Source organism: Acomys russatus, chromosome 17 (assembly GCF_903995435.1).
Source record: "Acomys russatus chromosome 17, mAcoRus1.1, whole genome shotgun sequence".
NCBI classification, from domain to species: Eukaryota; Metazoa; Chordata; class Mammalia; order Rodentia; family Muridae; genus Acomys; species Acomys russatus.
Window position 1 is genome coordinate 42,039,201 of NC_067153.1, and position 136,568 is coordinate 42,175,768.

The 136,568-nt window shown below is 51.2% G+C and overlaps 4 protein-coding genes across 13 annotated transcripts; 1 reads left to right on the forward strand and 3 right to left on the reverse strand.

Moving 5' to 3' along the window:
- Positions 1-15,095: 15,095 nt before the first annotated feature.
- Pick1 (protein interacting with PRKCA 1) lies at positions 15,096-40,084 on the forward strand. Of its 2 annotated transcripts, none has more exons than XM_051159960.1 (13): positions 15,096-15,254; positions 15,561-15,664; positions 16,635-16,746; positions 29,033-29,161; positions 30,582-30,648; positions 32,296-32,385; positions 35,489-35,542; positions 35,898-35,960; positions 36,580-36,713; positions 37,094-37,186; positions 37,968-38,018; positions 38,810-38,954; positions 39,332-40,084. In XM_051159960.1, exons 2-13 carry the CDS (start codon positions 15,624-15,626, stop codon positions 39,601-39,603), a joined length of 1,251 nt encoding a protein of 416 aa, XP_051015917.1. In that variant the 5' UTR covers positions 15,096-15,254; positions 15,561-15,623; the 3' UTR covers positions 39,604-40,084. The 2 variants fall into 2 exon arrangements, with proteins under 2 accessions (XP_051015917.1, XP_051015916.1); XM_051159959.1 differs by having other exon boundaries at positions 15,101-15,400.
- Positions 40,085-41,133: 1,049 nt separating this feature from the next.
- Slc16a8 (solute carrier family 16 member 8) lies at positions 41,134-45,541 on the reverse strand. Of its 3 annotated transcripts, none has more exons than XM_051159961.1 (6): positions 44,960-45,541; positions 44,081-44,159; positions 43,698-43,916; positions 42,972-43,115; positions 42,002-42,775; positions 41,134-41,600 (listed from the first exon to the last, which is right to left on the reverse strand). In XM_051159961.1, the coding sequence occupies exons 3-6, from the start codon at positions 43,909-43,911 to the stop codon at positions 41,281-41,283; spliced, it is 1,452 nt and encodes a 483-aa protein (XP_051015918.1). In that variant the 5' UTR covers positions 43,912-43,916; positions 44,081-44,159; positions 44,960-45,541; the 3' UTR covers positions 41,134-41,280. The 3 variants fall into 3 exon arrangements, with proteins under 3 accessions (XP_051015918.1, XP_051015920.1, XP_051015919.1); XM_051159963.1 differs by lacking the exon at positions 44,960-45,541 and adding an exon at positions 44,509-44,736; XM_051159962.1 differs by lacking the exon at positions 44,960-45,541 and adding an exon at positions 44,509-44,736 and having other exon boundaries at positions 44,081-44,206.
- A 238-nt stretch (positions 45,542-45,779) lies between these two features.
- Baiap2l2 (BAR/IMD domain containing adaptor protein 2 like 2) lies at positions 45,780-71,347 on the reverse strand. 3 transcript variants are annotated; one of them, XM_051159965.1, is made up of 14 exons: positions 70,705-71,347; positions 69,863-69,938; positions 69,354-69,440; positions 68,651-68,712; positions 60,724-60,795; positions 60,482-60,598; positions 59,988-60,134; positions 49,354-49,506; positions 48,943-49,081; positions 48,612-48,825; positions 47,059-47,181; positions 46,610-46,796; positions 46,252-46,295; positions 45,780-46,100 (listed from the first exon to the last, which is right to left on the reverse strand). In XM_051159965.1, the coding sequence occupies exons 1-14, from the start codon at positions 70,753-70,755 to the stop codon at positions 46,025-46,027; spliced, it is 1,548 nt and encodes a 515-aa protein (XP_051015922.1). In that variant the 5' UTR covers positions 70,756-71,347; the 3' UTR covers positions 45,780-46,024. The 3 variants fall into 3 exon arrangements, with proteins under 3 accessions (XP_051015922.1, XP_051015921.1, XP_051015923.1); XM_051159964.1 differs by having other exon boundaries at positions 46,610-46,817; positions 70,705-71,345; XM_051159966.1 differs by lacking the exon at positions 46,252-46,295 and having other exon boundaries at positions 46,610-46,817.
- Positions 71,348-72,009: 662 nt separating this feature from the next.
- Pla2g6 (phospholipase A2 group VI) lies at positions 72,010-114,425 on the reverse strand. Of its 5 annotated transcripts, none has more exons than XM_051159969.1 (19): positions 114,358-114,410; positions 113,792-113,871; positions 106,223-106,333; positions 104,767-105,016; positions 100,374-100,589; positions 99,351-99,534; positions 96,822-97,009; positions 95,832-95,928; positions 94,731-94,913; positions 90,278-90,386; positions 88,950-89,114; positions 86,921-86,999; positions 84,442-84,605; positions 82,738-82,888; positions 74,775-74,911; positions 74,295-74,449; positions 73,039-73,206; positions 72,526-72,599; positions 72,010-72,290 (listed from the first exon to the last, which is right to left on the reverse strand). In XM_051159969.1, exons 4-19 carry the CDS (start codon positions 104,973-104,975, stop codon positions 72,146-72,148), a joined length of 2,424 nt encoding a protein of 807 aa, XP_051015926.1. In that variant the 5' UTR covers positions 104,976-105,016; positions 106,223-106,333; positions 113,792-113,871; positions 114,358-114,410; the 3' UTR covers positions 72,010-72,145. The 5 variants fall into 5 exon arrangements, with proteins under 5 accessions (XP_051015926.1, XP_051015927.1, XP_051015925.1 ...); XM_051159970.1 differs by having other exon boundaries at positions 106,223-106,343; XM_051159968.1 differs by lacking the exon at positions 106,223-106,333 and having other exon boundaries at positions 114,358-114,412.
- Positions 114,426-136,568: the final 22,143 nt, after the last annotated feature.

A 136,568-nucleotide genomic window follows, 5' to 3' on the forward strand; every position in this document is an offset into this window, starting at 1 on the left:
TGGTAAGTCCAGCATTTGACCAGTGCACAGCATATAGCAAAGGTTTCAAATCAGTGCGTGGGTGCAGGCAGCATCCCCTGAGGTGATGGCTTGCTCTAGCTGTGCCTTGCTCTTCTGTGTAACTGTGGCCTCAGGCTCTTCATGGGTAAAATGGGGTGACAGTGCCTGCCTTACAGACATACTGCAGTGGTTGGAGAAGCATGGCAGGCTTAGCTCCATGTTTTGTGAATGGCCAGCACCCCAAGACTGGGGTGGGGTATTCTTCAGGGATGTGGAGGCAGGGACTCTGATCAGGGGCACTCAATTATTCAGGTGACAGAGATCATGACGATAGTGACGATGGCCAAGGCTTAAGCTCTTTATTTAGCCCCCCCAAAACAAACCATGAAGAAGGAAGGGTTCCTTTTCCTGTCACATCATGCAGGAAACTGAGGCTAGAGTGGGGTTTTGACTTGGCTCTGAGTGGTAGATGGGAATTCACTGGGTGCCGGCTGATCCCGCTACGGGGCTAAGGGTGGGTGAGACATGAAGATCCAGGGCAGACCAATGGACCATAGGATGGGGGCGAGGAGGGGCACAAGGCAAGGGAGGTAACAAGAACACTCTACCCCTCTGTTTCCGGCAGATAGAAGACCGATCATTCCATTTTGTAGCAGGGCATAGCAAGGTAGAAAGGTCTGAGTGCCATAAGCATGTGTGTGGGGAGATGCTATGAGGTCCGAGGTCTTGGGCTAGGAGGAGAGTGGGGCAAGATGAAGGTTCACACACCACACCCCCTCCATCCGAGGGCAAAGCCAGGGAGATGTGTGAAAAAGTTGCAGGTCTCGTTGGGGCATGGACAAAGGAGGGAAGGAGGATGCTGCTGGGTTGCCCCACTGCCACCAGGGGTCACAGAGGTCAGGTGGCCAGCAAGGTGGCCTGGAAAGACAAGAGACAGGGCTTCAGAGAGAAGGGCCCGGGCAGTGGACCTTCCCCAGAGCAGAGATGGGTGTATCTGGGAAAGAGGTGGTGCCAGTGGTGTCTGGGGCAACCCGATAGCTCTCTTGGGCACTGGAGGGAGATGTAGGACCACAGTCTAGGGACATCGTTCATCATTCTCTACAGGGAGAGAGAAAGGAGGCATGGGGCTTAGGAGAGATACTCATGGTATGGGGGGGGCGGGGAGAAGCTTGATCCATGGAGTGGCTTGGAGGGGACGTTTGTTGGTGGGAGAGGGGAGGCTGAAGGCTCCTGTTCAGTGGCCTTTCCACTCTGCAGTTAGAGGTAGGGGTGCATAGAGCCCTGGGAACTCGAAAACAAACATTTCATCTCCAGGGAGCCCCCAGGTGCCTCCCAGACCACTCAAACTTTCTGTCACAGACGCCAGTCATCCTTGCTGCTCCATCCCCTGGCCTGGGGCAGAAGCAGGAGGGGAAGTCAGCCAACGTCCACAGGAGCAGGAGGGTTGAGGACCAGGGGAGAGTTGTTGAGTTCACCTTACTTGTCTCGACTTTTGCAGGTTCCTTTCCTGAGGGGCTGCAGGGTCACCATACGACACCTGGCACACACCTGCCATAACTTTGAGGTAGGGGATGCTTCCAGAAGGACCCTGTGCCCACCCAGTCTGTGGTGACTTGGCTCGAGGGGAAGCCGCACTTGGCAAAGCACTCCGTATAAGGAGATGAGGCGTCTGAAAAGATCTGTGCCTGAAGATGCTGTTGCAATGTGTGTAATAACAAAGGCTGCCTGTGACCTTAATGTTCAGGTGCAGAGGACAGGAACTGGAGGCAGATCATGTTCACAGAATGGAACACAGCGTGCTGGTAAAAATGACATTATGACATTCATGCAGAATTTGGATGACGCGGGGAAGTGTCTATGGTGTAAGTGAAAACTCAGGATAAGCAGATATATTCGGAAAACAACAAGGAGCAATGGATGGGTTGGGAGAAAGCAGGCCAGGAGGGGAAGATGGCTGAATTGGTAAAGTGCTTGCTCTGCAAGCATAAGGACCTGAGTTCGATTCCCAGAACCCACATGAAAAAACCAGGCGAGCTGGGCGTGGTGGCACATGCCTTTAATCCCAGCACTTGGGAGGCAGAGGCAGGTGGATGGCTTTGAGTTTGAGGCCAGCCTGCCTGGTCTACAAAGTGAGTCCAGGACAGCCAAGGCTACACAGAACAAAGAAACCCTGTCTCAAAAACAAAAACAACAACAACAACAAAAACAAAAAGGAAAGAAAAGAAAAAAGAAAGAAAGAAAAGGCCAGGCAAACAGAAGCAGATCCTGCAGCTCATGGGAAGCCAGCCTAGAGAACTTGTCAGATTCTAGGCCAGTAAGAGTCCCTGTCTCAAAAATCAGGGGGCTAGCACCCAAGGACTGGTACTAGAGGTTGTCCTCCAGTCTCCACATGCACGTATGTATGCGTTACCTGGGGATGGCAGCAAGATTGTGTGAACATGCTTGCACACATGAAAACATTTTTAAAATGTAATAGAGAGCTGGAGAGATGGTTCATGACTAAGTATTTGCTGCTCTTGCAGAGGACCAGAGTTTGGTTCCCAGCACTTATGTTGGGCACCTCACAACTACTTGTTTGTTACTCCAGCTTGGGGGATCTGATCCCCCTCTTCTGGCTTCCCTGGATACCCACATGCACATGCATAAACACACATACACATAAAAATAATAAAAACTTTAAAAATCTGGGGAAAGACAACAGAAAACCTTAATTGAACCTTTATTATTCTTGCGAGGGTGGAACTTAGTGAACTTTTTATTTACTGACCTACTGTTTTTTGAGACAGGGTGTCACTCAGTAGCTCTTTTGGCCAGCCTGGAACTCTGTGCAGATCAGACTGGCCTTGACCTTTTGACAGTGCCCTGCTTCTGCCTCCTGAGGGCTAGGATTACAGTTATGCCACTATGCTCAGCTGAGGTTTGTTTTTGTTTTTCAAGACATGGTTTCTCTGTATAGCCTTGGCTGTCCTGGACTCATTTGTAGACCAGGCTGGCCTTGAACTCACAGGGATCCACCTGCTTCTGCCTCCCAGAGTGCTGGGATTATAGGCGTGTGCCACCATGCCTGGCAAGTTTAGTTATTTTAAAGTTACATTTTATTCCATTTGTATGTGTGTGGATGTGTGTGTGGATGTGTGTGTATCCTAGCTCGTGAGCCCCTTTGCCTCCCTGGCACTGGCCCCAGCCTGGCATATGCATTAGGAAGTCATGGGGCTTGGTCTTGTTCCTGACCATGGAAGTCATACCTCAGTATCCCCAAGAGCTGGGCATTATCAGATCAATTTTGGGGCCCAGTTGTGCAGAAGATAGACATGGCTGGCGTGGGACATCCTGAATGTGTGTGTGTGTGTGCACGCGCACACGCACACATGTGGTGGCTGGGGGGTGAGGTGGAGTAGGTAAAGCTGGATGAGTCCTTGGCTGGCTCCGGCCACATCTCTGTATGCTTTGGTGGTGGGCAACTGGAATCTGGGAGGTGGAGGAGGTGGAGGGCTGTATCTGGGGCCCCACCAAGAGAAGATGGCCTGGTGTCCCCACAGTGTATGGTGACCTGATGGCAATTAAAGGCCAGCACGGACTCCTCCCTCCAAGAAGGATAGATGGGAAAGGGGAGGGGGCCCCCTGGGGCTACAAATGCTTAGATGTAGCCACTGACAAGCCCAGCTATACACAGCCCTGAGCACAATGCTGTCATTAACCCCTGACCCTGGCCCCTACTTAGCCACTTCCTCTGCAGGAGAAGGAAAGGCGACATTCCATCCCGATGCTCTTTTTGGTGGGGGGGGTGGTCACAGACTCTCTAGCTGCTTTGGGCTTGAGCTGGAGAGGGCATCTCACACTTTGGCACCCGCAGGAGCATTCATGGGGCCAAGTGCTCCAAGCCAGGGCAGTGTGAGGGGAAAGAATGGGGAAGCCCAAGGCAGAGACAGACAGGGAGGCTGGAGAGAGGCTGCTCTTGTCCTCTCCACAGTATGTTCAGAGGCACGCAGGGAACAAGCCTACTGTGGAATTAGATGAGTGGTTCTACTCACAAGTTAGCACCCTTAAGTAAGGTCTCAGCCACACAGATCCGGCCAGGCAGAAGGACACGTTACACATCCTAGAACCGCGAGGCTGGCTTCATGCTTGGAAACTGTCACCACAATTCATTCTTAAATGAATGAATTCAGGAGACAGCCTCACAGCCATCTCAGCCCTGGACACCCATTTCAGCACCTCCCTGGGATGAACGGTCTCAGACCACGGGCTCAGGGTGGAGAAGGAGCCTCTGAGCTGAGAAAGATCATTGGCTGAAGCCCGTTGCCGACTCTGTTTCCAAAGGGGCAAGAGACCTGTCCCTTAAAATCAGATTCCTTGCTCCTCATGTTGGATGCTAATCCCAGTGTCTGTCCCTGTTGTATCTGAGCTTCTAGCTGAGGCAGTTGGCCCATACTGTAACCTTCTAGAACAAAGCAAAATGTGGGGATCGGAAAGGAGGATGCAAACATTACCGAACCAAAATTGCCTACACAGAAACCCAAAATAATCTACAGGCAAATGGCTAGAGCAGAAATTTACCCAAGATACACATCCATTAAAGTAATATTAAAAAAGCTGGGTGGAGCTGGGCGTGGTGGCGCATGCCTTTAATCCCCCACTTGGGAGGAAGAGGCAGGCGGATTGCTGTGAGTTTGAGGCTAACCTCGTCTACAAAGTGAGTCCAGGACAGCCAAGATAGCTTAGAAAAACCCTGTCTTGGGGGGGGGGGGGTGAGAGGGGTGTGGGGGGGGGAAGCCAGGTGGTGGTGGTGTACACCTTTAATCCCAGCACTCAGGAGGCAGAGACAGTGAGTTCAAGGCCAGCCTGGTCTACAAAGTGAGTCCAGGACAGCCAAGGCTACACAGAGAAACCCTGTCTTGAAAAACCAAATAATGACAATACCAACAATAATTAATAATAATAATAAATAAATAAATAATAGACTAACTGCTAGACTGCTGAGATGGAGCAGCGTGTCAAGGCTCCTACTTCAGAGCTGATGACCTGCACTCAACCCCCAGAATCAGAATGTTAGAAGAAGAGAACAGACCCCAACTTACCCTTTGACACACATCCCCCCTCCCCAGCCACACACTGCAGTTTAAAAATGTATGTGGACAAGTGTTGTGCTTGCACATATGAATTGTATCAAGCATGTGCCTGGTGCCTTCAGATGCCAGAAGAGGGGGTTAGTTAGATCCCATTGGATTGGACTTACAGATGGTTGAACTGTAGTAACCACTTCTCTAGCCTGCTATTTTTTGGTTTATTATTATTATTTTATTTTTAAGATTTATTTCTTTTTTTCTACAGTATTCTGCCTGCGTGTACACCTGTACACTAGAAGAGGGCACCAGGTCTCATTATAGATGGTTATGAACCACCATGTGGCTGCTGGGAATTGAACTCGGGACTTTTAGAAGAGCAGCCAGTGCTCATAACCTCTGAGCCATCCCACCAGGCCCCTATTTTTTTTTGCAAAGACAGGTATAGTGGTGCATACCTGCAGTCTCAGCACTCAAGGTAGAAGCAGGGTGCTAGAGACACGCATGGCTTGGGTAAGAGCACTGGCTGCTCTCCCAGAGGACCCAGGTTTGATTCTTAGCGCCTACAACTTACAACTATCTGTAACTTCAGTCTCAGGGGATCTGATGCCCTTGTTGGCTCCTGTGGACATTGCAAAGACATATTACATATATGCAAGCAAAACACCCATACATATAAGATTTAAAATTAAAAAGAGAGAGAGAGAGAGGCAAAAGCAGGAGGATAGTTCCCGGCCAACCTGGGCTACATAGTGAGAAAATCTTTTTTTTTTTTTTAAAGCACAAATCAAAACAACAAGTCCACAAACTGCAGCTACAGCACAGATGAAATTTGAAAATCTGCTTAATGAAAGAAGCCAGCTACAAAAAACCACTCATTATTCCAATTGTGTGAATTTCCTCAAAATGTACACTATGAAGCCACAGGCAAAGAAAGACAGCAAAAAAAGCAGACCTAGGAACTGAATGTAAGTGAGTAAATGCTTTTTAGGGGGAGTATGGTAAAAATATTTGGAATTAAAGAGTGGTGACAGTTGTATAACTTTGCAAAGGCCCTACCAGCACTGGATAGATGAACTAGACATTCAAAACGATCATGAGTGTGGTATGGACCATAAATTTAAAAATGATTCCATGTAACATCAAAGGCAACATAACACAACTTCCTTCCTTCCTTCCTTCCTTCCTTTCCTCGTTCCTTGCTTGTTTTTGAGACAGGGTCTCAAAACTATGTATCCCTGGCTGTCCTGGAACTCAAAAGGATCCTCCTGCTTCTTCCTCCTGAGTTTTAGAATTAAAGATGTGAGTCACCGTAGCTGGCTTTCTTTTTTTTTAAATAGGGTTTTACTAGGAAGTCTAAACTGACTTCAAACTCATGATCCTCCTGCCGTAGCACCCTGAGGATGGAGATGACAGACGTCAGCCTAGCTGATTCTAAAAAAATATGATTTAAAAATCTTTTACTTATGCCGGGTGGTGGTGGCGGCGCACGCCTTTAATCCCAGCACTCGGGAGGCAGAGGCAGGTGGATCTCTGTGAGTTCGAGGCCAGCCTGGTCTACAAAGTGAGTCCAGGGCAGCCAGGGCTACACAGAGAAACCTTGTCCCCCCCCCCAAATCTTCTACTTATAATAACACAATATAATAAAAAGATTTACGGTGTTACTGAAAAAATGTTTAGTGGTTTCTTTTAAAAATTAAATATATGAAGCTAGTGAGATCACACACACACACACACACACACACACACACACACACACACACACACACTTTCCTGCAGGGCCCAGCAGTAGCATCCCAGGCATTTGTCTGAGAGAAATAAACACGCAGAACCACAGAGCAGTTTGTACACAATTGTCAGGAAAGTTAGTTGGAGAAGTTAAAAAGTGAGTGCTGGATGCTGTACGCTGGCCTGGTAGCCCACACCTTTGATCCCACTTGGGGAAGCAGAGGCAGGTGGATCTCTGTGGGCACCAGGCTAAGTGGGGCTATACCGAAAGACTCTCTTTGGGCTGAAGTGATAGCTGATTGGTAAAGTGCTTGCTGTGCCTAAGTCTGATTCCCAGAACCCAAGTCAAAAACAATAAAAGCAAACCAGTCAGCAAGACTCGGTGATCCTAGCTCTAACCCCCGTGCTGGGGACACAGAGGCAGGAACGTCCTTGGAGCCCACTGCTCAGTCATGCTGACAAGCTCCCAAGCAGGGAGAGACACTGTCTCAAAAGCCAAAAATAAGGTGATGGGGCCTGCAGAATGACACCCAAGGCCATGTGGCCCTCCCACAACTGCACATATACATGCACACCCATACCTACTTACATGCCCCTGCATACACACATATTTGTGTACATATGCACGTGAACACACATCTTTGCATGCATACACACCTGTCCATACCCCTGGTATGCACACATGTGCGCGGACACACACACAGGCACACACACACACACACACACACACTAGAACCAACTGTACTAGTTCCCTCAAGCCACGGTGCCAAGAAGTGTGCTAGTCACAGGCTGCTGAAGCTCAAGGGAGTAAAACAGAAGGAAAGGTTGAGCTGGAAGCAGGACACATGTGGCTTCTTTGGTGACACATTGCCCAGATGGCAGACAAGTGGCAATGAACTGACTATGGACCCATGGGAGCTGTGGAATGCTGGAAGTGAATCACAGGAGGGGGTCTTTGTGGGGATGGGGCATGTCTGAGTCATGGCTGTGTGGTGACTGTACATGCCTGCCGGTGAAGGGTTGCAGAGTCCCACGCCGCACACTTGAGTGAGTGCACAGAGCACAGCAAAGTCTGACTCAGCTGTGGGTGGGATGCCCCTGCCCTGGCTGTGACCAGGGTTTCTGGCTTTGTAAATCTGAAGGAAGACTGGGTAAAGAGCACAGGGATTTCTCCACTATTTTTGCAGCATCTTATAAGTATACAATTACCCAAAGATTAAAACTTATAGAAACTACTGCTAGACTCTGAAGAAAAACCTTGAAAATTGCCTTCAAAATAAGAAATGTGGGGCTGTGGCTCCATTGGGAGAGCATGCCCAGTTGCCTGGCTTCCATCCCCAGCACACATAAGCCAGATACGATGGTGTGTGCCTGTCATCCAAGGACTTGGGAGGTGCCGGTAGGAGGTTGTCCTTGGCTATATGGAGGGTTCTAGACCAGTCTGACCTATGTGAGACCTTGTCATCAATAAAATGAGAGATGGCTCCGTATAAGAGCGTGCACTGCTCCTGCAGAGGTATTGAGTTTGGTTCTCACCCCCTAGGCTGAGTACAAGTCTGTGACTCCTGTTCCAGGAGGCCTGGTACGTCTCTGCACTAACGTGCACATACTGCCTTCCATATACACGGCTACAAATATAAAAACAAAGGCTGGAGAGATGGCTCAAAGGTTAAGAGCATTGACTGCTCTTCCAGAGGTCCTGAGTTCAATTTCCAGAAACCACATGATGGCTCAAGACCACCTATGATGTGATCTGATGCCCTCTTCTGGCGGGCAAGTGTACATGCAGGCAGAGCACTATATACATTGTGTGTGTGTGTGTGTGTGTGTGTGTGTGTGTGTGTGTGTGTGTGTGTGTGTGTGTGTGTGTGTGTGTGTGTGTGTGTGTGTACAGGAGCTGGAGCCGGGCGTGGTGGTGCACACCTTTAATCCCAGCACTCTGGAGGCAGAGGCAGGTAGATCTCTGTGAGTTCGAGACCAGCCTGGTCTACAAAGTGAGTCCAGGACAGACAAGGCTACACAGATTAACTCTGTCTCAAAACAAAACCATACACACACACACACACACACACACACACACACACACACACACACACACACACACATAAACAAATTGGTGCCCATATAGGGGAGGGGCACAGAGCTGACAGGACTGACTAAAAACAGAGTGGTAAAGAGGGTTCATTGGTGAAACCTTTTTGTTTTTTAAGACATGGTTTCTCTGTGTAGTCTTGGCTGTCCTGTAGACCAGGCTTGCCTCAAACTCAGAGCTATCCACCTGCCTCTGCCTCCCAAGTGCTGGGATTACAGGCCTGACTTTTTTTTTTTAATTGTGCATGTTTGAGACTTTCATTGAGAATTTAAAGTGGTACACGCCTTTAATCTCAGCACTTGGGAGGCAGAGGCAGGTTGGATCTTTGTGAGTTCGAGGCCAGCCTGGTCTACAGAGAGAGTTCCAGGACAGCCAGAACTACACAGAGAAACTCTGTTTCAAAAAAACAAAACAAAACAGAAAGACACCTAAATCAATGCCCAGAGGCAGCTGACTCACAAGGAGAGTCACCTACACTCCGTTCAACACAATCAACCCGGAGAACCAGCAAGAGCCGCAGGCACCTCACAGGAGTGAGGCCCTGCTTGCTGAGCACCCAGCCTTAGTCAAAGGGTGCCCTTTCAAGCCAGTGAGCTCCCTGGAGCGCAGATTGACCCTGAGACCAAGGGGATAGCATGAGGCTGTGCCCAGGGGACACCGCAGGACACTGATGAGGAGTTCTTCATATCTGTCTCTAGTCTCCACACAGCATTCTTGGGGCCTTCCTGAGGTGCTGTACTCACTCAGACCACCCCAAGCCTATATGTCACCCTCGAGGTCACAGCCTGAGAGAGGGGCCAAGGTCTTCTGGCTTCAGTCCTAGGTTCTTTCCAAAGTGGACCCCAAGCCAGATGGACCAGTCAGAATCTCTGGGTGCATGGTGGGGTGCCCAGTGTCTGCATGGGCAGTAACTTCCCACTGGAGTTTAGAAGAGGAAGGGAGAAAGGAGGGAAAAAGGAGGGAGGGGGAGGCAGGGGGAGGGAGGAAGTACAGTCTGAGATCTAGTCCTCAGTGGCCTCTAGGGTTGGAGAACAATCAAACACTGTCTCTCTCCTCCCCACCCCCCTTGGGCTGCCCCTGGCTTTCATCACTGACCTAACCCAGAGGGTAGAGCTCTGTGGGGCCAGGGGGCAGGGGAAGGTCAGAGGTCAGCCTTTACATGCTCAGCCAGGGCCAGGAATAGAGCCACTTAGAAAGTGGATGGGGGGACTCCAGGCCCCTGTGAGGTACACATCCCCACTGCTGGTCTAGTCAGCTGATTGAAGGCAGTGTGTTGGCCTCCACTCAAAAGTGGTGGGATCAGGAATTACTTCATCTGTCCAAACAGACCTGAGTGGGACGTTGGCCATGTGCCTGCCACTGTGCGAGGGGTTGGAGGGTGATTTGATCAGGCTAGGCCCCAGGCTCTGGGAGTTTGCAATATGGTGGGCAGAGAGGTAGGCAGTGAGCGAACACATACACACAACCACAAAGTCCCACACTCGAAACACAGCGGTCCCACTGGCCTCCTTTTACCTCGTATCACCCCAAAAGGTGTTGGTGTACACTTGCCACAGGGACTGACTCTCAGGTGTCTTCCAGCTGCCTCCTCACTGGCACCTCCAATGTCTCCTCAGAGACCACCTGGATGGAACCCATCACCTTTTCCACCACGTTCATCTCGGAAATTGACCGATTTCCTTCCATCTTCCAGGCCCCTCCCACTGGCTCCTAAGCCATTAGCAGCAGGCTCCAACTGTCTCCTTCACTGTATGTCCTCTTGGCTTGGCTTGGTAAGTGCTCAATAAATATTTATAAAGTGAATTTAGGAATGAGTGAGTGGGTGAGACCCACCCTGACTTCTTGACCTACACGGTAGCCTTGTAGAGTGAGGAGTGTAGGCCTTGTGCTGGGTCACAGCGGCAGCTGGCGGGGGTGGGGTTGGTTAGGCACAGCCTGGCATTCAGATGACCAGCCTCACCCATTGTCCACACACTGCAGACTCAGGCTCTGCAGTCAGCCTTGAGTCAGCAGCCTGTGACCCTGGGGATGGCTACTTAGGCACCGTTAGGTGGTAGTACTGAAATCAGCCACCAGGTGGCAGCACTTCCTCAGGAAAAAAAGTGTGTAGCGGTAAGCAGATTGGGGGGATGAATCTGATGCTGGGAACCACAGAGAAGCAATTGTGGTGGACCCAAGCCTAGAAAGGGGATGCAGCTTGCAAGGGTCGCAAACTTTCCTGTGGCAGGGCTGATCTAGGAGAGAGGTTGGTATCCCTTTGGAGATAATGGAGAGCAAGGGGCTTGTTTGAGGGGGAATGTGCTGAAAGGCAGGGTCTGAGCTCCAGTCAGGGAACAACCTGAAATGAGTGGTTATCTTCACTCTATGTCAATCTGATCTTGGAGAAGGGCCTAGAAGTCTCTCTGAGGTCCTCACTGAACACACTGCAACCGGGGACACTGGTAAAGGCAGGGTCTGCACTAAACTTCCATGAGACATGCGTGGCAGCCTTGCTTTCCAGCCGCTGTTTCCAGCTGTCTGTCTCTCCTGCTACATGGGCTCTCTGAGGTCAGACACTGTATCCCCGCAGCCTGCCTCAAGAAACCTTTACTTTTCTCCCTTCTGCTGGCACAGAGCACCTCTTGTAGGACAGAGAGCTCCTCCTCCAGGAAGCCTGCCCTGGTTAGAGCACCACTCTGGACCCACACACAGCAATCTTGCCTTCCAGGGATGGGGTGTCCTGAACAGCCCTGTCTGGTATAGAGACACTGCATTCTGGGCCTCTGACATCTTTAGACACAGAATGGTGTCAGTGCAGCGAGCAGGATCTCTCCTTCTCAGAGGTTCTCTCTGCAGGTCTGAGTCAGGACACTTCCCAGATGCATTGCTCGCAGAAGCATAAGCACCATAAGACACCGACAGCTCTGCCCTTTGACATGGTTGGACCATATGGGTTTTCTGTGAAGCAACACTGAACCCCCCCCCCCCCGCCATGTCACTCCCCACAAGCACTTTACTCCTGGACAGATGTGTGTGTGGCTCTGGACAGGTCTAAGGGCAGGGCAGGCCTTTCTGCCCACTGCAAGGACAAGTGCCCCCCTTGCCATTAGAATCATGGACCAGGAACTTCTTTCTCCTCAGGAAAACAAAGGCCCCAACCTGCCCTCCTGGCTTAGTGGGAACTGAGTCCTGTGCTGGGTGGGCTGGCAGTGCCCTCAAACTAAAACACAGTGTGAGTCATATTTCATACAAGTATTGACTGCAAAGCGTCCCAATTTTCATTACTGTTTGTCATGGCGACACCGGCTGATGGATTCCTGGCATCTATGGAAGATGGGAACACCACAGATTACAAAGTCAGTGTAGGAGCTGGGCGTGGTGGCGCACACCTTTAATCCCAGCAGTTGGGAGGCAGAGGCAGGTGGATCGCTGTGATTGCGAGGCCAGTCTGGTCTACAAAGTGAGTCCAGGATAGCCAAAGGCTACACAGAGAGACCCTATCTCGAAAACCAAAAAAACCAAAAAACAAAAGCAAAAACAAAGTCAGTGTAGGAACCCAGGAAGGGGGTGGAACATTTTATAATTTGTCAGGGCATAATCTCTAAAACTATATTGTTATTATTTTACAGTGCTGATAATTACACCTACGGCCTCACCCAGGTTACATAAGTGCTCTGCCACTAAGTCACATTGCCAGACTTCTAAGCCCCATTATAAAGAGGAAGAAAGCGGTGGTGGTGCATACCTTTAATCCCAGCACTGGGAAGGCAGAGGCAGGTGGATCTCTGAGTTTGAGGGCAGCCTGGTCTGCAGAGAGATTTCCAAGATGGCCAGGGCTTTACAGAGAAACCCTGTCTCAAAAAAAAAAAAAAAAAAAAAAAACAACAACAACAACAACAAAACAAACAAACAAAAGAGAGGATACTTAAAAAAAAAAAAAAAGAACATAAGTTAATCCTATAGAATTGGCTCAGGGGTACCTTGAAGTGCGATGCTATCCAGAAACGGGCGAGATTGGCGAGCGGGGACAGTCTAGGAAGGCTTCTGAGTGTGGGGAACAAAGCGGGAGAAGAAGGGCATGAGCATCTTGCATAAGGATGGGGGGCCTGGTTCAGCTTGGGGGTTAGTAGTTTACAAAACACTCTTGTCTCTCTCCTGACCTTAACAAAAACTGCATGGGGTCATGTTCCTCCTCCGACAGGAACCTGCACCTCAGAGTTAGCCGGTGACTCACCCCAAAGTCCCTGCTACAAAATGGCACAGCCTCAAGTATGAACTAGGGTTGGGTTGGGGGAGAAAAGCTGAGGAAGCTCCACATGGACTGGGCAAACAACACTGAGGGAGGTGGAGGCAGGAGTCAGCTTACAGTGAACTTGGACTACATGAGATGTTATCTCAAAACAAACAAACAAACAAGCCACACCAGCCTGAAAATAAAGCTTGGAGAAACCAATTCCTGCCACTGACCACAGCAGTTAAGGGAGGGTGCTTTGCAGAACCCGTTTCCCGACTTGCACAGCGTAGCTGGCAATGCTTACCCTGCTATTACAAGGTGAAGATGAACTGGGATCTCTGACACTGATCTGAGCTGGAGAGCAGCGGGTACAGGAGAAGGTGGTTGCCATGAAATTCAACACACCTACTGAGACTCATCTCAGCTCCCTGCAGGGCTTGAGAGGGCTTCCAAAGGGTCTGTGGATAACCATCCTGCACCCCTGTGGAGGCCTCTGTGAACATCGAGGCCACCAGAGTGTCAATCCCAGACAGACAAGACAGCAGTTTGCTTCAACACAATTCCTTAGTTGGTGTGGTGGTTCAAACTCACTCTTTCTTTTCCTTTCTTTCTTTCTTTCTTTCTTTGTTTTTCAAGACAGGGTTTCTCTTTATAATCTTGGCTGTCCTGGATTCACTTTGCAGACCAGGCTGTCCTTGAACTCAGAGATCGACCTGCCTCTGCTTGTAGAGTGTCGAGATCAAAGGCATGCGCCACCACCACCAGCAGCCTTCGTTCAAACTTTTGTCTGACCCTGAGTAGTTTATTTTGAGCATATTTAGGCACAGCACAATTTTGGTTAAAAAGTTTCCTGGTGATAAGTCGATAATGTGCCTATCAAAGCTCAAGACACAGCTACATAAAAACTCCTTGTAAAGTACATGCGACATCTTTCATAAACAGAGGTTCTACAGCTTACCCGAGAGAACAAGCTCAAGATAAATGTCGGGGAAGTATCCATTGTGGTCTTGACCACACGGATAGTGCAAAAGTCACCAGGTTATGAACTACATCAGCTCCCAGACTTCTGGGCAGAAAATCCTTCAGCTGACAACCCTGTGCGTTTAACATTCCTAGTTCCCCCTAGCGCGTATCTATGAACACAGGGACCCCAGTACCTTCTACACACCCTGCCTCCCAGCTGTGGAGGGACACTGGTCCCACTCAGCCTGGATAAAGTGGCCCTAGGATGGCTATTCTCTTCCAGTAAACCCATCTGACATAACCATTGGCAGCAGAGGTCGGGGGCGGGGGCAGATAAAGATTGGAACTCCCCCAGCTGGGAAGCACTGATGGTGTTTGTGGAGCCTCAGGAAAACGGTGTGGGGGGGGTGTATTTTCAAGAGGACTCCAGGGTCCTTGGGACGTTAGGAGGTTCGGTGTAAGGAATCTTTTGCCAAAATACCTCAGAAACATTTACTGAATGCTAATAGTATGTATGTCGGCAAAATGAGGTACGTGCAGAAAAGCTAGTCAAATCTGCCCACTGAATATACCTCTCGTGGCTCTGAATTTAGCGCAGATGGTCAAAGGACCCCAGACTGGCGGTAGGTGTCTCAGGACCATGATCTGGATCTTACGCCAACTGTAAAAATCTCTGAACAAAGTTACTCCCTCTCTCGGATACTTAATTTCTTTCTTTGTGAGACTGGGATCTTTCGGCAACCTTCCAGCCTCGACGCTTTGTAGTAGGGGAGACACAGTCTTTCCTCGGGTAGCGGTACTGAAAATGTGAAAGCGTAGGTCTTGAGATTTGCAGCTCACTGAACTTCGCCGTTCCCAAGATGCTTCCGTTGCCCCGGCAACCGCCGGGCCTGAGTGGTCCCTAGAGTGTCGCTGAGGAAGCTGGGAAGAGCCCTGCCCTCCCCAAGATGGCGGCACGGCTAGGGCGGGGTCCGGGGCCGACAGCATGTCTAGACCCTTCCTTCCTTTCCCATTTTTCCCATTAACGGCAAACTTCCACAAACACTTGTTCTTTTTCCTGGTTCAGAGAGTCGGGGAGCTGAGAAAGAAGTGTTGCTTGCAGGAATTGGGGCAAATACCCAAAGGGAGAGGCGGGACTTCCGCATCCTACCGGAAGTGACGCGACAGTCGCGGTCGCCGCCAGGTGGAACGGCAGGTGGGTTCAGGTGCCAGCCTGGCCTGGGCCCGGCTGTGGGACCGACTCGGTGAGCGACTGAAGCGGCTCCCAAGGGTCTGGAGACCGTGTGGTGGGCTCCGGAATTCGAGCCCAACGTCCTGGCCTGGGTTCCTCCCCTGTACCAAGTAAGAATCACTTGCCCCCACCTTCCAGCCTCAGGGTCCCCACCCCAGTCCAGAGGGGAGAGCCAGAGGCCCGCTGTCCCGGATGGGGGAGGGTTGGGAGCTTGGGGCTGACATCTGGGCACTTCAGTTCCCTGAAGCCCTGTGTTCTTTTCTCTCTCAGACCCAGTTTCCCATTCCCGTCCCGAGCTGGGCAGTTAGCCAGTTGGCCACAACTCTCGGAACCATGTTCGCAGACTTAGACTATGACATCGAGGAGGACAAATTGTGAGTATTTTCTTCCCCAAGACGTGGGAGCTGAGGGACCCAGCTCCCTCGTGTCCTTGGGTGCCCTAGCTCCACACACTTCTACTTCTCAGTGTCGGGAAGTAGAAATGGGCCCAGCCATTTCAGCAATCCATCACTTGTAGGGGGTTGTTGCAGGGTAACAGATAATCACGGATTGGGGGGCCCCAATCCAGCCACAACACAACGGGTCCTACTGGGGTCGTCTAGGAAGGTATTCCAAAGGTGACAACAGAGCCAGGTTGCAAAGGCTACCTAGGAATATCACCAACAGACCCTCCTCCCCAGCATAGATGATTAGTAAGGTAGACTTCAAAAAATCAGATTTGGCTGACCCTTAGAAAGCACTCCCAGATTGAGCCGATCTCATGTGTAGTCAGTCTTTGGTAAGGGGCGAGCAGCTGTTGGTTGTTAGCAAATCAGTCTTCAGTAACCAAGCTGACACCTGACCTTTTCACCACAAGACACGCACGCCATAAGCTCGTTGCTGGTGAACATGATGGAGACTGAGCAACATAAACTGGAAGATGCCTGGAGGAGAGTTGAATTAACTTTCTTCTAAAAGGAATGGGGCAGCCTGTCCCGCGTGTGCCTTAGAAGGAGACAAAGATAGAGCCCGGCTCAATCTTCAAGTTGGTTTCCTTGGAGTTTTCTGCTCTGGCCTAGGGTGGAGGTGGAGCCTCCCGTGCACATCCTTGTAAGGTCTCATTTCATCTTACGGCTGAAGGGAACGGGAGCAGAGGGAGAGGTGTGTGATAGACGTCTCAGCAGGTTTTGGGCAGCCCTGGGCACTGACCCTAAGGCTGCCTGACTCCTGAGCATGTTCTGGCTCTTTGTGGCCGAGGAAGGAAGAGGCAGCTCTGTGTGGGTTGTTGGAGCCTTTCTGGGCGTGGAAGCCTGCTCCTCCCAGTCCTCCTTCTCAGAAGTCATTGCCATTCGCATCTCTTTCCAGAGGAATTCCCACTGTGCCTGGAAAGGTCACCCTGCAGAAAGATGCTCAGAACCTGATCGGGATCAGCATTGGAGGCGGGGCCCAGTACTGTCCCTGTCTCTATATTGTCCAGGTACGAGGCACACTTTGGAGGTGGGGGGGGGGGTGTCAGGGATCAGAGTGGACAGGGTCATGGGTGGAGTGTTTTACCTCCTTTCTTGGGCGTGATAGAAGGAGGTTCATTTCTCCACTCTGGAAACACTAGCTCCAGGGCCCGGGAGATGGCTCAGTCGGTAAAACGCTTGCCATGCAAGCTCGAGTGGCAGGGTTTAATCCCAGGCACCTGGGTAAGATGCCGATGTGACCTGTGCTCTTATAACCGTAGTGCCGGGGAGGTGGAGGCAGGTGGATTTCTAGGCTTCACTGGCCAGCCGGTCTAACCTAATAGGTGAATTCTAGGCTACAGAGAAACACCGTGAACCCCCTACTCCCCCACCCCCTGAAAAAAGTAACTGGTGCATAAAGTGACTGACCTACATACACCAAACATGCGCACAGACATAAACATGAACACACCTGCATGTGTAAACAGCCAGAGGTCAATCTTGTTTCTTTAAAATTTTATAATTGGAAGCCAGGCACGGTGGTGCACACCTGTAATCCCAGCACTCAGGGAGGCAGAGGTAGGCGGTTCCAGGACAGTCAAGGCTACACAGAGAAATCATGTCTCAAAAACAAACAAACAAACAATCATGATTGGTATTTGTGTGTGTGTGTGTGTGTGGTGTGTGCATATGTGAGTATGGGTTCGCTCATTTTTGTCTTCAATATGCAGAGTTGAAAGGATTCCTCACCCTCAGTAGTCCATTTTCTATTGAGAGATCCCAAGGTTATCAGGCTTGCCTGGCAGAGACTTCACCCCGCCGAGCCGTCTCAGCAGCCCTGCTTGTTTCTGAGGTCTGGTCTTTGGCACCACTGCCCCGCGCTCTAAGGGGCCTGTCCCTGCTCCCCTTCCTTCTCCACCTGTTCTTTGCTTTGCTTGTTCTACCTGGGAGACTCTTGTTGGCCTTGCACCGTGTGTATCTGACTGAAGGTAGTGCTGGCTGGTGCCTGGTGTGCGGCAGATACTCAGAATGTCCCCAGTGAGTCTGCTTGCCAGCCGAAGTGGGAAGGCTGTGAACCAACAATGTCCGTGCTGGGTGTGGCAGCACACACCTGTAATCCCTGCACTTGGGAGGTGGGGACAGGAGGATCAGCTGTTCAGAGGTGTGCTGGGCTACACAGTAGATGAGTTTGAGGCCAGTGGGTGCTACTTGAGACCCTGCCTCAGCAAACAAAAGAAAGTAGGAGCTAACGTTCATATGTAAATATTCCTGCACCCCGGGGATTCTTAACCACTCTGGTCCTCAGCTTTCTTATCTGGAGTTTGGTTCCCAGCACCCAGATGCATTCACAACCACCTACAACTCAGTTCCGTGGGATCTGATGCCCTCTTCTGGCAGCCTCCTGCCCCTGCATGCATATGGTGCGCATTGCATTCACTCACATTACCTACACAGGAAAATTTTTAATTAAATATTGCAAATATGTCCTGGCCTACATGAGACCCTGTGTGAAAAGAAACCAAGCCAAGCAAATCAAGAAAATAAAAATATGTAAGCACAAATGTGTTTGGGTTCTTGTGACAATGCAACAGAATGGCAGAGCATCCCTGGGTGGCAGCTGTGATGATTCTCTGGTGACTGTGCCTTTCCCAGGTGTGAAGCAGGTAGTGGAGAAGCAGATTCATGGTTTCTGTTGGGGAACATGCCCTGGTTGTCTGTCCACTGAGTGCACAAATGGGGTAGGCCTGTTGTGAGGCCTCAGCCAGTGACATTTCTGTGGACTATACCCTGTTGGAACATCCCATAGAGCAGGCCCTAGGGGCAGATAGGGCACGGGGTCTCTGGGAGGGTGATTTGGTTTTCTCTGAGGGAGACCGTTCCCAGGTCCCTCCTGGCCATGTACCTGCCAGTCCTCCATGCTGCTTGCCTCCACACTGTTTGTTCAGTCCTGAGGGGCGTATTTGTTTGCATTGCATCATACATAACATGATGGGGTTTGCTTGTTGTGCATAGCAAGTCAAGTGCACAAAGGCTAACGTGGTCCCTGCCCTCCCTCACACTGCGTCAGAGCCGGCTCCCACTTTTCCTGGTTGTCAAGGGAGAGGAGGGGGGAGGAAGGGAGGAGCGAGACTGTGTACACACTTGAGTGTAGATATCCATGCAGAACAGAGCTGTCAGATCCCTCTGAAGCTGAGCTCACAGGCATTTGTGAGTCTGGAATTGGAGTGCTGGGAACTAGCGTGGGTCTTCTGCAAGAACAGGATGCACTTAACTGCTGAGCCATTTTTCTAGCCCACCTATTTTGTTTCCTTTTTTGTTTTTGGCTTGTTTGTTTTGAGATAAAGTTTCTCTGTGTAGCCTTGAGGCGTGGGCCATTATGCCCAGGGCCTTGTTTATTTTGTTGATTACTTGTTCATAGTTCAGGAGATAGTCTAAAGCCATATGGTCTAAAACCATAAATCTCCCTCTTAGCCCATCTCCCCATCACAGCTACTGTCTTAATTCAGTATTAGCACCACAGGTAATGTTCAGGAAACATTTTCCAACCCCCTCGCCAGCTCTTTGGAGGCTTAGGGGATAAAGAAGGGACAGCCCCACTGTCCTATACCACTTGTGTTAAACTTTCTGATGAACTGGTGTCTTTCTTCCTTTTTTAAAAAAAAAAATTATTCTTAAGTGTATGGGTGTTTTTTACCTACACGTATGTCTGTACATGACATGCATGCCGGGTGCCTAGGGAGGCCAGAAGAGGGCATCACATCCCCTGGGACCATAGTCCTACTTGGGAACCACCATGTGTGTGCTGGGATTCGAACCCAGGTCCTCTGGAAGAGCGGCCAGTACCCTTAAGTGCTGAGCCAACTCCTTTTTTTTTTTTTTTTTTTTTTTTGGTTTTTCGAGACAGGGTTTCTCTGTGTAGCTTTGGCCATCCTGGACTCACTTTGTAGACCAGGCTGGCCTCGAACTCACAGCAATCCGCCTGCCTCTGCCTCCCGAGTGCTGGGATTAAAGATGTGCGCCACCATGCCCGGCTGCTGAGCCAACTCTTAGCCCTGAGTTGGTGACGACTTTTCTTGCTTTTGTTTTCTTTTGAGACGAGCTCAGGTAGCCTCGGCTGTCCTCAGATTCCCCATGCAGCTAAAGCTGGCCTTGAACAACTGATCCACCAGCTTCTCCCTCTAAGTGCGAGGCTTACAGGTGTGAGCGGCCGGGCTCACCCTGTGGTTTTCTTCTCAGCATTGCTTCTTTGGTATTTCCTGCTATCTGTCCCTCTGTGATCTTCTTGCTTTCTCAGTAGACTTCCCACAGTCAGACTTTCCCAGCTGTATTAAGGCTGTTCTGTCTTCAGTCTAAGTCTTGGGGACTTCTACTCTTCATGTCCCATCCCCAGGACCTCTTCTTGGCCTTAGGTCCCCATTGGATGGCTCGTGTCCTCTGGCTTCCTGAGGGAGGACAGATGGACGGATACATTCTGGAGGCCTCTTTGTCTTTCTTGTCAGTGTCATTCCCCATATTCCTCAAAGTTAACATGATCTCAAGTTCAAGAGTGAAAGTCAAAGGGCTGGGATGGCTCAGTGTAGGTACGTGCCTACTGAGGCCTGGGGCCATCCCAATCCTTAAAAATTAATACTAGGTTTGGAAATAAATTTAAATTAGAAAGATGAAAAAATGTTTTTGTATTTCGTTTAGATTAATTTATATATGTGTGTGAGTGCTTTGCCTGCACATACGTCTGTGTACCTCATGCATGCCTGGTGCCCATGGAGGTCCGCAAAGGGCATCAGATCCCCGGGACTGGAGTTACAGCCGGTTGTGAGCCATTATATAGGTGCTGGGAAACTGAACTCAAGTCCTCTGCAAGTGCAACAAATGCTCTTAACCACTGAGCCATCTCTCCACCCATGATTTCTATTATTTAAATATTTTAAGGCTGGACTTGGTGGTCAACACCTTTAATTATAGCACTCAGGAGGCAGAGGCAGGCGGGTCATGAGTTCAAAGTCATCTTGGTCTTCATAGTGAATTACAGGACAACCTAGACTAGGTAGATAGACCCTATCGCAAAAAAAAGTAATCAATAAAGATTTTAAAGCCTACTTATTTAATGGCGGGGGTTCTTGTGTCATGGTGCATTGTGAGTCTGCCATGTGAGTCTTGGGGGAGCTTGAACTCAGGTCACCAGGCTTGGTGGCAAGCCCCTTTACCTACTGAGTACCTGTCTCTCTGGCCTTGGTTAGAAATTTGATGGTGTCATTCCATTATCCACTGTCATTAGCCTTGTGTCTTATTGGAACTGGTCATCCCTGCGTCTCAGGTGGTAGGGTGACAGCGGCTGGCACAGCCTTCGTTGCAGCTGTGCTAGGTCCTGAGAAAGTGGCATCGTCAGGACATCTGGGCCTCTCTAGTCACGAGACTCTCATACATGACTCTTTTTTTTTTTTGTTTTAAAGATTTTTATTTATTTTATGTATATGAGTGCTCTGTCTACATGTACACCTGCAGGCCAGAAGAGGGCATCAGATCTCATTATAGATGGCTGTGAGCCACCATGTGGTTGCTGGGAATTGAACTCAGGACCTGGAGGAGCAGACACTGCTCTTAACCTCTGAGCCATTTCTCCAGCCCCCCTCATACATGACTCTTAGATGGCACCGTGCCCTGTGTGGTTCTTACCGCCTCTTTTGTTTTCAAATTGTCACAACTACACATATCTAGATCTCTAGAACTTACCTTTTTCTTTTTCCGAGACAGGGTTTCTCTGTGTAGCCTTGGCTGTCCAGAACCAGGCTGGCCTTGAACTCACAAATATTCAACTGCCTCCATCTCCCTGAGTGCTGAGATTACAGGCGTGCAACACAACACCCAGAATTTACCATTCTTAACCATTCTTAGGTGGCTTTAAACTATTCTATAGTGTGATGCAGCCATCACCACTGTGCAGTTGAGAACTCATCATCTCGGGAAACAGACTGGGCATGAGCTCACTGCCCCCCTCTCCTCAGCTCCTGCAGTTCCCATGCTCCTCTCTGCCCCTGTGGCTTTGACTAATCTAGGGCACTTGTAAGTAGAATTGGGTGTTTATTTTGCTTAGCAGGAGGCTAGAATTACCATGTTGTAGTTTCCTTTTTCCTCCTTTGAGGTAAGTTTCCACGTTTCTGCCTGTGGGTACTGTTCTTTCCAGGCTGACCTTTGTCCTGCCTGTCACTGTCCAGATGCTCGGGGTGTGCTCTGCATCTCTCGCTCCTCTGCCAGTCACTGTCCAGTTGCACGGGGTGTGCTCTGCATCTCTCGCTCCTCTGCCAGTCACTGTCTAGTTGCACGGGGTGTGCTCTGCATCTCTCGCTCCTCTGCCAGTCACTGTCTGGTTGCGCGGGGTGTGCTCTGCATCTCTCACTCCTCTGCCGGTCACTGTCCGGATTCTCGGGGTGTGTTCTGCATCTCTCGCTCCTCTGCCAGTCACTGTCCGGATTCTCGGGGTGTGTTCTGCATCTCTCGCTCCTCTGCCAGTCACTGTCTGGTTGCGCGGGGTGTGCTCTGCATCTCTCACTCCTCTGCCATTCATTGTCTGATTGCGTGGGGTGTGCTCTGTATCTCTCGCTCCTCTGCCAGTCACTGTCCGGATGCTCGGGGTGTGCTCTTCATCTCTTGCTCCTCTGCCAGCATTCCACTGTTTGGATGCTTCTAGCTTTGTAGGAAGATTTGAAATCAACAAGTGTGAGTCTCCCAGCTTTATTATTCTTTCTCAAGATTGTTTTGGTATTTTGAGGTTCCTTGATATTTTAATCCTAAAATATGATTCTTAGGATTTAGATTTATAGACTTTTTTTGCCTATAAAAATGTCCCTGGGCAGCTGGACATGGTAGCGCATGCCTTAAATCCCACACTTGGGAGGCAGAGGCAGGTGGATCTACAAAGAGAGATCCAGGACAGCAAAGGCTATAGAGGGAAACCCTGTCTCAAAACAACAACAACAACAAAACCCAAAACAAACAAACAGTGTCCCTGGGCTTTTTGTCAGGGAGCTCAATGAGTCTGCAGATCTTTTTTTTTTTTTTTAAGATTTATTTACTATGTACACACACAGCATTCTGTCTGCATGTACTCCTGCAGGCCAGAAGAGGGCATCAGATCCCATGTGGTTGCTGGGAATTGAACTCAGGACCTCTGGAAGAGCAGCCAGTGCTCTTAGCCTCTGAGCCATGCCTGCAGATCTTGATGTCACATCTTCTCATCATGAATATGGACCATAGCGTTCACTCCTGTGGCCAGATGCCTGAAGGGAACAGTTATGGGAGAGATTTATCTTTGCTGGTTTCACAGGTTTCTGTCCGTCAGTGCCAGGGACATATGGCTGAGCAGTCACTCAGAGGCACCCAGAGAACAGGAGCATGTGTACGCTGCACCGACTGCCTTTCTCCTTCCCTGGGCATTCTGTCCAGGCTCCAGCCTACGGGATGGTGCTGCCTGCATTCACATGCCTCTCCCAATCCTCACTTGGTCCCTGGGTTCCCAGAACACCATGTGACAGCAGGGTGCTCTTAGTCCCATCAAGTGGACTGTCAAGATCTTGTCAGCTTGACACCCACCTTAAACCACAGCATCCACTCCGGCCCCTGAAAGGTTCACATTATTTTTACTATGCCTGATGTAGCCAGATGTATAAGCTAACTCTTAAAAGAGCCCCATAGTCTTGGTTCTGTTTTTAACGTGTCTGTTTTGTATGTGTGTCTGAGCACATGAGCACGCATGCCATGGCACATGAGTGGAAGTCAGAGGACAGCTTGTAGGATTTGTCTTTCTCCTGTGTAGGTTGCAGGGAATCAAGCTTTGGTCGTCAGGTGTGCCATTACCTTCCAAGCCATCTTGATGACCCTTGCTTTGTTTTGAGCCAGGCTTTCGAAACCCAAACTGACCTTGAAGTTACCATTAGCTGGTTTTTTTGTGTCTCGAGATAGGGTTTTCTATGTAGCCCTGGCTGTCCTGGAGCTCACTGTATAAACCAGGATAGCCTCAAACTAAGAGAGATCCGTCTGCCTCCCCAGCGCTGGAGTTAGAGGTGTGCACCACCACCATCTGGCTTCAATATTGTTCTTTGTTTTGTTTTCTTTGTTGTTTTTTGAGATAGGGTGTCTCTGTGTAACATAGCCCTAGCTGCCCTGAGCTTGCTTTGTAGACCAGGCTGGCCTTGAACTCAGAGATCTGCTTGCCTCTACTTCCCCAGTATTGGGACTAAAGGCATGTGCCACCACGCCTAACTCAATAGTGTTCTTAAAAACAAAACAAACCCTCGAAAAAAACAAAACCCAAAACAACCCAAGTTCAAAGTTTCCTCTGAGATGAAAGGCAAACACCTAACTGTGAGCTTCTATAAACCTGAATAAAAATCAAGTCCCCATGTTCCTGAAATAGAGAATCCCACAGCATATACCCCATTCCAGTAGGGAGACACACATGCATAGGGCGATGCAGTAGACCAGCAGGGTGACCATTGGTGCCTTCCACTCTACGCTGGCATCTGTGGCACATGGTGGCATGATGTGCGCTCTGCAAGGCTTGGGCAGCCCCCTCATGGCTTTGCCACACAGCCCACGGGCTTCTCTGTTTACTGCCATAACTGTTCTCAGCTGATAGTCCATACTCTGTTGTCTTTCATATCTGGGCTCTCCATTGCACCTTTAGCTTGACCTTACCATTTTACAGTCACCCTCTCAGGATTTGCCTGCAGGCATCCCTGTCCTGTCACAATGACCAGGCTTCCCTTTGAAAACTTCCATGGATCCCTGTTGCAGTATAAAAACCTACAAACCCAGCATTGTGCAGATGTCACCAGATAGCAAATCCAGGGGTCACACCACCCTAGGAAATGCTTGCCAGGAGAGTGTCTTGACTTTCCTTCTTAAACAAAACCTTTCAAATGAGTTAACCCTTTGTTTTGTACTTCATGGATGGTGAAACACCATGACCAAGAGCCGGGCGTGGTGGCACACGCCTTTAATCCCAGCACTCAGGAGGCAGAGGCTGGCAGATCGATGTGAGTTTCAGGCCAGCCTGATCTACAAAGTGAGTCCAGGACACGCAAAGCTATACAGAGAAACCCTGTCTCAAAAAAACCAAAAAAAAAAGGAAAAGAAACACCATGACCAAAGCGACTTAGTGAGGTATTAGGCATACATTTCTTCACTGTTCACCACTAAACAGTCAGAATAAGAACTCAATCACCAGGGCTGGAGAGATGGCTCAGAGGTTAAGAGCACTGGCTGCTCTTCCAGAGGACCTCAGTTCAATTCCCAGCAACCAGATGGTGGCTCACAGCCATTTATAACGTGATCTGATGCCCTCTTCTGGCCTGCAGGTGCACATGCATATAGAGTACTCATATACACAAAATAATAAATCTTTAAAAAAACAAAACTCAAACAGCAGGAACCTGGAGGCAGTAGCTGATGTAGAGGCCATGGAGGATGCTGCTTACTGGCCTGTTTCTCATAGCTTGCTTAGCCTTTTTTGTTGTTGTTGTTTTGTTTTTCAAGACATGGTTTCTCTTTGTAGCCTTGGCCGTCCTGGACTCACTTTGTAGACCAGGCTGGGCTCGAACTCACAGAGATCTGCCAGCCTCTGCCTCCCAAGTGCTGGGATTAAAGGCGTGCGCCACCACGCCCGGCTTCAGCCTTTCTTATAGAATGCAGGACCACCAGCCCGTGGGGTGGCACCACCCACAGTGATCTGAGCCCTCCCACGTCTATCAATGATTAAGAAAATGCCCTACAGCAATGTTCTCAACCTTCCTAATGCTGTGGCCCTTTTATACAGTTCCTCATGTTGTGGTGGCCCTCAACCACAAAATTATTTTGTTGGTACTTCATAACTATACTTTTGCCACTGTTATAAATCTTAATGTGAATATCTGCTTTGTGAACCCCCCAAAAGGGGTTGCGACCCACAAGCAGAGACCACTGCCCTACAGGCTTTCCCAGTCTTCTGGAAGCATTTTCTCAGTTGAGGTTCCTTCTTTTCAGATAACTCTAGCTTGTGTCAAAGTGACATAAAACTAGCCAGCACAGATGGGGTCTGGCCAATAATTAAGATGTCACCTTTCAGCCATGCGTGGTGGCACATGCCTTTAATCCCAGCACTTGGGAGGCAGAGGCAGGCAGATGGCTGTGAGTTCGAGCCCAGCCTGGTCTACAAAGTGAGTCCAGGACAGCCAAGGCTATATAGAGAAACCCCGTCTCACAAAAAACAAAACAAAACAAAAAAGATGTCACCTTTCCTATTTTCCCAACTTTTCAATGGCATAATCTCTTTTTAGTTTTATTTTAATTAATTTTTGAGACAGCTCTCTGTGTAGCTCTAGCTGGTCTGGTCACAGATACTCACCTGCCTCTGCCTCAGTGCTTGGATTAAAGATGTATATACCACACCCAGCTTAACAAGAGAGTCTTTTTTTTTTTTTTTAAATTATTTAATTTTATTTTATGTGCATTGGTGTGAGGGTGGAGCCAATGGAACTGGAATTACAGACAGTTGTGAGCTGTCATGTGATGGCTGGGAATTGAACCCGGGTCCTTTGGAAGAGCAGACAGTACTCTTAACCACTGAGCCATCTCTCCAGCCCCCAACAAGAGAGTCTTTTAAGTGCCGCGCTTACAGGGCCTCAGCTTAACTCCAGTTTATTTTTGGGCAAACACATTTTCCAAACCTTCTGCTCTGCAGTTAGCGGTTTATACTTGAAAGACTCCACCTGCACAGGGCAGTCTGTCTGCCACCCGAGGCTTAGCCTACAATGTCTCAGGGCACAGAACAAACGTGGATAAATTCTTTCCCAGAATGCAGTATGATCTGCCTGTAGTCTGACGTCTGAGCAGTCTTCACTCTCTGCGTGGCTGCTGGCAGTCTGTTGCTGAACTCCACCAGGCCTCCACTAGAGTAAGCTCACCATATCTGGTCTTCTCTAGCTTGTACCTTCCACTTTTTTGTTGTTGTTTTGTTTTGTTTTGTTTTTCTCTGTGTAGCCTTGACTGTCCTGGACTCACTTTGTAGTCCAGGCTGGCCTCGAACTCACAGTGATCTGCCTGCCTCTGTCTCCCGAGTGCTGGGATTAAAGGCGTGCGCCACCACCACGCCCGGCTGTACCTTCCACTTTTCTCAATTCCTCCTGCAAACCAAGCTTAAGGTCATGCTCAGTCATGGCAGTGACCTCACCGCGCTAGTACCTGGGTTGTGCTGGGCTTGGTCATTGTAGTCACAGATACCCTTCAGGAAACTTAGGGAGGAAGCACTCATTTGGTTCCGTCACATTTTCTGGCAGGAGCAGAGCAGCACTCGCACCCCAGTGGCCTGAGAGCAGTGAGACCTACACTAGCCTTTCTCCTAGCCCTCTCCTGCTATCCAGGCACGTAGGGTGGTGCTGCCACGTTCAGGGCAGGCTTTTCCACTCAATCCATCCCTCAGGAAACATCCTCACTGACGTGCCCAAGAGGTGCTTCACCGAGCTCCATCTGCTCACGTGACCGTCAGGACCAGCCACCACTGGAGTCCCCCATCTGCTTCTGTCATTCAGCAGCCCCACCTGCTGCATCAGCAGCGTCCCACAGTTGCCATTGTCTCCTCACTGCTTGGAGCACTTGTTGTGATCTGAACAGTGATGTTTGCCTCAGTAACTTCATTTTCCCTTGAAACATTGTAAATAAACATTATGAAGTATCCTTTAGACTAGGCTTTTTTAGAAAATTTAGAAACTAAAGGTAAGGAACTATAGAAATGATCCCTGTAAGTATAGTCTGGCGCACACCTTTAACCCCAGCACTCGGGAGGCAGAGGCAGGCGGATCGCTGTGAGTTCTACAGTGAGGTCTACAAAGCAAGTCCAGGACAGCCAAGGCTACACAGGGAAACCCTGTCTTGAAAACAAACAAAAAAAGAAACTAAAGGTAACGCAGAGTCAGGCATGGTGGCGCATCTCCCTCTTATTGGGAGGCTGAGGCAGGAAGTTTGCTAGTTCAAAGCCAACCTGGGCTATAAAGTAAGACCCTCATCTCAAAAACCAGCTGAAGGAGCAGAACAGCTACTGGTCAGGTTGGTGTTTTGGTAGTTCTGTCAGGTCCAGTTTGCACTGCTCCATTTGTATGAGGCCTCTGCATCTGTGTGTGAACCCCCCCATGTCTGTGTGTGCCCCTGCATCTGTATGTGAATCCCATGTCTGTATGTGCCCTCTGAATCTGTGTGTAATCCCATGTCTGTGTGTGCCCTCTGAATCTGTGTGTAATCCCATGTCTGTGTGTGCCCCCTGCATCTGTGTGTAATCCCATGTCTGTGTGTGCCCCTTGCATCTTTGTGTGAATCCCATGTCTGTGTGTTTCCCCTGCATCTGTGTGTAATCCCATGTCTGTGTGTGCCCCCTGCATCTGTGTGTGAATCCCATGTCTGTGTGTGCCCCCTGCATCTGTGTATAATCCCACGTCTGTGTGTGCCCACTGCATCTGTGTGTGTAACCCCACGTCTGTGTGTGCCCACTGCATCTGTGTGTGAATCACATGTCTGTGTGTGCCCCCTGCATCTTTGTGTGAATCCCATGTCTGTGTGTGCCCCCTGCATGTGTATGTGAATCCCATGTCTGTGTGTTCCCCCTGCATCTGTGTGTGTAATCCCATGTCTGTGTGTGCCCCCTGCATCTTTGTGTGAATCCCATGTCTGTGTGTTTCCCCTGCATCTGTGGGTACATCCCATGTCTGTGTGTGCCCACTGCATCTGTGTGTGAATCACATGTCTGTGTGTTCCCCCTGCATCTGTGTGTGTAACCCCATGTCTGTGTGTGCCCCCTGCATCTGTGTGTGCATCCCATGTCTATGTGTGCCCCTGCATCTTTGTCTGGGTGCTCGATGTCTGTGTGTGCTTCATGACCAGCTGTCTCCTTGCTGTTATCACTAAACCACTCATTTACAACAGCAACGCCACCTCACAGCCAGTGAGCACAGGTTGAAGGAGCCTGGAGAAAGGGCGCACAGGCATAGGCCCTGCTTAGAGCAGCCTTGGGCTGTTCTCTGGAAACCAAAGTAGGTGCTGGAATTGTTAAGAAGCATTGTTGGAAAACCAGAGAGGTGGTGACAGTGGAGGGACAGGTTTGAGAGCTCTGAGGGCCACTGTATTTGCTATTAGAAACGTATCACCTGTGGAGAGTCACAGTCTGTTTTCTGTCCCCTTCCCCAGAACGGGGACTTTTACTCTTGCGATTGCTGGTACTGGTTAAGGTAGAGGGACAGCCTGCCCAGGTCCCGAGTTCCACCCCATTGTCCCCCACTTCCTACACATCTGCAGGTATTTGACAACACACCTGCAGCCTTGGACGGCACGGTGGCGGCTGGTGATGAGATCACTGGGGTCAATGGCAGGTCAATCAAAGGAAAAACCAAGGTAGAGGTGGCGAAGATGATTCAGGAGGTGAAGGTAAGACCGCTGTGGGAGCAGCTGGACATTGCTCCAGTTCCTGCTGAGCCACTCAGGCTGCCAGGGCCTACCAGACTTAGGGTACACTGTCTGTTCTTGTATAGCAGTATGAGGGGCCAGCTCCAGTCTCCTGGACCCCCTGGACTCTCATTAAATGCTAAGTATTTTGGGGACTTAACCCTGAGCTCCTCTGAGCTCACAAAGGTATTAAGCACTCAGACAGGCTGTGATGTCCCTGGTTGGGGTTGCAGAGGCAGCTAGCTGTCAACAGTGACTTCACTGGGTCAGTGGGCTCTAGTGACCACAGCTGGGCCATGTTTGCCCTAGAGTTTTATTGGAGGGGCTGCTTCCCAAGTTCCCTAGGGACTTCAGGCTACAGAGAATGCTGAGCTCAGACATTTCCAGTCCAGATGCAGCCCACCTGCTCGTTCCCCAGCCCAGATGTTCTGCTGTGTCCTTGTCACTCACAAACAAGCATAGCCTTTTTGCTGTCTCCAGCAGCTCAGCCACTGGAGACCCTTGGGAAAGCTGGTGAGTGAGCTGTGTGAGGGAGCGCAGAGCCAGAGGATAGTCTGAGAGTCAAGGGTGGGTCCAGCCTGTGCGGACTTGGGCCTAGGGCTCTGAACCCAGCTGGGCCAGTGTCCGTCCTTCAAGGCTCCAGGACTAGCCCCTGCTCCCCTTCATATGTATTTTATTGCCTTCATGTGCACTGTGGCTGCAAGTATGTACGTGCACCACATGCATACTTGCTGCCTTCAGAGGTCAGAATAGGGTGTCAGATCCGCTGGCACTGGAGTTACAGGTGGTTGAGAGCACCATGTGGGTGCTGAGAACTGAACCCTGTCAGGAGCAGCAAGTGCTGCTGAGCCGTCTCTCCAGCCTCCGCTATCCCCATCCTGCTCCCACTCAGACAGGCACCACTGTCTTCCTCTGTCACATCCTTGTCATGTTCCCAAGTCATCCTGGTATGACTTGGTCCACACGGAGGACAGGGTTACCTCTGTAGCCACTTCTAGTGCCCCTTTAGGCACCAGGCAGACCAAGGAGGGACTCAGAGCTCAGGGCCATGTCAGTCCCAAGGGAGCCCTTCACACCCTACCCCTGACTGACCGAATTGGCTCATTTCATCTGTGCTGCGGGTGTAACTTTGATATGAGCAGAGTCAGTCTCGATCTCAAAGGCCTTAGGATTGTAAGGACTAGCGTGACCGTGATCGCCTCCCATGGGCACATGAGCAGTTACTAGAACATGGGTCTAAGTGAATCCCCAAGTTGCCCCACCTCTCCTGCTGGACTGGGATCCCAGAGAAGCCTTGCTCCCCTCCTGGTTGGTGTTCTAGTGCCAAACGTGTAGAAAGTAGTCTCTGGGAGGGTCTGGAGCTAGGGAGCCACTGTCCTGATTGTCTGTGCTGCTCTTGCAGGGGGAGGTGACCATCCATTACAACAAGCTGCAGGCGGACCCTAAGCAGGGCATGTCCCTGGACATCGGTAAGCCAGGCCAGAGCAGCCATGTGCCATGGGCTCTGGCTTTTTCTGTCCAAGCTGATCCAAAAGGCTAGGAGGAGTCAGGTGTAGCTATTCACAGTTCCCTGGCCCTGCGTTCTCACTGCCCTGTGTTTTACACTCTGCATTGCCAGACCTTGATGTGTGAGTCGTGCCTGCTTTGAATCCTTCTCCACCATGGCCTCTCCTGGGGGTACTTCCAGGAAGACATAAGGTGCAAACTGGACCTTTCGGTGTATGCCTTAGTTAGGGTTTTATTGCTGTGAAGAGACACTATGACCAAGGCAACTCTTTGTTTTAGTTATTTATTCATTTTTCTTTTATGTACATTGGTATTTTGCCTGCATGTATGTCTGTGTGAGGGTGTGAGATCTCCTGGAACTGGAGTTATAGACAACTGTGAGCTGTCACAAGGGTGCTGGGAATTGGACACAGGTCCTCTGGAAGAGTGGCCAGTGCTCTTAACCACCGAGCCATCTCTCCAGCACCAACCAAGGCAGCTCTTATACAGGAACATATTTAATTGGGCTGGCTTATAGTTCCAGAGTTTTATTCCATTATCATTATCGTGGGAAGCGTGGCAGAGCCTAGGCAGACATGGTGCTCGAGGAGCTGAGAGTGCTTCATCTTGATGCACAGGCAGCAGAGGACGACTGTGTGCCACAGTGGGCGGAGCATAAGAGACCTCCAAGCATACTCCTGCAGGGACACACTTTCTTCAACAAGGCCACACCTTCTAGTAGTGCCACTGTCCATGGGCCGAGCATTCACACACATGAGTCTTTGGGGGCCGTACCTATTCAAACCAGCACAGTGTATTATTGGGCAAGTTGTCTGTGGCTAGAAGGGCGGGGCCTCACTTCTGTAGAAGCCTTGAGACAGCGATCGTCAGCTGCCAGCTCCTCTGCATCAGCCACATGGCGAAGTGTGAGGCACAGAGGCTTGGCAGTCTCCTGGCAGAATACCCAGATAAATTGACATTCACTACAGGCCACAGCCCTCTAGAATAGAGGTTAAGGGCAAATGAGTTCACCAGTGTTTCTCTATGCAGCCCTGGCTGTCCTGGAACTCACTCTGTAGACCAAGCTGGCATTGAACTCAAAGATCCCCCTACCTCTGCCTCCCCAGTGCTGGGATTAAAGGTTGTGCTGTTATGTCCAGTCTTACATTCTTGTTATTGAGCCCAGGACTTGTTCTAAGACCTTAGCTGGTTACATGCAGTGACCAGCCAGTGGCAACTAAGGGTGCCCTACCGCTCTGCCAAAACCAGCCTGAGAACCCGCCTGCTGGGTGGAGGAGAGACTGGTCAAGGCCTTCTCTGGCCTGTCCACTGTGCTTAGCATGCACAAGCTCTGGGCTCTCACTGACTCCAGTAGCAGATAACAGGTCTCAGCCCTTGTGCTGAGCACCCCATGTTTACCTGTCCAGTGCCTCTGAGTGGGGGGTGAATAGGACAAGTGGCCTAGGATAGACTGCTTGAGAGCCCCTGCTTTCTAACTGCTCCAAGCACCAGCCCTAGGTTAGTGCTTGTCTATGCATCGGCGCACCCAGTGAGGCAGTTGTGATAGGGCTCAGGGCCTAGATGGCCCAGCCAGCAGTACAGTCATTGGCCCTTTCTCTCCTGCCCTCCAGTGTTGAAGAAGGTCAAGCACCGGCTGGTGGAGAACATGAGTTCAGGCACAGCTGACGCCCTGGGCCTAAGCCGTGCCATCCTGTGCAACGGTAAGCTGTCCTTCCACCCACTGGCCCAGCTGTCCATCAAGCTGACCTGATAGCGTCCACCTGCCTCAGTGTGGATAGCCAAGTCATTCCCCTGTATTCCCTGGGGTGCGGGGTGACACAGACGAGAGAGAATAGGTGCTCCCTTCCAGCTTGGATGCTGCGAGCCTGCATGCTGCCTGCACAGTCCTGCTCCTGTGCCGTCCACCTCAGCCCTGCCCTTGACCAGGAGGTGGCGCTGGCGCTCTTGTCTCCACTTCTTCTGCGTGTGCTCAGAGAAGCCACGTGCAGCCCTTTACGCACACTCAGACACATGAACTGGATGTCTCCCCAGGAGGCCCATGGAACCCGTGGTCCTGCTCCTGCCATCGCCAGCCTATGCTTATAAATAGCAGTGCTGTGCATATACACGAGAAGATAAAAATACCCATATAAACTGTGGGCTCAGCTGAGCACAGTCTTTATTGGCTGTGAGGGTGGGGGTGGGGCCTGAGCTTGTTCCAAATAGGGTACAAAGTGTCGGCTGCTATTTCCAGCGCTGTGGTGCCTATAAATCCTTGTTACTGTAGTCACCGTGCATTGAGATGAAATTAGAACTGGTTGTTGTTTCCCTTGAACCTTGCAATTTCCCTAGCTGTAAATAGGATTTCTAAAAGTGAAGCTGCCATGATGTCCCATGACCCAGCTAAAAACAACTGTGTCTGCTGGCCACGTGTTCATGTTCCAGGGAGCCAGGACCTACAGGCTATGGGCCACCACAGCCTCCTGAAGACCTCAGAGGTGTCCATCTAACCCCCACTCCCCCCACCCCGCCCCAGCTCTTCACAGCCAGCTTTCCTACCCGAGAAAAGCCTCTGCCTGTGTCATGTCTCTCCTGTCCTGCTTAAAAGACCCCGCCTGCAACTCCACAACAAAGCTAGGAGAGCTGGACTCTGCTTAGATGAGGAGTCTGGCTGTGTGACGTAGGCAGTTGTCCCACCATGCAGCCCTCAGCTTTCTCTGTAGAATAGACAGCGTGGTCCCTGGCCCCAAGGTGTAGGCTGGAGAAGGGGCAGGGCTCGTCAGGGCTCACTGCAGTGACTCAGCGTGGCTGCAGGTGTTCTCATGAGAGGTGTGTGTGCTTCATCCCCACAGGTAGGGGCGTATCCAGAGTTAGGGAGCTCCTCTGCTGGACTTGGAGCACCAAGTGTTTAGTTTTGATTGGACTGGTTAATTAGAGTAGCCAAGGGGGGGTGGATCTTTTGGTTGCCGGACTTCCATACTTTGATAGCTGGACCTTGGTAGTCAGCCTCAGGGGAGGAAGTGGCCAAATGAGGGAATGGACCTTGGTGGCTAGCTTTAGGGATGTAATCGAACAGTTTGTCCAAGGCAGAGGGAATAGGGGTAGGGCAAGGCCTGCCAGAGCCATGTTTGCCATGCTTGGGCTAGGTAGAGTCCCTTCAGGGAGGCCGCTACAGACCATAGTACAGATACTACCCAAGTCTAGTGAGTTTTACTGGAATTACTGGAACATGAATGAGGGTTACTTACAGGAGCAGAACTGACTCAGAGACAGCTGTACCACCAAGACCACCCAGCACCTGGGGCACACTGCACAGCCTTCAGGCAGCTCAGAAGGTTGGAGAGTGTCCTTTCCAAGCGACTTAAGCCTCTTCCAGGCAGCTGGTCTGGTTTCTGTCTTCTGAAGCTTAGCTCAGTCTGAGAGGGACTCTCAGCTTTCATCGTATGTGTTCTCTGACAGCCAGGAGTCAAGTGAATCTGGTCAGTTTCAGGGACTTCCTGAAGCTGTTTTAGGTTGTATACTTTCCTGTTTAAGGAGCTTCTTTGTAGAATGTAATGTTTCAGACCTGGAGAAGTAGGTATTAAGCCAACCAATACCTATTGCCCATGGCTATGATCACCAAGTTCTTCTACTGTGAGCCTTTCCTCCAAACCTTCTTGAATTTCTTCTCTCTCTACCCCACTCCAGTCCCGTGCAGCTGTCACAGCCAGCCCTGGCCATGATCCAGCAGCCTTCTTCCTCCCATCTAACTGCTGTGTGGGAAATTTTGGCTGCTGACCCAGGGTTTGCCTTCTGGTGCCTTGAGAAGCCACCCTTGGGTCTGGCCTAGGGAAAACCCACTTTAAGACACCCATGACTTTGGGAAAACCCTATACTGGAATTCACATCAGCCCCTGGATTGGCCCAGCCAGCGGTAGCTAGAGAGAGGCTCCTGACAAGGGTTCTTAGCCATGTCTGCCTGTCTCTTACTTAACCCTCTAGTGTGCTGGGGTGTTGATGAGTAAACCCTCAGGCCCAGCCTCCTCCCTAGACCTCCTGTTCTGGGCAGAGGCTAGTCCTCAGGGGCCTACCCTGAAGAGGCCAGTATTCAGCACAAGACACCCCAAGACCAAGTTCTCAGCACAAAGAAAACATATTTGCCCCATAAATAAAGGACAAAGAGAATTAAAAACAAAGACAGGCTGGGCGTGGTGGTGCACACCTTTAATCCCGGGAGGCAGAGATAGGCAGATCTCTGTGAGTTTGAGGCCAGCCTGGTCTACAAGGAGTCCAGACCAACCAAGGCTACCCTGTCTCAAAAAACAAAACAAAACAAATACAAAAACAAAGACAGGAGATAGTGGCCAAGGGAAAAGGAACAAGGAAGGGGGGAAAGAAACAGTTTTCCTCTTGATAGAGAGACAGATGAGGTCTGGAGACAAGTGTCAGCTTATAAGGGGAAAAGGAAACTCCTCCGCCCCACCCCACCCCCATGTTAGGATGCGTTGCCTTGATTTGATTGGGCATGTTAATTAGGTAAGCCAAAGGGAGTTTTTGGTTGTTAGACTTCCATACTTTGATAGCTAGATCTTGTTAGTCAGCCTCAGGGGAGGAAGTGGTCCATTGAGGGAATAGACCTTGGTGTCTAGCTTTAGGGATGCAGTCTAATGGTTTGTAGCAAGGCAGAGGGAATAGGGGAAGGGCAAGGCCTGCCAGAGCCATGTTTGCCATGCTCAGACTGGCTAGAGCCTTTGTGCCCTCTTCTCTCCCACCTGGCCTCGGAAGGGCTCTTGCCCGGCCTTAGCTCGCTGAGCCCACAGATGCCCTTGTTCTTGCTCTCAACAGATGGGTTGGTAAAGCGGCTGGAGGAACTAGAACGCACTGCCGAGCTGTATAAAGGTAGGTAGGAGTCTTGGCCAAGAGGTGCCTGCTGCTGGCATGCCCTGGGAGCCCTGTCTTAGAGAGTGGCCATGGGGCAGGGAAGCTACCCACAAACTTTTGGGAATGGTAACTGTGTCAGGTGCCCCTCCAAATTTCTACACTCTCAGAGAGCCCCTAAGAGACTGTATCACACATATTCCTAGCTACCTGTCACATTGGGCCACAGAGAGGCCAACTCAGCCTTCATCCTCAGGCCTTGGGGAAAAGCCTATGGACCTAATGCCCAGGGGGAACCTTAGGCTGCAAGGCTGAGGGGCCAATAGGATCCCCGACTTGGGTCTCTGTCTTCTGTCACTTGGCTCTCTTCCTACAGGGATGACGGAGCACACCAAGAATCTCCTACGGGCCTTTTATGAGCTGTCACAGACGCACCGGGGTAATGGCATCCCCAGACATGCCATGTGGCCCTGCAAACCCCTGTCCCTCAGGGCTCAGTAGCATCTAGCGCTGAGGTGTTGCTAGCTTCTTCTCTGGGCCCTTCTCATCCCCACACCAAGGGCAACGCCTAGCCCTGACCTCCAGCCTGTGGCAGTGACCTTGGAGTACCTGGTCCAGCTGGCCGTACAAGGATGCTGCTTACAGTGCACATGGCTTCTTTTCAGTTTGGTCTCTTTTCAGTCCCATAGTGGGCAGGAGAGAGACAACCCCATTTACAGGCCAGGAAAGGAAGGCCAGACAGGAAGTGGGCCCAGGTATCTGGATTCTCAGCCTAGTGCTCTGCTCTTGACTTGCATGAGCACCGCAGGTCCACTCAGCTTTTTGTCTAGTCTCTTGGAGGAACAGAGGGTAGTAGCTTCCATGGGAGTGTAAGCCTAGAATGCAGATGCAGCTCCTTTGGGAGAATGGTCCAGGCCACTTGGAGCGGTATCCCCTTTGGATGTAGACCCCAAAAGACCTTGGTTCTCTGCCGGTCAGGCCTCTGTCCTGCCACCAGCAAGCCCCTGGTTTCTCCATTATGGACCAAGTAGGGGCTTCAAGGCAAACTTATCATGCAGCCTTTGGGGACGTGTTCTCAGTGATTGGGGTGCGGGAGCCGCAGCCAGCAGCAAGTGAGGCATTCGTGAAGTTTGCTGATGCACACCGCAGCATTGAGAAGTTTGGAATTCGGCTACTGAAAACCATCAAACCGGTGGGTCCCTCCAAGTACAGCACACCCCCACTGGCCAGGCAGGAGCATCACCTTAGCACAGGAGGGGTTCTGGGCTGGAGTCAGGTGCAGACATACTCTTGGTCACCTCTGTGGCCACCCATCCATCAGTCACCGTGCCTCCCCAGGTCCCTGTTGACCTCAAGATCCGTTTGAGCCAGGCATGGTGGCACACGTCTTTAATCCCAGCAGTTGGGAGGCAGAGGCAGGCCTGATCTACAAAGTGAGTCCAGCGCAGCCAAGGCTACACAGAGAAGCACTGTCTTGGAAAACCAAAAAAAAAAAAAAAAAAGATGGGTTTGAGCACTATTCTGCTGCTTTTGGGATGACACATCAGTGCCATTTGTCATCCAACCTCCCAGATGCTGACGGACCTGAACACGTACCTCCATAAAGCCATCCCTGACACACGCCTCACCATCAGGAAGTACCTGGATGTGAAGTTCGAATACCTGGTGAGTGGGCCGCAGTGTCGGCTGCCGCGGCAGCTGCCTCAGGAATTCGGCATTGAGGCCTGACTAGAGAATCAGGAGCAGCCGAGAGTGAATTCCCACACCAAGGAGCTCCGAGCTGCCTGGAGAGCAGGAGAGCACCCGTTTCTCCTCCTTGGGGCTTGTCACCTTTAGCAGCAGCTCTGTCTAGGGTCAGGATAAGTTAGGGCTGTTTGGAGTCATAGATGATAGTCTGATGGTCAAAGGAGCTAGGAAAGTAATGCTACGTGTTCGGGCTTTGTGTAGCAACACTTGTTAGAGGCTTGGCTAGGCCTGTGCACAGCATGTCTTGAAAGCCCTCTCAAGCTCTCCTGCCTCACCAGCACCACTCACAGTGTTTTGCAGGGTTGGTTTTGGGTATTTTTTATTCTGAAGATAGAAGCCATACGTGTGCATGCCAGGCAAGCGCTGACCACTGAGCCATACCCCAATTTCCAGAACATCTCCCAAGACTTCAAATTGGTTGCTCTTGGATATCTCAAGCCTTCAGGCCTTTGTACCCTCCCAGAGGAGTGCCTCGTACCCCTGCTGCCCTTTGCCTGAGCCTTCATCCGTGCCTGCTTCCAGCCTTTCCCAGGTGGTCCAGAGCCATGTGGCTTATATGGCTACTGCTCTCTTGGTGTGGCCAGGTTCCCAGGTGACCTGAGGGCGTAGGAAGGCCTGGCAGGGGGAGCTGGAAACATGAGGGTGGGAGAGCAGGAAGTTTGGCCACTGACTTCCTGGCCTCCCATCCTGTCCCATACAGTCCTACTGTCTAAAGGTGAAGGAGATGGACGATGAGGAATACAGCTGCATTGTGAGTGCCGAAGGGGCCCAAGGTGGTATCGGGAAGGCTTGGGGTGCCCACACTCTCCCTGCTGCCTTCAGAAGGCCCTGGGTCTGCCAGAGGTATTGGGTATGTCGGGCGTCCTAGAGTCTTAGTTGGATTCTAGTTCCTAAAGTTTGGGGCTGTCAGCCCATTCTGCCGGTTCCTCTGGCTTGGAGTACCAGCTAGTTTGCCATGAGGTAACTCGCCAAGGCCAAGTACCCCAAGTTTATGAGGTTCCTATAGGAAACTGTTGGTTATTTCACTTCTGAGCTATGCTTTGATTTTTTTTTTTTTTTAAAGTTGGTGTTTTTTGTATTTTTATGCATTTTGCCTCCTGGTGCCTGGTTTTTGATCTGTGTGCACGCCACATGTGCATGGCTGGTGTTGTGGAGGTTGAAGAGGGTGCTGGACCTAAAGCTATAGTTAGGAGCTATGGTGTGGGTACTGGGAACTGAACCCAGGCCTTTCTGCAAGAGCAGCAAGTGCTCTTTACTGCGGAGCAGCTCTCCAGGCCCTGGTGGTGGTTTCTAATTTGTGATTTGTGTGCAGTCAGGGTCCATCTTTTGACCAATAGTCATTATTTCATGTGAGCTGTGTTCGTGTTTCTGTGGTTGATTTTTCTCCCTCCAAAGTTACTGCTTTGAGCTTCTTACCATCACGGGCACCTGAAAGCCCATGTGGTGCAGCTGTGAGCTGGGCCAGCCCTGCAGCCTTCCAGCCCATCTGTCCCTGGGAGGCCCAGGTCCACCCAAGGGCGCTGACAAGCTTGCCTGCTCCAGGCCCTAGGAGAACCGCTATACCGCGTGAGCACAGGCAACTATGAGTACCGCCTGATCCTGCGCTGCCGCCAGGAGGCTCGAGCCCGCTTCTCCCAGATGCGCAAAGATGTGCTGGAGAAGATGGAGCTGCTGGACCAGAAGCACGGTGAGGGCTGCATGCCACCCTAGTTGGTCCTTTCCTGGCACCTAGCCCCAGGGTGGGTACCATTCCCTCCCTATAGCAGAGATGAGACCCAGAGGGTATTCTCCCTGAGGTCCCAGGACCAGGCCCTGGCAGGAGTCCACCTAGAGCCTGGCTGGGTCGGGGTCATAGTCCACTCGCCCAGGAATCCTTCTCTTTTCTGAGCTAGGAGTTTGGAGGACGAACTGGCCAGCTAGGCAGGGCCAGGAAGTCTTTGGCTGTGCCCCTTTCCACCCTGCCTAGGGCCTAGGACCTAGGAGGTGTCCCAGCAGGAAGGCCAGGCCAGCTCCTAAGAGGGGCAGCCATAGCCACTAGGCCTGTCTGCTCACCTTCTGCCCCAGTCCAGGACATCGTCTTCCAGCTACAGCGCTTTGTGTCCACCATGTCCAAATACTATAATGACTGCTATGCGGTGCTGCGGGACGCCGACGTGTTCCCCATTGAGGTGGACCTGGCACACACAACTCTAGCTTACGGCCCTAACCAGGGTGGCTTCACTGACGGAGAGGATGAGGATGAGGATGAGGAGGATGGGGCAGCTAGGGAAGTGTCCAAGGATGCACGTGGGGCCACTGGACCCATGGACAAGGGCGGAAGCTGGTGTGACTCCTGAGTGCTCCCTCAAGTGGACCTGGGGGGCAGGGTAGCGGGAGGACTGCAGCGGGAGTGGGGCGGGGCCACTGTAGGACAGCGAAGGCATGTAGTGGCGCATAAAGGCCTGCTGCCTCGGGGCGCCTGCCTCCCTGCTCCTCTGTCCTCGCAGTGAACCCAGGCTGCAGCCTGGGACCTGGACTCTGGCCCCTCGTCTTTCCTTTCCATCTCCCAGCTGGAGGGAGAGCTGGGCCTTGGACAGAAAAAGAGAAGGGCTGCAGCAGGCAGAGCACAGGACCTGTCCCTGTGAGCACCTCGGTGGTGCCAGCCCGCAGGGACTAGGAGCCTGGGGCCAGCATACTGGGCCGGCCCCCCAGAGTCCAAATGCACACCCTGGCAGACTATATTTATTTGTTCCTGGGTTAGCCTCAAGGGCTGGACGATGGGCCTGTATTGAATAAACAGAAACCAAGACAAAAATGGTCTCCTGGCAATGGCTCAGACCCTCCTCTGCAACCACGAAGGGGCGGGGGGCGGGGGAGACAGGACACAAGGCTCTTATGTCCATCACTTGTATCTCGCAGCACCTGCAGGAGCAGCTTGTTCCCATAGCATTTGGGGTCGAGGCGCTCAGGACCATACATTTTGAGAACAGTGGGAGCTGAATTTGAATCTGGGTCCCAAAGCCTTGACTGCTCCCAGCATTGTTGTGCACTCTCCCTTCAACCATTCTGGCTCCTGGTTGTGAAATAAACCTTTTTTTGGGAAAGGGGGCAGAACAGACACTGGTCAGGGCCATGCAAGGGTGAGGGACTATTCCAGTTCAGGGCCCAAGGGAGATGGTGTTGCTTCGCCTGGCTGGGTGCAGCACACACGTGTAACCCTTTACTCTAAAATTCCCACTAGCACAGGGGATATGGCCACTTGAGAGCAGAGCAGGCAAGGAATGTGCGAGGTGGCAGGGTCCAAAATGGGAAAGTGCCTTTCCTTGTTAGCTTTGAGCTGCAGTCCTGCAGAAACCCAGATGAGATTCCCAGGCAAGAACAAAAGGGAAAGATTGGCTGTCACCATGCATCCATCCACCTGGGGCAGAATCCCTGTGGTGGAGAACAGGTGCCAGGGCCACTGATGAGCAGGCTGCCCCCAATGTCACAACTGTGCCCCCAGGAAATGTTCTGACCCAGAGTTGTGGGTCCTCTAGAGGGGTGGCCACTCAGGGCCGTGAGGGGGACATGCACACTTCAAGGGCCTCCAGGGTTTCTCTCCACCTCCTGGCTCCCATGCTGTCTGGAACTGACTCAAGTCTACATGTGGAAAAGACCCAGGATAGGTCTCTGCTCCTGGCCATAACCTTGGACCACGCGCTTCCCATGCAGATGGTAGCTGAATGTGTTTCAGCGTGCAGCATCCCCACCAGCCCCTGATGTCTGGCTGGGGAGCACACCCCCTCCCCCAAAAATGCCTGCTGAAGCTCAGGGCACCTTGGGGAGACCCTTCAGACTCCTACCCCTCCCCTAGCTCAGGTGACCCAAGCACAGGAAAAAGATACATCTTTCTCGGGTGGGCCTTTATCGTGTGCTCCTTGTCAGCCCACAGCAGCTTCCCTGGGAACAGGGCCTGGCAGATGAGGTACCCAAAGGACCATCCCAGGCTGCCTCCCCATACACCAGGCCCTCAGAGGGGAAGGCTGCCTGATGTGCTACACAGACTCATGGCCCAGCTTAGGTACTGCCTTCTCTGGTTCTGGTCCTGGGGACCCAGCCTGTAGGCTCAGCACCTCCAGAGCCTCAAGGCTGCCAGGCGGCTCAGTGCTGGCAGGCATTGGCTCAGAGTCCCTCTCAGCGTCCATGTCCTCGATGTCACTGGTCCCTCCCTCAACAGCTGGACCCAGTGAGGTGTCCTTAGAGCAGCGCAGGCAGCAGTAGGTGGTAACTGCCATGAAGATTGCTGCCAAGGCCACCTCGGAGCCAGCAAGGTAAAAGATGAGCTCGTAGTTCTTCAGAGCGTCCACTAGGCGGCCTAGGGCGGGTGGCAAAATCTGTCAGGGTCCCTCAGCACTAGCTGGACGGACGGGGCTTACTGGTAAAGCAAATGCCCTGTCACTCTGGGGCCACAACTCAGGCTAAGCTTCCACATCTAACCCCCTGCCCAGCCTTCATGCTAACTGCTAAAGACCCATGGCCAAGATAGCCGGCTAGACAGCCAGTTGTGTTTGTTCCGGAGACAATCTGGCTTTTCCACCTTCGCCCTCTGTGTGTAGTCCCTGGTTGGAGGAGGAGCTACCTGACCATGGAGGGAGTCCACCAACCAGGCTTTTGAGCAAGGGGCCCCTCCTAACCTCTCTCCGTGGAAGTTCTATCTAAAAGGCTTCCCTTAGGCTAATAGGTCCCAGGCGTTGCCACCCCTCCCACGGTGCGCACCGGCAGAGGGCGGTCCTATGAGCACAGCCACAGCCTCCACGAGCAGGACTAGGCCCAGCGCACTGGGGAAGCGGGGTGCACCCACAGTTGCCATGAGCACCTCGAACTGCAGCGCACCCACCATGCCGTAGGAGAGGCCGAAGGCAATGCAGAAAGCCACGAGGGTGCTGTAGGAGCGTGCACGCGCACTGATCAGGTCCGTGAGCCCATTGGCCAGCAGGGCCAGGCTAAAGAGGTAGGAGACATGGGGTCTCAAGCGCTCCAGTCCCGCCAGGACCCCACACGCCGGCCGCGCCACGATGTCCACGAAGCCCACGATGGACAACAGGAAGGCGGCTTCGGCATCAGGTACGCCTGCGTCCTTGGCGTAGTTCACCAGCAGGATGGGCGGCACGAAGAGCCCCAACGCCATCAGGAACTTGGTGACCACGTACACCATGAAAGTGCGGTCGGTACAGACCGTCACGTCCAGCAGGCGGCGGCGGGGAGCCCGGCCACCGGGATGCGCAGGGTCTGGGCGCGGCAGAGGCGGGGGCCCTGGGGGCGGCCGCATGACTGCCCCGCAGGCGCAGCAGTGCAGCAGGAGGCCGCCAAACAGCAGGAAGCCGCCCCGCCAGCCGAAACACTCACCCAGCAGCTGGCCGAGCGGCGACAGCGCGGACAGAAACACCGGGCTGCCTGCCGCTGCCAGCCCGTTGGCCAGAGGCCGTCGCCGCTCGAAGTAGAGCCCCAGCATGATGAGCGACGGCTGGAAGTTGAGAGCCAGGCCCAGGCCTGCGGGCGAGGCAACTTGGCTGGGATTCCTGCCCCCGCCCCCGGACGGGATGGATGAGTCTGAACCCAGGATGCTGAGCCAGGTGACTTGGGGGACAGAAGCCCCTTGAGGGAAAACTGAGAACTGAGAGATTTACAGCAGGGACTCCCGACCCGCATCCACACCCCCGCAGGGGAGAGACATGGATACCCTTACCTGTGAGCACTCCAGCCGTCAGGTACAGCTCCAGGAGGCGTGAGGCAAAGGAAGCCAGAATCATGCCTGCTGAAGCCAGCAGCCCACCGGCCAGCATCACCGGGCGACAGCCAAAGCGAGTCACAAGGATGCTGGACAAGGGGCCTGTGGGCAGCGGAGGGTCACCGTCCAGGTTGGACCACTGTCCCCTCCAGAAAATGGGCCAGGTTGTGCACTTCTGAGACCTGAAAGACCTTGAAGGGGTGATTACTTCCCACTAACCCTCCCCTCCACAGACCAAGAGGGCATAGCTTGACTAGACAGGGTGGTATATGTGGGGGGGCGGGTATGTCGTGGCCACCTATCCCTTACCCCTCCTGAGAACCCAACAACCCAAGTAGGAAGGACAGTTTCTATGTCTCATCTCTAGGTCCCACCAGGTTGCCATCCTCCTGAAGGCTCCCACCCTCTTCAGCCTCTCAAAACTCCAGCATTAGGGCTGTGGGAAGCTGGAATGCTTATCCTGGGTAACCTCCAGTGTAGGTCTGTTAGCAGGAATGGACCCCATGCGTCCAGGCCAGCAACAGGAGCTAGGCTCCATTTCCATGAATGTGCCCTACCCATTCTTTCCTAGGGCAGGGGCTTCCACCAACTAGCCAACAGTGGGGGGGGGGGTGCCTGTCTCATCTCTAGATTCCCAACTCCAATGCTGGACCCCAGGAGGCGTGGCCTGGGAAGAGTGCTGACCCGTTCCATAGAGCATGGCTAGCATTATGGAGGACACCCAGGCCGTGTCACTGTAACCTGCCCCGAAGTCGTGCTTGAGCTCTCGGAAGAAGACGCTCACGGCCTTGGGGAACCCGTAGGCGAAGCCGGTGATGACGAAGCAGGCACCCAGCACCACCCAGCCCCAGCCACCATCTGGGGGGCCTGCACCCCGCCTTGGGCCGCTGGCACCCATTGCCTCTGCCTCTGCCTCTGCTGGAGAAGAGAGAGACAAAAGGCAGTGGCAGATGCTGTAGGAGAGTGGATTGAGACCTGCGAGGAGAAACAACCCCAGACCACCCACTGAGAACCAGTTCAGGTTCATAGAGGCAGCAAGGTGGAAAGGCCACCCCAAGTCTTCCGACCTTCCTGCAAAGGCCAGCAAACGCTGAATGGAAAGTTGACTCCAAGGTTTCCTCACCAGAGTTCCTCTCCTCCTGAGACCTAGTAATGGCAGGGGAAGAGGTGTAGTGAGTCTAGACTCCTGCAGCCTGGACCGGGGGCAGGGGTGGGGGGGAGAGAGAGGGAGAGAGGTGTGTGTGTGTGTTTGTGTGTGTTTGTGTGTGTGTACAGGGATGACCAGAGAGAGGTAGGGGTGTGTGTATGTATGGTGTGTGGTGTGTGTGTGTGTGTGTGTGTGTGTGTGTGTGTGTGTGTGTACGGGAATGACCAGCATTAGCCCTGAACACATGGAGGTCTGCGGACAAACGAGCCAAACACCAAGTGGGGCAGCGCCAGCTGCGGCTTGTTCCTAACTTTTCAGGGATGAAAACAGCAGGGATACTGGGCTCACCTCAGCCTGTTTGGTCCAGCTTGTGCCAGTTCTGGAAGGAGTTTGCCCTGTAACTTGGACAAGCTTTTCCCCTCCTGGCTGAGTTTCAGCTTCCCCACTAGTAGGGTGGCTGATTCAGCAACTGTCCGCCATCCCCAGCCAGTGGACCCCATGGGCAGGTGAGGACTTTGGAAAGGGTTCTGAGAGACCCGAGCCCCGGCAGTTCCCAGCCTAGGCCCTCCATCCCTAGGCAGCACTTCCAAGTCCTACAGCACCCGCCACCACAGGTGAAGGTGGATGGCCCAGGGAGTCCTAAAAACCCCGGGCTCTCCCTCCAGGACCCCTCCCCTAGGGACATCTAGGACTCTGCCCAGGTTGTGGCTTTCCTTACCGCCCCACCCCACCCACCCCAACATGACTATGAACACAGGGACAAGAAGCTGCCTCCTGGCAGCTGGCACCACATACTCACCTGGGCCTGCCTCTGGATTTAGGGTTCAGCCTCACATCTCCTGAGGGAGGGGCTGCCTCCAGCTCCGTGAGTGTCCAGCCTTGACTACAGTGGTGGCACTTGTGCTGACAGCTCCTTCTCCAGGCCTGGGGCTTAGAGTCCCCTCATCCCACCCCTGCTAAGAGGCTTTCACTAGGAAGGGAGCTGAGCACAAGTGATGACTACGAGCCTGGGGAGCTGACAGTGGGACAAAGGGCAAGGAGACACACACCCCCCCTTACTCCCTGGGTCCTCTGACAGGGGGCACAAAGCTCTGCCTTGGGAGAGGAGTCATAATCTGGGGCTGGGGGCACAGTAGATCCTTGGAGAGGCCCAGTCTGTCAAGTGGCTTCAGTGCACCATTGCTCCCACCCCACCCCCAGGTTACATTCCAGGAGGAGCTCCTGGCTCCCCTAGGGTAAGTCTAATCCAGGCCTGAGCCTGGCTATGAGGGGGTGGAGGGGCTGGAACAAAGGGTGCTGTGTCCCAGGCCACTTAAGGGGAATAAGCACCATTTCTTGGGATGCCATCTGGAGACTGGAAGGTGTGAGGGCAAAGACCTTAATGCAGATTATTATAAGGGGGTGGGGTCCTGAGGGGCTGGCCTGAGATGACATTCTCCTCAGGGAATCTCGCTTTCCAAGACATTACCCTATCACCAAATCAGACACCTTCACCCCCTCTGTGCCCACTTCCTTTATTATTATTTTTTTTTAATCACTTACAAAAGTTAAACAGGGATGCATGTGGGACAGGTGCTTCTCTTCGGGTCATTGGCAGGAAGATATGGAAGGCAAAACGCTGGGTCCCTGGGAGAGTCTTTGGTCCCGGAAGCAACAAGCTGCTCCGTGCCCCCACCCCCTTAAGCCTGTTCCATGTAGTGAGCCCCAGCCCTCAGGGAGCTCCTGGGCTGTGGGCAGAGGGGTTAAGGTGGTCCCCTGGGTTGGCGCCTGGCATCTCGGATCCACTGCTGCCGCCACCCAGCCGGCTGGAATAGCTCTGGCCAGGTGTGCTGGGCCACTTCATGCTCAGGTGGAGGACATCGCCTCAGCGAATGAGGGGTGCAGAACGGTCATTGGTGACAGTGGGGCGCAGCTTCACGGTGGCAAAGGGATTTGTACCCCTGTGGGGGATAAGATGGGGTAAGGAGGGGCAGGTCCCCACTGGCTCTGGGCCTACGGAGAGTGGCCAGGCAGCTGGCCAGGAGTCTGCTTCTTGCCGCCTGCCCGCCTGCTTAGAGTCACCTGCTCCCGTCTGGCCTCCGCGTGACTCACCGTGGAAAGAGCTCTGGGGGGTTCTGTTCCCAGGACATAAGTTTCTGCACGAAGGGAGGGCAGGTTTAGGGGCGAAGAGAAGAGAGGGTTCCCACCACTCGCCCCAGGAGAGCACAGGACTTGGGGGTAGGAGTCCTGAGGCCAGATTTGAGGACACTGTACAGCCCAAAGTCTAGTTTCAGAGCTGAAAAAGCTCTAGGCGTTAGACAGCAAGGCGTGGGGCTGACTGCCCCTGTAAGGTAAGGCTGGTGACCCCGTGGCCCTAGCCCATTCCTTCACCACCATCTCCCTCCCATCCCCCGCAGAAGAGTAGCCAAGGTCTCCCTTGCTGGCCAGGCCGAGGACAGGTGGGGCTGACCTTGACATCGGCGGCTGCCCCCATGCTGCCCACACTGCTCCGCCTGCTGCTGGGCAAGGGTGTGGGTGCGGGGCTAGGGGCACGGCTGGGGACACGGCTTGGGGTCCGGGAGCGGGACTGGCTGTCCCAGTATTCTGATGATGCTGCAGGATTGCCTGGCCGGTCCAAGAGGTCATCAAGGCTGTGGCTGCCCCGGAGGGGGTAGGACCTGAGTCAGAGAAAGCAGGTAGGCCTGGTGCCCCCCTCCCACCTGCTGGGCCTGAGGCTGGGGAGCACAGACTGTGAAGGATCCCCGACAGGAGGCAGACTGAGCTACAAAGACACCTTCATTCCGAGGTGGGAGAACTGGGCCACAGCTCTCCAGAGGCCAAAGAGGACAGAGCCATGAGATGCCTCCTGGAGGGGAAAGGCAGGGACCTTTGGGGGTCCCACCCCACCAACTAAGATACCTGGAAGGCACTTCATTCATTGGGCTCATGGGGGCCATGGAGTTCATGGGGGTCACAGGGTTCATGGGGTTCACTGGCATCTCCTCCAAAGGTTTCACATAGGCCTCAGGGAACCAGCCACTCCTGTAGGGCAGACACCAAGGGCTCCTTGAGCCAGCCGTTAAGCAGGACAGCAGCCATGCTGGGCTCCAAAGGCACCACAGAGGCTCAACCCCACCAACGTGGCTTTCCTAGTAGTCAAGGCCTAGCTAGCAGAAGCTGTGGCACTTAATCTCACGTCCCACCAGGGGCTGAGGCACCTGAGAGAGGAGGTGCCATGGGGCAGCCCTTTGGTTACCTCTCGGTCTCAGCGTCAGCACCAAGTTGGAGTGAGCCTGGGTTAGTTAGTGAGCTGCAGTTAGGAGCAAGCCCAGCCACCCAACAGGCTTGGTATTCCTTAATCTTCCAGAAAGCCCATGGGGGATGGGCAGCCGATGGTGGGAGAATATTCTCTAAAGAGCCTGGTCTACAAAGTGAGTCCAAGACAGACAAAGCTACACAGGGAAATCCTGTCTCAGAAAAACCAAACCGCCCCCCCCCCAAAAAAAAGAGTCCCCCTCATCCAAAAGTGACTGACCCTGTGGGAAGGCACGTCCGTCCCCTACTCTAATGTGAGTCTGCATGGCACCAGCTGCACACCTGCATCCAGGCTCAGCCACCTCTGCTCCTGATCCACAGGGCACCCATCCGGCTTCACTTCTACCCTTAACTAGATGCCGCATTATCCTCAGGATCCACCTGTGCGCACCCACCCATAACTCACCTGTGTAGCCACCCACGGGCCTCCTCCAGTATATCCACTGGGGCGCTGGTCACCCATCAGCCTAGCACCTAGCTAGTCAGTCCCACCTCAGCACATATGCTCATAACCCACATCTGACTCTGTCCCCACCATCTGGTTCCCCTGTTTTCTACTATTGCTTCCACCTGGACCCCTCACAGCTTTCACCTCAGGCCCCACCCCACACCTGTCCATCATTTATCACCCACCCTAGTCTTCCACAGAAGTGCTCCCAGCTGTCACAGCTTGGCCCTTCAGTGTTCACGCATTGGCCTCTATCTCCTCCCCCAGCCATGGGAGAGTTGCAGGTTGAATCACACCCTGTCCCCTCCTGCAGAGACCATAGCCCTGCACACTCCCTTGCAGGCCACCAGGCTGTATGGAGACTTAGCGGTGTCTAGCTAGGTCCTCTCCACATTAGTGTGCAGAAAAGCCCGTGTTAAATTCTTCTGGGACTGTAAGCTGTGCAATGCCTGCAGGAAGGGACTTTCCCTCCACCACCGTCTCAGCTACAGCACAGGAGGGCACAGAGAAGGCATGAAGGCGGAGTTGGGTGTGTTGAGCTGAGCCCCTCGCTTCCGCGAGCCCGCTGCCCATCCCAGCTACCCCCCTTTCCAGGCCCCTACTCGGCTCTTCTCAGCCCTAGGAGCTGCTGAGTAAACTGACAGGCGGCATAAGGCAACGGGGAGGCCTGGAAACTTCTGTGGAGCACAGACCCTGGGGCTCCACTCACGCGGACGAGCCCTCCAGCTTGCCATAGAGCCAGCCGTTCTGAGGTTCGGGCACCAGCACCTCAACGACGTCTCCAGCCGAGAAGCGCAGCAGCGTGTGGTTGGCACCCTCCGAGTGGGAGACCAGGGCGCGGACTCTCCTGGCGCCCCCGCCGCCCAGGCGCTCGCCGAAAGAATTGGACCGCGAGCGCTGGGTGCTGCCAGCATAGAGCGAGGCTGCGGGGATGAGTGGAAGTTCTCTCAGTAGTTTATCCTCCATCCCCCTCCTGATGTAGCCCAGCTCCCAGCCTCTTCCCGGCCCGCCCCCTGCATCTCCGGACGCCGGGTACCCACAAGCCGAAGGTGTCCGGGGCAGTGATCGGCGATCTGGCTCCAACTGGGACGCTGACCTTGCCTCGGCGGGCTCAGGGCCATAGGAACCGGAGCCGTGCCGGCTGCGGGGGGAGCCGTACTCTCCTAGGGGCCTCGGGGGCTGCGAGGGGAGAGGGCAGGGGGTGGGGCGGGAGGGGTGGAGCCTCGCTAGCCCCGCCCCCAGCCCCAGTCCCAGGCCTCGGCGTAGGGGTTGGGGACACGGTGGGGCCACCACGGGGGTGCAGAGGCGAGCCCACGGCGCCAGGGCGCGAGGGGCGTGGTGTAGAGCGGGGGTGCAGGGGGCGGCGGGCTCCAGGCGCAGGGCGGCGGCACCCAGGGCCCAGAGAAGGGCGGCAGGGGCGCAAAGGGCGGCGGGGGCGGCCAGGGCCTCACCATGTCCAGCCGGGTGGGCGTCAGGCGGCCCGAGGGGTAGGGTGGCCCCAGCGCCGTGCCCAGCAGCCCGGGGGAGTGGGCACGCGATGGGCTGCGGCTGGCCTCCGACTGCTCTTTCCATAGCAGCACGCGGTTCTGCAGCATCCCCCGGGCCTGGCCAGAGACACTGGGTCAGGTGTGGCCCGCAGACCCTGGGGCCCGACAGGTGTAACACTTGAGGCTTACTTAAGAAACCCTACCCCTTATCTGAGAGCCCGCCTTTCTTGTGTAAATACCTGCACCTGAGTCCTTGCAGCTAGAGCAGCCCAGATCTGTTGGGGTTAACCACACCCATTGAGACCTGCCCACCTGCCTGGCTCTGGGCTCCAGAGGGGGCCATGGTCCTTCACCATGCACCCATCTCACTTGGTCTTAATCTGAGCACGCTGGATGTTTTATTGTATAAAATAGGGCAAACTGGGAAATTTGAACAATGCTAAGTGTCTAGGCCCTGTGGGGTCTCCAGGGCAAGCTGGCTAGCTAGCTAGATGGGCCCACCAAGCATCAAGAAGACTGCCTCAGTTAATAAAGTGGAAAGCAATCAGTGAAGACACCTGGCTTTATCTCATCTGTGGCCCCTTTACCATCTCAGACTCTCTCTGACTCCCTCTCTCTCTCTCTCTCTCTCTCTCTCTCTCTCTCTCTCTCTCTCTTTCTCTCTCTCTCTGTTCTTTGTTTTGTTTTTGAGACAGGGTTGCCCTGTGTAGCCTTGGCTGCCCTGGACTTACTTTGTAGACCAGACTGGCCTCGAACTCACATCGATATGCCTGCCTTTGCCTCCCTGAGTGCTGGGATTAAAGACGTGCCCCACCACACCTGGCTTACTACCTCAGTCTTACAAAAGAAGATGCTGAGGGTCAGAGAGATCAGTGATGGGTCTCACTGCCACTGAGAAGCAGAGGTGCCTCCCATGGCCACCTTTCAAGGGTTACTCTATAGAAGCTCAGAGCAGTCTCCTGCTGTACTGACAGCAGCCCTTACACTGTGGGAGCAGCTGGTCCAGCATGCCTGGGTGGACGCCCTGTTTCCCTGAAGCCCGTAATTAGCAGAGGCACTCAGAGACATGCTTCAGAAGCAGTGAACTGCAAAGACACCACCAGGCTTTGTCTGTCTAGGTTAGAGGGACCTTTACACAATTTGACAAGAGCCCCCTGACCAGGACTAAAACATTAAGCAAGGCTGTCCTGGCAGAACTTACTTCCTTCAGTCCTGCCCAGCCCTATTAACCAGCACCCAGAAAAAGGCAGAATGGAGCTGGGTTTCTAAAGCCAGAGAAAACACCAAAAGAATCTAAAGTTACACAGGTTGTAGGAATCAGGCCTGACTGGGCTGCCTACCTGTCTTGCTGTTTCATGTCCTGTTTCTAGCAGCTTCCATGTCTGTGTTTATCTTGGTTAGCTAGTCATGTTTACTGCTCTGAGAACGCACCCCTCCCTTCCTTGAGACTTTTCCTCCTGTGTGTAATCACCTCTTGAGGGATTTCACCTGGGAGGAGGATTCCTGTTTGGCTGTCTATAAGAAGACTCTTTGGAACTCTGAAGGGGAACAAACTAGAATAATAAACCGCTGCCGCGGCTGCTGCTCTCTTAGCACGAAGGACCCGCTGTGTTATTGTGTGTGTGTGTGCATGTGTGTGCATGAGTTAAATCCGCAGTCCCTCGCCCTCGACTCAGTACTGCAGTGGCACGGGCGCCACAACAGGTACAGGGAAAAGGTGATTCTCTGATGATAAGGGCCCGTACATGTGAAAAGTGGAGAGGGCTCAGAGGGTAAGCCTGGTGACCCAAGTCAGAAGTCTGACGCAGGGCATGTGTCTATAAAGACAACACTCCTACAGAGACAGAAGGTGGAGATGGGAGCTCACGGGCCAGCTGGCCTGGAGTGTGCTGTGCAACAGCAGAAGTAACCACAGACCCTGGATGGACAGGTGGAAGGCAAGAACCCACTGACCACACATGCACCATGGCACATGTGTGCACACACACAGACAAACCATGATTTTTATTTTTTAAAGAAAAGGCCAAATGAGGGCTTGGGTGTTACTCGGTTGGTAGAGTATTAGCCTAGCATGCACGAAGCCTTCCTCTCCATCCCAGATATAGGATAAGCCAAGCGTGATGGGGAATGCTTTAATCTCAGCACTCAGGAGGCAGAGGCAGGAGGACCAGGAGTTTAAAGTGATAGAGTGAGAGAGACAGACAGAGACAGAGGGATAGAGATTGGGGGGGGGGGGCGTCCTGCCATGGTGGTGCTGTCCTGTAATCCCAGTACTCAGGAGGCAGAGGCAAGAAGTATGGCTGCAAGTTTGAGGCTATCTTGGGCTACATAGCAAACCCCAAGCTAGCCTGGGCTATTATATAGTCGTGGGTTTTCCCAGAGCATGAGACTATTCCTGCAGGCAGGCTGGGGCACAATGCAGGGTAGATACTCACCTAGCATGTACCAGCTCCTGTGGTTCACCCCTAGCCTTGCCAAAAAACAAAAAGAAGACTGGGGAGCTGGCTCAGTGGGTAAAGTGCTGCGGACGGGAGTTTGAACTCCCCTGAGCCCCCAAGAAGCAGTCATCATGGATCCCCTCCTGAGCTGCCTAGCTAGCCTGGCTGATCCAGTTCCAGTGAGTTCTGGGCTCAGCAAGAGCCCCAGGACAAGTAAGCAAATTGGAGACTGGCAGAGGAAGACAGCACACATCAAGCTCAGGCCTTAACACACATGCATGGGCACGAACAACATGTGAAAAAATAGAGCAGCTATAAATTAGTAAGCAAAGAGAAAATGTCATGACATATGTCCCAGTGAAGAAAAGCAACTGTGAAAAGGGAAACAATGAGCCGGGCGCGGTGGCGCACGCCTCTAATCCCAGCACTCGGGAGGCAGAGGCAGGGGGATTGCTATGAGTTCAAGGCCACCCTGCTCTACAAAGGGAGTCCAGGGCAGTCAAGGCTACACAGAGAAACCCTGTCTCGGGGAAAAACCAAAAAGAAGCCCCAGGCCATTGTTGAGGGGCCCAGACACTAGCATCTCTCTCATGTCCTCAGGCTCAGCCACTCCATCTGCGCCTGGAGATGTCTCAATGGTTGTGTCACTCACAGGGGAGCTCGCGCGAGGTGGGAGGAAAGGCCTGGCCAGGAGAGAATTCAGAAGGACACCTTTGTGTGCCCAGGGCCTTACATTTCTTCACATCTTCTGTTTTCTGCATGTTTAGTGTAACACAATATGCTGGGTCATGAGGGACTGAGTTGGGCTGTACTGGGTAATAGCCCCAACCCATAAGACCTTCTCGGCCCAGCTTGCCCATTCTGTTCCACGTGCAGAAGCAATAAGCCTCGGTATGGGAAACTAAGCCTATCCCAATAACCCCAATAGCTAGCTGTACCTCCCTGGTAGCTGTGGATGCACATACACATACCCCCAGCCCCACTAAATGCACTCAGCCTTCACCCCTGTGGGAAGGCTGGGCTCCAATAAAGCAGCTTCAGATCTTCAGCCTGTTGAGATGAGTCTGTCTGCTTCTCGGACTCACTTTTCTTACCCTTGGTGCCGAGACCCAGAACCCCTTTAGGGTGTCTCATGCAGAACGCCCTCCATCCTCAGGGTCGCTCCTTTAGGAGCACAGACACTCTCTACCCTCACTATATAGGCTAAGCAGCCAGCAGTCTGACCTGCAGTCCCACCAGCAGAGCTCTGTCTCCATGAGCAGCGCAAGTCTGGCTGACGGAACCCCAGGCTCTGCTTTCTTCTGGACCCTCCCCATGCACCTTCCTGTGCCTCTTCCCCTGACTCTCTGATCTCGAAGGCTGATCACTGCCATCAGGAAGGTAACTCAGAGGTGCTCTAACCAGACTCCAGAGGCCCTGGGGCTTCTTAATCCTCCAAATCACAAGGCTTGAGGGTCCTGGGACCCCCCCCCCCCACATTTAACTTTGTGATTCCCCCAAGTCTTAGTGGGAACACCCCCTAATAATACTTCGGTCCATTTTCACCTTCTCCCTAAACCTGGGGGATGCCCCAGGCAGGTGAAGAAGACTGCCCACCAGTCCTGCTGATGTAAACCACAGAATAAAACAGGTCTTTTTTTGGGGGGGGGGCGCTTTCAAGACAGGGTTTCTCTGTGTAGCGTTGACCATCCTGGACTCACTTTGTAGACCAGGCTGGCCTCAAACTCACAGCGATCCGCCTGCCTCTGCCTCCCGAGTGCTGGGATTAAAGGCGTGCGCCACCATGCCCGGCTTAAAACAGGTTTTAAAAGACCTATCCCAAAGTCTCTCCCTTGGCTCCTATGTTCCACAGTCTCAAGCTCTAGCCACCAAGCTCAAATCTGGCTGCAATACCCACCCCCGCCAATAGGGGCCATCACCGGCCCCAAGTCGGAATTTACAGACTTAGACATCTTTTTCAAATGAAAAGTCAAGTAGTCCAGGATGCTCTGTGCCTCTCACCCTTCACCCTCCCTCCGCAGCTCCTGTTCTGACCACCAGACTCTCCTCTGCCAGTAAAAGCCAGGGCCCCCTCCAGCTCCTTGGTTTTTGATGCAGCTAATGAACCTCTTCCCTACAAGGACCCCCAGCCCTCCACGCCCCCACCCACCCCTCGCCGTGCCAGTAACAATCCCTCTACTGCCCAGCCCTCCTCCTCACCGTCTGCACATCCGCTCCTTGGACCTGCAAACCACCATCCCCAGTAGACATCCTGCCCTCCCCCCATCACCCTTCCCTCCCCACCTCTGACGCAAGGCAGTGTTGTTCTCCCCACATAAGGAAGGGATGGCCCCACTCGAGTCTTCACATCCTTCATCCTGACAGAAATGGACATCATAGGACTCAAGCTTGGGTTATTCACTGGAAACCCACACTCATCTAAATAGTTCAAGGCTATGACCTCAGCTGGCAATGACACATGTTCTATCCTGACCTTTTCCCTCATGCAAGGTGAAAAGGACTCTCTGGAGGGCAGCCAGGGACCACACTGATAAACCCCATCAACAGAACAACATCTTCCTCTCAGGGGAGGAGTCAGTCCCTTTGAGAAACCCAAACTGGAATTACCAGCACTCTGGCGCCGGGACAGAACTTCTGTGCCTAATGGTGACTTACTTGGCTGAGAGCATGCAACAAAAGGCCCACTCCAGAGTTAGCTGTGATGAACTACCGAGGTCACTCAGGGTCCCAATAAAACTACAACAGCAACACCCCTGTTTTATTTTCCCGTCTCACGGGGCAATAACAAGTACTAATATGGACATTAACTCCCCAGAGGGAACCGGGTCCCTGCGTGTCCATTTCCTGGGTCAATCCACTACAGACATTAGATACAAGCTTCAAAGACTAGAACAAGGACCCCGACTCCTCAAAAATAACTCCTTGACATGGCTTTTAAACATTTTTTGTTTGCCTTTTTTCCCTGTTTTTTGTTGTTGTTTGTTTGTTTCAGACAGGGTTTCTCTGTGTGGCCCTGGCTGTCCTGGACTTTGTAGACCAGGCTGGCCTCGAACTCACAAAGATCCACCTGCCTCTGTCTTCCTAGTGCTGGGACTAAAGGTGTGCGCCACCACCGCCCAGCCTAAATTATTATTTTCTTAACAACAGAGGAGATGAGCTCAAGAAGGAAAGAGAAAGAGACCGTGGGAAGGATCAGAGAGAATGTGACACCAGCTTCCGATTCCTGGCAGTGACTCTCGATAAACCCAGCCTAAGCTGTTACCCACTGTCCCCAGAAGCCAGGTCAGGCCCCTGGGCTGAGGACATGGCCACCTTTGAAGGTTTGTCCCGGGTATAAACGATGGGGCCATAGGAAGATGGATTTTAGGTCAGATCACAACCAACGCTCCCCCAAACACACACACACACACACACACACACACACACACACACACACACACACACACACACACCTTCTGTCAATATTCCTTTTCCAATGCCTCGGTCAACTGAGGGGGCCCAAGTTCATGGCCTCCAACCAAGTCTGACCTTCAAACTCAAGGAGAACACTATAGTGGCTGGTATAAAAATCCCTTTCAGACTAAACACAGAGGCCACCAAACACTGAATGGCATGGGCTATCCCAAACCACTAACCTAACAACAGGAGTCTCAGCATTCCCCACAATCTACCATGTACCCCTGACTTAGTCTGCCAGCTCGGCCACACAACCCTCACCCACTCCTTTACCCTAAGCTGGGTATGGTGATGTGTGCCTGTAATCTGAGCACTTGGGAGGCAGAGGCAGGTGGGCATCATCTGTAAATTGGAGGCCAGCCTGGTCTATAAAGCAAGTCCAGTACAGTTAGGGCTACACAGAGAAACTTTGTCTGGAAAAACAAAAACAGAAACAAAACAACAAAAAAAAAGAGGATTGGCCTTGTTAGAGAAATTGTGTCACTGTGGAAGCAGGCCTTTGAGGTTTTAAGTGCTGAAGCCACAGCCAGTGAGAAATGAATCCAGTCTCCTCCTGGCTGCCTATGGCTCAAGATGTAGAACTCCCGGCTCCTCCAGCACATGTCTGCCTGCTCGCTGCCATGCTTCCTGCCATGATATTAATAGACTAAACCTCTGAAATTGTAAGACAGCCTCAATTAAATGCTTTCCTTTGTAAGAGTTGCCTTGGTTATGCTGTCTCTTCACAGCAATAAAATCCTAAGACAGAAGTTGGAACCAGGGACTAGGTATTTCTGTGACAGCCCTCACCATGCTTTTGTTTGGAGAATGTGGACTTTGGGACTTTGGATTTGAAAAGCAGTGGAATGCTTTAAGTGGGGCCTAATGGGTCATCCTAGTAGGAACATGGAAGGCAGTGGTGCTGGGGGTGATTTGAACTGTAGAGGCCTGCTCAAGAGGGTTGGGTTTTTTTGGTTTTTTTGAGACAGGGTTTCTCTGTGTAGCCTTGGCTATCCTAGACTCACTTTGTTTGTTTTTTGTTTTGGTTTTTTAAGACAGGGTCTCTCTGTGTAGCCTTGGCTGTCCTGGACTCGCTTTGTAGACCAGGCTGACCTCGAACTCACAGTGATCCACCTGCCTGTGAGTTCAAGGCCAGCCTGGTCTACAAAGTGAATCCCAGAGAGTCAAAGCTACACAGAGAGACCCTGTCTCGAAAAACCAAAAGCCAACCAAACTCCCTCTGTGTCTAAGGAAAGTTCCCTATACTGGCTGGTTTTGTGTTCAACTTGACACAAGTGGAAGTTATCAGAGAGAAAGGAGCCTCAGTTGAGGAAATGCCTCCATGAGATCCAGCTGGAAGGCATTTTCTCAATTAGTGATCAATGGGGGAGGACCCAGCCCATGGTGGGTGATGCCATCCCTGAGCTGGTGATTCTACGTTCTATATTTTTAAAAACAGGCAGAGCAAACTATGGGAAGCAAGTCAGTAAGCAGCACCCTCCTGCCGTGGCCTCTACATCAGCTCCTGCCTCCAGGTTCCAGCCCTGTTTGCGTTCTTGTCCTGACTTCCTCCAGTGATGAACAGTGATCTGGGAGTGTAAGCCACTGAATAAATCCTGTCCTCCCCAACTTGCTTTTTGGTCATGGTGTTTCATCACAGCAGTAGAAACCCTGACTAAGACAGGGTGACACAATTTGGGGGTTAGCCATAAAGAACACCTCTACACAGTTTCAGCCTAAGATTATACATCATGGGACAAATGGCCTTAACAGTTGTCTCTAGGAGCCAAGACCATCTGTTTCTGTGTGAACAAGCAGCCTAGACCCCAAGTACTCCAGCCTGCCAACTCACCCCCAGGATGGGGGACCCCACAATCACAGTTACTCCTTCTTTAATCCCAACACCCATATCATAAAAAAATGATCCTGCTAGCAAATTCCAGCCATGCCTCACTGTTCTTGGTGACCCAGAGCTGGGGAAAGATTCCTGGTTTTGCCCGAGAGCCGTCAAGTGGCATTCAACAGGCAGTCACTGCCAACTAACTAGTCAATAGAGGACTCCTGCTTAGCCAGACCCCTGGTTCAGATAGTCGGTGAGGCCAACTGTGTAGAATCGGAAACAAATTGTACCTGGTCGGTTCCCAGGGTGAAGGGTACCAAGCAGGACTTGCTTTGCCCGTCAGGGTAGCATTTAGCAGCTGCTGCCCTGGAGGGCAATATGGCACCATCTTCTTCAAGCTAGGCTTAGAAGCTCTCGAAGGATGGGACGCGTATCAGGGTCTTGTCTGTAACAGCAGGAGAAAGAGAAGGCCCAGGCTATCCCGTCCTCTGGGGCCCTAGATGGGAATCAGCCATGGGGCCCCACCAGTACAGCAGCCAGCCCGATCAGAGGAGGGAAACTCTGACCCTGGTTCGATGAGGTATCATGGCTACTGTGGTTCTCCAAAGCCACAGAGGACTACGCTTAATGCCTACCAAAGGGGAGGCACCCGTGCACTCTGAGGGAAAGAATGCTGTTTTCATGTGAACCAATCAGGCCTAAAATGAGAAAAACTGCTAAACAACTATTAGAAAGGACCGAACACAGAGAAAGGGTACATAATACTTTCTGGAAGGACGACTGCTTGGGGACCAATTTGAATGACTGGGCCTGCCAAGGGGGTGATCTATGGCCCCCATGCTAGGAGAATATGCACTAGGTCAGTGGTTCTCAACCCTCCTAATGCTGTGACCCTTTAATGCAGCTCCCGGTGCTGTGGTGACCCCCAACCATAAAGTTATTTTCATTGCTACTTTGTAACTGTAATTTTGCTGCTGTTATGAATCATAATGTTAATGTCTACATTTTCGGATGACCTTCGGTGACCCCTGTGAGATGACCTTAGGTGACCCCTGTGAGAGGGCCCTTTAACCCCAAAGGGGTTGTGGCCCACAGGTGTAGTGGAAATCAGTTTGAATGGGGACGGTGAAATTCCTATTTAGAAGACACAACTATGCCTGAGGTTGTAGCTTTGTTGGCAGAGTGTCTGAGTGTGTGAAGACAGCCCTGCCTGGGCTTAGTCCCTAGCACCATGTGACAGTGTGTATGGTGGAGTGTGCCTGTCACCCCAACACTTGGAGGTAGAGGTAGGAGGGACAGATGTTGGGGTTGGTCTGGTGCTGCTAATGTATCTAGTTGTGAATTACTGCCCCTCCCCACAAGATCTGGTCACACCCCAGAGGAGCACATTCTCCCATACACCAAGTGACGCTGTGTAACTTCACTCTTTATTTATCCCTGATTGGCTAATAAAGTTGCTGACAGCCTAAGCTGGGCAGAAGAGAGGTGGGTGGAGTTTAGGTTCTGGGGCTTGGGGTCTGGGGGAGGCCATGAGGCGGGAGCAAGGAGAGGAAACAGAGGAAGGTGGGAAGAAGGCTGTCTCTATGGGCAGAGTGGACCATGAGCATGTGGCCATGAGGACAGACTGATGGAGCAGATCCAGCCCAGACAGGATGGCTTATTGGCAAGTATCTTGGGATGTGTAGCTGGGAGATAGAAAAATAGCTTAGAGGGTTGATATCTGCCCAGCCCTAGTGCTTTAAGCTTATAAAATAAATTAGAGTCTCTCTGTGTCAGTTATTTGGAAACTAGCCAAAGTAGAGAAGCCCTTAAGAGTCTTGTTGTTATTTGTTTGTTTGTTTGTTTTTCAAGACAGGGTTTCTCTGTGTATCCTTGGCTTTCCTGGACTCACTTTGTAGACCAGGCTAGCCTGGAACTCACAGTGATCTGCCTGCCTCTGCCTCCCCAGTGCTGGGATTAAAGGTGTGCATATGCACCACCATACCCAGCTGCCCTCAAGAATCTTGTATCTGCCATCTACAACAGTCAAATGTTAAAGGTCATTTTTAGCTACATAGTGACTTAGAAGCCAATGTGGACTATATGAGACCCTGCCTCAAGAAGAAGAAAAACAGGAGGAGGAAGGGAAAAGAAGAGAAGAAAGAACAAATGAAAAGGAAAAAATAAAATAAAACCACAACAAATTGTTAAATTGGCCAAACGCCAAAACTCAGCCCATGTGTTGTTAATAGAAAATCCATACTTGAAGAGAAAGAAGAACAACGCTAAACTCAGTACAATTAAAAGCATCAAACTTATCAAACTTGACTAAGGGAAATATCAATATCAAACACACACACACACACACACACACACACACACACACACACACACGACGGTATTTATGGGAAAGGTCTAATCGTCTTAAGCTCCAAAGCACAAAACAATACAGTAAGTATGGAAAGCAGAAGCGTTAGAAATCCAAGAGAACTGAAAAAAAAATTTTTTTTGAACTGTTTTAGCAGGCAGCAAGCTTCATGGACAAATCTATCGCCAAATGGAAGGGGGGCATATGCATTCAAGCACTTTAAAAAACAATGGAAGAGAGCAAGATGGCTCTTTGCGAAGGAGATTGAGGGAAAAGTCTAATGGTGTGAGTTTGGTCCCTGGACATCACCTTAAGGTTTAAAGAGAGAAGCAACTCCACAGAGTTGTCCTCTGATGCAATTAAATAAATGGCTTTGTATCCAAATGAATAAATATGTGTATGCAAAACAACCATGAATTAATAATACATGCAAATGCACGAGATTGATTTCTACTCAGATGAAGTAAGGAAAGGAAAGAAGGAAGGAGCTTCTTGCTTCCTGGGGAGGGCGTGGCCCGCTCTCCCCAGCCGCACTCACCCGGCCCAAGAACTGCAGGAAGGTGTTGGAGAGCAGCAGGTGCTTCTCAGCCAGGAAGCGGTAGCGCCGTTTCTCTTCCAGCTCGGCAGCACGCTTGCTCTCGGACACGAAGGCATGCATCTGTGCGTGCAGCCGGTTCACGCTCTCCTGTGGGGGTGGGGGGCAGGAGGAGAAGGTTCCGGCTGGGGGCCTGACTCTGATGTCCCTTCTCCAGGGCCCCTGAATACTTCGCCCTGTGCCCCTCTGGCCTGGGAGTGCGGAGGTGGCCGTAGGGAGGACAGTTTATGAAAGCAGGAAAGAGGAATTCTGGAGAGGGGAGACTGGAGCTCATTAAAGGGCCCCTAGAGGAAGCAGAGGTTAAACGGTGGGTTTGGGTCCTTTGTGACTCTCCAGCTGTGCTCCCCACAGCTGTGCTCATTCTGGGTGGAGGAGCTGAGAAGGGTGGTAGGGTTTCCTCCAGAATTCCGTCCACAGCCCCTCCAGAGCCTTCGTACTTTCATCTCCCGCGCATTCTTGTCTCTCTTGCGTTCCATGCGCCACAGATCAGACATGCACTTCTCCAGGTTGGCCGCTCGGTGGCGATATTCAATCTCGTAGTGCTGGCAGCTATCCTGGGACAGGGCAGCGAGACACAGGGAATCAGATGGGACTGTGTAAAACCTGGGGCAGGTGGGTGCGTGGCCCTGGCCTGTGTGGCCCTCTGTCAGGAGGGGCTGAGGTACAGAGGCCAACTTACTTTGATGAACTGCATATCCAGCTTGGTGTTCTTCTCCATGTGCTGAAGCAGGTCTCCGTGGAACGTCTGCACCTGGGTGGAGCACAGGCTGGCGTAAGCAGCATGCCCTTTGACCCAGCGCCCAACGGTTTTACTTTTTATTACCATCATATTCCTAACACACCGGGCCTTGGCCCACAGCCCATAGAAACGGGGCTAGTAAGGTCACGTGGTTAGAGGGAGGATTGCAGCGTAGACCGGGTGGCTTCTGGCTTGGAGTCCTTCAGTGAAAGTGTCAAAGGCTTCTGGGTCTTGTTTCTAGCCAGTCTGGGCCATGTGCATTCTACTCTGTCTGCCTGGAATTTCTTCCTCATCCATCTTCGTTGCTGATTTCCCACCCCTCTGCTGAGAAGCCTTCCTGCCTCCTCAGCGGATCCCACTGCCCTGGCTTGTTTCTATGTTGCACACATGTTCATTTGTTTCTATGTTGTACACACAGTTCATTTGTTTCTATGTTGCACACAGGTTTATTTGTTTCTATGTTGCATACACGTTGATTTGTTTCTATGTTGCACACACATTCATTTGTTTCTTCGTTGCACACACATTCATTTGCTCTGCTAGCCATGGGGGAAGGATTTACTGGCAGGCCCCTCCCTATCCACGGGCACTGGGACTGCAGTGAGTGTGAGGGAGGGCAGTCCTGATCCCCAATTCATGGCAGAGCCTGCCTCTGCATAAGCCTCCGGAGCTGCAGAAGCCTGGGATGAGGGGGCCAGTGGGAGCCCCCTCAGAAGCATCCCTGTGAGGCAGGAAGAGGCTGCTGATTGAGGCTCAGGAGCGCTGTGCACCAGCCTTCATTCTGCTTCTAATTTGCTTTGTGACTTTGGACTAGTTGCTGTCCCACTCTAGGCCTCAGTTTCCCCAAGGCTTGGCCTGATGCCCTCTAAGAACCTGGTGAGTTCTGATGCTGTGGGCTGGGCAGGGCCCTGACATGTTCCTATACCTTCTGTCAGCTTCCCTCATGATGCTGGGGAGAGTCAAGTCTGAGCCCCCACCCCCAGCCCCCTACCCCCCTACCCTAGCCCTCTGATGTGTTCACTTCTGCCAGCTCTGCGTGTTTTTCCTGTATCCTTTCTTCCCCTGTGGAAGGCTTCCTGCTGACCTGGGCCCTTCCCCTGGGGCTAAGGTACCACACAGAAAAGGACTGCTGGGGGTTCATATACAAGAACAAGCTGAAGGTTCTCCCAGGGTTGTTTCTAAGAACTTGTTACTGGCTGGTCTGCCAGGGACCTTGAGGTTCCCTTTTGTACCAGTCTAGCCCTTGACCCACAGCTGCTACCACCAGCCTGTGTTTGTGGGTGCTTATAAAAATAACAAATAGAAGCCAGGTGTGGTGGCACACACCTTTAATCCCAGCACTCAGGAGGCAGAGACAGGCGGATCACTGAGAGTTCAGGGCCAGCCTGGTCTACCCAGAGAAACCCTATCTTGAAAAACCAAAACCAACCAACAAAAACAAAACAGAAAATGCGGGTCATTTTACAACATCAAGTGAGCGCTCGTGCTGGACAGGACCACTGGAGGGATGGAGCTCCTAGGATCCAGCATCCTTGTCCGCCCTGCCCGTCTCCCCAGCCTGACTCACACCTAAGAGAAAGTCCAGATTCTCTGTGCAGACACATCTGTGTGTTCCTGAACACCTGTCTTCAGCGCTGTCAGCCAATATAAACCACGGAGCTTAGGGAAGGTGCAGGCAGGGCAGAAATTATATGTTGAATAAGTATGGGGCTGGAGAGATGGCTCAGCCCTTGCTCTCTAAAGGCTAGGACTTGAGTTCAAGTCCCTGTGTGTGTCTGTAACTCCAGCACAGGGCAGGCGGGCACAGCAAGGGGGGGGGGAATGATGGAGAGAGGCAGGTCCCATGAACATCTGTCCAACCACCCTGGCTGAAACTGTCAGCTTCTGATTCAGTGAGAAACCCGGTGTCCAGGTAATAACATGGCAACAGGCAGAGCAGGACATGACATCATGCTGTGGCCTTTTGTGCTCATGGGCATGCACCATACACATAGCACAAAGCAAGAGGCATGTGAGAAGATGGGGGGGGGAGGTAAGAGGCTGGGGAGGTGGCTCGGCAGATGAGAGGACTTGCTGCTCCTGCAGAGGACCTGAGTTCGGTTCCCAGCATCCAAACAGAGGCTAATAACCATCTATAATAACTCCAGTCCAGAGAGTGCCCTCTTCTGGCCCCCATTGGCACTGCACACATATGGTATACAGGTATACACGCAGGCAAAATGTTCATATGCATAAGATAAAATAAAAATAAAAATTTAAAGAATAAGAAAAAGCATATCTCATGTATTGGAATATGACTCAGCAGCACTGTACCAGCTGCTGAACTATCAGGGCCTGAGCCCGGAGTCCCAGCACTCACATAAAAAGTTCTGCATGGTTATGTCCCTGTGACTTCAGTGCTAGGGGATGCCTGGTGCTCACTAGCCACTCAGTCTAGCTGAATTGGTCAGCTCCAGGTTCAGCGTGAGACCATGTTTCAAAAAATAAAGTGAAGAGAGATAGAAATCACTGATGTTAAACTTTGGTCCACCCACATGTGAGAGCACACACATTTGCATATACATGAAGGCATGTACACACACACACACACACACACACACACACACACACACACACACACACACAAAGAAGTACATCACATAACTGAAAATGCCAACCCAGACTGACCAATCTCAAAATGTATTCTAGAAAAAAAAAAATCAGATTTAAGAAAAAAGGGAGAAGGGAATCACACATCTAGGCAAAAAAGGACAAGTGAATAATTGAATAATCAGATTCTTCTACAATAATTCTCTGTGTTCTGGGCCAAAAAAAAAAACACTTGAGGGAAAGGAAGAGAGAGAAAGAGGGAGGGAAATGGAGGGGGTGGGGTGGGAATAAGGGGGTGGGGCAAATGACCTTTTTTACTCTTAACAAAAATAAAAGCCATCCAGCAGCAAGAACTCTGAGAACACTGTCTCAGGACTGCCGCTTTCCCGTGGGAGCTGTTGCAGGACAGCCAAAATGGCTTGAGCCAGACTGGCTGGTGGGTTCTGTCAGGCAGCAGCTAGAAGATGAACTCAGAGAAAGCTGCGGTGGGTGTGGCATGCTCTGTGGACAGCACAGAACTGCCATAACTGCCCTCAGGGTGCTGGAGACTGGACACAGCAGGCACACAACCCATTTCAGCTGGTTTCCAGAATGGTCCTCGTGCAGACAGCACTAGAACTGTTCCGAGGCTGCTGCATGTGAGGTGGGATGCAGCAGAGGGGACCGTAGGACATTCTAACAGTTCAGTCTCCACATGCCCAAGAAGAGGGACTCTTGATGGGGGACGAAGGAGACAGCGGTGAGGCAGAGAAGCTGGTGGAGCACTGTGGATGAGCCGGAAGCTCCAAGCATCTTATCCTGAGGCCCATGTCTATACACATATGGGTGTGTGCATGTACATGCATGTAGATGTGAGTGTGTGACTCTCGATGCATGCATATAGTGCACAAGCCACTGAGAAAGACCTGAATCAATGGTGAGGTCACTGCTCCCAGCGCCCAGATTATGCTCTCAAAATACCGATTGCCATAAGATCTAAAAACAACATCCCAGCCAAAATCCAACATGGGGGCCTTGTGGACAAATGGCTACCCCCACCTCTATAGCAGCGAAGGAAGGGATGAAGCCAGAGCACCTGGGCCCATTGCACAGCAAGGAGATGACAAACTTCCAGGAGCATCTAAAGGACACAGCAGCAGAGATCCAGGCTTTCCTGGCTAAAGACCTTCCACAGAGATAACCATTGCTCGGCCCTGAAATATACACAGGTGGCTGAAACCGCTAATGCTGATGGTAACAGAAGATCCGACAGTAACGTTGTGGGCTAGAGCGGTTAGTGCTGCTGTTGCCGAGTTCAGCAAGAGTTTGATTCCCAGCATCCATATGGGGTGGCTCACAACCAGCTCTAACTACAGCTCCAAGGGATCTGACATGGTTTTCTGACCTCCATGAGCACCTGCATAATGTGGCATACACACATAAATAAAAGTAAAATAAACATTTAAAAAATAATAAAATTAGGAGCCAGGCGGTGGTGGCATATGCCTTTGATCCCAGCATTTGGGAGGCAGAAGCAGGCAGATTTCTGTGAGTTCAAGGCCAGCCTGGTCTACAAAGTGAGTCCCAGGACAGCCAGGGATGTTACACAGAGAAATCATGTCTCGAATAAATAAATAAATAATAAGATTAGGGCTGGAGAGATGGCTCAGCCTTTAAGACCACATACTACCTAGAGTTCTGTTCCCAGCACCCACATCAGGCAGCTCTCAGTTGCCTGTAACTCCAACATCAGGGAATCTGGTGCCCTCTTCTGGCCCCTATGGGCAACTGCACTTACATGCATCTAGCCCCACTCAGCCACACACTCAAGCACATTAGTAATAACTGGGTCACCTTCAGAGGGAGATGGGGCAGGGGCAACACCCACTGTCTGAAAGCTGAGAAGAGGGGAGGTCAATGAGGCATTCTTCTGCCTTTTGTGTGTGAAGCATATGGTGAGTGGCTGCAGAGATGAGATGCATATTTCTATAGACATATTTAGGTAGCCATACCCCGGCCGCCACAGTCCCAAGACCACTGGCAGTGCTGGGGAACCACACTCATAAATGGCTCTATAGAGCAGAGTGCTCCCCAACAGAAGGACTCAGATCAAGCCTTGGTTCAAGACTGAGCCAGGAACATGGCCGAGACTCCCAGGAGTCAGGAGCCCAGACCAATAGGCCCAAGTGTTCAACAGCCAAAGAAAAGAAAAGGTACAAATGCAGGGCAGTCAGTAGGTTAAAAAAGGCCTGAAGAATGCCAGGCGTGGTGGCGCACGCCTTTAATCCTAGCACTTGGGAGGCAGAGGCAGACAGATCACTGTGAGTTCGAGGCCAGCCTGGTCTACAAAGTGAGTCCAGGATAGCCAAGGCTAGCATAGAGAGACCCTGTCTCGAAAAACCAAAAAAAGAAAAAAAAAGGCCTGAAGAAATCTGACTGAAGGCTGGGTGTGGTGGTATATGCCTTTAATGCCAGGGAGGCAGATCTTTGTGAGTTCATGGACAGTCAGGGCTATACAGACGGACCCTGTCTTTAAAAAGAAAATTCTCACCTACCTTGCATTCTAGGTTTTGGGATTGAATTTGGGGGGTAAAGGGAGGGCAGGAAGAGGGAGGCTGTGAGTTTGATGGCACAGAGGAGAGAATTCCCGGTGCTGGGGGTGGGGGAGGCCAAGTTCTAGCCCTGAGAGGTAATTCTGACTGAACTGAGCATCTTATCCTGAGATACCAGTGCTAGCATGTTTGGTGAGATTTGCTGTTGTTTATTTTCACTTTTGCTATTTTAAAAAAGTCTCTTTTCACAAATTTAAGCCAGAGCCTGTTTCTTCCTCACTCAAAAGGTCACTGATAGAGCTGCTTTCAGGGAGCAATGGCCACCATGGCCCTGTACCTTCCTCACCTGCTGGCTCTTGCTGCCTGCTGCAGCCTGTGTCACTGTCCCTGGGGGACGCTCCCAGCTCCCCCAGGCCTCCCTCACCATCCCTTTCCTGAGTATGGCTTCCTTTTACAATCTCCAACCATTCCCTACCCTGCCTTCTTTTTCTTCACGGCAAAGTCTGAATTTAATGTGGGACACATATGGTCGCTGGCCATCCATTTGGTCTGACCCCTCTGTGGGAAGGCGAGGTTTCTGTCCATATCCTGGCCACCTCCAACAGTGCCCGGCAGGGATCTGTATGGAATGGAGAACCAAAGGGACAGTCTGTGGTGCTCCTCTACTGTGGCTCTGGCTGGGGGCCCTACGCAGTTGTCACAGCCAAGACGTTGGTGCCTGGAGAAGCAGCTCTCCTTACAAAGTGGGCCTGGGTGACACTTGTCCCTGCCTAGCCCAGGTGAAACACAGGTACCCTGGGAGCCATAACCAATGACCAAGTCCAAGCAGGTGCTGGGGGTTTGGTGCTGTGCCACCAAGGGTTCGTGAAGTCCTGGGGCCTGTAGTGCTTGCCTGTCATGTATAGTACTGTATGTATTTTCCATTTGGGGGGGGGGCGGTGAACAGTCTCTGTGTCAAACAGAGTCGCCTCTACCTTCAAATCCTTATTGGGAAGCAAGAACTATCAGTCAAAATTCCCTTCTGAATCCTCCAAGGGCCCTTCCCCATCGGGGCATGCCCACCTCTCCACCCTGTCCGGCCTCCAGGCTCTGCCAGCATCCTCTTGCTGCTATGCCCTCTGGGAATCCCTCTAGCAAGTCCCATTCTCTTCCCACCACTTCCACACCCATGGAAGCCCTGCCTAGACTCCCTACAGAGCTTGGAGCTACAGAGCAAAGAAGACAGACCCTAGGCCTGGCTGGTCCTGCATCCAGAGAGCAGCAGACACGGGGAAGCTAAGATCACAATAGCTCAGCTCAGGAATGCTGGGAGCGCCCTGACAGAAATTTTTTGTTTTGTTTTGTTTTGTTTTTAGGAAGCAGTTTCTTAGGTCTCACATAGCCCAGGGTGGCCTCAAACTCACCACGCAGGCAAGGATGACCTTGACTTTCTGGTCCTTCTGCCTCTACCTTCCTCAGTACTGGGGTTCCAGGTCTACACCACCATGCCTGTTTTAGGCAGTGTGGGGATTGAACCCAGGGTTTCATGTGTGCTAGGCAAACCCTCTGCCAACTGAGCTACATCCCCAGCCCTAGGAAACAGCTTCAAGTTATTGATTCACTCTACACGCCCCCTCCCGACCGCAAGGCAGGCCCTGCCAGGAAATATAGTTATCTCCATTTTTTTTTAAGATAGGTAAACTGAGGTCCAAGGTCCAAGGGCACTAAAGCCTGAGTAGAGGCCAGCTCTGAGCCTAAAGTAGCTTCCTGTCTTCACTCTCGTGTGCTAGAAGCAAACAGAAGCATCTGCTTGGGTCAGGGAGGGAGAGGAGGGTTGCTGGGGGGAGGGACACCTGTGCCAGGCAGAAGGGCTGGTGGTTCCAGGCCCTGAGAACAGCAGGATGGCAGCCCACGGCCATACCTGCAGAGGGCCAGCTGTTCAGAGTAGCAGGGCTGAGACCTGGGGAGTGCACAGGACTGCTGGGTGTGCCAGCCCAAGACCTTTGCTGTGGCGCCTGTGTCTGCTCCCAATGGCAGTGAAGGCACAGCTGCTCTTATACTGGCATTCAGATCCCCTCGGCTGCTGCAACTAGGGAGATGAAGGGAGGAGCCGGGTGGGGACGGGCTGTGTCCTGGGCCTGGTGCAGTGGGACCTCTCTCAGCTATCTCCAAACATTCTCCAATTGTAGTTAATGATGCCTTGACCCTGAGCCTCCCTGATAAAAACAGGACAGAAAAGGCAGCGGCAGTTGGGCTTGACCAGGCCAACTTTTCTTCATGTTGCCAGTCTGAGAACTTGAGCTGGTTCTCTCTCTCTCTCTCTCTCTCTCTCTCTCTCTCTCTCTCTCTCTCTCTCTCTCTCTCTCCTGCCCCCTCCCCCCGTATGCACACTCAGGTTTGTATGTGTGTATATGTGGGGGCCACATGTGCATGTGTGTGTTCATACATGTGAAAGCTAGAGGCCCACAGCTGGTGTCTCTCCCTCCAAGGCTTGCCACCTTACTTATTTCAAGACAGGGTCTCTCACTAACTTACAGCTCACTGATTCGCAAGCCTGTCAGGTCAGCAAGCTCCCGTCTTTGTCTCTCCAGTGCTGAGATTATGGGTGTAGGCCACCATGCTTGGACTTTTACGTGGGAACTGGGAATCTGACCTCAGGCCCTGTGCTTGCATAGCACCTGATCCTATCGCCCCAGCCCTTGGGCTCTCAGTCTTGAACTGCAGCCCATCTGTTTTGAGTAATTCTGGCCCTGGGGCCCAATACTCACCACCACCTCCAGGTCTGAGTTCAAGTGCCGTTGAGTGTCCGACATCTGAACCAAGATCTCCCCTGGAGGCAAGAAAGGTTGCCTTTAGTGTGGGGAGCCTGCCCCACCTGCCTTCCTTGCCACCCTACCCCCCCGCAAAGAAACGAGCCAAAGGACATTCCTAGCTGGATTGGGGACCAAAGTTCAAGGGTTTCACATATGGCTCTGACTCAGAATTCTGACAACTCTGGTTTACAGGGAAGGGTAGGGAAGAACTGGGGTACAGGCCTGAGAGGTGGGGCTCCCAGGCACTGGCCATAGGCCCATGTTGATGTGAAAGCTTTAGGAAGACATATATACAGAAGGAAGCCCTAGTGAGCCCCAGAGCCACGGGTCACATAGGCCCTGGGCCCGAGAGACATTAAGAACACAGGCAAGAGCCGGGTGTGGTGGCGCACGCCTTTAATCCCAGCACTCGGGAGGCAGAGACAGGCGGATCTCTGAGTTCAAGGCCAGCCTGGTCTACAGAGTTCCAGGATAGCCAGGGCTACACAGAGAAACTCTCTCTCAAAAAAAAAAAAAAAAAAAAAAGAGAGAGAGAGAGAAGGAAAGGAAAAACAAACAAAAAGAACACAGGTCAAGGGCCTAGAGCTGGGGTAGTAGGCAAAGGCTTGGATGGGATGGGGGTGAGGGGGATAAAGAGTCACATGGGACGGCACCTCACCCAGAATCTGTGATGTGGAGCTTTGCAGGGCCTGCTCCCCAATCTTCTGGATGGCATTGAAATACACCTCAGCCGCCTCAGACAGAGCTGCAGGAGGGGTGAAAGTTTAGGCCTAGCACTCAATCTGTGCTACCCTGATCGTGTGGAGGGGACACCAAGACATGGTGGGATGGGGCAAGGTGGCTCTGGGTGATGTGTAGAGCTTGATACTGCCAGAGAACAAAGGGGCCGCCACCCCGTCTGCTGCTGGGGACAGTCTTCCATGCATGTCTCGTGGGAGGGCTGTAGGCACCTGTGTGCTTGTGGAGGCCTGTGTGGGTGAATTGTAAAGCTAAGGGCAGGGCACAGCGAGGGCAGGCTGTGTGGAAAGGCGTTGCCGGCTCTAGGAGTGTGTGGGGTGGGTTGTGGGATTCAGGGCTGAGGGTGAGCCCAGCAGCTGCTAAGGGGTACTGAGCTACAGGCTGCAGCCCCAGTGATGGTCGGGGCTGAGTACCAGGGTAGACACTCACCATGGAAGGCCCGGAGGTAGTTGTTGCCCAGGTACACCAGATTCTCCAGGGCGGGGTTAAACTGCTCCATGATGCTCTGAACCCGAGGCCAAGGGATACAGGCCATGGTGGTAGAAAGGACAGATGGACAGATGGACAGAAGCACCTAGCCCTGTGAGGCTCACCTTGACCTCACCAAGATCCTGGCTCCCTCCTATAGAGGCCTCAGAGGCATCTTCTAGGAGCCAGTCCCAAGCCAGGTATCCCTCACAGGCAGCTTATGTCACACACCTACCCCAGGGAGGCTTGGTCCCTCCTGACACGGTTGGTGCACCTCAGTTCTCTTGGTCTCACTGGTTGAGGGATGCCCATCTACCTGCTGCCACCCAATTGGTCACAGCTCAGCTGTCCTGTGCCCAGGCCTCAATAGAATAGAATCCTAGAGCTGCTGACAATACCCCTACACTTTGCCTTTTTCAAAAAGACTTTCAAAAAGACACACCATGGGGTGTCTACCATGTGGCTGAGTCACCACTCTGGGCTTTCGCCAGGTGGAGAAACACCCTGGGTAGTGGAGGAAACCCCAAGTCTTTGAGCTGGGTTTTTGACTCCAATCCCAGATGTACCTCTTCTTCCCTTGGTGACCTTGAGCAAGGTGTTTAACCTCTGTAGGCTTGGTTTCTCATCTTCCCAACAGACTGGCCACTTCTTAAACCTACACCTAGCTGAGGATGTGTGTGTGGTGTGGGTCCTGCATGTAACTCCAAGGATGCCCACTCTCATACCCACAGCCCAGCCTGGGCTCTCCCTGTGTCCTGGGGCCAGCCTGGCTTCTATATGCTGGCCATGGCCCATGAGCTCACCTTGTAGATGGCCATGGTGGACCTGTAGAATTGGTCCATTTCAGGGGCCATGGAAGTGGTGCTGGCACTGAGGAGGCAGGTGGCTATAGCAGGGCCGGATTGCTGGGGTCAGCGCTCTGCTCAGTGCCCAGCGCTGTGCTTGACAGGCAACAGGCAGCGAGGAGGCCGTAGAGTAGGGCCTGCAGATGGAGTCCCGACTGAGAGAAGGTGGCTGCTTAATTATTCACCAGCCAACAGGGGTGTCAATGCGATCTGGGGCGTAACCAGACCCTGCAGGGAAGGCATCCTGTGACGCAGGCAGGCTCGTGTGACCTGCCCTTCAATTATTTACCCTCTGGGCGTGGACTGATGGGCATGTGTGGATGAGCCACTTTCCCAGGTGGCCTCCTACTCAAGGTCCTGTGCTGGGAGCCCCCAGTGCTGTCATCTGTCCTCATATGGCTCCACCCACCCTATAGCACTGGAACACTCACCTTCCTGCCAGAGTGAGCTGAGGCACCCTGGAGGTATACTCACGTGGAGGACATGTCTGCTCTGACAGGCATCATCTCTGCTTGGGACCCAACGCCTTGAGGGGGACACCCTGCCCACCTGGCAACCCTGCCCCAATGCTAGGGATGAAACCCAGGGCCTCATACATGCTGGGTAAATACTTCACCATTGAGCTCCCTCCCCATCCCTAATTCTTCCAAATGCTAGCACAAGGATGACATGAATGTGGTGAGTCCCATAGACTTGGGGCAGGAGTGTGGCCCTCTCCTTTCATTGGCCAGCTCTAGAGCCCCCATAGGCCTTCCTGGGTGGATGGCCTGGCACTAGCTCTGCCTACTTTATTGGCCTGTCACGTAAGGGCCAAAGGAAAGGTTGTCCTGGTCATGTCTGAGGGAGCAGGGTTGGGGACGGCGCATACTGCACAGGTTAGCTGGAGTCTAAACCTGTTTATTCCACAGCTGAGGTGGCCCTGAGGCCCTGCCCACTCTCCTTGCAGAGAAGAGTCCATGCAAAGGATCGACCTTTGGGAGCTGGGAGGGCTCCCAGCATGGGTGGGGAGGCTGGCAGGGCAGAGGGGCAAAGTTGAGTAGGGCTGGATTTCACCCAATGATGGGGTGGAACCCCATTTCTCTAGTCCCCGGCTTCAGGAAGTGGGAAGAAGGGGTGGGCTGCAGAGGCCAGGGAACCTGGGAGAAGCCTCCAGGCACCCTGGGCACCTTAGTGTTGATCTCACTGGTATGTGGGGCAGTTGATGGAGTTGTCCGTCACAGTCAGGGAAAGGGGCCTTCAGCCTAGAGTCAAAGTGCAGATGAGTCATGAGCAGTGCCTGTGGGGGACCTTGTTTGTGCCCTGAGCCCCAGTCCTCAGATGGACGTGGAGCTGCTTGGCCCAGTTTGGTCCTCAGTGTGTGTGGTGGCCTGGCCCACCCCTGCCAGCAGGGCCTGGGGGCTCAGGGCGACAGCAGCAGCCGGACAAGTTTCTGGAACTCTTCCCGGTGCTCATAGATGTACACTTCGGTCTCCCAGAGGGCGTTGACCAGCACTGCATCACTGACCTCATCCAGCATGATGTCTGTTCCTAGTTGGGGGTTCAGTCTGTCAGGAGAAAGGAGGAGTGGGTCACTCCAGATGTGCAGCCTGTGCAGGAACAAGAGCTTGGGCCGGGGGTGGGGTGGGTGGGCTGGGGAACAGAATACCACCCTGAGGCTGGGAAAGACCCCATCGAGGGCTGCGTATCCCTGTGTCTCATCAGGCCATGGTGGGGGCAAGGACCTCTGTTGGTGAGCTGTGGGTTTTGCCTGGGTGGAGTCAGGCCAGGCCTGAACCTTACCTGAAGTACTGGATGCCGACCATCTCACACCAGGCCCGGGCACGGTCCACAGCCCGCCCATCTGGATCTGTGCACTGGCGGAAAGCAGTCTCTGTAAGGCCAGGCCACAGCGCTCTGCTCCCCACCCTCTGCCATCCCAGGGTCCTAGCCACTCATTAGCGGAGTCACTGCATAAGGCCACCTCTCTGGGCCTCAGTGACTGGCCTGGCTGTGCAGAGTCCATTCAGGATCGCTGCGGAGCGGTGAGGGCTGACAAGGGGCCTCTCCCTCCCTCCCTGCACTACACGCTGTCCATCTGCATTCCAGCCTGTCATACAGCTGTGTGCAGAAAGGCGTCTGCAGTTGGAGAACACCTGAAACCCCCACTGGGGTTCCACTGTGGGACCTAGGCAGCCTGGAGACTGAGTCTGGGCTGTCTCCTGGAGCTGGCTGACAGGGATCGGCATGGATGGCAGTGTGTGGCCATAGGTGGAGACCCTGAGGGAGAGGCTTTGGGGAAGGGTACGAACTCACACAGTCCACAACCATCTTGCCCAGTTCCTTGGCTCCAAAAACAGTCTTGGCCAGTTCCCAAGGGTTGCTGGGACGGAAGACATCTACACAGGTTACAGGCACTTGAGGGGACCTTCCTGTCCCCAGAGAGACGACTATGGAGAGTTTCTTCACTTTGTTGCTCTGGCCCTGTGGTGAGCAGGACAAGGGTAGTCAAAGAGAACTTGCCATGGGTAGGGGTCAGAGGTCACAGAGAGGCCAAGGCTGGGTGCAGGGCTGTGAGGGGCAGAGACAAGGGCTTAGAACAGCAGGCCCAGAATCGAATCCTGGCCTGCCCTGGCAGCTGCTCCCTGGGAGAGCTGGTGTGGCCATCACAGTCACTTCGCAGGACAGAAGATGTCTGCTGGGCCACGTGGCAGAGAGCCGATGCTAAGGCTGAGCTGCGGTGGCCTTTCACTCGCTCCATCAGCTCTTCGGCCAATTTGCTAGATGACCTTGATGGAGTCCCCTGCCACTTGGGGACCCCGATTCCTCATCTATAGGCTCTGACTTAGACTGGATATATCTGAGAGTGCTTGAACCCACTACCTGGCAAGGGCTGTGCACTAAGCATGTGGGACTTCTATGACTGCAGAAGCCAGCAGTGCATACCTGGCCAGATGCCTTCCAAGTACTACACAGCCAACAGCGTCCCGAGTCCCCAGGGCACCCAGACAGGCACTGCCACTAGTTGAAGGTTAGAAAACTGAGGAAGGGTCAGCCTACCCACTGCACTGCTCCACCTCACCGGTACATGGGCCTTGTCACCCTGCTCTAACAACTTGGGTGAGGGCCACTCGCTGTCCTTGGGTCACTGCCTGTGCACGGCCTTGTGCACAGAGGCCTCAGGATAGTTCCAAGCTCAGGAACCTTCCTCAGACCTCAGTCCCCTCACACAGGTCACCCTCCTCCTGCCTGCGCATGGTGTTCTCCCAGAACTGACATGCACAGCAGAGTGCTCTGTTTATGGAGTCTCCAAGCAGGATGTAAACTGTGCAAGGCCAGGGCATGTCCCTGCTGGGTAGCATCAGGGACACAGCCTGTGCAGCACGTGCTGGCCACTGAGCACAGCCTTCTCTGTCTCGGTGGGGTGGGGCCTCTAAGTCTCCTGGCACAGACCCTACCCATCAAATAGTCCCCGAGGGAGATATGACTGCTGCGGAGTGCTGAACAGGTGAGAGCACGTCTCGTGAGCAGTGTGTGGTCATGTCCTAACCGTGACCTGAGAGGGCTCTTACCTTGCGGATCATGTCCTGATTGTACTCATGGATTTCAGTCATGGCATCCAGCGTGGGGTTGTTGGCTAACAGCCCGCCATCCAAGAAGCGTCCATTGGGCCGGAAGTAGGTTGGGGCTGCCCCACTGCTCCGGGCTGCCCGCCATACGAGCTGGTCTAGGAGTGGGGAAGGAGGGTAGTTCAATGACGTAAGACCTGTCCCTTCAAATCTCAGGATGCATAGGGGAATACAGGAAGAAAGGGAACTAGGAAGTCTCTAGAGCCAGGACCCACAAGGCCTTGCTGCTGGGTCTTGTCATCCTGATGAAAGGTTGTTGTGTCACTGTTGCCTTCTCTGAGGCCTCACAGGCTCCAGCAACACTTGTCCAGACAGCGCAGTGATGTGGGGGGTGTGGGAAAGGTGCTCAGGGCCTTGTGACTCTCCAGCCCCACCAGCCTCAGCTAGCCTTTCCCACCAACACATCAGACACACAGCTCTGACCTGCAGGCTGAGTTAGCGGCTTCAGGTGAATGTTTTGGTTGAAGCGAGGTTCCCGAATGGCCTCTGGGGCATCATAGTTCCGGAAGAGGTGGAGCTCCGCTGGCTGCCGGTCAGACAGTGTCCCTGTCAGCATCACCCTGTAGGAGCAAGGGAGGAGACCTGGCCTACCATCTCCTCAGCAGGCTCGTGTCTTGGGCCTGTTCTGAGTGGGCTGGCCTAACACAGGCATCTCCTGTAGACCTGGGAATTTGGCCAACTTTGCCCTATCTACTGACAGATGTTTTCTTCTGTCCTATAACTCCATTTTGGAAAATTCACCCCAGGAGGTTGCCAGGGCAGGAAACAGACTGCACAGAGCCATCGATGGCAGCATCTGTTAGTAAAAGAGCAGGTGACTGGAAACATCAATATCCATCAGCAAAGCAGTAGCCATAAAGCTGGCGTGCCACGTCACTGGGGAGAGACTGAGGAGGCACTGTCCAGGGGGCATGAGTGTCAAGAAGCAGGGCTTGTAAGGAAAGGTAAGGCTGGGGCAGTGCCTTTAGCATGCTGTCTTATTTAAAAACAAAGACTCACCTGGGCAGAGGCCAACCCTGAAAGGCCCCTGGGAACAGTGAGCAGACTGCCGCTCCAGGACTTTGGGGCAGGGCAGGAGGAGTGAGGTTTGCCCCCCACTATGACTTTTGAAACCTTTATGTCTTCTTTCTGCCCATTAACAAGTTGCTCCTGTCCCATCCCTGTGCACCCACCCCCGACCATGCTAGACAACTCAGCAGTGAAGAGCACTTACTCTTTCAGAGGACCAGAGCTCAATTCCCATGACACACATGATGGCTCACGGTCATCTGTAACTCTAGTCCCAGGGGATCTGACACCTTCTTCTGGCCTCTGCATGCACCAGGTATGTACATAGTGCACATACATACAGAAAGGCAATTGCATACATAAAATAACAACAACAAAAAGAAGGTTCCTCCTAATCCTGCGACACAAAGAGCCTGGGCACAGACCCTTGGAAACTAGCGTGGGCTCAGATCTTTGCACAGACTGGTTCTGTGAGCTCCAGCTTCCAGCCCAGAGAGGAAGCTAGCCACTGGTCATCCTGTACATGTGTGGTTGGATACAGGGCGGGTCTGACTGGAACAGCAGCAGGTGCACATGCTTGGGGAATAATGGGAGTCAAACCTGGGCCCTCTGGGAGAATGGCTAGTACTCTTTACCACTGAGTCATCCCTTCAGCATAAGAAGCTGAAAAGATGGTTCAGTGGCTAGGAATGCTTCCCGCTTTTACAGAGGGCCCAAGTTTGGTGCTCAGCAACCATGTTAGGCAGTTCATAATTTCCTATAACTCCAGTGCCAGCAAATCCATGCTTTTTCTGGCCTCTGAGAGCTTCCCACACACATGGGCAGACAACCACATACGCAATGAGAAAATATTGTTTAAAAGGATAAGGCACCTGACAAGACAGAATAAACAAGGAGGGTCAAAGTCCATCAAAGATGAGGGCCTAATGGGAGTCTCTCTCCACATTGGGTTGAGATTCCAAGGGGTTATACTCTCAGGATAAAAACAGGTCAGAGGCAGCTGGGAGTGGTGGCACACGCCTTTAATCCCAGTACTCGGGAGGTAGAGGCAGGCCGATCGCTGTGAGTTCGAGGCCAGCCGAGTCTACAAAGTGAGTCCAGGACAGGCAAGGCTACACAGAGAAACCCTGTCTCAAACAACAACAAAACAAAACAAAACAAAAAACAAAGTCAGACACAAACATGCCCCTTTGTTTAAAAAACTTACTATTATTTTTAAAAATTTAATGTATATGTATGTGTGCTTTGCCTGTGTCTTTGCGCCATGTGGGCAGTGTCTGCAAAGAACAAAAGAGGGCATCAGATCCCTGGTATGGCAGTTATAGATGGTTGTGAGCTGCCATATGTGTTTGGCAAACCAAATCCGGGTCCTCCACAAAACGAGCAAATGCTCTTTAACTCCTGAGCCATCTTCCTAGCCCCAACATGCCCACGCACCTTCCTTGCCCCTGAAGGTTAAGGGGGAAAGAGCCCTGGCATGAAACAAGAAGGGGGAAAATATCCCTAAAAATGTGTATCCCTGACAGCTAGCCTGCCCGTGAATGTCCAGCTTATATTCAGATCATCAGAAGAAAGTCCTGAAGTTTTCAAGTATCTAGTGAAAGGGGTGGAGATGGTGGCAAGCCAGGAGATTGCACAGAGCGCTCTGCAGGAAGGGCACCCATTCTGAGTCTCAAGGAATCTGACTTTCATGCTGACCAGCAGCACATACAATAAACATAACTAGGAAGGGGCACAGAGGACGTCACCATGAGGGCTGAGAATGGAGCTCAACGGGAGAGCATGTGAGAGTCTAGCACTCCCCAGCCCTTGGAACAACACAACATCATCAGAGGACACCCACTCTGAGTCAGGACAGACTAGAGAGAGAGCAAAACACACTACACAGACTGCAGACAGACCACAGTGCTGCTACATTGTGCATAACAGTCAGACAGCAAATGCAGGCTGATGACATCTTTGTTGTCCTGCAATGCTCGGAGCATACTGAACAAACATTCTACCTCTGAGCAGTGACTGTGGCCCAAGCCTCATGATACTGTCCAGGGGAGGGAAAGGTATAGGAAATAACCTCAAAGACCAGAGTGCTTTTGGGGTGGGAGATATACACACAGCAACATGAACATTTTTTGAAAAATGAGCATAGATATAAGTAAAATAACAGAGCAAAAGAGAAAATTAGCAGACTGGAGAACAGGTAAGGAGTTAGTCAGACTACACCACACAGATCAAATGGCAGAAAGCTGGGCATAGTGGTGCACACCTTTAATCCCGGCACTTGGGAGGCAGAGGCAGGTGAGTTCCAGGTCAGCCTGATCTACAGAGTGAATTCCAGCACAACCAGAGCTACATAGTAAGACCCTGTCTTGGGAAAAAAAAAAAAACAAAAAACAAAAAACAACAACAAAAACCCAGCAACACAAAACAACAAACAAGGAAAAGAAAATTTGAAAAAAAAAAAAAAGGGCAGAAAATTTGGTAAGGGGCTGGCTGGCTAGTTGGCTCAGCAGGTAACAGAGTTTGCTGCCCTGATAAATGAGGTCAATCCTTAGAACCAATGTGGTGGGAGAGGAAAAACAAACCCTAGAGTTTGTCCTCTGACCCCTATAGATTCTTTCCCTCTTAATAAAATAAATAATAAATTTGTTTCTGTTTTTCAGACATGGTTTCTCTGAGTAATAGCCTGGCTGTCCTGGAACTCACTTTGTAGACCAGGTGGGACTCAACTCACAGAGATCCACTGGCTTCTGCCTCCTGAGTACTGGGATTAAAGGAGTGCGACACCTAAATGTTAACTGTTTTGTTTTGCAAATTGTGGTTGCTCTCTGTAGCCCTGGCTGTTCTAGAACTCACTTTGTAGACCAGGCTGGCCTCAAACTCAGCAATTTGCCTGCCTCTGCCTCCTGAGTGCTGGGATTAAAGGTGTGTACCAGCATACTTTTATAAGTAGTTCTTATAAGTCATCATGAGTAGACTAACCAGCCCATCACTATGTGTGTTCATGTGTGGGTATGTGTCTGTAAATGCATGTGCATATGCACATACATGTCTGTACATGTGCCTGTGTGTGAGCGTGTGCCTGTATACATGTGTGCACATGTGACTGTATGTGTGTGTACATGTGCCTCTGTACATGTGTGCATGCGTGTGTAAATGCATGTGCCCGTGCATGTGTGTGCATGTGTCTGTGCATACATGTGCCTGTGTATACTCTTGCATGTATATGTGCATGCCTGTGTTCACATACATGTATGCAGCATTGCATTCTTTTTTCCTCTCAGACTTCCATCTCTGACCGTGTCTTCCGTCTGGAGGGCAGTCTCTGGACTTTCTTTTAGGGAGGTCTGCTGATGGTAAATCTCCTACCAGCAAAATTGTTTAGAAGCAAGTTTGCTTTATGCTTTCATTTGCAAAGTTTTATTTCACTCTTATTCTTTCTGGCTACCAAATTCTAACATGGTGGTTTTCTGTCTCAAAAAACCAAAGCAAACAAACAAACAAACAAACAGATGAAATAAAAAATAGAAATATTAGTCCTGTGGGGCTTTTTGAAAAGACGACTTTAAAAGCACAGAAAAGTGGCTAGGCATGTACTCAGTTGACAGAGTGCTTGTGTGGTAGATCAGTGCAAAGATCTAGGTGCGACTCTCAGCCCCACCTTAAAACTTTGAAATCCCATATGCTGTAATCTCAGTAGTGGAGACAGAGTCAGGAGTTCGAGGTCATCCTCAGCTATCTATCAAGGGCAAGGTCAGTCTGGGCTACATGAGATGATGCCCCAAGATAAACAAACCAACGCAGAAAGAAAGCCAGTTCTAGACAGGCTGGAGGAAGCACGAGGACCGGCGGTGTTGAACGGCACTTATTCTCGGCAGTGCAACCCTACCAGCCAATCTCGGCCTCTTAGGTGAAGCGCTCACAGAAAACACACAGGAAGGAATCCATAGATTTTAGAGACATGGAGAAGATTCATATTCTAAATTCAAGTTTTCAAACTCTGGGGGAAGAGTGGAATATGAAGCCAAAGACAGCCAACAAGCAAGCAAGACAAAGCAACACAGACAAACAGGATGGTGTGTTACCCCAAATCTACCAGCGGCTGAGGTGTGAGTGAGACTGTCATTGAAACTTGGGTAAGCAGAGGTTAACCATATGAGATCTGCTAGTTAAACCAACCAACTAAACCAGGCTTAGCAGGTTAGTTTAAGGGAATTTATTACTATGCACTAAAAGCCTAAGTGTGGGGCTGGTGAGAGGGCAGCTGGCAAAGGCACTTGCCCTGTGAGCCTGGCAAGCCGAGTCCGATCCCTGGGATCCATGTAAAGGTGGGAGGAGCGAGTCTGCTCTATAAAGCTGCCCTCTGGCGTGCAGGAATGTGCCACATGTGCTCACCCTGCATACACACACATTCGCAGTAAATGAGCGAACAAATGCAAAGATCTAAATGGCTGCTCTGGGTAAGAACGCCTGCCTTCTAACCTGCGGTGGTGTGCATGAGAGCGGCCGCCATACACTCCTATATTTAAATGTTTGGTTCCTGGTTGGTGGACTATTTAGGAAGGACTGGAGGTGTAGTCTTATTGGATGGAGGAGGTGTGTCACTAGGGGTGGCCCTTGAGGTTTCAGAAGGCTATGCCAGGTCCAGTGTCCCACTCTTTCTGCCTGTTGCTCAAGCTGCTGGCTCTAGCACAACGCTTGCTGGCTTGCCTCCTGCCATGCTTCGCTATGATGGTCACGGACCCTACCCTCTCAGACTGTAAACAAGCCCCAGTCCATTAACTAATTAAGCAAATGCTTTCCTTTACAAGTTGCCTTGGTCATGGTGTCTCCTCACAGCAAGAGAAGAGGAGCTGGGAGGGTGGTAAAGGTTCCTCCATCCCGTGGGGTGGACTGACTGCTCTCCTCAGTGTTTCCTTTGCTGGGCAGAAACTGTCTTGGTGTGGCCGCCTCTGCTGGTTCTTGGGGTTACTTCCTGTGCTGTTGGTGTTCTGTTCTATAAGGGTGGCCTCTGTGCTCTCTGCTGGAGGAGTCAGTGGTTCAGGCTGGGAGTTGAGGCAGTTCATTCTTCCACAGGCGGATTGCCAGGTTTTCTAATGCCATTTCTTGACAGGCTACCTTTTTTTTTTTTTTTTTTTTTTTAAACAATGTATGTTTTTGCCACCCTTGCCAAAAATTAAACAACTTGCTGTTTTGTTTCTGAGTCCTCTATTCTGTTCCACTGCTCTTCCTGCCAATTTTCACACCAGTACCAGGCTGTCTTTATCACTATGGTCTCACAGTATAATTTGAGGTATTGTTCCACCTCTAGTTGTGTTCTTTTTTTTTTTTTTTTTTTTGGTTTTTCGAGACAGGGTTTCTCTGTGTAGCCATGGCCATCCTGGACTCACTTTGTAGACCAGGCTGGCCTCGAACTCACAATGATCCGCCTGCCTCTGCCTCCCGAGTGCTGGGATTAAAGGCTCTAGTTGTGTTCTTATTCCCTACAGCGGCTTTGGCTATTTGTGGTCTTTTGTGATTTCATACAAACTCTCGTATTGTTTTTTCTAAACCTATGAAATATGATATTGAATTTTGATAGGTATTACAGTAAGTTTGTAAGTTAAGTTTGGTAGAGTGGACATTTTCACAAATTAACTCTCCCAATCCAAGAGCACAGAGTGTCTTTCTACCCACTAGTATTCCCTGTGATCGTCCTTCTCAGTACCTTAAGTTTTCATTGTGGAGATCTTTTACTTTGACAGATATACTTCTGAATACTTGATTTTTTGGAGTTATTCCAAATGGAATATTTTTCCAATTTTCTTCTCTGAATACACTGTTGGTATGCATAAAGGCTGCTATTTTTTAGTTGGTTTTGGTTTTGGTTTGGTTTTTGTTTTGATTTTAGTTTTTCGAGACAGGGTTTCTCTGTGTAGCCTTGGCTGTCCTGGATTCACTTTGTAAACCAGGCTGGCCTCGAACTCACAGTGATCCACCTGCCTCTGCCTCCCAAGTGCTGGGATTAAAGGCGTGCGCCACCATGCCCAGCTTGATTGTGTATCCTACAATCTTACTGTGTTTATTAGGTCCAAGAGTTCTCTTTCCAGTAGATACAATAGGGTCTTTTAAGTAAGGGATTGTGGCCGGGTACTACGGTCTGTAATCCTAGCACAAGGCTATGCAGAGAAACCTTGTCTCAAAAAAAAAAAAAAAAAAAAAAAAAAAAAAAAAAAAAAAGAAAGAAAGAGAGAAAAAAAAGAATTGTGTTGTCTGTAAGACTTCTTTGCTTCCTGTGGTTTCCCTTTTATCTTGTCCACTTGCTGTAGCTAGGCCTTTGAGTGCTGTATCCAATAAGAGGGGGCATGCTCATCTTGCTCCTGACTTTAGATGATGATGAAAGGCGGCTTAACTATAGATAAACAACTAGACTTGGAAAAGAAACAGCCAGGTTCAACAGAGCAACCCAGCAAATCCTCAAAATTAATACAGGGAAGGAAAAGAAATATCAGTAATCCAGAAAGGCAGAATACCACCAGAAAAACCTACAGGAAACAGCAAAGTCCCTTTCTATAAAAACTTTAGATATAGCTGGGCATGATGGCACCTGGGCTATACAGAGTAACCCTGATTCAAAAAACAAAAACACAAACAAGAACCGACTATACGTTGTCACCAAGAACCACACTTAGCCAGAAGAGACACTCAAACTGAATATTAAAAGGTAGAAAACAAACTGCCAAGAGAGCGGAAATACAAACAAGCAGATGCTTACTCCTCTATCAGAGTTGACTTCACACCAGAACCAATGAGACGCGAGAAAAAGGGACACCACATATTAATAAAAGGAACAGTTCATCACAAGATACAATTCTAAGTACTTACGTGCCAGATATTAGAGCCCCCAATTTCTTAAAACAAATACTAAAAGACATAAAAGACCACATAGGTCCTGAAATGGTAACAGTGGGGGACTTCAATGTTCCACTCTCATACTTAGATGGAGCTTCTGAACTTAAACCAAGTAACAATACACTATGTGTCCATCAGAGATGCCTGATTCTGGCCGTGGCAGAATGTGGACCATGCTGCAAAGCAGAATCAGCCATTGGCTGGAGGTGACCAGCTGACAGGGAGGCCAGGCACGTGCATCCCTCTTACACAGGAGGGCTATAAGCTCAAGGCTGGATAAACTGGGTAAGCCAGGACTCACAAGGGCCAAGAGCTAAAACCTGAGAATCAATAGCTGGTAGAAATCTGGACCTCAGTTCTCTCTGGGGAGCCCAGATTTACGTCTTCTCTTTCCTCCAGCCCCAGTGGTTCTGAGCATGTGACCAAGATGGGTGGGGTGCTGTCCTGCACCCTAGATTTGGGCAGAGCAGGAAGAGGGAACATGGCTTACTTGGGTTTTTTGACATCTGTCATCTTGGTGTGCTCCCCAAACTCTCGCTTCAGGAAGTCCTCCAGGGGCCCAGACTCATAGGGCCGTGAGCCCCGGAACACCTCGTCCTTCATACGGAAGTACACACCACGCATATAAGCCATGGACTTACCTAGGAAGAAGAAGAGATGAGGAGCTGGAGAGACCCTGGGGTGATGTGTGTGTGTGTGTGTAGGGGGGCAGGTACTAGCAGGAGGGGTGGAGGAAGGGATGCATCTGAAAAAGGCCCGAGGAACACAAACTTCCGGCCTTTCTATGAAAGCTTCCCAGATAGGCAAAAAGCCCCCTTTTCAGGGTTTTCTACCTAGTTTTGTATTACTAAAAAGGGCCTTGAAGATATAAAATTTTACAAAAGTGGTTTCCCATCTCCTTGCCATAGTAAAAGAACAGCACTGTTCTCTGAGCCTGCAGACCAGGCAGGCCAGGGATTGAGAGATACCCAGCCATCTCAGAAGCTCCTTAGAGCCCAGGGCATGCAAGCAGAGGGGCCTGCTGAAGCAAGACTGTGTCTGTCTGAGGCTGAACTTGACAGCGTCTCACTCCCCTGCCACAGTTCTTCCAGTCTGAAGAAGGGCTGGGACCTCTGCCCACTCTGCAGGAAGCAGACCCCGTACCCTGTGGGCAGAGCAGGAGAGCAGAAGAGAGCTGGGCTGACTCCTTGGAGCCAGCGCTGGCTCTGGCCTGATGTTCTCTGGTCCTCAGATCCCCTGTGTGCTTACCTCGCAGAAGTATCATCACGCAGAAGAAGTATGTGACAGCAGATCACTCACTGCTGATGACCAAACCCCCTGCAGCTCTCAATGGGGTAGAAGACTTTTCCAGAGCCCCACAAGAATTGGTCCCCAACAGCTCCCTGGGCTAGCTGTGCCCATGCTCCTGAAACCCCAAGACTGACCCAGTGGCTTCATCCCAGGGCCCAGCAGCCTGTACCCATATTTCATTAGGAGCTGTCTGAAGTTTAGACTGAGCTCTGCATCCTCAGACCCAGAGCCACGAGCTCTCATGGTGCCTACACTTAGGGTGGGGGAGGTGTCCTCCTGTGGTGCCTCCAAGGCTTTGGGCTACCAGGATCAAACAGGTACTTCAGAAAACACAGAATCTGGCCAACAGCCAGGCAAGCGATGCCTTTTGGGGAGGTGCAAACTAGGGACAAGGCCTATTGGGATGCAGCTGCGCCCTACTCTAGAACTGTCCAACCAGCAGGCAACACACAGCTCAGTCACCCCCAGAGAGGCCAGGCCACCTGAAGGGCAATGCTGGCCCCATGTGCAGCCTCCAGGTAGCTAGATGCCTGTACTTCTGCAAAGCTATGTGGAAGAAGGCAGGTCAAGTGGCCTGTGAGGTGACAGACTGAGAGTCTGAGGAATACTGTGGCCATGTGTGCCATGTGTCCCTGGCACACCTCCCCAGCCAGGTCCTTGGCTGCCTGTGCAGCCACTTGTTACCCCAAAAATGCTCATTCCAGCCACCAAAGGCGTTTCTACTGGCAGCAGCTGGCAGGGTCCATGGTTCTGTCTTGTGGGGGGGCGGTGTAGAGGTTGATGAAGACCCCCCCCCAATACATAACACCCTCCTACCCCCCTCCTAAACTAGCCCTGTACTCTGCCCTGTCAGGGCAGTTGGCCAGCCGTGCCCACCCCACCCTGCCCCAGAGTCTGTGCTTACTGTGCAGGATGGCCAGGGCCAGGATGCCCCCTGTGCTGGTTCCTGCCACCCAGTCGAAGAGGTCCTTGGTGGCCACACCAGAGGCCTTCTCGATGGCGATGAGCAGCTGGATGATAACCAGGCCTTTCACGCCCCCTCCGTCCAGGCAGAGCAGGTGATCGTTGCTACGGTGAGGACAGCAGTGGGCAGGAGGATCTTGTGATGGCTCTCTCAGCCGGTGTCCCCGAGCTTGTGTGCAGCAGGGGACACATGAACAAAGCAACACGCATGTGTGGAGCCTACCTGCTACTAGGTACAGAACCAGGTGAGGGTAGGAAGGACCTGAGAAGGGTGGAGAGCCAAGTGGAGAGCAGGGTATGATGAGTGGGGTGGGGAGAGATGTGAGGGGAGGGCAGGGTGAGGAGTAGGGTCAGGGGTTCTGTGACACGCCTGACCTAAGTGAGGTCTGTCAGAAGTAAACAGGAGAGGGGAGGAAGGGCTGGTTCCCTCCAGCAGGCTCAGGGACCACTCCTCAAGGGAGGAGCAGGGAAGGAGGTGGGTGGGAGGGAGGGAGGGAGCGAGGGAGGGAGGGAGGCGAGCCTGTGCCTGGACCTGGGGAAGGGTAGCTAGCATTAGCTACTTCCTCGGTGTACAAGCCCCTCTGAGGGGGCTGCTCCCTGCTCTTCTTATGATTATCTGGGAAAGAGGTCCAGGAGTTAGGAGAATGGTGTAAAGTTACATGCTTGGCTTCTGAGTTGCACACTCCAGCGGGTTTGTCCAACTGGTAGCCTGTGAGATGCACGTGGCGAGGCCAGCTATAAGTGCAATCATAAACTGGCTTAAAGCATAAGAGTGTGTGTTGTGTGTTGTTATAACACAATTACACGGTTCCTGTGTACAACCTCTGTAGAGGACAATGTCATGTCTCAATGTTAAAAGGTTGTACACTCTTGTTAGAGCCTGCCCAGCCCAGCCTAGTCCCGAAGATGGCAGAAAATGCAAGATGGCAGGCCTCTGTAGCCACGCCCTGGGGATGCTTGTAGTTTATGCTCAATCCTTCTTTCTAGGCTCATTTTTCTCTCTCAGTTTGATGATTTTGTCGCTTTTGGTTCTATGAGATGAGAGTCTCACGCTAGCTCAGGCTGGCCTTGAGTTCACAATCCTCCTTCCTCAGTCTCCACAGCACAAGTATGTGCCACCATGCCTGGCTTCTTCTGAGCATGAATCACTGCCTGCAAGCACCCAAATGTGACTATTGGATTTAGCTGTCAGCCTGACACAACTGAGAGTCCCCTGACAGGAGGCTCCATGAGGGACTGTCTACACTGGGTTAGCCTATTCAAATCTGCAGGGGAGGAAGAACCCAGCCCACTGTGGACAGCACCACTGCCTATGCACCATTCCCAGCACTTGTATAGGGACCTGAACTTTATACAAGTGGAGAAGTCAAGCTGAGCACAAACAAGCAAGTGAGCACATGTGCTCTGATTTCTCTCTGCTCTTGAATGTGGATGTGATTTGACTACTTGTTTAAAGTTCCTGCCTTGACTCCTTGCAGTGATGGACTGGAATTATACAATGAAACAAGCTCCTTTCTCCCCAAAGCAGAAATGGAACTAGGCTACCTACCCAGTGCCAGCAGGATTAGCTAAAACAGCTGCCCCAGCACCTAACTCCCTTGTGGCCCTGCCACCCTCTGAGGCAACATTCAATGGTGGTGGGGCCTAGGAATCGGGATCCCAACAGGAACATTAAAACCAGGCTGGGAGTGGGTCCTGACCCCTAGCACTGCAAGAGAATTCTCTCCCAGTTCCAGTAACTCTGGTTTACAGCCTAACTCACATATGCATATCTCCTGACTTTGGTTCTTTTTTTTTTTTTTTTCCTACAAATTGTAACACTGTGTCCAAAGCAGAGACAGATCAAGAGGTTCACCTATCTTTTCCAAAGCCGTAAACATATACATGCAAATTATATATTATTTAGCAGCATTTGTCTTAACGCAGGCATGGGTTGGTCCCAGAGCACAAGATTTACGGTTGGGGGTTTCTCCTGATGGAAGGACTCCAGTCTCTATCACTCTGTTCCACCCCCCTGGGCAACCCCCTACCCAGGGCACCCCATCTGAGGAGCAGTGGATGTGTGGGGAGGAAGGCAGGTAGGGAAGCCAGCAGAGAGGGAAGCAGATGCAGGGATCTCTCACCACAAGGGGGTCAGGCTACCATCTCCCCACAAATCATTAAGTTAAGGAAAAAGACAACAGGACTATGCTACCACGGACGGGCCTAAGCTCAACCCAGCTACGTGGCCCTGTGCGGGTCTCTGGAGGGGATGTCATCTGTCATTAAGGAGCTGCCACAGGCTCCAAAGAGTTGGTCCCTGCCATGGCTGTGCAGCCAGGAGAGCACCTCCCAGCACACCGTGGGGATGAGGAACAAGTCCACTGAGGGCACCACTAGAGGTTTCATGTACATACCAACCTGGCCCTCGCTCCACTTACGTTCGCTTCTCATCCCTCATGGAGCTCAGGATGAACGGTGGCTTCCGGGCTCGGGAGATGGGCATGAGGTCCTGAAGCTCTGCAGCGATAAGGCAGGACACTTGGGGCCAGCAGCTCTCTCCTCTGAGACCTCATGGGTCTCTAGAGCAAACAGAACTGCGCTCCAGCCTGTTGTGCATCTCCTCATGGCTGAACCCACATTTCACTGCCCCCCATCTGCCTCCCACCCTAGGAGAAGGCTGAGCTGGATGTCACAGGCCTGCTAGGCCAAGGTGAGCTGAGGTGAGGGGGAGCCCACGGCTTTGGGAAGGGCTCCTGACCTGTCTAGCTAGCTCCAAAACATTCTTAGAGCCCCTCCTACAACCCTGCTTGACCTCCCAGGTGTGTCCTGTGGTCTGTCGGAGTGGACGCTGCTGACAGCCACTACACATGCTTTAACCACGGTCCTTCAGCCAAAGGGCTTTATTACTGAGGACACTACCCAGGGCTAAACTCCACGAATGAAGGGAAACATCCCAGTCATCCCTCAGACCACCCTTGTCCTTGTCCCAGGTCTAGAAATGTCCTCCATGCCTCTGGGCTCAGATCCACCCATCTGCTCCCTCTAGTCTAGTCTTCCTCTGTGTACTACCCATGTTGCTCCCCTTCCTCTCCCCGCTACCCCGCGCCACCACATCTAACCCCCACATGACTGGGTTGATAGCTACTGTGAAGGGGCCTAGAGGCAGCAAGGCAAGTGGGCGCCAGCAGGGCCCCTCTCAGCAGGCACGTGCCACAGAGCAGGCTAGGGTCACATGCAGGGAACTGACTAGCAAAGCAGCAGATGGTGCCAAGGGACAGGGTGTAGGGAAGGTGCCTGTGCCTGGGTGTGCAGCTTGAGGTGGGGGGGACTAGAGGGGCTAGAGTGAGGCAAGGCAGGCTCAGCAGCGACTTTAGGCCCAGGCATTACCCATTCACCGCTGCCCCCCAGGCCCACCATCCAGCCTGGTTTGAGTGACTGCCTGCCTGTAAAACGGAGAGAGAAAGATGGGTTGCTGAGGGACTTCGGCTTCTCTGCTCTCAGGCCTGGCTAGGGTGACTTGGCAGGAAGGGCTAGCTTGGAGTCTCTACTGCAGCAGTTAGAGAAGTCTGGCTGGTTAAGACTCATTTCTGTTTAAGGACTCTCACTCTCAAGCATCCTAGGTCCCTGGGTGGACCAGGACCTAGAAGGCCCTCAACAGGGTCTCCTTCTACTCTGAAACTGTCTCTAAGGGCAGCAGTGACACAGGGGCAAATGGTGGCTACTTAGCCACCTCAAAAGCCTGTGGCTGCTAGGCACAGGGGCACATGCCTGTAATCCCAGCACTTGGGGAGGCAGAGGCAAGTGTAGTTCAGTAAGTTCAAGGATGGCCTGGCCTACAAAGTAAGTCCAGGATAGCCAAGACTACACAGAGAAACCCTGTCTCAAAACAAAAACAAAAAAAAGTGCCAGGCGTGGTGGCACACACCTTTAATCCCAGCATTTGGGAGGCAGAGGCAGGCCAAGCGCTGTGAGTTTGAGACCAACCTGGTCTACAAAGTGAATCCAGGACAGCCAACACTACACAGAGAAACCCTGTCTCAAAGAAGAAAAAAAAAAAACACAAACACAAAAAACTCCAAACAAACAACAACAACAAAAACCTAAACCAAACAAAAACAAAAAGTGCCTATAGGTAACCAAAGGAGCCAGCAGGGGGCAGATCAAGTCTCGTGTTAGACAGATTCAAGCAATGTGAAGAGTTGAAACCAGGTGGCCCAGCAGCAGCCCTCACCATCCACCCTTCCCTCCCAGGGAAGCAGAGGCTATGACAGTGCCCACCTGAGAGGTACCATGGGAAATGGCCACCCTGAGCCCACATCCAGGGCATTCACTCAGGGATAATGGACCATGGGACCTGGTAGCCATCTAGGATCTGTGGGTCTTTGTTGCCTACACTGGCTAATAAGGCTTGGCTCTCCTCCCAGGGCCCAGACACAGTTGGGGGAGGGAGGGAAAGCAGTGTCCTACCTAGGTTGTTTAAGCTGATCTCTGGGGGCTGAGCTCTATCCAGGGGGAAGTAGGGGTGAGGTGTTGCTTCAGAGCTCTGGTCCATGGGGACCCCTCGAATGAGTGGAAAGCGGTAGTCGGCCCCCACAGTTTTCAGCAGAGTCAGAAGTGTCTTCCTGATAAGCACTTGTTAGGGTTCGGGAGGGAGAGACAGCAGAGGGTGTCAGTAGCAGATGAGACCCCTCCTTGTACATGGCCCCATCTAGCAGCTGGCCTGGCTGTGTGGGGTAACTACCCTGATTGGCATGTTGACTGGTCAGCTACACCAAAGTAGGCTCCTGGCACCAGAGAAGCGGCTGGGAGGACAGTGGTTCAGGCAAGAGGAGGCCAGAGTTGCAGGCCTAGTTACTGTAGGGAGTCTGTCCTTCCGTCTACACCAGCTGTGGTGCAAAGCTCCTAACTCCATGGTCAGAGTTCTCAAAATAACAAAGGCTGCCCCTTCCAGAGGCCCAGAGGGATGAGCCAGCCAATGGCACCAATCCCACTGAACAAAGGAGACCAGGGAAAGATGCCATGGCTAGCAGCAGCACATTCGCCTGCTTCTACCTTGGGGTCCGTGTCTTTTCTGTAGGGTTGGCTCTGAACCCAGGGCTGGCACAGCTGGAAAGGAGAGAAGGGAGGAGATAGAGAGGGGAGGAGATGGGGGACAAGGGAGGAGATGGAGAGGGAGAAGATGGGGGAGAAGGGACAAGAGAAGGGAGAAGGGGGAGATGGGAGAGAGGGGAGGAGATGGAGAGGGAGGAGATGGAGAGGGAGGAGATGGGAAGAGGGGAAGGGATGGGGGAGAAGGGAGGAGAGGGGACGAGAGGGGCCCATCTAGGTTGTTTGATGGTGAGGCTGAGCACTCTGCTGGGAGAAGGGCTCAAACAATCAGGTCACACCCGTGCTAGCCCTTCAAGCCCTCCAGAGGGGATCTGGGCTTCTGTGAAGAGAAGCCACCTCCTGTGACCCTGAAGCCAAGCCCAGTGGACAGGGGCAGCAATGTACATGCAGGTCTAAGCATGCACTGGTATGGATGAAAGAGGGGCATGTGTGGACATGCACAGAACATGCAATGGCTGTATCCCACCCACACTGGGAGACTAAACACCCTCACTCTGAGGCCCTTGCTCAGCAAGCCCTTGGTGGGCCTGCATCTTAGGGGAAGAAGGCTCCCTCCCTGTGAGCTGCAGATCCTCCTGGCCACCCAGCAGAGAACAGCTGGGCCAGTCTGATCCCTACAGTTGGGACTTCCTCCTCAGTCTCTCAGCCCTCCCCAAAACTCTGGTCCCAGATTGCAGATCACATACGTTTGCTGATCTTGGAGGCTATGAATGCAGGAGTCTCCCCGAAGTCATTTGGAGTGTCCACTTCTGCCCCAAATACAATGAGGGCTTTGACCAGTTCCACATTTTCTTTCTGTTGGGGAAAGATGAGAAAAATAAGCAACAGCGAACACCCCACCCACCAACTAGCTCACATGTGACATGTCAAAGAATACTGCTTGAAGCCTGGTGCCCTCACAAAGGCCTTCAGAGCAACCCTCAGCAAGGGCTTAGGAGTGTCTGAAGAACCCTGGAGTGGGTGAGGTCCTGGCTAGGTGTGGATGACTGACATGGGCACAGCCACAGGACCCTAATGCCTCGGGCCATGGGACTTTGAAAACCTCCTCAAGTCAGGCTTGGAACTGGCAAAGCCTTGCTCTAGTTTGCAGACGTTGACAATGTGTGCAAAAACTAGCAAAGATGGCTCCTCCTCCCATATGACTGCAACCTGAGACCACGCCCCAACAGAGACCTGCCCTTAAGCGAGCTAACCCCTCTTTGTGCTGCATAGTAAATGAGCACCATTTCTGAGTCTATAGGAGCTGGCCCCGCAGAGCCAGCACAGCCCACTCCATCCCAGCTTCTCTGTACCTGTAGCTCTTGTCTCTTCATTACCATCCCAGTCAGGGTTCCAGGACCAGCTGTGCAGAACTTGGCACACAAAGATTCACCCCAGCTCTCCCTTACAGGGAGCAATGTACTTGGACTTCCAATGGAGGAGGCCTGGGGTGGTGGTTTGAACAAGAATGGCTCCCATAGGCTCATATGTTTGAATGCTTAGTCACCAGGAAGTAGAACTCTTTGATAGGATTAGAAGGATCAGGAATAGGTGTGGCCATGTGTGTCACTTGGGGTGGGCTTTGAGGTTTTAAAAGCCTATGCTAGACCCGGGTCTCTCTCTCTGCTTGTGGTTGAGGATGTACCGCTCACCTACTTCTCCAGCACCACACTGGCCTGCTGCCATGCTCTCTGCCATGGTGATAACGGTGCTAAGCCTCTGACACTGTAAGCAAGCCCCAAGTCAATGCTTTCTTTTATAGCGGGTGCCTTGGGCATGCTGTTTCTTCACAGCAACAGAACAATGACAAAGGCACCTGGGGACACACAGAAAGGCCAAATACTGACAACACTCAGGAGCAGTGCAGGGTGAGTGGGGACTGAGAATGCCATCCTGCCTGTCCACTCCAGGCAGCCTTACAAAGACCCTCCCCAGTGGCAGCCTTCAAGGGGGTAGCTTCCTGCCCCAGAACGCCATGGGTAGGCAAGCACAAACCAAAGTACTGCCTTCCTGGAAGCCTATGCTCTAGTCTAAGAGCCTGGTTTTCTTGCCAAGAGAATGAAATAGTGCATCTAGAATGTTCTTTTCCAAGTAGTTCATGTTCTATTTGAACTTACATAGGCCCAGGCAAATATGTGTTCTTGTCAGCCCTGTCCTCTTTTTTGGGTTTCCTTTTACATTTGCATTTAAGGGCTTGATATAGCAATGCCTTCCAAATAAATTTAAGTGTGTTTAAAAATAAACAGCTGATGGGGCTGGAGAGATGGCTCAGTGGTTAAGAGTATCACCTGTTCTTCTAGAAGTTCTGAGTTCAATTCCCAGCAACCACATGGTGGCTCACACCTTCTATAATGTGGTCTGATGCCCTTTTCTGCAGATAAAGCACTCATATACAATAAATAAATAAATAAATCTTTTTGGTTTTGGGTTTTTTTTGTTTTGTTTTGTTTTGGTTTGGTTTGGTTTTTTGAGATAGGGTTTTACCATGTAGCCTTGGCTGTCCTGGACTTACTATGTAGACTCGAACTCACAGCGATATGCCTGCCTCTGCCTCCCAAGTGCTGAGATTAAAGGCATGTGCCACCACGTCCAGCTTAATAAATCTTAAAAAAGATTAAACAGCTGAATGTGTGAGTGCATACCTAATCCTGGCACTTGGGAGGCTTATGTAGAGGACTGCCACAATTTCAAGGCCAGTTTGGGTTACAAATCAAAGACTTTGTTTTCGGGGAAAAGAGTAAACTCACTTGAAGAAGAAATTGAATATATAACTGTCAGAGTGGCTGGTAATTTACCAAAAACTGGGAAAATGGCACATATGTGACAGCATAGGAAACAAGAATACACCAAAAGTTCTCAGAGACCTGGGCCCTGTGAGTTCAGGAGAACATTCCAGACAGTATATGAGGTCACAGCTGATTTCACAATAATGCCAAAAAAATGATGTGCCTTGTGAACCACACTGATTGACACAAGATAGTTCAAAAATAATGGTGGATGAAACTGCCACTGCCTCAGATCTCATCTCACTGCAACACTAGAATCAAGTTCCCAGCCTGCAGACTTTTGTTCTTCACAGATATACACTCCCCCGCCAAAAAAAAAAAAACAAGAAAAGACAGCCTCACTGAAGAATGGCCTGGATGCATCAGTAAGAGTCAATATGCCCTGGATAAGAATTAGACAGTTGTGTGCGTTACCAGGTCAACTAGCTGCTTTAGTTACTGAAAGGTAGGCGGGACTGCCAAATAAACTAGGAGTGTTCACCTGTAGCCGCCAAGGAGGCATAGTCTCGAAATGAATGCAATGTCAGCATGCTGGTGCAGGCCTTTCAGCCAAGCACTTGGAGGCAGAGTCAGGAGGATCTCTGTGAGTCTGAGGCCAGGCTGGTCTACATAGTGAGTTTCAGGTCAGCCAGAGATGCATAGAAAGCTCTTCTCTCAAAATAAAACAAAACAAAATGAATGTAATAAACCTGTTGCTTTAAGAAAGCAAATAATTTTGGGGGGTTTTGTTTTTTGTTTTTCTTTCTTTTTTTTAGTTTTATTTTTTTGTTGTTGTTTTTTGTTTTTCGAGACAGGGTTTCTCTGTATAACCTTGGCTGTCCTGGACTCATTGTTGTAGACCAGACTGGCCTCGAACTCACAGTGATCTTGCCTCTGCCTCCCAGTGCTGGGATTAAAGGCATGAGCCACCATGCTTGGCTGATAACAAAGTTTTTGCCCATGATAAAATTTAAATTTCAAGGAAAAAAATCACAATTTCCCCATATTTGTGTACGAAAAGATGGGCTTCACCACTTCTGCACACTGGAAGGCTTTCTACCACACATTCGCTGCATCAGCATCTTCCAACATCAACACAAAGTCATGTGTATGTAAGGGACTCCCTGCAAAGTACAGGACAAGCCATAGGCAGCGGTGTGACAAAGCTGCCACCCGATGAGTTCTGGCGTAACACTGAAGCATCTTGGCACGGATCTGAAAAGGCTGCACTTCCCAGCCATATACAGGGGCCAGGCTGAGTACCCTAACACACCCCAGGAGACATGAGGGTCCCTGCGCTTTCTGCATATGAAGATCCACAAAAGTTTCACAGAATGTACAATAATGCCACCTCTTTTCACTCATTAATTTTACTTTGGAAAATAAAGTTGTTCATAGAAATGTTACTGATAGCTGGACAGTGAGGTACAGCCCTAGGGAGGCAGATCACAGGATCTCTGAGTTCGAGACCAGCCTGGACTACAGAGTAAGTTCCAGGACAGCCAGGGATACACAGAGAAAACCTGTCCTGAAAAACCAAAACAGCAACAAAAGGGGGAGAGAGAGAGAGGAAGAAAGGGGGGGGGGAGAGGGAGATACACACACAGAGGGAGAAGGGGAAGGGAGGAAGGAGGAGAAGGAGGGTAGGGGAGAGGGAGGGGAAGAGGGAGAATGTCCCTGGTTATTGGTTTTGAGCTGGTCTTGCTGTGTAGCCCAGGCTGGCCTTGAGTAAGCCTCCTACTGCTGCCAGAGTCTTGAATTACAAGTGTGCACTACCATGCCTTTGGGGTTTTTTGAATTGTTTTGTTTCTTGGTGTTTGTTTTGTTTTTAGACTCTTATGTGGTCCAGGCTGGCCTTGAACACTGTAGCTGAAGGTGGTCTTGATCTCCTTTGCTTTTGACTACTGGAGTATGCTACCATGCCTAGATATTTAGCTTGGCTATTTTTCAAGGGTAGAAACGGAGCAAACAGACTTTGAAAACTAGAGAATTGCTAAACTAGACTTTTCCAAGGGTCCAGTCTGTGAACAACCCTCCTGGTCTTACTGGAGTTGCAGCCTCTTGGGCAATGTGCCCACTACAGGCATGGTACGAACAGGCTGTCCCTCAAGTGGCTGACTGCTTCCCAAGGAGGCTCAGGGCCCCTCCTGCACCCTCATCTGAGACTAGACGGACAGCAGATGGCGCTCTCCTCTCCATGGGCTGAACAAGCTCAGACTACTGTCTCATCACACCGTAGATGTCTCCTAACAAACCGACACTGCCCCCTTGTACTTTGGGCTAAGGGAGGAGGCATGTCTGATGATACAGCAGCTGAGGAAAGAAGGGTGAGCTGAGGCATGGTGCCCCTACACCCCTGGGGAGCTGCAGGGAGGCCACATGGCCGCAGGCTTACCGACATGGCCAGGTGCAGCGGTGTGTTCCCATGTTCTCCGCGGGCGCCTGCGTTGGCCCCATAGGTCAGCAGCACCATGACACAGTCAAAGCGGTTGCGCATCACCGCCACGTGCAGGGGCGTGTTCCCTGTGGCACTTGTGCTGTCCACGTCACAGCCCCGCTTCAGCAGCATTCGGGCCATCTAGGGACACAAACCAGATGGGCTGTCAGGGGCACCCTCCCTGAGCAATATTCCAGTATTAGCAAAGAGAAGTCCAGAGGCAGGCCCCAGTTCTAGGCGTGACCCTAGACCTTAACCCCCACATGCCAGCTCCCCGGGAACCAGGTGGGAATTAGGTGAAGACTGATTCTAGAAGTTTCTGGCCCTTTCCTAGAGCTACAGAGGCTTCTCTGGGCCCTGTCCCACAAGCACCAACTCCCTGAGGTTGACCACAGGATGTGTTCCAGGGCCTTTGCATGGTATCCTGGCTCATTTTGAACTGCAAGACAGTGGGAGGACAGTGCTGGGCCCAATGTCCCACTAGCCTTCCTGCAGCCTGAACCTGATCAGTCACTGCAGCCCCAGCACCTCAGTCCTGACATGGGATACGCTGTCATACTTCACAGATGTAGCAATGAAGGAACACATCTGAACAAGCTGGTGCCTCACAAAGGTAGAGGCCTTGCCCTCTTGCCCGTCATATGTAAATGCAGGCCATGGTGTTGCAGGCATGTGTGTTGCCAAGATGGGCTACCTTGGCATCCTCTCAGGAGGACAGAGCCACTGAAGAGCTTCATGAGAGACTCAGCCTAGGTGGCCACTAGGCTCTCTGTGGGGATGCTGTGCCCAGTGGCCATATCACCACTGCCACCTTCTATGTGTGAGGCACAGTTTCCCACACAGTACCTTGCTAACTTCCCAATACTTCCAAAGTCAGGCAGCAGGAACCCTCCTCCTCCCCCATGTCATGAACAAAGGAATCAAGACCACCAGCCAGTGAGCAGCAGGACAGTGCTTGTCTGCCCATGCACCCTTGTGAGACTTGTCCCCAGGTGCCACTGTCATTCTCCCAGGAGCCTCCTCTGGACCTGCCCTGCCCCTCACCCTGACTCTGCCTACCTCGGCGTTCTTGGCCCAGTGGAGCGGGCTGGCTCCATAGCGAGGGTCCTTGCTGTGGATCTGGTTGCTGTCCATGCTGATAATCATCTCAGCACACCTGGGGAGGGGGAGCAGCCGGACAGTGGGGGGACACTGCTAGCGGCTCTTCCTACTGACCAGCTAGCTGGCCCGGCAATGGCTTCTTAGCATACCAAGGCAGCTATGAATAAACAAATTATCTTAAACTGAAAAATTGATACATAGAGCTGGAAAGATGGCTCAGAGGCTAAGAGCACTGTTAGTTCTTGCAAAGGTCCTGAGTTCAATTCCCAGAAACCACATGATGGCTCACAACCATCTATAATGAGATCAGGTGCCCTCTACTGGCGTACAGGCACACATGGGAGCAGAATACTGTATAAATAATAAGTCATTTTTAAAAACTGATACACAAGTGAAATGGCCAACATAATGAAAAGGCAACCTATAAATGCTGGGGTAAAACTGAAAACTACAGTCAAGGAAGGGCATGGTTGGGATAATATTTGTAATCCCAACATTCAGGATGCTGAGGCAGGTCTGACAGAGGTGGGCATTCATAGCTGTTAAAGGGACTATAGAATGTCCTGCAGTGCTACCAGCTGGGGCAAAGCAATGTGCTGGACAGGCAGGGCTTTGGACCACCAGGCTACATCCTTGGAGCTTTATCAAGCACAGGAGCTGAGTGCTGCAGAGCCTCCAAGCCTCAGGTCTGCAGCAGACTTGAGAACAGGCACATAATCATAGGGGAGCAAAGGCTCATGGTCAGAAACCTGGGAATATTAGTGCAGAACTCTAAAGGGTCTATTCTCTGCACATGGTTTGTGGACTTGGGGGTGTGGCTACCACGTGATAGCATCGAGTGCTTTCTTGAGGCCGTGTGCTTGATTGGTTAGCTGATGAAGCTTAAGGAACCTCGGCCTCCTCCCTGGGCCCTGCAGGGTGGTGGGGTCATGTGGTGGCGAGGCTTACCCCTTCTGCGAGAACTTCATAGCTGTGTGGATGGGGAAGCCACCAGGTCCCATGACGTTGCAGCGGGCATTGCAGAGCAGCAGCACACGCACCATCTCCTGCTTCCCCATCTGGCAAGCCAGGTGCAGTGGAGTTAGCCCTTGGTTGTTCGCCTGGTTCAGGCCAGCTGAGGCGTTCTTTCCTAGGAGCTGACAGGACAACACAGGTAAGCCCCCCACTCCCTTCTCTAGCCTCCAGGGACCATCTTCCTCTAGACACCAAAGGGAACGGACATTTGACCCCATGAGGATAGAGAGCAGGAGGGCATGAATGGTCTCAGAGATGACAAGAAAGCCTGACCAGTGAGGTCGGTTTGTGGGGTGTGAATCTGGCCTGACTGTGGCTCATGTGAACCAAAGGATCTCAACTCAGGCGTGGCAGCACATGCCTATAATCCCAGTACTGGGGAGACTGAGGCAGTCGAGTTCAAAGATAGTCTAGACTACACAGTGAGTTCCAGGCCAGCCTGAGATACATGAGACCCTGTATAAAAAGAGCTATAAGTTTTCTAGTTGGAGTGACTCTTGCTTCGCACCAGATGTCATAGCCTAGAGTCCTGTGAGAGGAGAAGCCTCAGCTGAGCGATGGTCTGGGTCGTATTAGCCTGTGGGCATATCTGTAAGGGACTGCCTTGCTTATCAGCCCGCTGTGGGTAGTGCCAATCCTAGGCAGCTGATCTTACACCTAGCTAAGCCGGGCATGAGGAGCAAGTGAGCAAGCCAGAGAGCAGCATCCTTCATGGTTTCTGCTTCAGTCCTTGCTGGAGCTCCTGCCCTGCCCTTCCGCATTGATGGACTGTGATCTAGAAGTGTAACAGCAATTCAACGTGGCCAAGTGGCAGAATGCTTGCCTGGCGTGCATAAGCTGCGGAGTCCAGTCCCCTGTACTGCCCCTTCCTGCCTACCCAAATCCTAAGGTACTCACGTCTTCTGTATGAAATGGTTATTTTGCAAAGAGCTCACAAATATCCTCCCGTGTACCTTGTTATAAGGGACCCACTATGTCACCCAAGCTGGACTAGAACTGCCTTGGCATCCTAGATAGCTGAGATCACATCTGCATGCCCCTCAGTACCTGCAATCATCTCTAGATGACGTCTACTACCTAACACAATGTAAACACTAGTTGAACAGTTGTTTATATTGTGTTTTTTTTTTTAAAGGAAATAACAACGAGGAAAAATTGTCTATACACAGATGTGATTTTCCTCCAGATTTTAAACACACCCACAGGCACCAAGAGAGCCAAGGCACTAGTGGGAAGCTGGATTCTGTCCTCTCGCTTGGGGCTCAATGCCATCTCTCTGAGGTTAGTAATAACTACTGGGTCCGGCTGTGACATGAGGAAGGTTGGGAACCCAGCGGCAGGGAAAGGGGCCGGCAACACAGGGAAAGCCTAAGCCAGCCCACCCCAGCCACGGCTTGGTGGTCCTCACGTTTTTTTGCTTCTACTGAACCTCAGTTTCTTGTGTGAGAAAAAGACAACAGTGCTCTAACCCAGGGGAGCATTTGGAAAACTGACTAGAACAGGAGCCACTGGGTGCAGGCACAAGGCAGCATAATCAGAGGACAAGTATGATTCAGGAGCCCTGGCCAGCCATACCTTCCTCCTCCCTTCTCCTCCTCCTCTTCCTCCTCCTCCTCCAGGCAGCACTAGACTGCTCTGCATTATACAGATCTCTGTTTTCTAGAACAATCCTGATGCCAGAGGGCAGAACCGGCAGCTCAACCTGGTCATTCTCGACAATGAAACAAGCTGAGAGTGAGCCTTTCCTTTCAACCTAACAGTGGATTCTCAACAGCATTCCATCTACTTAACCATGATTTTAAAACATCTGGGGCTGGAAAGGTGGCTCAGGGGAAAGCGCCCTGGCTGAGGGCAGAGGTTTGAACCCACACAACTGCTTGACTCCAACTTCAGGAGATTTGGCATCCTTTTTTGGCCTCTGTGGGTACTGCACACACAGTGTGCATAGATATACATGCAGACAAAATCCATACACACAAAATAACACATTGAAAATTACAATGCTTTTTAGTGCTTAAAGAATCAACAGCAGTACCTCTGGCACAAATACCTCCATGAATTGGGGCAGTTTGGCTTGGCATGAGAGTCCATAAATTAGGTCAGGTCTCACTGCACCTTGAGCCCTCTAGGCAGGGGTTGACCTGATGCCCCTAGTCCAGGGGCCGGCTCTGGGCAGTTGCTGAGCTCCATGCCTGACTGGAGTTACCACAGAGCTCAGCTCACTGAGTTGGAGAACTTCCATGGCCAAAGATATGTCTCCCTCTAAGTGTCACGGGGTAGGGGTATCTGATTGGGAGAGTGGGGTGCTGAAGGAACTTGGACCTCGGGGATCAAAATGGATGAGTTGGAAGTGGTGGTGCCACTTACCACCTAGCTAAAGAAAGACCTATGAACATAAGGCCCCAAAGCTAGTTTTGGGCACAAATAGACGCTTGGTTGCTCGGTCCACTGCCCATCACTCACCTGCAACACCTGGGAATTGTCCCCTTGCACAGCGTAATGGAAGGCAGTCTCTCCTTTGTTGTCGGTGACATCCATCTGGGCATGGCAGTACTGTACCAACTCCACCAGGATCTCACTGTCACCCTTGCGGCAGGCCAGATGTAGTGGAGTACAGCCCTCCTCATTCTCTGTGCTGTTGGCACAGCTGTCGGGGGTGTTGGGGGGGCAGTGAGAGGGAAGTGTTATGGCAGGGGTGCCGAGAAGCCCAAGTGCAGAGGCAGGACGCAGCAAGACTTGGAGGTCCCCGGGTGACTAAAGCAGTGCATTCTGCTCACCCGTGGGGAGATAGGCCCTAGGACAATGCCAGCATGAGGAGACAATAGGATGACCCAGAGAAGGGGTGCACAGGACAGAAACTTCAGTGGCTCGAGCAATGTTCCGAACCTCGATACTTCAAAAACTGCTGTGAGATGGGGTACCATGGTGTCCAAGGTCATGCCTGGGAGCAGCCAAGCTCAGAGAGACGTTTTTTGTTTTTTGAAATAAGGGCTCACTCTGTAGACCAGACTGGCCTTGAACTCACAGTTTTGCCCACCTCTGCCTCCTAAGTGCTGGGACTAAAAGTATGGCATCACCAAGCCCAGCTTGGTGAGGTTTTAGCTAGAGCCCAGGCATTGAACAGAGAAATATGGGATAGCCTACCAATGACTTATAAAAGTAGCCATGGTGACCTCTTTGGGGAATTTGCTGATACAGCCTTGTCCTGGCCATGCCCAGGTCCCATAGCCTGTCTTTGAGATGATAGAGCAATTGGAAGAATTCAATGTCTGTATTTCCCCGAGTTTAATTAGCATTCTAGGGTTATTAAGCCAGGACAATGTCGTTCCTTTCTCACCCAAGCCATGGAAAGAACAAAGGCGGTGTGTGGAGACTCCACTCCGGCATGCGGCATGTGTGTTCCACGGGCTAACGACATCCGGCACCACGCTCCAGTGCCTCCAGCCCCCTATGCCACATGCACACCCTCAAGGCCCCAGTGCCCACCTGATGATGCGGCTGTGGTGGAAGCACTCCCGAATGCCCAGCTCCACCGCCAGGTGCGTCACTGTCCAGCTGGGGTGGTTGCGGGTGAGGTCGGTCAGGCGCTGCAGCACCTCCACATGCAGGACCTGCATGGAGCTCTCATAGAAGGGGGGCAGCTGGGCCGAATATTGCTGGAAGTTCACCAGGGCGTCTGCCTCCGACTCCAGCTGGAAGAGTCTGCCGCCAGGAAGACAGAGGCCACTGAGGTCAGTCATGGGGCCAGAAGCTGGGCCAGCGGAGGGGCAGTGCCCAGCATAATCAGACCACGGGCCACCCCCAAACAGACCACCCTCTGCCCCAGGCTGCAGCTGATCCTCTTCCTCCAACACCACCCTTAAGTGGCTAAAGGCAGCTGCTGCCACTTCAGTTCCATCTCAAGGACACACATGGGAGAAGGGAGTGACTCCCAACAGTTGCCCTCTAATCTCCACTATACACTATGACATGGGGACATGCAAAATAAACAAAAACATGATAAAGTTAAAAAAAAAAGAGTAGGAAGATGTTCATTTTGTACCAAGTGAAAAAGCAAGATACAAATAATATATAACACAAAGTGATCTTAACTATGCAAGAAGGGCAGTGAAGAGACATGTCAAAATGTGTGCAGAAGCAGACTAAATAGAAACTTTCTACCCGTTTCTCCTATATCTAAACTTCTCTAGTCAGCATATGCATTATCTTTCTAACTAGAAATGAAGGTCTGCTTACTTAAAAAGAGTTGGGTTTAGCAGGGCGTGGTGGCGCATGCCTTTAATCCCAGCACACAGGAGGCAGAGACAGGCAGCTCGCTGTGAGTTTGAGGCCAGCCTGGTCTACAAAGTGAGTCCAGGACAGCCAAGTCTACACACAGAAACCTTGTCTCAAAACACAAAACAAAACAAAAAAAGAGTTGGGTTTGAGTCTAGTTCTGCTATGACGTTGCTGTGTAACTTTGGTAGGTCCCTTACCCTCTCTGAGCCCATCTGAGACTAAGAAACGTGAAGTTGTGACTAAAGCACTCCTGTGAGGATGGCAGGAAAGCAATGTGACACAGTCACAAAGCTGGGCAATTACACACTGTGACCTAGAGCTATGACCATGGATCAGCAGCCTGGGCTTTGTCTCACACCTCTGCAAGCACAGAAGCCAGCTGGCCCTAGGACAAGCAGTGCCCAGAGGAGGCGAGATTCTCATCAGGGCAACTAGAAGAACTAAGCAGCACTGTTGTTGTTGTTGTTAATTTACACAGCTCGGACACCTGTTCTTCTAGGCGAGGGCAGCAACATGAAGGATTGAAAAGACATGCTAAGAAGACGCGACCAGCAGCACAGAGCACAGGAAGAGGAAAGACAGGCCTCCGCCCTCTCCCTAAGATGCTGCTGGGGTATGGCACTGCAATCTAGAGCACAGCAGCAGGAGCAAGCTGTGGGCTCATGCTTAGGAGCACCCTTATTTGGTCTGTTTAGAACAGTGTCTGTGATGAAGGAGGGTGCGAAGTTCGGTGTCATCCTAAGCTACGTGACAAGCTTGAGGCCAGCCTGGGGTACATGAGACACTGTCTTAAAGGCTGAAGTTAAGGGCTCTATAGCCAGGAAAAACAGCAGACTGGACAGTGTCGAAGAGAAAACTAGTGAATGGGAAGGAAAGTTCGCAGAAAATATGCAGGGTTACACACACACACACACAGGCACATGCACACACATGCATGGGCGCGCGCGTACACACACACACACACACACACACACACACACACACACACACACTGGGAACTACAGGAAAGCAGGGAAGAGGCATAAACCATCATGAGAGCAGGAAAACAAAAACAAAAACTAGATGGAAGTCTTATTTGAAAGATGAATGTCTGTCTGGAGAGATGACTCAGAGGTTAAGAACACTGGCTGAAGCCGGGCGTGGTGGCGCACGCCTTTAATCCCAGCACTCGGGAGGCAGAGGCAGGCGGATCGCTGTGAGTTCGAGGCCAGCCTGGTCTACAAAGTGAGTCCAGGATGGCCAAGGCTACACAGAGAAACCCTGTCTCGAAAAAAAAAAAAAAACAAAACAAAAAAAAAGAACACTGGCTGTTCTTTCAAAGATCCCGAGTTCAATTCCCAGCAACCACATGGTGGCTCAAACCATCTATAATGAGATCTGGTGCCCTCTTGTGGCATGCATGCATGCAGGCAGGGATATTATTATGTAAATAATAAATAAATCTTTTTTAAAAAGATGAATATTTACAAACCTGCTGATTTACTATATCCTCTGAATCTATAAAAACAAGACAAAAAGTTTAAATGCCAAAGCTGGGCATGATGGCACATGCCTACAATCCCAACACTCAGAAGGTTGACACAGGGAACTGCTTTGAGTGTGAGGACAGCCTGGGCCTCACAGGAAGTTTCAGGGCAACAGTCTGAGACCCTGTCTCAAAAGATAAAATAAAAATAAGGCAGGCAAGATGGCTCAGTGGGTAAAGGTGCTGGCTGCCACGCCTGAAGACCTGAGCTTGATCCCTTGAACTCACATTGTTGAAGGAAGTGATTCTTGAAGACTGTCTTCTTAAACATACAAAAAAAAAAACCTTTTTTGGAAAAATATTTTTTCACGTGTCTTTATTTGTATGTTGAATTCACACCGTGAGGGTTTATTTAAGGGACTTTACCCACTGGCCCATAAATAAATCTACTAAATAACAAAACATCAATCCATACCTATGCCATGTGCAGGCTACAAAACAGGGACCCAAGTCCTCTGGTGTGCCCGTCACCAAGCCACCAGGATATGGATTGCTCTGCTCTGCAAACAGGCTGGCTAACTGCTTTACCACTATGACAAGCAAAAGCAGAGCTGTCCCAATGTCTCCACAGAGGCCTGAAGACACTGAAAGCTTCTGCATCTCTCTCGGAACCTGGCCAGCATGCCACAGGGAGATGGAGCAGTGGTAGAGAGCTCTGGACCTGGATGAACTCACAGCCAAGTGCTAGCACCAAGCCGCCAGACTGAGACTTTCGATGAGGTAAGTGCAGCCAAGCCACACCAGGGGCGCCCTGCAGAGGACTAAGCCCTTGCCACTGAGCTCTGCTCAGCTCACAGACTTTTAGGCTAAATGAATCAGTACTGTTTTAGGCCACTACATGCTGGGGTGCTTTGTTACAAAGCAGAAACTGTCACTGAGGCACTGTTGAACACACGACAGCAGAAATGGATGTGTGCCCACGACGTAAGGGGGTAGTCAACATGGCAGAGGGTAACCACAGTGTGACAGCCAGCTTGTCAACATGGAAGCCAAGGATAACATAGTGACAGCTCCACAGAGAAGAAAGAAAATTAACCTTGGGAAGAAGCCTCTACCCAGTAAACCCAATACAAGGATGCTGGAGAGATAGCTTAGAGTTTAAAAGCTCTTGGTGCTCTGAAAGAGGACCAGAGTTCAGTTCTCAGCACCACCCTTATAAGGTGGATCACAAATGCCCGTAATTCCAGCTCCAAGGGAATCTAGCACCATCTTCTACACACACACACACACACACACACACACACACACAAACAATGGCATGGTAATTCAAGCATTTAATTCCAACAGTGGCAGGTGGATCTCTAAGTTTGAGACCAGCCTGGTCTACATAGTGAATTCCAGGTCAGGCAGCACTATATAATAAGACCCTGTCTTAAAAAAAAAAAAAGGATGAGAAATACAAAAGCAGTGAGCACAGTGGTCCAGTTTCTGGTTGCCATTCTTTGGTGAAAGGGGATCTGTTAGCAGGTCTATGTACTTGTGGCTTCCTTCACCAGTCTGCATGTGCCTTAAAGACATAGACCATGTGTGTCATCTCACAGGGCCAGGGGGGCCCAGCCCCAGGGCTCCTGTGAACAGGTAGATGATGGGCTAGCCAGACAGAAGAGCAAGAAGAAAGAGCATCAGTGTAAGTCCACCTTGACATCAGCCAGCTCAGCTCCACCAGACCCTCAGTATGGAGGCTGAGCTTGCGAACTTTCCCTTTTCCCACTCTGCCTTGCCCTGAAGTCCTGCCCGAGCCTTCTGAGCCCAAGATGTTGCAACACGCCTAGTGCTAGCCCTTACACAGCAGCTGTCTAGAACCTGACACGGACAACAAGAGTCACACCACTGAAGACCCAGTTCAAGGCCACTGCTGTGGGTCCATCTCAGCTTCCCCATCCTTCCTCCTTCTTACCATCCACAGGAGTGAGGCCGCAGGAAAGGACCCGTGCTTTCTGCTCTTAGGCCCTCCCTCCAGTGCTTTTCTCCTCCTAGCCCCTCCCTCCAGTAATAGAACTCTCAGGAGGCCACATCATATGGCTGAGGGCGGTGGGGATGTAAGGAGCGGTGCAGGCCCTTCTGACCATCGCCTACCGGAAGCCGCTCTGTGGGCTCCTAGGGCTGACCAGGACGCAGTCCCAGGTGCGACTGGAAGCATTATGGAACAGGATCAACTGCCCTTCCTCTCGAGCACGTTCGCTCGAGGCATAGTCAGCCATGGACACATCCTTCACCCGGAATGGGTTTGAGAACAAGTTGGTGACGCTACTGAGGGTGTTGACCAGGCGTCCGAAGAACTGCATCCTCCCTGGGGCAGGTGGGGGCCCCAGCCTGCTCTCTTGCTCTGGAAGAAAATGAGGTGTCTGCTTAGTCAAATGCAGTTTCCCATACCTACCTCACAGGTGTGCTACACAGACACTCTGTCACTTCCCACTAGCTCTGGGCCCTGATTCTGGACCAGAGGGAACCTGAAAAGAAGAGAAACAGCCCTGAGTAGACTAGCAGGTCTGATGGAAAGTTCCAGACCCCTCAGGCCAGGGCAGGACCATCCCTGAACAGGACAGAGGACTGGTGCTGGCAGTAAGGGCAGCAGATATGAATGTGTGTTTGCAGCAAGGCCTAGCCAATTGCGCAGCTTCTCCCACGTAAATCAGAGATGACATTCTGGAGACGGCAGAGCTCAGCATGGGCATGCCAATTCCACAGGCAAAGCTAAGAGCCCCTGGATATGATACACCAGACTGTGCCACACCACTGGGGGAGGGGACAGGGAGTAACTGTCCCTCTGTCACCAGTTTCACACAGAGCTCCAAAAGTGACCACAGAAATAGATCCTCAGGATTAAAGTGAACTCGCAGGCTCAGACACACCAATCGTGCATTTGGGGATGTGTGTGCACACAGGGGTGTGGGAATGTCTGCACATGCTCGTGGGGCCAGGGTCAGCTGCAGGTATCTTCCTCTGGGTGCTTTCCACCTTGTTGTTGAGACAGGCTTTCTCAATGACCTGAAACTCACTAAGTAGGATAGCCAGGCTACCCAGCAAGCCCCAGGCATCGTTCCTGTCTGCCCTCCCAGCATCAAGATCCCAAGTATGTGCCACTGTGCCCAGCTTTTTTTTTCTCTTCTTAAACATGGGTGCTGGGATGAACCCAGCTTGGGTCCTCATACTGGAATGACTGGGCTACCTCCTTAGCATCCACCCCTGAAAGGGGGAGGTTTGTTGTTGTTGTTGTTTTAAAAACTACATATTAAGTCAGAGTTTCTGCTATCAAAATTGTCTGGAGCCTTAGACTCTGTGTTCCTGTGTGCTGGGGATGGAACCCAGAGCCCCAGAGTTAGAGAGCTGTGTTTTCATGTGCTTCCAGAAAGCACACTGAGAGGCCCCCACCCTCTACCTCTGAGTCAATGTGTCACCTGCTGAAAGGGGAGGTCAGACAGCACAAACAGAGCATGGCAATATGGGTGCCCTGACGGAGGGCGGCACCTGCGGTGGACACTAGTTCTCAGTCTTGGTCTGCTCTGGCCCAGTGTAGGAAAAGAGGACTGACCTTGGAGATGGACTGGAGACAAATCAAGAGGCGTACAGAGTGAGCTAAAACCAGCAAGGGTAAGTCACAACACACCTCGGGGCTTCACTTTCCAGTTTCAGCAGCTGTTGTCTGAAAAGCACTCATGGAGAATTCCAGAAATGAGTAACTCAAAGAGCTGCAAACATTACGTTCTTCCAAACGCATGATGAAGTCTCAGCCGGTCCTGCTGTGTCTCACCTAGGTGTATGCTCATGCCTCCCCAGTGAGCCCACATGACACACATCACCTATTGGTCACCTGCTTCGTTATCAGATGGTCACGGTTCCACTGTGCTTGTGTCCAGACGACCCTTGTGCTACTTAATAATGGCATCAAGGGCTGGCATTGTTGGTGTAGTGCTTATCTAGCAAGTACAAAGCCCAGAGTGTGCAAGCCCTAGCACTGCATTAACTGGGCATAGAGATGGACACCTGTAATCCCAGCACCACTCCAGGGGTGGAGTTCAAGGGCGTCCTGGTCCACAAAGAGTTTGGGGCCAGCCTGGTACCTGGCTACCTTCATTTGGGCACTCCCCCATTTTACAGATAAAGAAACTAAGGCTTAGAGAGTGTGACCACACAGCTCTGGAAACATCCTGGAGCTTTGAAACACCTTGATTTTATGACAATAGTGAGATGTGGTGGAGAAGAACGCAAGCCTTGGTCTTCTTTAACGCAGGGACAGGCAAGTATGGTGGCCCACACCTCTAATTCCAGTGCTGGGGAAACAAAGGTGGCCAGCCCAAGCAGCACAACAAGCTCCAGGCCAGGTTTGACTTTATAGTAAGAGCCTGTCTCGACAAACCAAGATAGACAGAGGCTGGAGAGACGGCTTGATGGCCAGGAGCACTGGCTGCCCTGCTAGAGGATCTGGATGGGTTCCCAAAACCCACATGGCAGCTCACAATCATCTGCAACTCCAGTTCCAGAGGACCCAGCACCCTCTTTTGTCCCCCACAGATACCGGCTACTCACATGGTCCACAGACAGACATGCAGGCAAAATACCCATATACAGAAAATGAAAATTAATGAACCTTAAAAACAGTAAGATATGGGGCTTGATAAAAGGATACTAAGAAAAAAATGTACACAATATTATGTATACGTGGGACTAAATTAAAACAAAACAAAACAGGACAGTGGCTACTGAGTCATGAAATAGAACAGTACAGATCAAAAGCCATGGCTGGGTGTGATGGGACATCCCAGTACTCAGGAGGCAAAGATAGGTGGATCTCTATGAGTTCAAGGCTAGCTTGGTCTACATAGTGAGTTCCACAATAGCCAGGGCTACAAAGAGAGACCCTGTCTCCAAAATAAAATTAAATTAAAAAATCAAAGATCAGAATAGCAGATACAGAGGACGAATGAGCGCGGACAGACGACGTGAGGCTATGATTAGACACAAGGCCGCGGGGTGACAACGTGAGGCTATGATTAGACATAAGGCCGCGGGGTGACAAGGTGGTGGCTATGATTAGACATAAGACCGCTGGGGTGACAAGGTGGTGGCTTGGCATAGTAAGGCGCTGGCAGCCAAACCTGACAACCTAGGTTGATCCTTCCAGACTCACAAGGAAGGGAGAACTGACTTCTTTATGTTGTCCTCTGGCCTCCACGGACGCACACACGCGCACGTGCACACACACACAAATGGTAAAATATAACAAAAATCATATACACACTCACTGTAATAGTAACTCCTTTTGTATATCCTTGGGGATCCATCCCATGGCCTCAGAACACAAAACAAGCATTCAAAAACAAACAAACAAAAAACAAGCACTCTACTGGGCTATGTGGGCAGCCTTGGTCAGGATTTTTTGCTAAAAATGTAGATTTAAGAGGATCTTGCCCCACACACACTCACACTCAGAGACAAATATACACACACACATGCATACATACATACACACTTACATGTAAAAGTGTGTTTGGTGTGTGTAACAGTGGCAGGAACAAGTGTGCTATGGCACCTACATCCTGCCATCATGTGGGTCCCAAGAATCAAACTTCAGCTGTCAGGCTTGGCAGCAAATGCCCTGAGATATATTACTGTCCCCCATCATGTTCAAAGAAAAAATCTGATGGGGCATAATGGCTCACACTTAACAATCCCAGCCCCGGGGAAGCTGAAGCAGCTGGCTCGCCGTGGTCTGAGGCCAGTCTGGTCTCACATGAGCTCCAGACAGAGAGGACTACAGAATGACACCTTGTCTACAGCAATGAAGACCTCACCCTTTCCACCCCAGCGAGTCCTCTTTGTGTGGGTTACGGGGGTGTGTGCATCTTCAGGTGCACATGTATGTCTGTGTGGGTATAGGTGTGCATGAGGGGCCAGAGGTCATCCTTAGGTGCCATTTCCCAGGAGCCATCTACCTTTTTAAAAAAATAAGTTCTCTCGGTGGCTCCTGGAGTTAACCAATTAGGCTGCCTGCCATACAAGCTCCAGGGGCCTCTCCAGCTCCAGAATTGCAAGCATATACCGCCATTGGGGATTGAACTCAGGTCCTTGCGCTTGTGGTAAATGCATTACCGACTGGACTGTCTCCCAGACTGTCAGACTGGGCTTACCTGGCGCCTCCCTGGGCCCTGTCCTAGGAGCCTGGCCACGCGCATCGCCCCTTCTGCACAGCCACCCTCCAACGCAGTTAGCCTCACTTTACATAGGAAGAAGCCAAGGAACAGGAAGGCGAAATGATGTGAACAAGGTCACCCAGCTGACAGAGAGATAAGTGCTAGGCCCACAGTGAGTCTCTCATCCCAGCATGAAGCACGGCTTGATTCATGTTTCTTGTGACAAAAAAGTTTCCCTGCCCCCAAGACAGGATTCTCTGTGTAGCCTTGGCTGCCTGGACTCACTTTGTAAACCAGGCTGGCCTTGAACTCACAGAGATCTGCCTGCTTCTGCCTCCTGAGTGCTGGGATTACAGGTGTACACCACTGTGCCCAGCTTTCTTATGACAAAACTCAACTGAGTAAATATTTTGCACAATTGTCTGTTTGTCTTTCTTTCTTTCTTTTTTAAAGGATTAGTGAGATGGCTTACTGGGTAAAGGCAGTTACTGTGCCAGCCTAGAGACCTGAGTTCAAGTCTTAGAACCCATGTTAAGGTGGAAGGAGCAAACCAATTCCACAGAATGGTCCTCTGACCTTCAAATGTGCCCACGCCCCACACAAATAAGAAAGTAAATTAAATCCAAAAATTAAAAAAAGACATAGATAAGAGAAGCACACCAGGATATCTAGAGGTAAAGGGCCTGGTTACGTGGGCAATACTGTTGCTTTTCTAGATTTTCCAGTGGCACACAAAACTACAATGGTTTTGTGGAAAGCAAGTGTGTAGGCCAAGCCCTGGGCTGTGCATCGGGCTACAGTTTTATGCCGATTTGCCAGAGGCCAAGCCACATGCCAGGAAGTGCTCCAGGGATGGAGGAGGGCTTCGAGAACACCGAAGAGCCCCACTGGTCTAAGCCCACTTGCCTGTGGGACCAGCAGCCTCACTCAGAGGAAGGTCCCCACACCAGCACCCTCTGGTAGAGACACCTCCCATATGTTGAAAGGCCTGGCTTCTGTCCAGCCTCCTGAGGCCAGCGTGACACAGTGACGTAACTAAGGAAGAGGCCAGAATGCCAGGCCACTGTGACATACCAACAGCAGCCACTGTTCTCTTTAGATGGAAGAGAGGAAATGAACGCCTTGGACCTGTGGGCCACATCCTGGAGCAAGCATGGCATGGCCAGCCAGGAATGCTACAAAACGAAGGGAAGCTGTGTGTTACCTCCTGCTCCCCTGGCCCTACCACCTCAGGGCCCAGCTGGGCCCTTCCAGTCTAGCTACATGGCAGAACGCAGGCCGGGAACAGGCTGCCACCAGAGCCTGTGAGGGATCCTCTGCTGGGGGCCTCCCTTCCCTGCTCTGGGCTTGCTTCCTACAGTTTCTACCTTCCAATGACATCTGTTTTCTGCTGCTGACAACTGTCCCTTCTGCTCCTCGACAGAGCTGGCTCCTTGGTGGGGTCGCCTGACACAGACTGCCAGTGTCCATGCGTAAGTATCACAAGTGGAAAGGAACAGACAGTTCACTTGAGCGTAAGGTCAAGATCTATGGCCTGTCCCCTTGTCTCTGCCACCCACTCCTTGTCAGGGGTCCTGTGTACCTGCTTGATATGTTTCTGGAAGACAGACAGTTTCTGGGGTCTGAGGCTCTCTGGGAGGAACTGAAGACAGTAAGGCCAAAGACTAGTATCCTCCACATCAGACAGGGAGATTTCATCCAGGGAGGGCCTCCAATGGAGGGTTCAGATGAAAAACTAAGAGAATGCGTTCTGGCCACCGAAATGAAAAACCAACAAAAGCCCCGAAGGGACCCTGGAAGGATCTGCAGTGAGTCCCAGAAGGGGCAGCTTGGGTCCGCTGCTCTGCTCTGTGTGCATGGTCACTGGGGAAGGACACTGCAGGACAGGACTTAAGCTCTAGGGAAAGGCAGCCAAGGTGCATGGGGAGAGGAAGCAGGTGGGAGGACAGAGGTATGCATGGCCACCGTGGACGAGCACTGTCATCTGGGCTGACTAAAGGAGGTCTGCATCTGCCTCAGCCGTGAAGGTCCATGCTATGCCAGGGCTCTCTTCACCATTCTGGGCCCTCTGTCGCTCTAAAGGCAAAGTGAGCACTGGACAAGCCCCTCCCTGCAGGCTGGCACTCAACACATTCCTGAATGGAGGCACAAGAGCCCAGGTCCTGGTCCAGTCTTACCCACGTGGCTCTTCTGTGCTCATCTGCTTGTAGACTACAAACTGGCACCTCCCTGCAGAAGGACCACACCTTCCTGTGGACTGTATGTCCCGTGGATCTCCCATACTTCAGAGAAAGCCCAAACTGCAGAGCGCATGCCAGAGTGCCCAGAAGAGGCCCTGCCTACACTCCAGCCCTCTGGCCCTACTCTAGTCCTTCATCACATCTGTGCCTCAGTGGGCCCTGGCACCCTGCACCTTTATTCCCAGGCTTGCACTACCCCTAGCTCCACTTAACATCTCTCTCATGATAGATGAGGGGCATGCACTCAAATAAACCTTTCCTTTCTTGTCTCTCAAGACCCAGTTTGGGGGCCACCTTCTCCAGAAAGCCCTCTTTTCTTCCCCCAGCCTTTCTCCTCTGCACAAGGGACCACCACGACACGTCTCTTATTGCTTCTTAAAGTGCATGGCACCCACTTCCAGCAGCTGTTGATAAACAGTAAGCGAACAAATCAGTGGGGAAACAGGAGCAAATGAATGAACGTCTGTGAGCCACCAGCTGGCATCCCTGAGGCAGGTGAATAGGGGTCCCACCCTCACCCCACAAAGCAAGGCAGGTGAATCCAGCCTCCTGCTTTCTTCCAAGGAGTACCTGCCCACCTGCCTGAAGGCCCTTCCTCCAGCACTGCTGGGTCTTGGGAGTGTCAGTGGGTGGTAGCCTGGGTCCTCCTCAGCTTGGTACCCAGAGGGTACCAACAACCAAGTTCATTTTTAGCCTGCCATGAAAGCTCTCTAGCGATGGGGCTCCCTGACCCAGACAACCATGGACGGGGGAGAACCAGGCCAAAGCATCAGAGCAGATCTAGATGGTGCCTGTAGGGGCTTCCAGGAACACCCAAACACACAGCACTGCCTGCTGATTGCCACTGATGTCGCCATCCTCCTGAACAGCTGACACCTCTCCCTGCCCACACCTCCACCCCCATGGCTCCGAGCACGAGGTCCAATCCAGGCACGAGGCCTGCTGTCACTCTTGATTTCCTTCCTGCAGCTTTCATATCTGCGCATGCTGTCCAGGAGGACATGCCCTCCACAGTTACTCGTGTACATTCACAGAGTGTTTAAGTGCAGAGGTACACACACATATGCAAACACCGTGTTCCAGTAACTCCTTTCACTGTACCTTGGTGACAACACTTTGCTGGGCGAATAGGAAACTCCCTCTTAAGCATGCTACCATAATACTCACATTTAACAAGCAAAGTCACTCAGAGAAGAAAGAGGAAATGCCTGGGCACTGAGCCAACCGTAGGAACTCTTGGACGACATGACAGTCACATGGCTGGTGTCACACTAGGGCACAGATCCCCTGACTTTCGACAGGGCACAGAAAGAAAGGCAGGGAAAGCATCTACCCGATGACCAATGTGATATAGCCACACGGGACATGGAATGGCGTCTGCCATTTTTCCTTGGGTTCCATAGCTGCCTGAGAGCAGGTCATTGCCACTGTCCAGCATGGACAGGATCAAGTCACATAACACTCACTCAGGAAAAAGAACAAAATTCAAAGTGCAATTTCTACTAACTACAGACCTTCTTGTAACACTGTCAACTCCAAAAATCAAGTCAATGCATTAGTAACTGGGAATCCTCAGGGCTGGAGAGATGACTCAGAAGGTAAGAGCATGTGCATCTTTCCAAGAGGACCAGCACCCACATCGCAGTTAACACCTTCTGAACTTCAGTTCCAGGGGATCCAGCACCCTATTCTGCCCCCAACACACCGGACATACATGGAGTGTACTTATACAGACGCAGGCAAAACACTCATGTGCATAAAATAAAAGAATCTCTCTCTCTCTCTCTCTCTCTCTCTAAACCAGGCTAGCCTTGAACTCACAGAGATCTGCCTCTGCCTCCCAAGTGCTGGGACTACAGGCATGTGCCACCGCACCTGGCTAAACTTTTTTTTTTTTCTAGGTTTTCGAGACAGGGTCTCTCTGTGTAACCTTGGCTGTCCTGAACTCACTTTGTAGACCAGGCTGGCCTCGAACTCACAGCAATCCACCTGCCTCTGCCTCCTGAATGCTGGGATTAAAGGCATGCACCACCATGCCCGCTAATCTTTTTAAAATATAATAAATCGAGGACCCTAAACACTGAAAATCTAGCTCCAAGCTTATTAGCATGGCCCTGGCAAGGGAGGTCACTGGCCTCTCTTCCTGGTGCTATGTGGAAACGGTGCTAGCTACGTCAATATTTGCCCAATGGAAAAGGAATGAATAGTGAGCTAACACAAACAAGAAGGGCCTAGTTGTCAGGGGCGATTAATAAACACTGAGAACATGAACAAAAGGAGATGCACTTCCGCTCCTGTCTCCCTATCACCCATTCCTTTCCCTACCCACCATGGGCTTGTGCAGGGCCACACTGGCCACCAAGCTTTGTCGGCTACATCCTCACATTCAAATATTGAGCCTCATGGCAGTCATAAGTGGGCAGGAAATAACAGTCCTATGTGGCACAGTGAGAAAACTGCGACCTTGAACAGAACATGGCCTCCAAGCTCCAGAAACATGAAGGCAGAGACTGGAACCAAATCACTGCACCCGCCCAAGGGTGGAGCCTCAACGTTGCCAAACCAAACCTGCCCAATCCTGTTGGCCTAGCAAGAGGTGAGAGAGCCTGAGAAGATGGACTGGTATTTGTTTGAGATCATGTGAGTAGCCCATTAAAAATACAGGCACGGGTCCATGAGCCCTTGTGTGCCCTATTTCACACTCAATCCCTGGTCTAGTCACATAGTCACCTGGGTCACAAGCTTCCTGTCACCAGCTTCCAGGTCATCTGTGGGAGCTGGAGGTGAACCCAGGATTGGGGGCTAAAAGACTAGGAAGAACACACGTGGGAGCAGATGAAAACCGGAGACACATGAGAAGATAAGCGGGGAGTTAGAAATGGGGGGGGGGGGGTGCGAAGGGAGAGACGCAGGGAACAGCTGGCATGAGAGAAATCGGGCAGCGAGGCAAGAAAACTAGGAGTACTTAGAAGCGCAGAGAGAGCCGGAGACAGTGAGCAGTCCAGGGTGAAAGCCGGGACTCTGGGTTGGGAGAAGGGTTGATTTAGGGAGTTAGGAAAACTAAGGGAGGCAACCGAGGAGAATGCGGCCACCAGGTGGGAGTTAGGGACGCCAAAGGATCAAAGGACAGAAGCCGGGGGGGGGGGCACTCAGGGGGTCAGGCAAGAGTCAATGGAGGACGAGCCTCAGAATCGGACGGTCTTAAGCAGCGTCCAGGAAGCCACAGAGGAGTCAGGGGGACCCGGAAGGTTTGGGGTGAGCCATCAGGCCCCGCCCCGCGCCGCGCCGTCACTCACCTCGGCTTACTCAGCACTTCTCGGCCCTCCTACTTCCGCAAACAAATACGCCCCGACCACGTGATGACCCGACGGCTCTCCGCCTGTGGCCCCGCCCCCAAGCACGGGTCCTGCACGCGGTCCGGCGCCGCCATCTTCTATAACTGCCCAATGGAGGCCGCTCCTGTTGCCAGGAGGCGGTCGAGTTTCCGGCTAGAGCCAATCCTGCGTGGCTGGTGGCGGCCATGTCTGCATCGGGCGGAAGCGTCTCCTGACGGCAGTTTGGCCGACATGATGGTAAAGGGCAGGAGGATGTCCCTGACTTGCCCTGACCTCCTGGAACCTGGAGTATCCCCCCGACTCAAAGCCACAGGACATTACCAGGGAAACCTGATTGAATTAAGACTAAACAAAAATTTTAATGTTTGTACATGTGTGTGCATGTGTAAGCCAGGGGTCAACATTGGACATGGGATGCCTTCTCCAATCTCATGCTATTTTTTTTTTTTTCTTTTTTGAGACAATGTTTCTCTCTGTAGACCATGCTAGCCTTGAACTCAGGGATCTCTGCCTCTCGAGTGCTGGGATTAAAGGGAAGCCACTCCCTTAATTTTTTGAGATAGAATTTCTCACTGAATTTGGAACTCAGGCACTGGACTGGCCTAGCTGGTCAAGGAGCCAGGCATGTTTCCTCTTTCCTAGCTTTTGAGGTTACAAACACATTTAGTTTTCTCTTTGGGTGCTGGGATTCGAACTCAGGTCATAATGCTTGCTCAACAAGCTATCTTCCCAGCCCCTAAACAAACTTAATGTTGTGGTAATTTTTTTTTCGGGGAGGGGGGAAGGTTTTGAGACAGGGTTCTTTATGTAGCCCTGGCTGTCCTAGACTCGCTTTGTAGACCAGGCTGGTCACGAATGCACAGAGACCCACCTGCCTCTGCCTCTGCCTCTGCCTCTGCCTCCTAAGTGCTGGAATTAAAGGTGTGTGCCACCACGCCCAGCTTAGGGGTAACATCCTGAGCCCTACACCAGGAAATTCTGGGTGTGGTAATTGCACACTTGTAATCCCAACACTTGGATGCTGGAGACTAGAAGGTCAGGAGTTCAAACTCAGGCTCAATTAGTTCAGTTGGATCTCAACCTGACATTGTGTCTAAATAAATAAAGAAATGTCTGGAGATATCTTAGCATTTTGGGTAGGAATTTGGTCAAATGATCCCTGAAGCTGAGAAGTGGCCATAGTCACATCTGGGGATAGGTGATGGTCACTGAAAAGGCACTGAACCCTGGGGTTGAGTGGGGTTTCAATAAATGGTAGTTAAGATTAATAATGCTGATATTGAGGACCATTAGAAAAAAGCCAGGAGCCAGGCGTGGTGGTGCACGCCTTTAATCCCAGCACTTGGGAGGCAGAGGCAGGCAGATCGCTGTGAGTTCGAGGCCAGCCTGATCTACAAAGCAAGTCCAGGACAGCCAAGGCTACACAGAGAGAACCTGTCTCGAAAAGCCAAAAAAAAAGAAAGAAAGAAAGAAAGAAAGAAAGAAAGGAAAAGAAAAAAGCCAGGAGACTGGGTTTGGTGACTCATGTGCCTCGGACTGAGCAGGTCTCTTCCCCTTCTCCAGCCCCACCAGATTTGGTTGAACCTTTACTTCTCTAGTGAGCCTTAAGCCAGAGGCCTAGCTAGATCTCCTAGGCTGCCCTCTGTCCAAATGGAACAGATGCTCTTCTTACTCCCTTCATGGACACAACAAATGCCCAGTTGCTGGACAGCCCATGCAGCCACCCTTCTAGGTTTAGTTAAGAGCCCTCACAGGTTGCCAGGGGCGTTGGCACACACCTGCAATCCTGCCGCTTAAGAGCGAAAGGGACAGTTTCACAAATTCAAGGCTGGGCTGGGCTGTGTAGCAAGACTTTATCTCAAAAATAAAAGTAGAAGAATAAATAAGATGAGCTGGGTGTGGTGGCGCACGCCTTTAATCCCAGCACTCAGGGAAGCAGAGGCAGGTGGATCTCTGTGAGTTCGAGGCCAGGCTGATCTACAAAGCAAGTCTGGGACAGCCAAGGCTACACAGAGAGACCCTGTCTCAAAAATCCGAAAAGAAAAAAGAAAATACTTTGCCCTTCATAACCCCCCTCACACACACACACACACACACAAAATAATGTTAGGGTGATGACCATCAGGAGGCTCACAAAAGATGGCAACCCATCCAGTACCATAAAAGTTACTAAGGTACATTCTATTGTAAGCAGACACCCACCCTATGTTCAGAATGGCAGGTTTGACAACTCTGCCCCACAACCGAATCTGAAACACAGCAACAGGCAACCAGCCTGGGTCAGTGGGACTGGAAGCGTTCAGACATGCCTGGGAACAACAGTCCAGCAGCAGGACCTCAGGGGCTGAGGGAGTGAAGTGTTGGTACTTGTGGCTAAGGAACGGCTACATCCTGAGAGGGGACATAGGATCACTGAAAACAGCAAATGAACACAAAAGCAAAGGGCAGGCAGCTCAAGGAGGCTTAACCCATCTTCTGCAGCATCTTGAATAGGAGCAGTTAGCACCACAAACCAAAGGGTATTGTTCCCCTGGGGCTGGAGAGATGGTACAGAGGGTGAGGGCACCTGAGTTCTGTTCCCAGCACCTGTACCCGGTGGTAAGCAGCTGTAGGTCCAGTCCCAGGGGATCCAGCACCCTCTTCTGGCCTCCGCAAGCATCCTCACACATGTGCACACACATCTTCTGCCCAAAGGCTGTACTCAGCCTGCAGCTAGAAGCACCACAGACCTTCCCAGGTCACAATGGACCAAGTCCCCTTGCTCAGAAAAGCAGACGGAAATTTACCATATTTAACCAGGCAAGCTTACACTTACTATTTCCATGGTTATGACAACACTGAGGAGTAATGTTATCAGCCCCACTTTGTAGACAGAGACACTGAGGAAGATGACTCCCAGAGCTGCATCTGCATGTCAATGAGAGACAAAACCAGGACCTGTCTTGTCTTTTCATCCATCACGTGCCAGGCAATGGTCTAGGTGCTGATGAATCTGCAGCTAATAAAGCCAACCTCGCCCCAGTCCTGGTGGTGTTGGTATCCTAGCCAGCAAAGACAGATATTCTAGCTTGTTTTCCTGTGGCTGTGATAAAACACTGACCAAAAACAACTTGGGGAGGAAAGAGTTTATTTGGCTTACAGCTCTTCGGGTCACAGCCCATCACCTGGGGAAGCCAGGGCAGGAACTGAAACAGAGGCCATGGAGGAAAGCTGCCTACTGGTTTGTTCACTGGCTCAGTGTGCTTTCTTACACAACCGAGGCCCATGCGCATGGGTGGCACCACCCACAGTGAGCTGGGCCTTCCCACATCAATCATTAATCCAAAAAACAAAAAACAAAAAACAAAAAACAACCCTCAGACTTGCCTACAGGCCAATCTGATGGAGGTGATTTCTCTGCGAGGTTCTCTCCTCCTCAAGCTGACAAGACACCAGGCAATAAAGGGAAGTGAGGGGCAGGCTGCTTAAAGTCTCTGCTCAAGTTGCCCTGGGGTTATCAGCTTCCTGTCAACAAGGCAGTGGCTGTGGGGCAGGCCCTGGAGATGGTGCCATGGAAGCCACAGGCAGGAACCTAAAAACTGCTTTTTAGAGACCCGCATTCAAGCAAAGCCAGGATTCTTTGATTTTGCCACAAGAAAAAAAAAATTCAGGAGACGCTATTATGAAACAGTTGGGGTTCACTAGGAAAAAAATTTAGGACAGTTATGCATAAGTATAAGGGAGAGAGGACACACTTAGCAACAAGATAGCAGAGCCAGGCGGTGGTGACACTGCACCTTTAATCCCAGCACTCGGGAAGCAAGGGCAGGCGGATCTCTGAGTTCGAGGCCAGCCTGGTTTACACAGTAGCTCCAGATCATCTAGATTTACATAGCGAGATCCCATCTCTAAGGAGAGAAAGAAGAAAGGGTAGTGAACATACAATGTGGATGTAATTCTCAAGGGAGAGCTGCACCTGAGTACCTGAGCATATACAGCACGTTTCCTGTGTGTAGTCATGTGTGTCTGCGCAGGCGTGCTTGTGCACTAATGTACACATGAGAAGACAATCTTGGCTGTCGATCCTCAATTTTCACCTTTAGAACATAGGTTCAGGGCTGAAAACTCTAAGCAGCTAAAGGCACATGCTAACTACACTTCCAGAGGACCAAATTTGATTCCCAGCACCCATGTTAGACCCCTCATGACTACCTGTAACTCTAATTCCAGGGGAATCCTACTCCTTTGTCCTCTGCAGGCATCTGCACTCAAGTTCTTACACACACACACACACACACACACACACCTATTAAAAATAACACAAATCTTTTTTTTTTTTAATCTTTTTTGGGGGCTAGAGAGATGGCTCAGTGGTTAAGAGCACTGGCTGTTCTTCCAGGGGTCCCGAGTTTAATTCCCACATGGCCCTCACAGCCATCTATAATGGGATCTGATGCCCTTTTCTGGTTTGTTGGCATACATGCAGCCAGAGCATTCATACATAAAATACATAAATAAAATATAAAGACTTTGTTATTTTTCCACTGTGTGTAACAGGCTAGCTGGCCTGTGAGCTTTCAAAGATGCCTCTGGCTCCTCCTTGAATCACAGTGGAGGAGGGCTGGGATTACAGACCAGCTTTAAATGATTCTAGGGACCTGAATTCTGGTCTTCACACTTGCATGGCTCCCACTGAAGTTTCCCTTTTTGATTAGTGGAAGTGTAGGATGGCTCAGTAGGAACCTTGGACAGGATTACAATCCCACAAAATAAAACCATGGGTCAAAAGAGGGTTTGTTTTTTTGCTTTTTGAGAGTCCGTATTCTGTCATGTACCCTTCAGCTTTAAACAGTAAGCCTCAATTGTTCTTACTGAATGAAAAAAAGAAAAGAAATAAAAAGGAAGGACATGACTGTTCCTAGGTATGGTGGAGGTTGTAGAAGGTTTATTGCAGATAAAAGGGAGAGCAGAGGTAGAGACATCTGGGGGAGTCCAGAGTGAACATGACCAGCCGGACCATGTGAGGAGAAGGAATGGGAGAGGCAAGGGGGGAGGGGGAAGGATGGGGGAGGGGAGAGTCAGGTGCAGCAGCCAAGAGGGCAAAAGGTGAAAAATAGGGGAGGTAACCAAAATGTCTGGATTATATAGGGAAGATCCTCTCGGGGGAAGGGCAGCCCAGCCCCTGGGCTGGAGAGTTCAGGGTAGAGGGTCGGGCAAGCCACCCAGGAGGACCTTGTAACTGGTAGGGACTGAGGGATGCTGGGAGAACCTGGTAGCCAGGTCCACTTTGATATGTTAAATGGGCACCTCGGCATTTGTCCCAGGCTTTGAGACTTAACAATTAAACAGTCTTATTTAAAGTAAATTATTGGAAGGAAAAGGAGTATTGTCCCTGTGGGCAAACATCCCCGCAACCTTTGCTCATTCAGCTGGAACTGGTGACTCTCAGACGGCAAGACACTTCCTCCACATTCTGCCTCAGTTTTCCTTTTGGCCTTGCTATCCTGCCTCAACCCGACCCAAATGTAGGCCCTAGGGCTGTGAATGTGTTGGGAACAGCAGACGCTAAGGGCTGGTGTATGCTTAAGGCACCTGGAAGTGACGTCTATATCAAGAATGAGTCAGCTCAAACATGGCAGATGCTGGTCACGGTGCGTGGGTGGGCCTGTGAGTCAGCACAAGATGGCTGACGGTGAATGTCCAGGGAACCTCAAAAAGTAAACAGTGATATAATCTGTTATATAATTATTCTTGGCAGAGAGCCTTGTGTGTGATTTTGTATAAACATGGCCTTAAGGTCAGAGCCCTTATTAGCCATCCTCCAGCCTGCCTGTTTCTATTTGTTTTTAGGCTTGTGTCCCTCCCTCTGCTCAGTCTGTGTACTGATCTGTGTGCTGGCAGACGCCTTGGTGCCTGCCAGCGATTGCCTGTCTAATTACTTGGTCTCTCCCAATCCCTTCAACCTTTCAGCTCCTGTGAGCCAGATGTGACTGGCGTTTAGTTCCCACTCTTAGTCCCAATACTCAGGAGGCAGAGGCAGGAAGATTAAACATTGTTGACCAACCTGAGCCACACGCTGTCGTTGCTATTTTAGCATTTGCATTGGAAATATTTCTATGTAAATGGGCAGGGGAGGTTAGGAAAGTGTTTAGTGTATTAGATATGAGGGGTACTATGGGAAGAGACAGGGGAGGGTTCCAGCCTGTACCCACCACCCCCAGCCCATTGGTGTGCTCTGCCCCTCCCCAAGCCATACCCCCAAACCCTGAAGCTTTTAGAGTGACCTCACTGAGAAGGAAGAATACATAAAGACACAGAAGAGCTGAGAGAGAGGGCCAGGTTAACCCCAGATGAAGGGAGGGTGAAGGCAGACACACACACACACACACATACACACATACACACACACATACACACACACACACACAGAAGAGCTGAGGGAGAGGGCCAGGCTAACCCCAGATGAAGCGAGGGTGAAGGCAGACACACACACACACACACACACACACACACACACACACACAGAAGAGCTGAGGGAGAGGGCCAGGCTAACCCCAGATGAAGCGAGGGTGAAGGCAGACACACACACACACACACACACACACACACACACACAGAAGAGCTGAGGGAGAGGGCCAGGCTAGCCCCTGCTGAAGCGAGGGTGAAGGCAGACACACACACACACACACACACACACACACACACACACACACCACTTGTGCCTGGGTTTTTTTCCGAGAAAAGCAAAGAGCTACTGCTGTGGCTGGAGCAGAGTGAGTGAAGGGAAGTGTAGTAGCTGAGGGGTGTGTAGGCTTCAACCTTTTCCAAACCTACTTTACTTGGGGTTCTTTAATCCTTACACCTCCCTTCCAAGCCACCTACCCTAGGTAGGAGAGAAAAGAGGTTAATGGGAACAGGAGAAGTAGAGCTTTTTAGACTCAGTTCTTGAGAGCGATTCCCCTGGCGTAGTCGGCAGGATTTCATCAGACCAGAAATTCAACCAAAGTTGCTGCTGGAACCTGGAACAGCAGCCGGGACCCGGAGCCTCAAAGCCTTCGCTGGGTCGGTTCAATCTAGGAGCATCTCCAAGAAGAGTGACAACCAAGCAATATCAAGATCCAAAAAGCCCCCACCTCCTGTTTTGGGCTCATATATGTAATATATATTTATTTATTTATATTTATATATCTTCTCTTTTTTTTCTTTCTTTCTTTTTTTTCTTTTTCTTTTTCTTTTTTTCTTTTTTTTGTTTTTTTTGTTTTTGTTTTTGTTTGTTTTTTCGAGACAGGGTTTCTCTGTGTAGCCTTGGCCATCCTGGACTCACTTTGTAGACCAGGCTGGTCTCGAACTCACAGCGATCCGCCTGCCTCTGCCTCCCGAGTGCTGGGATTAAAGGCGTGCGCCACCACGCCCGGCTCTATATATCTTCTCAGAGTCTGTACTAAGATGTGTTTCAGCTGGCAAAGACCAAGCCCCTGCACGAGGTGGTCCGTCTTCTAGTGGATAAAACATCACCTGTTCTCTCACAAGTCTGTTCCCCCTCCCACACTGATCAAAACAAAACCACGTGTATGTCCACTACAGGGGTGGAAGGCATTAAAGGGGAGCACAAGGGTGTCAGACCCTTAATACTTAGAGAGTATCTTAAGACATTGGTTTTCATGGGAACCATGGGAGGACTCATAGGAGAGGAGTGGCCTGATGGAATTTATATTTTAACAAACTATGCTGAGAGCATGGGCTGTAAAGGTAAGGCAGCAGCCAGGAGGCTGCTGGGGAGACAATAGTGCGTCCATATCCCACTTGATCGGCTCGGCAAGAGAATCACTGTTAGTATCAGGTAAAAGTTATGAGGTGGAGGAAGCCATAGCTCGAAGGCACCGATCCTTCCTGTGGGAAGCTCTGTGAGGTGCTTCATGAGCCAGAGAGGGCATGCCATCCATCCTACTTTCACCTGTTTCTGCAAAGTTTTACTGGATTGCAGCTACATCAATTGTTTACATATGCCTGTTCTTTGCAAAAGAGTCAGGACAAAAGCCACATGGCAGGCTGGGTGGTGGTAGTGGCGGCACACGCCTTTAATCACAGCACTCAGGAGGCAGAGGCAGGTGGATTGCTGTGAGTTCGAGGCCAGCCTGGTCTACAAAGGGAATCCAGGACAGCCAAGACTATTACACAGAGAAACCTTGTCTCAAAAAACATTAAACATGGGGGCTGGAGAGATGACTCAGAGATTAAGAGCACAGGCTGCTCTTCCAAAGGTCCTGAGTTCAATTCCCAGCAACAACATGGTGACTCACAACCATCTATAATGAGAGCTGTGTCCTCTTCTGGTGTGCATGTGTACATGCCGGTGTAACACTCTGTGTGTGTATGTGTATTTATTTGTTTATTTATTTGAAAGGACCATACAAACTCCATTTTGAAAAAGAAACTCCATTTTGTGTTAAATCTGGCCAAGGCTGAATCCAGATTCCAGAAAAAACACAAACTAGTCTAAACAGAAAAATATTCCCTGGCAACACTTTCAGCTCACCTTGGAAAAGTCCAAATATACTCTCTGCTGGTCAAGCTGACCAGCAGGTGGTCTGGCATAAAGCAACAACCAATTAGGAGAAGCCAGGCCAAAGTTCCTAATGCCCTGTGACTGCTTCAACCAATCTTTTCTTTTTTTTAATTTTTTTTGGTTTTTTGAGACAGGGTTTCTCTGTGTAGCCTTGGCCATCCTGGACTCACTTTGTAGACCAGGCTGGCCTCGAACTCACAGTGATCCGCCTACCTCTGCCTCCCGAGTACTGGGATTAAAGGCGTGCGCCACCATGCCCGGCTCAACCAATCTTTTCTATAGGCCAACTTGTCCCTACACCTATTACCCAACCACAAAATGCCAAGGCTTGTAACTCCCTGCTTGTAGCTTTTCTGTCCAAATGCCATCCAATCATATACTGTAAAACCCATATCTTTGTCTAAAACCTATAAAAACTCCTCTCAATTGAGACTCAAGGCCACTTCCCTGCACCTGCTGTGCCAGTGCATGGGAGAGGTGGCTCAGGTTCGAACCTGCAATAAAGACTTCCTTGCTATTGCATTTGGGCTCGGCTCTTGGGTAGTCTCTTTGGGGAGTCTCTCGAAATTTTGGGCATAACAATATATATATATTACACACACACACACACACACACACACACACACGCGCGCGCGCGCGCGCACACACACACACATGTACACAAGCCACATGGCCAGAAAAGAAAGTCTTAGGTATTCCTAGGCTAGCCCTTGATAGAAAAAAGAAAAATAACTGGCCCTGTTATTAAATTAGGTTTCAAAGATTGCATAAGAATTTGAGAGCTAGCCAGGCGCGGTGGCACACAGGTAGGTGCATCTCTGTGAGTTTGAAGCCAGCCTGGTCTACAGAGTGAGTCTAGGATAGCCAAGGTTATACAGAGAAACCTTGTCTCTAAAAAATAAAATTAAATAAATAAATAAAAATTAATTAATTAGCTACCAAGAAGAGACTTGATACCCTATGAGCATATAAAGGGGGAGGAAGTCCCCCTCAGTCACAGTCATAGGGGAGGGAAGTAAGGGGAAAATGGGAGGGAGGGAGGAATGGGAGGATACAAGGGATGGGATAACCATAGAGATGTAATATGAACAAATTAATAAAAAAAAAAAATAGAATTCACCTAGATATTCACTAAGAGATAAATGCAAAATGTAATGCATATCTCAATGGAATTTTTCAGCCTTTAAGAGAAATGAAAGAATGACATTTGCACAAAAATGAATGGAACTAGAAAAATCATATGCTAAGCCAATCATAGGAAGACAAATACTTCATGTTTTCTCTTACATGGAAAATCTAGATGTGAGTGTGTGTGAGTGTGTGTGTGTGACAGAGTGTGTATCTGTGATTGTGTGTGTGTGTGTGTGTGTGTTATTATAGGAGACCATGAAAAGGGAGAAAGCAATAACAAAGGGGAGGAGAAAGGATATAGAATTCACATGAAATGAGAGTAGAATGGGGACTATTTGGGGAAAAGAAAGGCAACAATAGGGTGCTGCAAAGTTTAATGGCATATACATATGGAAGTGTAATGTTGACATGTCAACTTAAAAATCAATAAACAGAAGATAATGTTAACAATAATTAATTAATTAATTAAAAATAGTTTGACAGCTGCATTAGGGAAGTAAGAACATTCGAGTTGAAAGGAGCCATGGAGGAGAGGTAAGGTCAACATCTTAAAATTACCTGGATTGGGGATGGGCTTTGCTGGAAGTTGGTATGTGAGCCAGTGAGCATACCATGGTGGTCAACTTGGGTCTAGAGTGGCGGGGGCTGGGGCCCCATTCTGCAGGGTTGCTCATGCACAGAAGCAGTGTGGAAAAGCCTGTAGCTGTGTGAAAGAGGACTGTGGTGGGGGAGGGAGGGGATAGAGGCCAGAGGCAGCTGTGTGTGGTTAGGCTAATTATGTGGCTTCTCAGGGGCAACTGGGGCTGTGTCCTTCTGCCCTCCTCAGGAAGGAAACAGCCGCCTCATGCACTCCTATCCTGAAGGGAAAACCTGGCCCTGGTCAGGAAAGGTGGAATTTCCCACGGAGGAGACCCTTGCCCACATGCTCAGCATGTGACAGCCATCTGGCCAGCTTCCCTTTGTTCTCAGATGTAGGGCATAGTGGAAGGTCTGGGCTCCTGAGTGCCACAGGCTTATAGGCTGCGCTGACACACTCAGAGGCTGGTGGCTCCAGCTACCAAATGCAGGAAACTCTGGCTCCAAGTGCTCAGTTTCAGGGTTCTCTGTCTGAGTGGCACTTGGCAGGTAGTGAAAGCCTTGGCTTTTGCCAGCAATCAGCAGCAGCGACAGTCAGCACCAGCTGGTGGCACAGCTCCCCAGCACAGGGTGTTGAGATGTAGGACTTCCAACAGAGATTAGTGTCACAGCTGTGGCTATGTGTTTGTATGTTTTGGATTTTGGTTTTTTTTGTTTTGTTTTGTTTTGTTTTTAGACAGGGTTTCTCTGTGAAGCCCGAGCTGTCCTGAAACTCTCTCTGTAGACCAGGCTGGCCTCAAACTCAGAGATCCGCCTGCCTCTGCCTCTGAGTGTTAAGATTAAAGGACTGTTGCCACCGCTGCCGCCACCACCATCTTTTCTTTGTGTTCCCAGCTCAGTCCACTGTGCACATGAAAATGATCCCAAGCAGGCAAGGAAAATCCAACTAAAGACCCTTTTCCACCCTCACTTGTTTGTTTTATGTGTACATGATACGTGTGATGCATGCCAGTGAGTGTGTGGGCACACATACCCTTGAGCGTGCCTTCTGAGGCCAGAGTAGGACACTGAGTGTCATCCCTTACCCCTCCCTGCCCCTAGGAGGATACTCCATAGCTAAACCTTAAGTTCTCTGGGCTAAGCTGACCAGCCAATGATTTCTCAGGACCTGTCTGCTTCCACTCACCCACCGCTGCTGGGGCACAGGCATGCGCGACCATAGGGATTCTGCGTCTTTACACACTGAACCACCCCTCCCCACACCCCAGAGGCCTTTCAGTGGGCCTAATGATGCCACATCAGGGGGCAGCACAGGAGGTTGCTGCCTCCCAGGTGGCTGAAAAAGCAAGTGGAGATAGGCACGATGACACATTGCTGTAAGCCTGGCACTTGGGGAGGCTGAGGCAGGAGGATTGCTATAACTTCAAAGCCAGCATGGCCTGTGGAGTAAGACGTTATCTCCAAAACAAAAACAAAAACTGAATAGTTTGGTTATATAGCATTCTCTCTCTCTCTCTCTCTCTCTCTCTCTCTCTCTGTGTGTGTGTGTGTGTGTGTGTGTGTGTGTGTGTGTGTGTGTGTGTGTGTGTGTGTAAGGTGTTTTCATTGATCTCAGCACACTTCTTATAAATAATGGCTTATATTTACCCCAATCACAGCCTTTCTGCTTCTACGCACCAAGGTTCTGATTGTGTTATCATTGCAGTGAGGTTTGAGAGAGCCTGTTACCTCACTTTGGCCTTTCCATTGTATGTTTGGCAGGATTCAAGCAGAGTAGGCTTGCTGGAGATGGCATCTGTGGGTGTCCTGAACTTCCCAGCCTCCAGCACCACCAGCAATGAGGTTGTGAATCACCCAGTGTAAGGTGTTTTGCTATAGTAGCCTGAAAGGACTAAGATGATGCTTGTGAAAATTAGGTCAAAACCATAGGCTGATGCCTGGGGAGAGGACTCATCAGGCAGAAGATTTGTGAGCATGAGGAAGGACCCAGAGCCCACATCAAGAGCCTGCTGTGGCCATGCGCTCCTACAGCCTAAGCACTGGGAGGGGCAGAGGCTAGGGGATTGCAGGTCGCCAGCCTCGCTCCAGGTCCTGTCTCAAGGGACTAAAGTGAAGAATGACAGAGCAGGGTGGCTGACATCTTCCTCTGGCCTTCACAGACTTGCAGGTATAACACACACACACACACACACACACACACACACACACACACACACACCATGAGTTGATTATGGGTCCTGTTTTAAATTATATTGGGCAGAACAGACAAGAGGTGGATACTGTCATTACAAACAGTCCTTTGATTATGGGGGGCTCACCGTAAAGTTACTTTGATTTTGGGGGCTCACCGTAAGGTTACTTTGATTTTGGGGGGCTCACCGTAAGGTTACTTTGATTTTGGGGGGCTCACCGTAAGGCTACTTTGATTTTTGGGGCTCACTGTAAGGTTACTTTGATTTTGGGGGCTCACCATAAGGTTACTTTGATTTTTGGGGGCTCACCATATGGTTACTGTGATTTTGGGGGCTCATCGTAAGGTTACTGTGATTTGGGGGGCTCATCGTAAGGTTACTGTGATTTGGGGGGCTCACCGTAAGGTTACTGTGATTTGGGGGGCTCACCGTAAGGTTACTGTGATTTGGGGGCTCACCGTAAGGTTACTGTGATTTGGGGGGCTCACCGTAAGGTTACTGTGATTTGGGAGGCTCACCGTAAGGTTACTGTGATTTGGGGGGCTCACCGTAAGGTTACTGTGATTTGGGGGGCTCACCGTAAGGTTACTGTGATTTGGGGGGCTCACCATAAGGTCACTTCTCTGTGCAGTCTGAGGAGGAATGGGACTTCTTATTTATTGTCACTACTTAAGAGTTCAGGCTGAGAGGCCCTGATGGTCACCATGGCAGATGATGAACACCTAGCTCTTAAAGCTACCACTCAGCGGCTGGAGAGATGGCTCAGAGGTTAAGGACACTGACTGCTCCTCCAGAGGTCCTGAGTTCAATTCCCAGCCACCACATGGTGGCTCACAACCATCTATAATGTGATATGATGCCCTCTTCTGGCCTGCAGGTATTCATGCAGACAGAGCACTGTATACTCTGTATACATAGTAATAAATAAAAAAGAAAGAAAGAGAGAAATCTACCATATCAGAAGTCATGTGATTCTTACAATTCAGGAGACTATGTGAGCCATGTACCCATATAGCCATATGTAACTTGTAAGGACCTGAAAAAAACCGAAGCAGAAAGAACCTAGAAAACCTGTGACTATCTCACCAGATCTGGTGGTGATCAATTCAGCAACAGGTTATGTTTAGTTCCCATGATCAACTGTTAGTCATTTTCAGTCTGTCTTTGGGCAGGGTTACCAAACCATATGACAATATAGAGATTTCCATCAGAGAAAACTGAAAAAAGATGGGCAAGGTCCTATCTGATTAAACAGAAAGAGGTAAACACTGGGTGTGGGGACACATGCCTGGATACAGGAGGGTTGCAAGTTCAAGACCAACCTGGGTTACATAGTGAGTTCCTAGCCAATGGAAAAGGGGACAGGGAAAGGAAGAGGGAGGAAAGGAAAGAGTTGAGATAGAGGAAAGGGAAGCAGGAAGAGGGAGGAAGAGAAAGGAAGGAAGATCAAAATGAGTCAAAACTTTGTATTATAAGCTACAAAAATCCAACTTAAATGGATGTAGGGAAATAGGTAAATTGCCACAAAGTAACCAGAGAATCTTTCAGAATCCAAGGAGGAAGGAGTAGGGGGTGGGGGAGCACAGGCAACAGCGTAGTAACCCAGGACCCTATTAGGTTTCACACACTGCTCTTGTGGTAATGCTTGTGTGAGTTTAGCTCCCTAACCTGCATATACTCTGCACACACACCCATCTCCAGACAATGACCCTAGCAACCTCCAACCCCACCTGTGTACACACATACACTAAATAAAATGTGTTTGAAACGGAGGAGGAGGACTGCAGCCCCAAACAATAACAGGCCTATGAGACAGCTGAGACAGCTGTGGAAACACGGAAGTGAAAGAGGTCCTACCTTGAGGGATCTGGGAAGCTGCTGGGGAAAGCAACATCGAAGCTCGTGATTGGAAGACAACTGGGCCAGGAGGGCATGTCAGACGGAGGACTAAAAGCGTGGGACTGTAGAAGAGCCTGGTGGAAGAAGAGCTGAGGCAAAGTAGGGGCAGATCCAGGAGGCCTGAGAGTGCAGCATGCACTCGGTCCTATGTCAGGAGGGGGAAGGCTCTGATCAGCAGGACAGCCAGGACAAGCTGGATTCTGGGAGCACAGGGGACAGTTAGGTGGCAGTGGTAGTCATCCTGGGGAAGAGACACCTTGGCTGGAAGGGAAGCCATCGCTGGGAAAAGGGATGAGAGGACAGAAGGGAAGGTGAGAGCATCTGGGGCCCGTCACCAGATAGCTGTGGGAGTCGGGGCTTTCTCACAGAAATGGCTAGGGTGCACAAGGGGGTGCCACTAAGCTGTTAAAGACTTGAGAGGAGAACAGATAGCAAAGCGTGGCACTGGGAACTACTTTGACAATATTGAGCTTCATGTAGCATGAAGGGCAGGGAAAGCCAATGTGGCCAGAAAGACTGAAGTGTCATTAGCCTAGGATGACACTCAAAACCTGGGTGAGGTTCAGATGCCCTGGGGAGAAGAGAGAGGGCAAAGGCCAAAGCTCTGCGACACCACCCCTCCACCCACCCACCCCCATCACCCCACCCCCCACCCCTGCCTCAGAATGGAAAGGGGTGGGGCTGGACCGGTGAGGGGGACTTGAAAGCTGAGGAGGAAAGAGCAAAGGAAGGGACAGTGCACAAGGCTGCCAAGGATGTCACAGACCACGGCAGAAGGTGGTCTCTAGATAAGCAACAAAGAGGTGGCAGTGCCTCAGCAAGAGCCTATTATGGGATAGCACTGGCCACATTGGAGGAAGGGACTGAGATGCCTTGGGATGTGGCCACAAAGAGGGGAGGGAAATGGGATGGGAGCTGAAGGGAGGGAAGGGAGAAATGAAAACTTAACTACTAAGGTGACACAGGCTGTTCTGTGGACATGAGGGGCCAGGAAGGGGACAGGTGGACATGTGGTTTGGGGGTGACAATAAGTGGCTTCTGCAAGGGACCAAAGTGGATGAGTGACAGGGAGAAGTTGAAGGCTGAAGGTGGGGGGAGCAGGGACGTGTAGTAAGAGATGGAGTTTGGTAAGGGGCCTGGGACCTGCAAGAAGCCTCCTGACATCTGAGAGAGCTCTGGTACCTCAGGGGATGATACTGTGTGTAGTCCAAACTGCTGCTAGAGCAGCTGTGGCAGTGATGGTGGGTTCTGTCGAGCCCAGTGATGTGGCAGCATCTGGGTCATGGTCTGTCATGCTCCAACAGGGCAAGAACTAGACACAGCAGCAGCTTCCCTAGTGCAGACTGGCAGTTCTGTTCTGACAATCTCAAGCTGGAAATGCTCCCACATCTGAAACATTTTGATTGCCATCATAATGCCACCAGTGGCACCTGATCTTAGGTGGCATTGGCACACTTAGGCAGGCTGGGGTATATAGCTCAACTGGGAGAGGGCTTGCCTAGTGTGAGCAAGACTCTGGGTTTGATCCCTCGTACTGTATGACCAAGCAAGGTGGCACATGTCTGTGGTCCTAGCACTTAGGAGGTGGAGGTGGGAGGCTCAGAAACTCAAGGTCATCTTTGGCTATATGGGTTCAATGCCAGTGCTCAGGAGGCAGAGGCTAGAGAATAAGAAGTTGGTCATCCTCAGTTATATAAGAAGTTTGAGGCCAGCCGGGCCTACGTAAGATCCTGACTCAGAAGAAAGAGTGAAAGAAACAGCAAGAATAGGCTGTGGACACAGCACAGTGCCTGGCTCAAAGGAAACGTCTCATTAAGGGCACAACCAATGTTATTATAAATTGTCATTAATTACCAGTAGTAAGAAACTAGAGCAATGCCAGAGGTTGGTGGAAGCATTTTGAGCAATATCTATCTCTCTCTCCTGTCTCTCTCTCCCTCCCTCCCTCTCTCCTGTTTCTCTCTTTCCCTCCCTCCCTCTCCCCTCTCTCTCCCCTCTTTCTGTCTCTCTTTCTCCCCTTACTATCTCCTGTTTCTCTCCCTCCCTCCCTCTCTCCTTTCTCTCTCTCTCCTTCTCTTTCTGTCTCTCCCTCCCTCCCTCTCTCCTGTTTCTCTCTCTCCCTCCCTCTCTCCCTCCTCTCTCTCTCCCTCCCTCTCTGTCTCTCTCCATCTGTCTCCTCTCTCTCACCCTCTTTCTCCATCTCTCCTCTCTTTTTCCCTCTCTCTCTCCCCCTCCTCCCTCTCTCCCTTTCTCTCTCTCCCTCTCTTTCTCCCTCTATCTCTCCTCTCTTTCTTTCCCTCTCTCTCCCTCTCTCTCTCTCTTCCCGTCTCTCCCATCTCTCCCTCCCTCTCTCGCTCCCTCTCTGTCTCTCTCTCTAGGTTCTAGAAGGAATCCCACTTCCACTTGACAGACAGAGGGACACATGGAAGTGTACATGCAGGCCCAGTGCTGAACGGATGTCCTGATGCTGAAGGGGCTCAAGAGGTCCAAATGGCATCAGCTCATGGGGACTGGGAATCAAACCAGAGATCTAGTCCCACACTCTCAGTCTTCAGGAGCAAACTGAGCCTAGAAAAACGAACAGCAGCCAGGCATAGTGGTGCATGCATTTGGGAGGCAGAGACAAGCAGATCTCTGAGAGTTTGAGCCCAGCCTGCTCTACAAAGCAAGTCCAGGACAGCCAAGACTACATAGAGAAATCCTGACTTGAAAAACTGGGGGGGGGGGGGGGGGGGGGGGAAGAAAGAAAGAAAGAGGAAGAAGAAGGAGAAGAAGAAGAAGAAAAATGAATAACACTGTAGCACTGCCCGAGGCAGACTGGGGTCAGCTAGAAATGCAATCCACACCGAACTCCTGTCCCTGAGCAATTTTCTCTGCTCCGAGCCAGAGTCTCATGGGCATCCATCGCTACATTCTAGCAGACAAATGGGAGACTAGCTGGACCAGTGGCAGTTCCGTAGGGCTGTGCAAGCAGAGAGTGACTCTCCCTCTAGAAACTAGCAACAAGGAACCTCCCGGCATGATGAGATGTCCTGGCAGGGCGAGATCACACCCAACTTGGTGTGACTAAAGTCACTCACCGTGGGATAGAAAGGAATCTCAGAGGGAGCGTCCTAGGAGTCCTGGAGGCCTCCTCTGTGTCTCAACCCAATATTACTGATCTTCTATTACATAATAAACACGGTATAAAAGGCTTATAGGTGTGAGCGCATGAAACTCTTTCTCACCCCCCAGAACAGGCAGTTCAGGCATGCAGAGCAGAGGAGGTCAGCTGAGAGGGGCAGCCCAGAGCCTACTCCATGCCTGTCTTCATAGTCTCTGCATGCTTTCATTATAATATAATTCAAATTTTAAAGAAAAATTACAAGCTCAATTTTCTTATGATTGTCAATGACAGCCCCCAAATGTTGCTATTTTGAGCAACACTTCCTTCTATCTTTATTTTTTTGATAGGTCTTCCCAGGTCTTTTTCTGTATACGGCCCTCCTGCCTCTCTCAGTGTGTCAACATCCCTGCTTCTTCTAAGAACTGAAATCAGATGAAGTCAGGGTCTACACTAAAGACCTTATTTTAACTTACACTTCTTTAAAACTTTTTTTTTTTTCAACATAGAGTTTCTTTGTGTAGCCTTGGCTGTCCTGGAATCACTCTGTAAACCAGACTGGCCTCGAACTCACAGCGATCTACCTGCGTCTGCCTCCCCAAGTTTTGGAATTAAAGCCATGCACCACCTTGCCAGGCTTTCTTTAGAACTCTTATAGAGGGATTGGGAGAGATGACACTTGCTGATATTTCAGAGGACACAGTACCCACAGGGTGGCTCACAACCATCTGTAACTCCATTTCTGAGGAATCTGATGTCCTGTCTGGTATCTAAGGACACTGCACACCAAATAACCCATATGCAAGCAAACATTCATGCACAAAAAATAAAATATGTATATATTTTAAAAGTCTTAAGCTGGGCATGGTGGCACACACCTTTAATCCCAGCACTGGGAAGGCAGAGGCAGGTGGATCACTGTGAGTTTGAGGTGAGCCTAGTCTACAAAACAAGGCCAGGATAGTCAAGGCTACACAGAGAAACCCTGTCTCAGAAAAAAACATTTTTTTTTTTTTTTTACTCCCAAGTACAGCCACATTCGGACGTTAGGTATGGGACTTCATACCTATCCACAATTTGATGACGCAATTTAGCCCACAGCACGGCGTCTTAGGATTTCCCTTGTTCTGATAAACACCATGACCAAAAGCAACTTGGGGAGGAAAGGCTTGATCTTGCCTTACGGCCTGCCGCTCATCACCCAGAGAACCCAGGGTGGGAACTCATGGCAGGAACCTGGAGGCAGGGGCTGACACAGAGGCCACAGAGGAACAGGACTTACTGACTTGCCCCTTATGGCTTGCTCAGCCTGTTTTCTAGGACCAGTCCAGGGTGGCACTGCCCATGGTGAACTGTGCCCCCTCCAATCAATCAAGAGAATGCCCACTGCCGGGCGTGGTGGCGCGCGCCTTTAATCCCAGCACTCGGGAGGCAGAGGCAGGTGGATCCCTGTGAGTTCGAGGCCAGCCTGGTCTACAAAGTGAGTCCAGGGTGGCCAAGGCTACACAGAGAGACCCTGTCTCGGGGGGGGGGGGAACCAAAAAAAAAAAAAAAAAAAAAGAGAGAGAGAGAGAGAGAGAGAGAATGCCCTACACACTTGCCTACAGGCCAATCTGGTGAAGGCATTTTCTCACTGAGGTTCCCTCTTTCCAATTGACTCCAGGGTGACATAAAACTAGCCAGCACAGGCTATTTATATGTCTGTATCTCAGTGCCTTCGGAGCAAACCAAAGACATGAGGGTCCTTACCTAAACACTTCATGCGTGTTTCCTAAAACCTCAAACACTCTCCTACACGTCACAGAACAACCACAACAGAGAAATTGACAATGCTATACTATGAAAATACGGTGTCATGGTCTCGAAGCCATCTGTTGGTCTCACTTCTGGTGTATTGGATCACTTAATGAAGGTTGGGCCTGCCAAGTTTATCCATTGTAGAGTTAGTATTCTCCTTCCATAGTTAATAATTAACTATTTCAGGCTAGTGAGAAAGCTCCCTGTGTAAAAGTGCTTGCTTGCTGTGCTAGCCAGAGGACCAGGGTTTGATCCTTGGAACCCACATTGGAAGGAGAAAACTGCCCTCTGAATGCTGGTCTTCTGCCTACACATGCACGCGTGCGCGCGTGCACACACACACACACACACACACACACGTACACACATACGCACACCATAGTAATAAAGGAAATAAAAATAAAAACATAAAAATAATAGTTAATAGTTGTCTCGTGGGAAATCATCTTGAAACTATGAGAAACTCTTTTAAGATGTATTTTTTTGTCTTTGAGTGTATGTGTGTGTGTGTGTGTGTACATGAGTATAGGTGCCAACTGGAGGAAGAAGCCAGAGGTGCCAGGTACCCTGAAGCTACAGTTACAGGAAGTTGTGAGCCACCAGATGTGGGGGATGAGAACCTAGCTCTCCAGCCTGAAATGTCTCTTTTAAAGATATTATTATTATTATTATTATTAGTTTTTGGACACAGGGTTTCTCTATGTACCAGAGAGCCCTGGCTATCCTGGACTTTGTAGACTAGGCTGGCCTCAAACTCACAGAGATCGCCCTGCCTCTGCCTTCCAAGTGTTGGGATTAAAGACGTGCACCACCACGAACAGCTCCCTTTAAAAATTGTTTTTTTATTTATTCGTCATCATCCTTTCTCTCTCCCTCCTTTCCCCACCTCTGTAAGTGTGTGTTTGTATGTGGATATGATGTGTATGTGTGTGTGACACCCCGAGGTCAGAAGATGTGGGGTCAGCGCTCTCCTTTGACCATTACATGGATTCTGGGGGGTTGAATTCTGGTTTTCAGACTTGCGTCCTTGCATGACAAGTGCCATTGCTCACTGAGCCATCTTGCTGGATCCAAACTATGTGAATATCTTGCTTCTTGTAAAACATAAACACCAGCTGATAATCCCTGTTGCAATGTCTTGTTACAGTGGGTTTTGGGACAGGTAGATCTCTGTGAGTTCAAGGCCAGCCTGGTCTACAAAGTGAGTCCAGGACAGCCAGGGCTACACAGAGAAACCTGTCCCCAAACAAGAACAAGAACAAGAACAAAACAAAAACAAAAACAAAACAAACAACAACAACAACAAAAATACACACACAAAAAAGAAAAAAAGAAAGAAAACAAAAACAAGAATGAGTTTCTGTTTGTTTTTCTTTCTTTGAGACAGGGTTTCTCTGCATAGTCTTGGCTGTCCTAGACTCACTTTGTAGACCAGGCTGGCCTCGAACTCACAGAGATCCGCCTGCCTCTGCCTCCCTGAGTGCTGCGATTACAGGTGTGCGCCACCACACCCGGCAGCTGCCTTATTACAATGGGATGGTTTGATAGTTGTTTTCTAATGCCATTGTTCTACTTGGCACACAAAACCATTGGGTTTCCCCCGCTTTTGTCTATTTATTTCTATGACTGTAAACTCAAGGACTCTCACTTAATAGAATGTAATTCAATGTTGTCTTATTTAAATGCTCAAGTTGTTCCAGAGTTAGGCAGTCAGAGCTGCCTCCGGTCAGAGGGCACCACTCTACTTTTTTGTTTTTTAGCCTACAGGAAGACAATTTATTAACAGAAAATAAGCAGAGAAGTCCTGTCCACAGACAGTGACCACAGCAACTTTACTTCCTGTGGGGGCTGTCAGAACAGATGGAGGTGACATCCTCAACTAGCCTGACCCTACATCGCAAGTGAGCAAGAACTCTAGGGTTTGACAGGTCCGGGGTCCGGGAGTCTTGTTTCCTCATGTGGCCCGGAGCTGGGTAGATGGGACAGCAGCGTGACAGGAGACCGGGAGGACTCATTTTGGTCAGTTTTCACCTTCCATTTCCTTACCAGAAAGATCAGTGACATGGACAAAGGCCTCTCCGAAAGATGCAAAGATGTGACAGATACCAAATCGTTCTCCCCTCTAGCCAGCCGAGCCCTGAAGCTGAGGACCTGTTTGTTCTCATTTTCCTTCCCCTTGCAAGGGTACCATTTTTGCGGGTTGTCTAGGGACTGTGCCACTGCAAAAACAGTGTGAGGAGGCCAACCCCATGTTTAAATGCAGCATCGCACAACATGGCCACTCCCGAAAGGAGATCTCTTTCTGTGGGCTGTACAGTGTGGGTGCTAAAGCCTAACTCCCTTGTCCTCCTAGGCTGAGTGAGGGGGCAGGACAATGGGTCTAGGCGCATGGGGTCCCCACGTGGCACACAGATCTATTGGATTTCTTCATCAGTTGAGCTCCTACTATTTGCCAGACATAGTCTCAGCTCTTCTCCCCCCCACCCCCCACCCCCCGTCAAGACAAGGTTTCTCGCTTGTCGTAGTGGCAGACACGTATAGTCCCAGGATTGAGGGAGGCAGGGGCGGGTGGAACTCTGGGAGTTCAAGGCCAGCCTGGTCTACAAAGGGAGTCCAGGACAGCCAAGATTACCCATGAAGAAACCCTGTCTTGAAAAACAAAAACAAAAACAAAAACAAAGACAAAGACAGGGTTTCTCTGTATAGCCTCGGCTGTCCTGGACTCCCTTTGTGGACCAGGCTGGCCTCGAACTCACAGAGCTCCACCTGCCTCTGCCTCCCTGAGTGCTGGGTTACAGACATGGGCAGCCTATCCCAGCTTCTGGCCTCAGCTCTTTAGGAGGTGGGAGAGTGGGGGTGAACAGGATAGACAACTCATGGTTGTGTACTTTTTAGAAATGAGAACTTTAGTTTGGAGGTAATTTTTTGT

Bases quoted from the DNA above. Each gene is read 5' to 3' on its own strand.
- Slc16a8 (XM_051159961.1), bottom strand. From the start codon at position 43,911: ATGGGTGCCAGCGGCCCAAGGCGGGGTGCAGGCCCCCCAGATGGTGGC. The intron at 42,776-42,971 runs GTAAGGGTATCC...CCTCGCCCGCAG, and splicing joins GACGGCTGGAGTGCTCACAG to GCCTGGGCCTGGCTCTCAAC. The intron at 41,601-42,001 runs GTGCGCACCGTG...CACCCGCCCTAG, and splicing joins CATAGGACCGCCCTCTGCCG to GCCGCCTAGTGGACGCTCTG.
- Pla2g6 (XM_051159971.1), bottom strand. From the start codon at position 104,975: ATGCAGTTCTTCGGACGCCTGGTCAACACCCTCAGTAGCGTCACCAAC. The intron at 99,535-100,373 runs GTGGGCACTGGG...CACCCCCGACAG, and splicing joins CACCACAGCCGCATCATCAG to CTGTGCCAACAGCACAGAGA. The intron at 72,291-72,525 runs GTAAGGTTCAGG...TTCTCCTGACAG, and splicing joins GTCGGCATCCAGTACTTCAG to ACTGAACCCCCAACTAGGAA.
- Baiap2l2 (XM_051159964.1), bottom strand. From the start codon at position 70,755: ATGGCCCCTGAAATGGACCAATTCTACAGGTCCACCATGGCCATCTAC. The intron at 69,441-69,862 runs GTGAGTGTCTAC...CCCCTCCTGCAG, and splicing joins CTACCTCCGGGCCTTCCATG to CTCTGTCTGAGGCGGCTGAG. The intron at 60,599-60,723 runs GTAAGTTGGCCT...GCCCTGTCCCAG, and splicing joins TGGATATGCAGTTCATCAAA to GATAGCTGCCAGCACTACGA.
- Pick1 (XM_051159960.1), top strand. From the start codon at position 15,624: ATGTTCGCAGACTTAGACTATGACATCGAGGAGGACAAATT. The intron at 32,386-35,488 runs GTAAGCTGTCCT...TGCTCTCAACAG, and splicing joins CCGTGCCATCCTGTGCAACG to ATGGGTTGGTAAAGCGGCTG. The intron at 38,019-38,809 runs GTGAGTGCCGAA...TGCCTGCTCCAG, and splicing joins ATGAGGAATACAGCTGCATT to GCCCTAGGAGAACCGCTATA.